This window comes from Calypte anna, chromosome 1 (assembly GCF_003957555.1).
Source record: "Calypte anna isolate BGI_N300 chromosome 1, bCalAnn1_v1.p, whole genome shotgun sequence".
Taxonomy (NCBI): domain Eukaryota; kingdom Metazoa; phylum Chordata; class Aves; order Apodiformes; family Trochilidae; genus Calypte; species Calypte anna.
The window spans coordinates 34,982,020-35,126,198 of record NC_044244.1 but is presented as its reverse complement, the minus strand read 5'-3'; the positions used below and the strand labels follow the sequence as shown (position 1 = coordinate 35,126,198).

At 40.4% G+C, this 144,179-nt stretch overlaps 4 protein-coding genes across 12 annotated transcripts in view; 1 reads left to right on the top strand and 3 right to left on the bottom strand.

Moving 5' to 3' along the window:
- The window catches only part of YEATS4 (YEATS domain containing 4), a 5,847-nt gene extending 659 nt beyond the window's left edge, over positions 1-5,188 (bottom strand). Inside the window, exons 1-6 of the mRNA XM_030457011.1 lie at positions 5,067-5,188; positions 4,710-4,829; positions 3,857-3,923; positions 3,660-3,754; positions 1,991-2,083; positions 1,829-1,916 (exon numbers count right to left, since the gene is read on the bottom strand). Coding sequence (XP_030312871.1) covers positions 1,829-1,916; positions 1,991-2,083; positions 3,660-3,754; positions 3,857-3,923; positions 4,710-4,829; positions 5,067-5,117 — 514 coding nt within the window. The 5' untranslated portion in view covers positions 5,118-5,188. The remainder of the gene's footprint in view (positions 1-1,828; positions 1,917-1,990; positions 2,084-3,659; positions 3,755-3,856; positions 3,924-4,709; positions 4,830-5,066) is intronic.
- A 13,224-nt stretch (positions 5,189-18,412) lies between these two features.
- CPSF6 (cleavage and polyadenylation specific factor 6) lies at positions 18,413-44,489 on the bottom strand. Of its 4 annotated transcripts, none has more exons than XM_030450233.1 (11): positions 44,356-44,489; positions 35,539-35,748; positions 33,587-33,690; positions 32,718-32,863; positions 31,830-32,003; positions 30,101-30,605; positions 28,791-28,883; positions 27,667-27,782; positions 27,184-27,337; positions 26,312-26,506; positions 18,413-18,836 (listed from the first exon to the last, which is right to left on the bottom strand). In XM_030450233.1, the coding sequence occupies exons 1-10, from the start codon at positions 44,413-44,415 to the stop codon at positions 26,317-26,319; spliced, it is 1,752 nt and encodes a 583-aa protein (XP_030306093.1). In that variant the 5' UTR covers positions 44,416-44,489; the 3' UTR covers positions 18,413-18,836; positions 26,312-26,316. The 4 variants fall into 4 exon arrangements, with proteins under 4 accessions (XP_030306093.1, XP_030306102.1, XP_030306109.1 ...); XM_030450242.1 differs by having other exon boundaries at positions 26,312-26,503; XM_030450249.1 differs by lacking the exon at positions 28,791-28,883.
- A 39,078-nt stretch (positions 44,490-83,567) lies between these two features.
- CPM (carboxypeptidase M) lies at positions 83,568-124,337 on the top strand. 3 transcript variants are annotated; one of them, XM_030465353.1, is made up of 9 exons: positions 83,568-83,624; positions 83,797-83,947; positions 106,421-106,518; positions 114,437-114,609; positions 116,075-116,259; positions 116,510-116,680; positions 117,520-117,672; positions 118,612-118,760; positions 119,503-124,337. In XM_030465353.1, the coding sequence occupies exons 3-9, from the start codon at positions 106,504-106,506 to the stop codon at positions 119,734-119,736; spliced, it is 1,080 nt and encodes a 359-aa protein (XP_030321213.1). In that variant the 5' UTR covers positions 83,568-83,624; positions 83,797-83,947; positions 106,421-106,503; the 3' UTR covers positions 119,737-124,337. The 3 variants fall into 3 exon arrangements, with proteins under 3 accessions (XP_030321213.1, XP_008502659.2, XP_030320486.1); XM_008504437.2 differs by having other exon boundaries at positions 83,593-83,655; XM_030464626.1 differs by lacking the exons at positions 83,568-83,624; positions 106,421-106,518 and having other exon boundaries at positions 83,813-83,947.
- MDM2 (MDM2 proto-oncogene) lies at positions 121,398-139,524 on the bottom strand. 4 transcript variants are annotated; one of them, XM_030462073.1, is made up of 11 exons: positions 139,350-139,524; positions 138,608-138,680; positions 136,591-136,665; positions 136,090-136,223; positions 135,883-135,932; positions 134,552-134,616; positions 134,307-134,400; positions 131,579-131,739; positions 130,523-130,678; positions 129,226-129,303; positions 121,398-127,714 (listed from the first exon to the last, which is right to left on the bottom strand). In XM_030462073.1, exons 2-11 carry the CDS (start codon positions 138,674-138,676, stop codon positions 127,109-127,111), a joined length of 1,488 nt encoding a protein of 495 aa, XP_030317933.1. In that variant the 5' UTR covers positions 138,677-138,680; positions 139,350-139,524; the 3' UTR covers positions 121,398-127,108. The 4 variants fall into 4 exon arrangements, with proteins under 4 accessions (XP_030317933.1, XP_030316455.1, XP_030317219.1 ...); XM_030460595.1 differs by having other exon boundaries at positions 131,579-131,736; positions 139,350-139,510; XM_030461359.1 differs by lacking the exon at positions 139,350-139,524 and adding an exon at positions 138,831-139,110.
- Positions 139,525-144,179: the final 4,655 nt, after the last annotated feature.

Here is a 144,179-nt window from a genome sequence, read left to right as displayed (position 1 = left end):
TATGTGTACCCTGAAAAAAATCTATTACTATTAGCCTTAGGTATTCAACAATTGCAGTAAAAATGCAAATAATTTTTAGCAAATAAAAACCTGGAACAAAAAAACAAAACAAGCACAAGCCCACTTCGTGGTCTCATTCAGTCCATCAGTTTTGTGGATACAGCTATACAATTCACTAGATCATTTTCCAGTCTTATGAAGATCAACTGGGGAAACAAACCTGACAAGGCAACAAAAATAAATGGGAGATGAAAAAGAACTACAGGTTATGTATATGTGCTGCCCAGTGACAGCACATGTGGTCATGGACACAAACTGAAATACAGAAGGTTCTTCCTGAACATCAGGAAACACGTTTTTTCCTGTGAGGGTGACCATGCACTGCCACAGGTTGCCCAGGGAGGTTGTGGAGTCTCCATCCTTAGAGACATTCAGAAACTGTTTGGAAATGGTCCTGAGCAACATGCTCTAGGTGGCTCTGCTAATATGCCAAATATGACCTCCAAATATGCCTTGGCACCTAAACGACTCCGTGGTCCTTCTTCCATGAACTCTAACCACTTTTTACTCTGTCTTAACTGGAAGTTAATTCCATGTATCTAAAAGATTTAGTGGTGCTGCCTTTGAGATTGTATGAATATCTGACATTAGGACATGTCAATCTGGTTTATCAATATGTCCTAATCACTTTTTTTTTTTGTTCATGCACAAGTTTTTGGACACAGGCAGTAAAGCCAGCAAATCTTTGGAGGTTCTGGATGTCTTTTCATATCCTGTACATAACTGGGCAGTTGAGATAATAATTTTTAAAAATCTTAATTTTTATCTGCTTCACTAGTACATTTTAAGGAAATAAAAAAAATACTAAAAAATTCCATTTAATCATAAATGCAGTATCACAAAAACCCACCTCAAGACTGGCTAGACAGGTAGAAAATACCTGTTCACACACATGTTCAGACATCTGAACAGACATAAGGCAAACGGGAACCCTTACTTTCTAGAGCTTCACACTGATAACCACTCTTAGCTTCAGGCCCTAGATATGTGTTTTCAAGTTAACCAGCAGATAAGCTAAACACCAGATGAGCCACACTATGAAGGCATTAGACTCTGTAACTAACAAGGCAGGATCTGGGCTCAATTAGCACTGTATTAGCTTCCTGAGAGTAGAAGATCAGAGACGAAATTCAGAAGATCAGAACAGAAATGATCAATAAATGCATTATATTTTATAAATCAACATGTTTTAAAATGATTTCTTATATTCCCTTAATATTATGGGGTTTCTTTAAAGACAGACTACACAAGAAGGACAAAAAGACAATTAAGTTATACTGCAGAAATGTGTAACGAAATGACTTAAAGAATGAGAAATAAGGGAAAAAGATCTTTCAGACACTACTCTATCCCAAAAGGGTTGCTGCTGACTAACACAGTATTAACTGTGTTAATTTCAGTGCCTAAATGTTAATATTTGCTTGCACTTAACATCACAATGAGCTGAACAGAACTCACACAGTGGCCTTAATTTATTCTGTTTTAACTCGTTTCAAAAATGTTAAACTAGGTGTAGATCATACCATCACTCTTCATACCAAGTTATTTGTAATGCAGCAGGCATATAGACCAGAAAATCTTAAAGTTTTCAACTAAGTATTAATCTTTGTAAAAGTTGAAGCTAATTTTATACAAAACAACCACTTTTTAGCAGCTTCGAAATCTATTGCACTGCTACAGCCCAGAAGCACTAAAAGCACAGCCAAAATAAAAAAGAAAAACAAATATTGTTAATTTCAAAACCGAAATATTTTTATGTTCAACTTACACTCAGTTTCATGCTTATAAGCACCCAGAGTTAGCTGGCGAGACGTTGTTAACAGCTGCTGCATCATTGCAGTAGGATCTTGAAAAATCTAAGGAGAAAAATTCATGGTATCACTAATACTCTTTAAAACAAAGCAAAGATTACATTAAAAAAATTTCATACCATTTCATCATAGAATTCAGAAACAACAGTTTTCTTTCCCAGGATGGCATTGGTATCAGACTGAAAAAGCTTCAGCAAGTGATACAAGGTTACCTACACAAAGAGAAAATTTCATTAGCTTGGCAATTACATGGAAATGCAAATTGCCTTCTAGATATCAACTTGTTCCTACTAAACAAATGTATAAATAGAGCTACTAAGATGATTAAGGGAGTGGAACATCTCCCTTATGAGGAAAGGCTGAGGGAGCTGGGTCTCTTTAGTTTGGAGAAAAGGAGACTGAGGGGTGACCTCATCAATGTTTTCAAATATGTAAGGAGTGAGTGTCAGGGAGATGGAGTTAGGCTTTTCTCAGTGGTGACCAGTGATAGGACAAGGGGTAATGGGTGTAAATTGGAGCATAGGAGGTTCAAGTTGAATATTCGAAAAAATTTTTTTCCTGTAAGGGTGACAGAGCCCTGGAACAGGCTGCCCAGGGGGGTCGTGGAGTCTCCTTCACTGGAGACATTCAAAACCCGTCTGGACACGTTCCTATGTGATGTACTCTAGGTGGCCCTGCTCTGGCAGGGGGGGTTGGACTAGATGATCTTTAGAGGTCCCTTCTAACCCCTAGGATTCTATGATTCTATGAAATACTTTGGGAACACAAAAATAAATGCCACATAGCCTCAGCAGAATTACTTAAGTCTAATAATGATTGTTAAAACACACCAACTAACCAAAGTTGCAGTAAAACTTTGAAAATGTCTGGGCAAGTGGTTTATGACTGGTGTATAAAAACTGCTAAGATGGCCTTCTCTCAAACATTTCCTAACAGATTATTTAGTTCAAGCTGACTTCCCCAACTAATGAGTTAAGAAGTGCTTTCTGATACCTTTTCAACCCTTCTTGTGTAGAAAAAGCACAAGGGAGACCTCTAAAATTGCTTTTCAACAGAATTTCTCTCCATGGAGCTACTTTACTGTTAGTGTACTGTAAATGGCAGGAGCTGGAAAGGAACAGAAACCCTCTGCCCTGAGGAAGCACTGAACACTTCAACCACAACCAGAGAGGAAAGTACACACACACACAGCCCTTCCCTTCCACAAACAGGCCCAGGAACAGTTGGGGAAGAGAGTGCTACCTTCCTGGAAAGGAAGAACCCAACAGGCACTGAAACAGCCTTCCAAGAACAGCCACAAAGGATAAAACACAAGATGGGAAGAAAATAATTAATTGCAATGCTTTATACAACCATAGAAGTGTCTTGACCTGTTGTGTTGTGTTTTGGTTTTTTTTTTGAAAGAGACCAGTGCTAGCTTTTTGCTGCTTTTTGACTGACTTTGACCAACTCTGCTTAAAAACAAACAAGAAAAAAGGTAATGAAAATATTCAAATATCCTAGAAGGAGAAAGCTACATGGAAGACAAATTCTCAGCATGTGCTCAGCCAAGACAAAATGCAACATGTGGTCACCTGTCAATGTCAGAGAAGCCAAAGAGGAAAAGGCATCACATATGCCAGCTGCAAAGCACAGAAACAGGAAGATGTGCCCAAACACTATATGCATCTCATACTATAACAGGCTATAGTTTTTGCATGGCCAAAGAGACTTATTTTGACTAGCAATATCCTACAGCACAGCTTGAAGCACCATAATTAAGTGTTGTTAAAGGTTCAATGTACTTACAGGTCTTTCATTCGGGTCGATAAAAAATATCTTAATGATTATTTCAAATTCACCCCATCCTGTTTCAGTGATTTCATATGGTGGTTTGGTAACAACTGCAGGGGGAAACACAGAAGTGTTAATACAGGTCATAAAGCCTTAGTGGAATTAATTAAAATCCCATTTCTAGGAGCAAATGCCCAAATGCAAAAACCCACCTCTCAGAGGATTACCGTAGCTTTCATGCAACTTGAATTGAATTTTTTTCACATAGGCAGACATATCCTAAAATAGAAACATAGTTATTTTTGACATAGAAACATAGTTATTTTGCTCTCTTCAACTACCTGAAAGGAGGATGGAGCCAGGTGGGGGTTGGTCTCTTTTCCCAGGCAACTCTCAGTAAGACAAGAGGGCATGGTCTTAAATTGTGCCGGGGGAACTTCAGATTGGATATTAGAAAGAATTTTTTCACGGAAAGGGTGATCAGACATTGGAACGGGCTGCCTGGGGAGGTGGTGGACTCTTCGTCCCTGGAGACATTTAAAAAGCGACTCGATATGGCACTCAGTGCCATAGTCTAGTGACTGTGGCGGTAGTTGATCAAGGGTTGGACTCGATGATCTCTGAGGTCCCTTCCAACCCAGCCTATTCTATGATTCTATGACTACTTACACAGCACACCCAACTACTCTTTATTCAACCATCCCACATGCCTATCCTTTCCTCCAACATCGCTGCCTTCAAAAAGCAGGAAAGCAAAGCAGTAAACCCCACCACGAGTCCTGCTGCACCAGTCTGTCACTACCTTGTCCCCATAAATGCTCTTCCGTTCTTCCCAGCCTGCATCATCACTCCAAAGAGACTGATAAGAGGAAAAGCGTCTTCCTTCTCTTTTTGCTTTTTGGAAAGCCACCAGCTTCCCGCTCCTTCCTCACATCCCGGCTTTTTAAGACCCCCTTTGGCAGTGAGGAGCGGCCCTTCCCGCCCCGCTCCGGGGCAGACCCATCCACGCCTCTCCCGGACTCGGTGTAAGAAGGCGGGGAAGCCCCGGCACCCTGAACACCGCACCTCGTTCCTGTAAGGCTTCACGTACACCGTCCACTGGTGCGTGTGACCATCTTCTTCTCTCTTCTTCCCAAAATACCGCGCGACGTTGCCATACACGATCGGCTTCACAATGGTAACGCCCTTACGTTAAATAAAAATAAAAATAAATTAAAAAGTAGAACCAAACACGAAGACAGAAATCCTAAAACGACGCGTTTTGAAAGGCGTTTGTTGAGTCGCTATCTGCAGCCCGAATGAAGCGAGTGTCTGCAGAGGCCCCGCGGAGCAACTCCCCTCCTCCCCCCCCACCGCGACCATCGCTCCTCCCGCTCGCCCGAGCCGAGCAGACCCGGGCCGGGGCTCCCGCCGGGGCCGCACCTTCACCCTGCCTCCGGAGTCAGGCCCGAACTCAGCCATTCTCTTGAACATATTGCCCCGGAGGGGGAGGGGGCACCGCCCGCCGCTGCTGCGCCGCCCGCCCTCAGCTCCGGCGCCGCGGCCGCAGGGCCCCCCCAGGCCAGGCCCAGCCCGGCCCCGCCGCAGCCCGCAGGGTGGTAACGGCCAACGGCTGCCGCCCCGACACCGCCAAACCCCGCCCCTTCCGGCACAGCGGCGCGTCACGGCGGGGCGGGAGGAGCGGCGGGCGGAGGGACCGACTGATGGACTGAGGGGCGGACCGACTGACGGGCTGACAGAGCGACTGAGGCAGTGACTGACGGACTGACTGACCGACAGACCAACTGACGGACTGACTGACCAACGGACCGACTGACCGATGGACTGACTGACCAACTGACAGACTGACCAACGGACCGACTGACCGATGGACCGATTGACCGCTTGACTGATGCTCTAACCACTTTATTGACTGACTGCCTGGCTGCCGGAACAACGGCTGGACCGACTGGCGGACTGACTGACCAGCTGATGGATGGACTGACTGACCAACAGACTGACTGATGGACTGACAGACTTACAACAGACTGACCGAACGACTGATGGACCGACTGACTAACAGACTGGTTGACTAACAGACTGGCTGACTGACAGACTGCTGACTGACAAACTGATTGATGGACACTGTTGGACAGAGTGACAGACAGACCAACAGACAGATGGGCTGACGGACTGATTGACTGGCTGACAGATGGACTGACAGACAGACTGGCTGATAAACAGATGGACTGACTGACGGACTGGCTGGCTGACTGGTCAGTGGGACCGACTGACAGACCAACTGAGAAACAGATGGACTGACTGACAGACTGATGGACAGACTGCTGATTGACAGACAGATGGACCGACTGGCTGGCTGACCAGCCCACCCACCCGCCCCCTCTGGTGTGAGGCGCTTGGTGGTCAATTGGTTTTCATTTCGTGTATTTTGCCTTTAGCTGTCTCCAATCATGGTAGCAGCCAGTTCACTTTAACAACAGTAATTTACACTTTTTGTTCCTTTGTAAGGATTAATATTACCCCACAGTCAATCAAGTATCCTGGCAGATCTGGGTCCTCTGCTGAGGACAAAAAGTAACTAGGGAAAAAGACACCTAAATACCACAGCTATACAGTAAAGGTCTCCATCTCTTAATGCTAAAGGCAGATAAAATCTTAAGTCTTTAAATTTCGGTTTGTTATCCTCATTATTTTTATCCTTTTATGTATAAATTGACTCTACAGAACTGTGCTGTGACCAACAGGGAGGGCAGTGCCCCAGGAGGGCACTGAACTTTATATCCCAGGGTTGCTACTTCGCTTTCTCCTGTGGCCTTGCAATGAAGGATGCAAGGCTAAAAGAAAAGGCTACAGGACACCCACCCCACTCACAGCTCCTTTTACCTTTAATTTGGCACATGGGGCATGACTTGTTAGAGAGAAGAATGACATGGGAGAATCCAAAAGTAGTTCCATTTGTTTAAAACCTCATGCAAAGATTTGAGAATACTTTATTAATGGATTCATTGTTTGAATGTTCACAGGCTTTAATGGTTCTACCATCTGGAAGCACATATAATAGGAAAAAAAAAAAGGTAAAAAAAGCACAACACGGATGAACTGCAGAAACTGGCACTGACCTATGGAAATAAAGGAAAGCTCCTCAAATGGGGCAGTCTTCAAAGCAGTCACTTGCAGTCACAAGTTGTGTCGCAGGGACAGCTACAGAGAAAGAACTTCATAGGAACCCAAGTAGAATGGAAAAAAAAAAAAAAAAAAGCCACTTAAGATGATATGGGAAGTGCCCTGAAGGTGATGAACCCGCTTCTGCCAGCCTGTTTTTGGGGGCTGCTGCATATGATCTTTCACCATGATGTAACTGTTGAGTGCAGCCTCTTCCCGAGTACACCCAAGTTCAGGTGAAACTATCCTAGGCTGTTGATGTGAAAGAAAGGAGCCATATGTAGGGAGCTATTCACTCCTCACAGAGCCAAGTCCTTCACCTTTCCCAGCTCCCACAGAGAGCACACAGCTACTGGCATATTCAATAAAGAAAACAATTTCCAACACCAAAGTCCCAGCAAAATTACCAGATGCCTTGGCATCTTAACCCTGGTTAGGTCATTCCAAGATTTAATTCCAAAACTGTGGTTTCAAATTCATCACTTTTTTTTTTTTCCCCCCAAGTTAAAAAGAGGTGAGAACATTTTTATCCTACATAAGGGGATTACATGCAACTCACGGGAGTTGACACTGCTTAAGTGTCTTAGATTTTCCTCAAAAATTGTCCAGTCCTAGAAAGGATAAACCCAAGGAAGAGGTCACCTGCCCCAGGGATCAGATGCAGCCAGAGGCAGCACAAACCTGGCTCCAGTAATCAACAGTGTCACCATCCCTCTCACTAGCTCCAATGCTTTTAACAGACCACCAATTTTATCTGGCTATAATGCTGGCTTGGTCTTGGCAACTTACCCATTTTCTAAGTAAGCTGAATTTATAGAAACTTTCCCATCTTTTTAAGTAATGCACCCAAGCTATTTAATGCTGCAATTATAACAAAAAAAGTACAAAAGGAGTTGATAATGTCAAGGTTAAGAGCTTTATTTCAAGATTCATTTTGAGTAAAAGGCATAAAATAACTTTAATTTTAAATAAATGAACAAAACAGTCAGAGGGTGAGTTCAAAAGTATTTTTCTGAAGTACCACACTGAAAAACACCAAGAAAATTTTCTTGGACTCCAGCTGAGATGGAAGCCAGACAGCAGATAACTTTAATCATTATGGAGAATTTATACTTACTTACACCGAAGCTCAAAACACAGCTTTTCTTGCAGAAAAAAAAGGTATTGTCATTTAGATGTTTTTATAGCTGCTGTTTATGTAAAACATTTGCCATTTCTGTCCCTTTTCATTCAAAGTATTTATTTTTTATTTTTTAAAGAATTTTCCACAAAATTTAGATCTTATTTTCAACAGCTTCTTCTCCAGGGCTCTGCTGGCCATCCAACACTGCTCACCATTTTTATTCCTCTTACACTATGAGTCTTTGAGAAAATGAGAGCTGTGGACCTACGTCTCCCGAAGATTCCAGACTCAATGACTTAGGAAAGTGAGAACTGCAGTTCTGATTATGCCTAGGCTCCAATTAACTTTTTGAGGTGAGAGCCCAAGTCCCTTACAGCTTGATCCATGAATAAGGATTCTGTTTGGGATGAATGGTCTCTGTTTCCACCCATTCCCACTAGCGTGGAGCCATAAAATCTCCAGGCAGAGCCAGGTATTATGTGAATCACAGTCTGCAGATTTTAAAAAGCAGTGAGGGTAGCAGCCTCAAAAAGAAGCTGATGGCTAAAAAGGGAGAGGGGATACTAGCAAGAGATCAGCTTTAAACATCAGTTTAATTATTCTGAAATACTGTAACTACAGTCTGCAGAGCTCCCTGCTCCTTCAGAGGTGAATGCTGCCTGTTCCCCGTGGGACTGAATCCTCCCATACTCTGCCATGTTTTAGAAATATCTTCAGCTACAGCCAGCATTTAATCTGCCTGTGTAGACAGTATCTTCCAGTGTTTTCAGTGTGAAGGAAAGGCTTCTGAGCATTCAAGTACTTCTTTCAGTCTGAGTGTACTACATAGGAAAGCATGCACAGAAATTTGAGAGCAGTGAGGTAAAAAGGCATTCAAAACAATATGCACAAAAATAAGGCAAGAAAAGAGGACTTTTTCGTGAGGTTTCAAGGCAAGGACAGAAAAAAACAAAAAACCTACCCTATTTGTTTATTTTGTGGAAGAAGCAACTGCCCTCTTCTTAAATTTAGGGCAGTTGGGGATTTTCACATCTAGTTCTGCTGAAGAAGCTCAGAACTGGTAAGAAGGTGGGTACGTGGGATTAATGACCAATGCATGGACATCATAATTAGGAGAAACAGGAGAGGCAGACATAACAATTCATGAGATGATGAATGAAGCAAACAGAGGTAGAGAGGTTTTTTGTGCCACCAGATGGCAGGAGAATCCTTCGCATCACTTGTGCAGATCTGCGCCATTTGGAAGCATTCCTCCCTGTGTGATAAAACTCCTGGGGGCCTGTGACTGCTCAGTAGATTGAGGTGTTTTCCAAAACACCTTCAGAAATAGATATTTAAAAACACCTATTTACATTGACTCATTTCTGTGTAATTGAGAAACCACATTTTAGAAGAAACTAATTTTATTTTTGACTTGTACAAAGGGCACAGGGTATGCAAGACTTCGAGCTACTGCAGTCTGATGGGAAACAGAGTGCTATCATAATTTTCTGCCAATTTATTCAGGAGAGATGGTTAAACAGATTCAGATTATCAAAAGGGCTCTTCTACCTGCAGCAAAGACTTTCATTTGGACAAATAAAAATGTTTTTTTCTCACCAGTATCCCAGAGCAGAAAAAAGAGCAGAGCAAGAAAGGCAGAAAATTTCATCAGTTCCTAGGATACCAGACTTGGTCTCGGCATTAAAAGCATGAGCTGACCAGCATCTTCCTGTTTTCTGTTTATATACCCTATGCTACATGAATGAAAGAGAAAAGAGTTTCTTCTCTAACTCTGACTCACTTCCAGCTCAAACTTAAGCAGCAAAATAACCACTTTTGTTTAGCACCACGTCAGCCCAAGGACAGCATGGCACCTCCTGGCTTGCACCATCCTTGAAAATACACCTGCTGCCCCTCCATGAAACTGCTTCTGTGCCTTTCACAAACCCCTCCTTTTACCTCCAGGCAAAAAAAAAAGAAACCATATTCCCATGTCACTCTCAGTTTGGCCTCTTTCTGTTGCCTCTCTAAAGGCTCTCTTGCACATCTCCAAACAAGTTGCTTTTCTCCGATATGGAGCAGGTTCTCCCATTTCCAGCCATTTACTCTCATTTTTTAGCAGCAGTCCCTTCATTTTCTAACTTACAAGAGGTAAAATAGATACAAATGCAATATGACAGACATTTTCTTTCTCTTGCAGTCCCAGTTAATCTGTCCATCTCTTACACAACCAACTCTCCTGAGCAGCAGTGGCCTTACCTGCTCCCATAGAACACGAACAAGCATCAACTCAAAGTTCTTCACCATGCCTGGAGTCATTTCTATTGTTGGCCAAGCTGCACTCTGAAAGCCAAGCAGCATCATGCTTCTGCTACTTTAGGATATGCCAAACCCAGTGTCAGATGTGTTGAGTGTGCAGACTACATTCCTTAAACAAGTATGCCTAATATACCATGTGGTTATATTTGCAAAAAAATGGAGATTTATTTGGCAAACATTGTTTCTCAGTTAACTGAGAGTATTATGCTACAGCCCTTCAAGAGGACTCAAGCAGTTCCCAATGCAAAACAGAGGTTCTCATCCCAAATTTATTACTCCTTGCCCAGCATGTGATTATTTGTTATAATCTGGCATTTCAGGGTAACTTGGGTATAAAGACACCTTGGTGTCTGCATCCAAATTTCTTGTAATGTTTGGGAAAAAAAGATATCTTTGTGATCATAAATTACTTGTACCTCTGTCTTCCTTTCCCAGACTGTACTGCACAAACTTGCCTTTCACAGCTTCATAGAGACTTTGCTGACTTTGGCATTTGATTTGCCAAGTCAACTTTCTGTGGTTTCTCCCTTTTGCAGCTTCCCATCTCCCCTGGACCAGCTGCAAAATAATGAAACGGTTTGACAGATTAACCAGGGGAGAATAAACCAAGAACAGCACTAGTAATCTGAAGCTGAGCATCTCTTCCTTCCTCCAAACACAACAGGGGTCAAAAAGGACTTCTAATTGCTTATTCAATGTCTGCTTCCCAGCAGGTGCTTAGATGTCTTTTAACTTCCATAGTAACAAAGTTCAAAACCAAAAGCCTCTCCCTGGTCAGCAGCACTCATCTTACCCTCAGGAAAGGGATGAAGATGTTTGCTTTCAAGAGGAGAAAGTTCAGTTGTGCCTTCAGTGCAGCTGGCTCAGAACAAGTGCAACAGCAGAAGGGAAGTCTCTCTCTCTCTGCATAAAGACATCCCAGGGATTTTGCTGTCCCACTGCCTGGGCTGCAAAATCCAAAGAACATCTGCACAGAGCTACCTCACAGAAACAGTTCCTGCAGTCCAGAGATTTCCCTTCAGCTGGTCCAGGAACACACAGCTCACACAAGTGACTCTTTTAGGCTCCCCTTCCAGATACCTTCTCACCTCCCCCTGCTCCCAAAAACCTCTGGACAGTATTAAGGGCCACACAGTGATGTCACTCAGCCAAGTACAGCTATGCTCAGGAACAGATTTATCCTGGTGTGGTGGTTTGTGGGTTTGGCATTCATTTTTTTCTAATTTTCCACCCTCAGAGGACACGGTTGGATAGAAAGGGTTAGATCTGAGGCCAGTCAGCCTGCAGCAAGAGCTGGCAGAGACAAGGCTTCTGCACCAGTTCCCACATTCCAACGTTGAAGGGAAGAACAAGCAAAGACACTGACCTTCTGCTGAAGCCTGGATTCCAGCAGGATCTCTCCCTCCAGCTCACCTCAGGCTCTGGGCCTACCAGTCTGCAGGAGCTACAGAGAAGACACTGAAAAAGGTTGGAGGCAAAGTTCTTGCAAGGAGAATTGACGAAGAAACAGTTTTCCTAGTAAGTGTTAATGATTTATATATCCTTGTCTCCAACTCAAGGGATGGTATCTTCCTCAGAGAGCTCACATGGAAAAAAAGACCCCTGTATTCAGATTGCTTACCTGTTCTTCTGATACTGTTTCAAAATACACCTTGATGATCTGGCATCCTGGTTAGCTGACCTATGCTTGACCACTTCCACAATGAATTAATCCATGTACTACTGAATCCTCACTGTGTTTATCTTAGAGCATAAATCCTAATTTTTTGGAGACAGGATGCTTTAACATTCTCTCCAATTTAGCAATGGGAACCGCTGAACATTCTAACCTGGAGGAAAATTGCAAAGTTCTTTAAAAACAGAGTTTGCAATGATTTTCCTGTGCTCTCCACCCATAAGGAATCCCTAAGTTCCCTAAACCCCACCAGCCACAGCCCCACACTCTGTCCAGACCTCTACTTGGTCAGTGGAACCAGGCTACAACAAGCACCCCTGTTATTAAAAACTCCAGTTATCTGTGAAATTCAGACACAGTGCAGTAAATAATTACTGGCCAAATTAATTTTGCTATCCTACTGCTTGCAATTTTGAAAAATTAATGTCTGGGTCCTTTAGGGTAAGTGAATGTTGGTTTTGTTATTGCAGTTTTAGAGCACTAGCCAAAGAAACTGTGGTTCATTTTTAATGAGTATTTTGGGGTTTTTCTACACAGAGCTGGACAATCCTTCATTCATTCAAAATCATGTTTAAATAAAATCACAAATGTTGTGATTTCCCAAGCCAATCAGATTGCATTTCAGACTTCTTTTGGATGCTGTATTAAGAAAAAATATTTTTTCCAAACAAAACCCAGCATTCTCACATGATCTTACCACTGCCAAATGCTGGTGGCTCATCACAGATGAAAGCTGGAGCTGACACCACAGCAAAATGGTACCAGTAACCTAAGATGATGCAACAGATATAGCTCATTTTGTGCTACAGTAAATGAACTTCAACAAATATTATGGATTATGTGAAGTTCCCTGCTGGTCAATAATATACAGATGTGTGCCTTACATAATACCATGTCCAGATGTATCAGCAGAGTAAAACATTTGCCCATGAAACATCAGTGCCAGAAATAGTTTTGGATCATTACAGGATGGATAATGTCACTGGGAGGAGACCGACTGTCTGCATGTGATGAGCTGACAACAGTTCAAGCAGCCATACTGATGTTTTACCACCACTCTATTAATACAGACATTTTGCAATTATTTACGTTTGCCAGATTTAGTCAGCTCAAGATGGTACATTAAAATTAAGTTTTATTGTTGCTAGTTTAATGCCTCCTGTATAGCAAAACCACAGCTCCAGCCACGAGCACACATTTGATTCTGAAAATGTACATTGAAGAGACTGATACTGCTCTACACAGCTGGCTTGTTTTCTTCTTTCAGAATACACATTACATATTGGTCACTACATTTTACAGAAAAATGACCGACAAAAAAAGGTCGGATTAAAAAAAAAACAAAACCCAACATCTGCACTTCTCATTAATTTTAAATTGTGCAAAAAGTCTTTAAAGGCCAGATGAGAAGGACAAGAGCTAGTAAGAACAAAACTATTTCTTTATTCAGAAATCAGTAAAGCACAGAATCTAGCCATAACTATGCTGTTGTGTCCATACTAAGTTTGAGTATCTAGAAAATTGAAGAGACAATAATCAGCACTGCAAACTTCTTAGACAAGTTGAAATGAAGACAGACAGAAGTATTTTTTTAAATATAAAAATGGTCTTTATTTCCTCAATACAAGGTAAACTACTATTGCAGTTTAAGACCAACACAAAAGTTGGACAGCAAATTGCTTAACAGTCTCCTAAAGGCTGAAAAGAAGAAACCCATGATACCTAAGAATTATGCAGTATTTCAAGTATGACATCTAAAAAAGATGAAACGATCCCTAAACTTATAGATTTAACTATGTAGCTCTGGTGAAAAATGTATTAAAATCCATATTTGCTAGGATACCATCTTACCTTGTTGAGAAATACAGGGTCTCCAGAAACTCAAGTATTCAACAGACTCTTTGGCCTGCTGGTATCAGGAAACTGTTTACCATATATATATAAAAACCTTTGGAGTCAGGCATTCTGACAGGCATCCATTTCCTTACATTTTGCATTGCAATTCTGCATTCCAACTTAAACAAACCCACCCGCCCATCCCCCTCCTGTAATTCAAAACCATTTCTTGAACACATCCTTGTGCAAAACGGGAATTGGGGAATGGAATGGTACAGGAAGACAATACAGCCTTTTGTTTAGAAAGTCAGCAGTGCTGGTAATTGCCAAAAAATGTTAAGGTTTTACCAAACAGGAATGTATTTCACCTTTAAAACACTTGGCTTTTTTTTTTTTCCTCCTTTTTTTTTTTATTTTAAAAAAGGACACCTGCAGTAGTAAGGAAACTGAATTTGCAATCACTTGTATTTATAAAAGCACACACATTCCTCATTTTCTTACATTTGAAGATTGAGGGAATGTCTGTTTCATAATGTAATAATAATATGCACAGTTTAAAATATTTTCTATTACAAAATACAGTATACAAGAGGGTGAGGCCAAAGTCTATTACTAGAATATATTCCAAAGTATTAGCACGGAATAATGTAAAAATCACATTACATGGTATGAATAGATGGGAATTTTTACAACTTAAATGCTCCATTTCGTTGGGATCAAGGGTATACTGTTTACTATTTTCAAGAGACTTAGGTAACACTAATGTACTTCCAAAGAAGCTTTAAAAAGATACAAGCACAGGCTTAGGTCATACCAGAACCTAAAACCCACTGCAAAAACTGAGGCTATGGAAAGTATTCAATAACTAACAAGTGCATAATATACAAACAGTATGAGATGCTTTATCATCTTTTGTCCAACATGGGGGAAAAAATCATCCCACGAGAACATCAAATAGAGGAACTTCTTTCTAGGCTTCCAACTGCTCCTTCTTAATTCCTCCTTTAGAGGAGGAATAAATCTCAATAAATGTCAGATCTTAATTTTGGGGGGAAGGGAACCACAAGAAAAAAAAAAACAAAAAAAAACACCTCAAAAATGCCATTTACTCCAAGCCTGCCCGCAATATTAATCGCAAGGCATCACAGTAAACATCTGCAAGAGTATTTCTGCATAAATATCATTACTAATTAGCATGCTGCAACCCTTATGCTTAAGACCTGTGCAGCCAATTACCAAAATAATTTAAATCCTAAACAAATCCATATTGCTTCTTTCCTACATCAAAATAATTATTTCAGAAATAATTCAATTTTATATACACAATGATCTGCACGTTCTTTCTCTGAGATCCCAAAATGTTTCTATTTCAATGCAGAAGCAATTTAGTGTTTTGCATCTCTGAAGAGTACCAGTCTTAAACATGCATGTTTTATATCTGAATCTACATGACTATCTTAATGAGAATTATGTCAGGAAATTTAAGGCTGTATCTCAGTGTACACAAAACCCAATGACAACTTTAAGAGGCTATGTATAAAAGTCTATAAATAAAATAAAGAGCAAAGCCTGTTTAACCTGTACACGGAGAGCAAGTGGGTAAGAAAAGGAAATGAAGAATTAATTATTTCTATAAAGAATGCCATGTATTTTTACTAGAAACACAGATGACAAGTATATACAACATTTAAATCTCCAATTATCCACATACAACTAGGAAAACATTTACATGGGTTTGGGTATGCAACTAACCAATCGGGTAAAAAAATAGTTAGAAAAACTAAGCCTCACCACTTTCAAAGGAACAAAAAATAGAAAGCACTCACTCCTTAAAAAAACCAACCAAACAAAAAACACAAGCTAATGCCTAAATTTAATACGTTATCTTGTTTAACACAAAACCAACAGCTATCCAAGCTTATAAGCCACACTGTAAATAAAAATTTGAACAAGTTCTGACATTTTTCAAAATGCTATCAGAACACTGAAATTATTGGCACAGAAAGCAAAAAGGGTATGAGGAAAAGAAAGACAATGTTGAATTTAAAAAATGCTGTGTTTTTCTTCTGAAGTATTTTTGACCTGTCAAAACATACAGTCCAGTAGAAATTTTAAAAACCCCTCTACTTCTAAAAAACAAACGTTCAGGAAAACAGCTTCTGTTGCTAAAGCACCACCAACCCCTAAGTCACTACTTCTTTTTGTCTTTCAAGATAAAGGACACAGCCCGAAGATACTATTTTCAATGTTACCTGTAAGATCATATTTGAAAGAAATAAAGTATTTCCTCTCACACTTTTTTTTTTTTGCCCTTTCATCTGCAAAAGGAGATTAAATACAATCAGATGAGTATCAAAGAGCACAGCAGTAGCCATCATGGCATCATCACTAGTCAGTAACTTAACAAACTGCTACTTCCTGAGCATGCACAGGAAATTACCAGTAATGTTTAATAAACCAAAGCCTAGAAAAATTCTACTACAGATCCAGTTATACATGATGTGCATTAGGCATATGCCTTTTTGGTGTCTATCATGGTCTTTGGATTTTTTTTTTCTGTACTTTTTTTTTTGTTTCATTAGAAAAATCTAACAAATTAAACTCACAATAACAAGAGAGTATTACCTAAACTGCAACACTGTATTTTTATCAGCTAGAACTAATTATTTAGAGAAGCAGCAGAAATAAGGGGCTTCACACAGGGACCTCATCTCTCAAGTCACCATGATCGCTAAGCTTAACTTCTTATTTTGCCCTTGCTATTCCCATTGCCAGCAATGGAAATCTACATATATAGAGTGAGAAGTTACACTCTGTGTAAAAAGAGCAACAGTCTCCTTAAATCTATTTCAATGTAGAGTAAAATATCACTTCCTGAATAAAACGCTTGTAAATGTACTTTTTTTATTTTAAGATTTAATATATCTATGCAATGGAACATTACTTACCTGCTGCCTCTCCAGTATTAGCTATTCCCCATGTAACAGCTACAGGCAGGTTATTTCTTCCTTTAACTTACTATACACAGCAGTAAACAATGTTTTTAAGTGAAGGAAAAAAAAAAATTAACAGTACTGTTTGTAACCACCACCTATTCACAAAAATCAGGAAATGAGTAAGGACTTCTTTGATACATCTTTCAGTTTTACAAAATTTTAAAAGGCAGGTTTTCAGTTTCAAACAGGATTAAACAAACATGTCAAATACCTTCTCAGTAGCAAATAGTTCAATAAACACCAATGATCCCATGCATGAGGAACTGAGGTACACAATTTAAGGGAAAAAATGAGGGAGAGTCTGAAGCTGAAGCCAAGTCCAAGAGCATCAATCTGGCTGCATGAAACCTGGCTGAGTGGTAGGTGACAAAAACATTAGAGCATTTCAGACTTTAGCAAAACTTCCACAATTGCACAGGCGACTGGTCCCAACTCAGTAAAGCATAAAAATTGCCCACATATGCAAATAAGGTACTTAAAGCATATGTTTACATTCTTTGAAATCTGTGGAATTTAAGCACATGCTCTAAACGCTCTGGAAAACCCAATAGATTTAAGTGCTTTCCTGAACAGGGTAACACTTTAGGTTGTCTGTAGAATCTTTAAAAAAATCAGTAGAAAAAGAAATCAAGAGCTGTCTAAGAGTTACCTCTTAAAGCCATCTGAGGTCTTGAAACTTAACTTAAAACATTAAGTGAATAAGTGAAAACTACAAGAATTAATCCATTACATAACAATTTACAACAGACTAAGAGCAAGCCTTTGTGCAAGGCTGCCAGAAACTAAGTTTTTGTAACTTATATGTAGTTTCTAGTCATTTGCATTTCACACAATGAGATTTAAAACAAATTCTTAAATTTGAAGTTGACTTCCATGGTGAGCTCTAATGATTTGTTTTTAGGTAAATTTACAAAACCTCATCTGACGGATTTCATTAGCGCCACTTTTCGCTAAGACATTTCCATATTGCCCATCACTGAAAAAGGACATACAAGTGTACTTTCTCTTGTATATGTATGTGTGAATAAACCCCAAAGTATTATGAAAGTACCATACCCATAAAGGCTGAAAAATGGAAAACATCTCGTTTCTTCTGGCACATTTCTAATATACAACTATGTACAGACTGCTACGGCCTTGGGGCTGGAGAGGGAACACACAAGCACTGTTACTATAAAACTGTAAACAACTGCAGGGTTTTAGTTTTTATTTAAATCTAACCTTTCCACCCCCTATTGTAGACAGTTTAAGTTCATAGGAACAGTTTAAGTTTACATTAGCTGTAGTGTCTATCAGGATCAAGGCTGTATTAAGAGTGAAAACTTTCAGCGTGCTAAAACCACGGACTTGGGACAGCCTCTCCTCAGAACACCAGGCCACAAAGAGCTGCAGTTTTTACAGTTTTATATGTCAAGTAGCAAATTCACAAGCCACCTAGGTAAACACTGCTAGAAAGCAAAAGAGCATTAAAGGTTTTCATACCAAAATTGAATGTGTGAGAGCAACATTAGCATGTTTAACTCACTGAATGCAGGATTAGGTTGAGGCATATGCAAGAACTATTGTGATGTTTTTAAAGACAGCATCTGTGTTTTCATCGTAACATTATCTTTAAATATTGCTGAACACAAGACTTTCCCTGAGGTGTAAACATCAAATAACTTGAACAGCTTTACACATCAGCCCCATTAAACAGTTTATTACAACACTACATCTACTGTAATCAGTGGTGCTGTGTACAGACATTATCATATGAACAGTTTAACATGAACAAACTACTATAAAAACAAGCATTTACTTGACTTTTTCCAACTGCTTGCACATTATAATTGTCAAATTTATATAACCAGTAATAAAGTTGCAAAAGCTATAAGGTTTAAATCACACAGGTTTCCCTCAAATAAAACAGTTAAGCAACATAAAAAAGTAAAAGAGCTACTGGTTACCATGTATGCAGATTTGCTTTATTCAGATCTATTCCTGTTCATTTTATCCATGAATCCTTACAGGCTCAGTTCAATCACATGAAGCAAACTGCTGGACAAGCATCTTTCCTTGAAGAATGTATCTTGTCTTGTGAGCTGTTCCTCTTCCTTCAGCTGTAATGTGTCAAAATTTGTGATGTAGATTTTGCTAGTCCCCATAACACACAGAAAACTGTTGGCTTATCTATACATACACAAGTCGTGCATTTAATTCACCATAATGTAAGCTAGCACAAAATACCCAGAAGCAGTAGCTACTTGTTTATGCACAAAATTGTTTTCTAATACAATAGTTAAAAATAACATTACTGTTGATGTACAACAAAGTTTAAAGATTATATATTTCACAGCTGAAGTATCAAATGATAAAGGAAGAAATAGCTACTGTTCCTGTGACTGATGGAAACATTTATATAGAACATCCCCTAAAGTAAGCATTCTGCAAGAGTAATGAACAAGCATGTAAGGTCATTTTCCCACAACTAGATTTTTAGATTTTTACATTTTTACCTGCCCCACTGCAGAAATTTTAAGCTGGTTTGACATTAATGTAATGCACTGATTGTATAATGAAGTGGATGGCACACAGCTCAGTAACATTTAGAAGTGCACAGAATCTGATACTAGTAGCTAAAAATTTTCAGCTTAGTGGCAAGCAGGATGGGCTTCACATCTAAATGACAAGAACCCACTTTTCAAATAATACAACAGATTTGGAGATTTCCTCACCTACTTTAGAAAAAAAAAACCCAAATCCTACTTCTTACTCTTATCTATTTTGGCAAATTAAGGAACCACACCATTCAGAGTTAATTACGTTAAGAGTTCACAAAATTCTTGGGATGGTATAATTCCATACACTAGATTTCAGTTGAATTCCATTACAAAACAATTAGCTATCCTCATGTCATTATTAATTCACAGTTTCAACATTCAATTTCAAAATAGTTTAAAATCAAATTATCCAAAAAACCAACACACTGAATTGTTCATTTGAAAAGCAAGACATTTAGAGGAGCAATTTCATGAACATGCACCAGTACACAGCTGTCAAATATTATACTAGCATAATAATTTCAAAGCAGTTGGGTAAACAAATTACTCATTTTTTGCATAAAGAATTGAGACTTTTTTTTTTCCCCCCTCAAAATGACTGTTAATAATAAATTTAAAAAAACCTAAAACTAGTAGGCTCTGTACACTACAGTATGCACATGAACTAATACAAAGCAGCAACTGGAATGTCTTTTTTTATTCACAGACTTTGTTCCCAAGTCATGAATGTATAAAGCAGTAACAATTTTTAAGTTGTTCCTTCCCCAGAAAAAAGATTTCCATAGCTGTTACGTATTCTTAAAATTCATTACTAGCAAGTGACAAAAGTGCTGCCTCCACAAGAAGATGTGATCAGAGCTGCAAGCGAAGTTAACAGAAGAAAACGGGAGAATCTCAGGTTTTTTAGTGGGGAAAAGTATATGACAGCTGTGAGACTGTGTGTCAGAATTTGCTGCTCTCATAGTAACAATTGTTGCGGCAATAGTTATGGATCTTTATCACTTCTCTGGAGACAGTTAACAGATCCAAAGCACCACATATATTTTATACTACTAGCGTAAGAAAGCTTCAGTTCCTGGGAAAAATCTGCTAGATCTGTAAGGGTACTTATTAAACTACATGTACTTTAAAGACTGCATGATTAACTGCACTTATAACTAGTATTTTTCATTATAGGCCTCTTATGATGGTCAGCACCACACTGAACCTTCCATTTAAAAATCATAACCAAATAAAATCCGAAGAAATGTACATTTTGGTTTCAAGTATTATGCCGCTATTTCTTGGCAAACCCAGAAACCTTTGTGATTCCAAAAGGAAGGAGCAAATCTGTATGGATTATACCTTCATGCTCAGCCCTTTTCAGTATTCTACAAGCAAGTAGAATATTGAAGAAACAACTTTTTTTAAAAGAAAATTAGATCTCTAGTGAGTACTTCTTGGCAATGTTGTTTTCCATCTGCCTCAAGCTCAGATAAACTATCTGTCCCAAGCATGTATTATGTTTGTACAATGTAACACCATACAGCAATCAGTTTCTAAGCATTTCCACTAATAAAACCCAAATTTCAAACTTTTGTTCTTATTTTTTTGTTTAAAAATTAGGGGTTTATGCCAGAACAGTTCACAAATGAAGTCCCAGAACTTAAATGATCCAACATTTTTGTACTTATGCAAGATGCAACTTGAGCTTTTTTTTTTTTCTCCAGACACTTACAACAAAACCCAGCAGATTGCTTATATATATACATATATATATATAAAGCATCTTGCAGTAGATTTTTTTCCCTTTAATTGCAAATATCCAAACAAACACATGAAAGCTTTAACAGCTTTTAAAGTGTGGCAGTTCCAGAGTAGCTTAAAGCTGTATGTATGCACATACATACACCCGTCAAGTTTTGTTATGGCAGTATAATTTCTCTCTGATATTTTCATAGATTGGATTTTAATCTCCCAGCATGTTCACATTTCAGTAAAATGCATGACACACATTTGGCATTATATCCTAATAGCACCTAAGAATTACTTCACTTAATCCTCCTTTATTTTATTTTATTCTATACATAAAGAAAAAAATACAGAAAAGCAAAATTCCCACAGAAAGTATCAGCTTTAAAGCCAACATTTGTTTTCACTTAACCTACATTCCAGAACACCACAAACCTCCAAATACTGTGGTGCCTGAGCTATAACACAGTGAGAAGGAATTTCAAGCTTGACTTTATATTCATCCTTCTGCATGTAAGCTGAGATACATGTGATTCTGCTCACCATACGTGTACAGACTATTTTACCACCACTAGCACCTTCTTCCATTTGTTGCATTTTTTTATCCTCTTACGAGTAGTGCACTTACCTGGTACCTGGTGTATAATTTAAGATAACACCAGAACAATTTCCTGATTTTATAAATAATTTTACACAGGAATAAAAAGAACCCTCCCCAACTAGTTTCATTCATTGCATGTCTTTCTCCTACTATCCCAGCCTGCCTGGCCACCGAAAATAATGGATGAACAGAGAGGTGTGTTCAGAATACTCAATCTTTAGTTTACAACTTAGAAAGATGTGAATTACTGGCAAGTATCTTTCACATTAATATATGAGGAAGACACAAAAAGTTAGATCAGGCTGCCACAGAAAAACATAAAAATGAAGATCTCTCTTTTTTTATATATATATAAAAAGAAATCTTAGTTCTCAAACCACAATGAGCAAAAGGGAAAAAAATGAAATTGTTCATTCTTTAGAGAACACTGCATCAAACCAACATTTTCACTTGCAAGTAACTTCTTACATTTCAAATGCTAAAAAGCCTTTAAATTTCTTGAGGAACTTTCACACAGCTCAAATTTGTCAAAACTACTGATTTCACAAACAGAAGGAAAAAAGTACAGGATGTGGGAAACACAGAAATGTAAGCATGTCTAAAAGACAAAATCACAGCGACATGTTAATGGAAACAAATTAATAAATGTTATGCAGTCACGCATTTGAAAATAAACAACAGCCTAAGGTTTTCAGTTTGTCTTTTAAATTATCTCATCACCTTCAAGAAAATTAGAGAAATCACTGAACATTTAAGAGACAAACTGCATGCTTCCATAAAGCACCAGAGTTGCTACAAAATAGGCTTTAATAAACAAATAAAACAGTAGCACTGCTTGCCTCTTTCCCTCTATGGTGGATTTCAAGTATTGAATCAGATGCACAAGGCATAATTTCTCTGATGAACCCCAGATGCAGTAATATAGTGCCAACCCCACATATGTGCTTCCTCAAAAATACGTATTTTTGAAAAAGAGATAACTTTAATAATTGATTAATTCCAAGATGAAGTGAAATAATCCTAAACAGGTACATATAGCTAGGTCTTGTACAATGCTACCACACGATTCAGTGAAAATTCTATTAATTAAGTAGCAGCATATTACTAAACAACTTAGAAAAATCAGCATTTCCTTAGTAATTTACAAGGTTTTTTTAAAAGACTGATTTCACACTTGATGTGGTTGCTAACACAGTTACACAGCCGTTCCTACTTACACGAGCAAAGATATAATGAATTTTAAACTTTCAGTACCATTCCCCCTGCTACTAACAGAAAAAAAAAAATTCCAGCCATGTTAGTTCTTAGATTGCTCCAAAGCTGAAACTATTTCAGAGAGCTGACAGCAGTTTTTAAAGAAGCATATAAGCCTCAGAATTATTTTGCTTACAGTGGTTTGAGAGTAGAAAAATCAAGAGGGGAAAAAAAACCCATGAAATATGGAGTACAAAGTCTACATACATATCAACTGTTACAATGTTGTGGTTTTGCCTTTGCAGTTCAGTCCAAATCCAGTTGAAATACGAAATAATCAACCAACCCAATAACAAAAACATAAAATGAAAAATTTAACATTCAGCAGTTATAGAAATTCAGACAGATTAAGATTGGGACAATGTATCAGCTAGAAATACACCACTGAGTATCAGTTAAACTGAAGAAAAAAATAATTCTGTCTTAAAAAAAAGATTCAGGACTCATGCTGATGTAGTTACATTACTATTCTGTTTGTACATATTAATTTTGCTGTTAAACCTTCTAAATATAATTCTACTGGATTCTTAAGTTTTCTTAACTAATACAGATTAGACATCTGTCCTGAATCCATTGTTTTCTTTTATATTTACAGGCAATCTACAAGCAAGGGCAAGATTTTTCATGGAAACACTCAGTTTATAGTCATTCTATATAATGTAATAGTAATGTACATGAAGCCTTACTCAAGTGAAGGCACAAAAATCTTGCAATAATTTAATTTTAACTCAAGAAGTGTACAAACAGAAGTGTAAATACCTGCTATGGTTACAACTAAACTTTTTTATAGTTTTATTATTATAAACACATTTAATTAGCTATTCCACTTTAACCCATCTCTATAAATGTAATACAGTACAAATTGAATTCCACTGTATACAAAAATGTTCACAATGGACCTTTAAAATCCTTCTAAACTAGATGTGTAACACTTTTTAAAAAATGCCAGTACAGTACCACTGTTATGACTACAGGTTCACAATAAGAAGTACAGGTGCCATTCATAGGGAGCAGGCACAGAGGCAATTTCATGTTACCTGGCAAAACATAGTAACATGGGGAGTAGCTCTTTTTTTTGTGATATTTATTAGATGACTGAGACTGTTAAATCCATTTATGAGTACCAATCAATGTAAACAAAACAAAAAATGTATGGCAACATACATCTTAGTGAAAATGAAACATACAAACCAGAAGAACTGTATTTGGTTTATAGGCAAGTCTGCATAAATATATAAAAACAGAACTACAATAACACCCCTCTTCATTAAGACAACAAGACAAAATATTCACAATTTAACTTTAAAAAAATACCAAATGCTTTTATTTATATGCAGAATCCTAAATTTGCCCTTTAAATCAAGCTATTAGGACCTATTTTCTTCTTTGCACAAAAGCATCTTACCTAGGCGACCCCTCTGAGAGGTCCCTGCACACAACAATGTTGAAGGATGTCATGTATTTCAATCCTATCTGAACTGAGACTGAAACCAGAGTCTTGTTTTGAAATTGTACTTATGAAAACATAAAATGCAACCTAATGCTATTGGACATGCTTTCTTAGGGCGACAGGGTAGGGAATCTGTACTTGGCAAAGAAATTCTGTATCTGCATGTCCAGTACTAAACACACAAAAATGAAAGCTAGATTAAAAAAGTATGCCAAGGGTTTTAAAAAAATAACTTAAATTCCAGTTTATTAAGAATTTTTAGCATGCCTTGCTCGTCTCCAACAAAGAAGGAAACATACTCTGGAAATGCAACCATTACTCAGGTCAATGGTTACCTTCTATTAATCACAACTATGTGCAAATACCACAAGTACTCATTTACAAAAGGTAAAAATGAAGTTCAAAAAAAGCAACTACATTTACTTTTGTCAAATCTTTTTTTTGTTTGTTCTGGTATTTTATAATTAAAAAACACAGTTGCTTTTTTATGCAATTGCAGAAATATTTCTACCAATCCATTTTTTATTGCCAAAAGTGGCATTAACAGATACACACTGCCAACTTTATTTCAGCTGCCACATTTCACCTTCCTATTTAAGCCTCTGATACCTCTTTCTCTAATGCTGTTACTGCTTTGTGTGTCCCCTGTTAACCCAACAGGGGTAACCCAACCCAAGGCAACATCCCACTTAACACTCAATAGTCTAAAGCATTTAGTATCAGAATTTTTTTCCCTCCCAAAGTGATGCAAAAGGCCAACTGAAAAAACTGACATATAACTAACACAAAACCATATTTTCACTACAATTTATATGATTTCTAAAAAGTTTTGCTGCATTTAAGTTCTGTAAATGAACTTCCATGATCGAATGCCACATGCAAATCTGGAAATTAAACCTGAGAGTAAACATAAGAAAAGGAAGTTGGGCAGACAGATGAGTCTGCAAGCTTCAATTTAAGCACAGATGTAGTGGGAATTTATTCTAAAAAGGGAAAAGATCACTGTGAAGAAACTAATAGGTTGGGTTTTTTCCAACTGCCGAATACAAGGAATTATGGGTGAATTACCAATGCTCAAAATGGTACATTCCATGATGTGATAACATTTCTATGTATTTTAAAGCTCTCAGCAGTACACCAAAAAGAAAGCATTATTTAGGACACTACTCTGGTAACTATCTGGACATTTGGTGGATGCAAAACTGCATAAATAATGAAATAAAAGAACATATTAATCTGTGAACCAGAAAAGAAACAATTCTTGTACCACTCTTTAGAAAATTACGTTACTATTAGAGGAGAAAAGGTATAAAAAACCAAGGTGGTGGGGAACAACTTACAAACCTTATTCAAGGTAACACCTGAATTTAGCTAGAAGACAGAAGATACCAACAAGTCATATTTTATAAGATAAAGAGGAAAATCTGGCTGTATTTCCTGTATTTGAATAAATGAATAAATTCCCTCACTGGGGAAAAACAAAAACAGAAACCCACTACCATACCTGTGCAAGGACAGCAACTGTATGCACATGTGCCCCCCGAGTTGAAATAATCCACACATGAAGAGCTAAATGCTGCAGTCCTCACACAAGTAGATTTTAAAATACAAAATTAGTATTTTAAAATACAAGTAAAGAATACAACCGTAAATTTCATATCATCTTTTACCAGCATGAAGAGAGCAGACTTATCAGTCTGGCTTACTGCTTTTTGAAGAACTGGTTTAATCTCATTTCATGAAACTGCAAACATTAATAGCATCTGAAATTAATTAGCTGTGGAAGGTAACAACACAAATGTTCCCTCCCTCCCCAGACCAGTTACCTGTTGTTACTCACCTGTGCTCATCTCAGATGCTGCAAGAAGGAAATGGTTCAGTACATACCGCAGGACCATTGAAATAATGCAGGCATTAATGGTGTTAATGACCCCAAACCTAGAGTAGTTTTAGCAAGTCAACAACATTCCAGCTCAAGATCATGAAACAAATGCTCACCTTCTTTAGCGGTGACGATATTCCCTCTCTCTGTCTCTTTCTCTGTCGCGATCTCTGTCACGATCGCGGTGTCTCTCCCTCTCACGGCTTCTTTCCCGGTAATAATCATCGTGACGATCTCTGCTACGCGACTTGTGGCGCCTGCTTTTTTCTCGTGACCTACTGTGGTCCCTCTCTCTGGATCGCTCACGTCTTCTAAAAGAAATTACTTCATTAAACTCTCCTTCAGAACGCAAAGGCATCCACACCCCAATTTTATGCTCTATGGGTATGAGTTCAACTCAAAGAAAAAAAGAGACACGAGAGTGTTGTTTGCTCACGGTGAAGTCTTTGTACAGAACATAAAAATAGCCACCACCTTTTATACCAGCCAAGCAATCAGTTTCAGGAAGTAAGATTTTTAGATTGTGTAACAAATAAAAACAGGCAAAATCATTTTGCCCAACTTCTTGGGTTTTTTCCCCCAACACAAGTGTATTTCTACTGTGACAAGTGTGGAAAATATTACTTCTATGCAAAACTAAAGCTGGCAACAAAATTTCTCGATCTTAGTTTTCCCATGGCAAATTCTGAAAGAAGTTATGCACTGGAGATTTTAATTGATAAAGGATAATTCTATTTTCAAATTTACACACTGCAAGAGTAATGTAAGGATACTAAATAAAACTGAACATTAAATCCAAACTACTCAGATTGGTTTTTAAAAATAAAAGCCAGCTATGTTCAAGAAACCCCGATTTGGTTCTTTCACACATTTTTGTGCTACTCAGCAAGCGATGAAGCTGCCTTTATGACTTAGCTTATTCTTTGTCTAGTCCTGCACTACACTTTTCCTTTCCTAAGTAAGGGCAGATGGAAAAGGAAAGTTTTACCTGGATCCAGAACCATAAGACTTGGACTCAATCCCATGAAGGCAGTCCTGAAGAGAGCTAATAAGTACTTTACAGCGATCATCTGCAGATACTTTGGACTGTTTAATTAAGGAAATTGCAGTTACCAAGGTCTCTATAGCACTTCCATAGTCTCCTGAAAATGATATAAGATCACCATCAGAAAGTTAAGCAAATTAAAGTAAATCATTTTCTCTGCAACAGGATTACCATTTTGAGTATCTTTTCTTTAACCACCATCCAGATCATTTACTGTAGAACCAAATATTGAAGTACTGTCCAGATAAGTACTCAGAAGGCATTCTCAGAAACTAATGGGAGAACCGTACAGTATCAGTCATGAACTGTATCTAAATTCAGCCTCCTATTAGGAAAATGTGGCTTTGGGACTGCCAATTTCCTAATAGAAAAACTATAAACTCTTTTTAGTTGGGTAGAACAGCAAACACATAGAGTTTTACTAACCAGCACTGGCATCTGATACAGCTCTTGAAATGGCACTGCTTGAGATCGCCCTATTTCTATTCATTATTTCTTCAAATTCTGCTTCACTTAGAGGTGTCCTTGCAGCATCCATTTCTCTGCAAACAATAAAACTACTATTTAAAAGGTTAAGAAAAAATTCAGAAGATATCATTGCAGTTTTAACAATCCAAGTTTGCAACTTTAAGCATAAAGTGACATACAGAAAAGAAAGCAGGATCTGGGTTTGGTTTTTTGTTAAGGACCATGTTACATATAAAAACCTGAAAGCTAAAAAACAAACACACAAACAAAAGATAAAAAAAGGAAAAAAGTAAAAAAAACCACCAAAAGAACCAATGAAGACATTGCTGTATAGGTAGGACTTATTCTTGTTCATCTATTTGAATAATCAGAAGCACTTAATATTGTGCTTTACAAGTATTTATAAAATCCTTGAAGGTAGGCAAGTACATACTATCCCAAAACACGTACATAGGTCATCTGACTTCAAGCAAAATTAGAGATAATTTTTATAACAATACTGGATTTAGAACTATATGATCCTGTTTCCCAGATCTTAACTAAGACCAGAATGCTCTAACTTAGGAAAAACAAATACAGTACATAGTCTTTAAAGCACTTAATTTTCTGAATGATACTTCAACATTTTACAGCTCATTTTGTCTTGGTTTTAATTTATTTTTATTTCTTTCTGGTCAAGTTCAAGATGTTCCAGTTTGATCTCCAAACTGGTTACAGTAAGGATGAAGCAATAAAGCAGAATCCTCATACTCACTGCACTTTTTTACTTTAATTATTAACTACCTATATAGGGTTTTAAAAGTAACAGAAGTTAACCTATAAAAAAAATTTCCCAAAAGTTTTGCAGTGTCCTGTCCAGATTAGCCAGTCTCTGTATTATATAGAAAATTTTGAGAAATGTGTTAGAGACAAATGCTGAGACTGTTAAACTGGCCCACTGCTTGATATTTCTAGAACAGTGTTAGTCCCTCTGGTAGAAAGAAAATGCAGAATAATAAGCAATGCTATCCTCTTAATTGCAAGAAGTGGAACAAGATCCTATAGCCAGTTTAGCATAAGAGGAAATGTCTAAAAATTCATACCTCCCTGAGTTTTGAGTATTATTTTTCGTGTGCCTCCCATAGAATGGAATATGTAATTTTTCTCTTATGGACATGTTATTTCCAGTGAAACGCCTATGATATATAATTAATGACAATTTAAATAGTTATGGATGATAGTTTTAACATTATTAATGAAAATACTGGACAGTAAGTTATACTGTCCTATTCCCACTCCTTCCCTCCCCAGACATTCTATAAACTGCAGACAACCTCCATTTTGTCCATTAAAAACAACCAACAGCTTATAATTTTATATTTCAGGCAATTAAGCCAAATGTTTCAATTTCTATAGTTTCTGTATGAACACAGTACGTACAGATGCATGGGTTTTTTTAAATTTCTGATAAAAAAAGAATCAAAGTGTCTTTGCAGAAAACATTTTAAGCAAGAGAAGCGTCTCTCATGGTATAATCTCAACTGAAAAATTCAAATGTTACTATGTAAAAAGTGTCTTTCTTAAAATTAGCTTATCCCAAGATCTTTTGTGACAAATACAAATATGGTGAAAATCAAGAAACAGCAGTAAGACAGAGATGCTTTAGAGTACAGATGAAAAAGATGTTTCAAACAAGATGTAAAAAACTTGAGAAGTCTGAGAGACTGAAATTCTCTGTCCCACACAAGATTAAGCATATGCAAAGCCACTGCTACAAACACAGCAAGATTGCACCAAATAAGCACAAGCATCTTTAGAGGAGAGTAAGATAAAACCCTTGCAGTAAATTCATATCTAGCTTTTGAGACAAAGACTAAATTTGAAGTGAATCCTGAAAACAAACAAAGAACGGACAAGCAGAGCTGCTGAAAGATGAAAATAGTATGAGCTTGACATGGCATTTTACTCAACATATGAACATATTCAAACAGAAGATGCTCAGAGAATTCTAAAAAGACAGCTTGCAAAGCACAATGAAAAAGGTTCGAGTCAGAATTTCAAGTTAAAACAGAAGCACAACCAGAAGCTGCTGCATAAGAAGTGACATATAAGTTTGTATGCAGAACACATGAAATGATGACACTGCCAAATACAAACAGTGAAGACAAACAGTTCAGAGCTGAAAAGGGAAAGTGAGATTACTTGTGTTGCACTTCCAGATTTTCTTACTGCTACAAACATGTTTCTGAGAGATTTCACTGAGAAGTGAAAAGAGGCAAATTAGAAGACCGTTGGGATCCCTTTCAGCCCTACTTTTCATTATTTCTAAAATTTGCATTAAAAAGGAAAATCAAATGCTTCCTACAAGAGGAGTAGAAATTGCTACCGAGCACATTACACCGAAAGTACTCACCTGCCAGGTGGCCCATAGTCACCTCTGTCATATGGTGGGGGTCGGCCATAGGGATCTGTCGGAGGTGGGCCACGGCTGTCGGAAGTAGGTATCCCACTATTGGCAGGTGGGGGGAAGAAAGCTGGATTCACATGTGGTGCAGGTGGTGGAGCACCTGGAGGTGGCCCAGGGAGATGTGGAGGAGGAGCAAGAGTCAGGGGTGGCCCAAGAGGACCGGGTGGACGAGGGGGAAATGGACCCGGAGGTGGAGGTGGACCCTGCTGAGGTGGTGGCGGGCCTGGTGGTGGCCCGTAGCCTGGAACTGGTGGTGGAGGGCCTGGTGGAAGTGGCCCAAGTGGAGGCTGACCAAAAGGCTGTCCTGGAAACAGAACTGGTGGTGGTGGACGGTCACCACGATTAGGAGGTCCAGCTAATGGAGGTGGAAGGACCTGACCAGGAGGTGGAGGGCCTGGTGGGCCTGGTGGACCAGGAGGACCTAAAGGTGGACGCGGGGGAGTTTGTCCAGCTAAAAAACAAAAACAAAAAAAATAAACAAACAACAACAACAAAAAAGAATTAATAAATACAAAGAAATAAAGGTCTTAGCAAAATAATTTTATTTCTTGGGATTTAAATCTTTAATTAAAAAAAAAATAGAAAACAAACCTGCAAACAACCCTCACCAAACAATTTGCAACTTACACAACATGTGCATGGTCCTGCTTTTAGTCCAATAGCTTAGAAAATGTTAAGGTTGCTTGGCTATCAATATCTACAGAGAACAGCATTAGCTTGAAAACTGACAACCCGTGCCCTTCGTCACTTCATCACCTGTTATTATTACCAACCCCAAGAAGTCTGCAAAACCCAGAAAACATTGCATCCCACATCCTGCAGCAAGTGTTTCAAATGGGGCATAAGATATATATTAAAAATATGGGAAAAGCTGTATTGGAGAAGCTAAGGTAAATGCAGTATCCAAGCCTACTTTCAGATCCTCATTAGTGTTTTTTCATTTTGACTGCATCCTTTTGACTGTTAACAGACAAGCATTTATTAAATATACTTCAGCTGAAGAGAGAACTTCACTACAATGCAAGCCTGACTGTTTAACAGAGAATCCCCCTCGTATCAAATACCTGACTAAACATGAATACCTTCTCTTCAAATTTGTGGTACTCTCAGTGGCAACTAACTGACTTGTCAGTGGCCATGAATCAAAGCCTAATTTCTGATGATGTCCAAACTTGTAATGCAGTAAGAAACAGCATTACTTTACATTCTGCAATACAGACATTCTTACCCTGTATAGCAAATCACAAAAACTGAACTACACTGTACTAAACACAAGTTTACTTGCTGACATGATTATAATTTTTTTCATACTTTGAAAATATGCACACTGACAGGTTATAAAGAATGTCTCTAAAAAATGTTATTATATTGCTATATATATATTATATATATAATATTATTACATATTACATATTACATATTACATATGTATTATATATATATAATATATATATATATTATATTGCTATATATTATATTTAGAAAGTAGAACTCCCCATCTGAATATCAACAAAGAAGTGTCAAACCCCACAAACCAGATGTGAACGCTGATTATAGCACACTACTGAATTTCCTTAATCTTTGTAATTCCCCAAGTAAGTATTCCACATTATTACAAGAAAAAATACCAAAACCAAATTAAACTGAAACTCCACCCAGGAAACTGAAACTTTACCTGGAAAAGGTGGTGGTGGCCCTCCTGGCCCTGCTGGTCCAGGGAATCTGTCTCCACCTGGAATGGCACCTGGAAAACGACCTCGCCCTCTATTACTTGGGGGAAATGCTGCTCTCGAGCTTCCTCCTGGGGGACCAGCTTTACCTTCCCCAGACATCTGTCCAGACTGTGTGGCTATAATGGAAAAGCAAAAGTTTAACTACATAAATCAAAACAGGTTAAAGTTTTTCAGCTTCATCTGAACTTCTATGCAGTGCTAAAGTATGACCTTATGAGCACCAACTTCCTCCAGGGTACCCAACCCTATAGCTTTTTGGGGAGAAAGAGTGCTTTGCTAAAATATGGCAACATTCCAGTATTCCCATGATAGTGGAATAGCATCTGGTGAGACAGTCAGTCCTTCCTTTAATGCAGCCCAAGGCCACGAAGAAACACATTTACACATTAGGCCTGGGAGTCACAAGACAAGATGCCGGAGGAAAGCACTATGCAGAATCTCTCCTAATATAGACATCAGAATTTAATCCAATTTGTCTACAAGTGTTAAATTTCTACATGCTGCTGTGCTTTATAAAAAAACAAAAATAAATACAAAAAAATAAGAAAGCTTCTCTAACTGCAAGATACAAGTTTCACAAAGCTGCTATCTTTTTTCAGACAGTATTCTCTCTTGCCAAACAACAGATCTTCAGTACACGGTGAGTTGGTTTGTTTAATTTTTAAGAGGACCATCTCTCAGCAAAGCTGCAGCACCTTACTGGACTTACTTTATAGCTATTTTAAACCATGTAGATGCTATCAGGTACTGAGAGAAAAGCCTCCATTTATTCCAAAAGCCTTTTGGAATAAACATCTATTTTTTGAAGACAGTACATGAGAAAGGCTTACTTTTCCTTGACTGCATTTCAAACTGACTCAGAAATTGTTTATTACATGGAGTCACAACAGGATTCTGCCCATGCAATTCTCTTTTAGGCAACAAATCCATCAGCTTTTTGGAGGATGCTTCTGATCCCACACCCACAAGGGCAAACCTGAAAGAAAGAAGAAGAAAAAAAAACAATTACATCACAGTTTTTCCACTTCCTGGATATCCTGATGCCTCCTGCAGAGGTTACACACACAGCAAAAGAATACTCTAAAACTAAGCAGTCTCACAGGTCTTAATCCAGTTTCTAAACAAAACTAATAACTTATTCTAGTATATATAAAAACCATCACAAGTACAAGATGCATCAAAATGTATCACAATGAAGGCAGTTTTTTGTAGAATGCAAATACACTATATACAAATTTATATAATCAAGTCACTGTTAAGCATTGTTAAAAGGAAACAGGCACATCCATGCAGGAAAGATTAGGTTGCCAATGAAAAACGGGCTCAAGTGTTTATTTTCAACATTTAATGGAAAATAAAGCATATAAAGATTTAATAAAGGGGGCTGGGAGGCCAGTATTTACAGTGAGGAACAGCAAGTATCACAGTCACACTAACTGAAATCTAGTCTTAATGAAGATTACAAGCAAGATTTAACTCATAAAATAATGAGAAATACAAACACCATCATATTGATGCTTGAAATGTAAGTCATTAGTATGACACTATACACCCAGTCATTGTTGGATATCAGTAAACAAAGACTATCAGTTCACATACTGACAGCTATAAAAACTGAGAACCCTTCCCCCATTTCCACCCTCATAAACTTCAGTCCAGTTACAGGAAAAAAAAAAAAAACCAAATTACAAGTTCTTACCCTTTAGACTGGCCATTAGCACGATTTTCAAAAAATTTTATCTCCAAAATATCATTTACCCCCAGTGAGTGAACAGCTTCAGTTAAGTCTTCATCTGTTGTCCACTGAAAAATATTTTTAATATTAAACTATGAAAGCTGATCTAAAACATCATGAAAAGGGCAACAAAGTTTTCCATGCTTTTTTTCTTTCCTTTTCTTTCCTTTTATGTGAAATTGGTAAAGAGGAACATTGTATTCAGACTGTCAATATTTTCTAAATTTTGCAGAGCAGTCATTTATATTTTACATTTATCAGAAAATTAATTGTAACAATATACACACTTCCCCATATGTGCAACTTCCCCAAGTGCAACAACTTCACGAGTATACCAGCTAGTCTGCCCCCTCCAAAATTGTATTTTACTAACTTCTGTTTTCCCAGAATACAAGGATTCAACTGAACAATTTCAGTGACTGTTACTTTTTCCACAGCTGATCCATTTGTTCCCCTACTGATTCTATTATTTATGCACAAAAATCAATTTTAAACATGGTATTAATGAGGTTCTCTTCAACAGAACTACTAACAGTTTAATGAACCACATATTATTTGCACAAAAATCCCAGGATTCACAAAGACAAGAAACTAGTGCAGAAACTACAACTAGAAACAACTGCTTCCACTTAATCAAACCTACTTGCTGTAACTTCCTATTAATTATTCTGTAACATTTAACAATTTTAATAATATCTGAAGATAGACAAATACACCAATAGTTAGGGTTTTCTTCCTACTTCTGTGACTCTACCTCCTCTTTAAATCTCATGAGAAGTGCAAACCAGGAAGTCAACAAATCACTGACAGATAAACACGAAGAAAACACACACAATAGCAATGCTTAATTAAATAAATGCATTTTTTGTGGATTACTCCATTTGTGAAGGCAATTAATGAGGAATGGGCACAAGCTGATGCACACTGGGCCTCTTGCTTTAGAAGCCAACATTTGACTTGGATGAGTTTAGCTAAATCTGTGCATTTTACTGATTCTATTCATACATTTTAGAATAGTACAACTGTTAAGTCAAATGCTCCTTAACTTATCTATTAGCTCCTGAAATTAGGATACTGTAATAAAAAAATAACCTAATCATCCCTCAGACATTTGTTTCCAAGTTTAGCACTAGTAAGAAATTTATCACATGTTAAAAAAAAAAAAATTGAGTAAGAACTTCTCATACATGGACTGTTTTATTTCAGGTAATGGATATTAACTCCAATTAATTTAGCTACTGATCAACTCTTGCACTTTGCTTAACTGAAATTGATTGTAAAATGCTTTAATACTAGCAGATGTAATTGTCTTAAAGGCAATTGCCATTCAGTGAATTATCCCAGACCTGTTACTCCTGGGATGGCAGAAATAAGCCTCAAGGCAAATCCCTGAAAACAGTTTTGTTTCTGGAGCAGCCGCCCTGGAAAAAGCTAAGTGAAAATAAACAACTCTGAAAAAGCTGAAAAGTTTGTATCAAGAAAAATTTTCCATATTCTTTCTTAACTTTTTAAACTAAAAACTTCAGCAAGAATTTACTAAAAAATAGTTTTGTTCAGTAGCCCTAAAGTCTCTGCAGGCATAAAGCATTTGATAGTTTAAAGTTCATTCTCCTGTCTTGCTCAGCTCACTGAAAACTTTAAGATGGAAAGCACAAATACCCCTTGTCAATACTTAAAATACAGGACTTTGAAGTTTGTATTTACTGAAGATTTCCTCAGGTTTTTTAAGCATCAAGACAGCTTCAGACAGGTTTACTAATTTCCAGGTAAAAGAAAAAAAATAAAGAACCACTTGATTTGCTAGCCTCTTCATATTATATATATATATATCATTTTCAAGCCAAAATATTTACAAGTAACAATGACCATAATTTTAAAATTCCTGGTTGAATTCTAAATAGGAAGAAGATACATACCCAAGTGAGATTTCCAATGTACAAGGCAATTCTTTTTCCAGTATATGTATAGACAACATTTGGTGCAGCTCCTTTACCTACATCATCCCCAACAGATGGTGGGAGAGAATCCATGTAATCACGATCTTCTGGGGCATCTCCATTATTTGCAGATGGAGAAATTACATCATCATATAAATCAATTTGATCATGTCCACCATATTCAGCTTCCTAAAACACAAAACACAGCTTGTTATACTTCCCATTAAACACCTGAAACAAAATGCTGTGATAGCTGCCACATTCCGCAGACACAGTAAGGCTGATCCAACACACCTATACAACCCTGCTGAAAAGCTAACCCCAATTTTCATCCATATTTAAATACATAAAATTCTTATTATTTCTATTATATTCTAAACGGACAAAGGGGGAAAAAAACAACTCTCCTGGCCATTCTTTTGCAATACTTTCATTACATTAAAATAATAAATAATCATTAAAATAAATTAAATGCTTCCATTAAATTTAATATACCAAGGAGTTTATATTTGTTATACAGCAATTTATTCACAGGCTATAGAGGGACCATGGCTGCCTCTGGAATGTTTTGGATCAGAATTCATCATGGGGTTTTTGTAGAGCATCACCCTCTTCTCCCTTGGGTTGGTACAGGTTATAGCACAGTGCTCACCAAAGCCCTAGATTCCTTTCAGGGCTAATAAAAATGAGTTTCTTTCCAGAAGCTCTGCTTCAAGTACCCAACAATTGCATCCTACCTGCTCAATGGGAACAAGTGGGTCAAGATCAGTGGTCCTTCAGACCACAAGTGTGGTAGGAGTATTTGGTCCAAAAGGCCATTGAGCCTGAAGCAGGCTATGCAAAGGGTGTGTTAGGCAGACTGAGAGGCCTGAGCACTGACTGTCTCAATCTGCTGATGTGCTACTAACAGGCTGTATTTCTTTTTATTACAGAGGCAGCTGTCCTGTCAGCCCTATGTTGCTGACTAAAAATAATAATTATCTCCTTCACAAAAATCACACAAATACTTTAAAAACACTGTGTAACTTTAAGTGGCAGGATGGTTTAATTCAAATTATGAATGAAGCTGAGTTCTGTATATTTGCCTTAAGGAACTATTTTTTAAACTTACTTTTAGATTTTTTTACACTTCTTTTGATACTAAATTCCACCATGGGATGCTTTTTTACTATCCTAGCAATCATTTATAATCAAACAGCTCAATGTGTGTGTGAGAGAGGCCCCATCAAAAGGTCTACTGGCAGGAATGCAGTAACCTCTCAGTGAGCAACAGTGGTCCAACAAAGCTTAGGAGAGCCTCTTTTATATTGCCTTTCACAGGTTTCTTTGCCAAATACAAAAGCTGGACTTCAAAAGCCTGCTGAGGGTTCCTCAACCCTTCCACCCTGATCCATACAGTAACCACCTCATTGGCGTTTGATATTAGAGATACTTCAGCTCCCACTGTCTTTCAAATTTGTGTCCAGAAACCCATACAAGCATCCTACATAAAATAGTACAAGATACCAGATATGTTGACTAGAGAGAATGAAGTTGGATTCCACAAAAAAAACAGGCTACAAAGCTGGCAATCATGGTTCAAAAGCCAATATATCCACAGCCATTGTCAGATGATCAGTTGTCTTGAAAATATGAACATTTTTAACTGCTACTCATAAGGAGAAAGTATCACTAAAATGTAAAATCAGACAAAAAAAATTAAAAAAACAACACAAAAAGCAAAATACAAAATAAAAGCTACATTTCCATTCTCAATCAAGTAGATTTGATGCTCAGTAAACTGCTCTGTTCCACTACATGCTAAACTTCAACAAAAAAACTCTCATACCTTAAGAGAGATTATCACTAAGTAAGGGTTAAACTAGCCTGTTCAGTTCTGTCTCATTTTGATTCCTCCTATCATCATAGCTAATGGAAAGCAGAATCACAGAATGAATCATGGAATGGTTAGAGTTGGAAGGGACCTTAGAGATCATCCAGTCCCAACCCTCCTGCTTGGGGGTTCAAAGAACTGCCTGAGACAGGCCTAAACATGACATCCTACAGAAAGATTAAGGATGATGTCACAAGACAAGCAAGGAAATCCTCTTGCTAAACATGCAGTTATCCTAGTCATCTGTGTGTATGGATGATGACTTCAGCCAAGTAGAATTTGATCTTGGTACACAGATCCAAACAGGCAGCCACCAGTCTTACAGCCATTGTACACCAACCTCTTTCTCTGAGAAGGCTGAGATCAGAACTGCCAGAATACCACAACAGGCAGCAGTCCACAGCTCTGCTGCACTTCCCTAGTGGCAAGAAACTCTTTTGAAACAGATGAAGTTTCTATCACATAGCCTTTCAGGTAACCATCAAAGGAGGGAGAGAATTATCAAGGAGGCAGAGTAAATTTGGGGGGGAGCAGGGAGGAGGCAAAGTGCCCAGTAGCGTCAATGCTTTAATTTAAATTAATAAAGACACAGTAAAAAACCTGATGCTGTTCACCATAATCTCTTCCCCCATCGTGCTGGTTTTGCAGCCAAAATGCAACTCTTTCAGTTAGCAGTGTGGTTAGATGATTAAGAACAATCTGAGTCAGCAACTGCAAGTGTAGATGGAAGACAAGTGTCTCAACAGCTGTTGCACAAGATCCAACAACCCTTCCTCCTTCATACCTGTACCATGGAAACTTACCTGAATACACCCTTCTTTGCAGAACAGTAAGAAAAATAACACAGGAAGTGTTACTTCTCTAGTCCCAACTATTTTAACAAATGCTCTCTCCTTACCAGAAACTGTTTTTCACTTCTTCTGATTTCCTTAGCTAAGAGATGACCATAAAGTATGGGGTTAAATTATTTCTGCTCAATTACAGTCATTCACAATCTTGCAGATAAACATGCTAAGAAACAAAGTCAGCATCATTAGTCTGGGCTCCTCTACAATCAAATCAGAATAGAAATACATTTCCAAAGCCTGTATTTTAACCAGCCTAAAATACTGTATCATTTATTTACTCTGAAAAATCAGGATTGAAATTCCACATCGTGTGCTATTAAGTGGGACTGACTAAATGAAAAGGATACAGAAAAGATATGCTCTCAAAGATCCATACCAGACTACCTGTTACACTTCCAGTTACTTCCTCAATATTCTGTTTTAAGAACTGTTTGCAGTGTTTCACAACATTCAAATATAAAAGCCATAAACACATGAAACATCACTCTCATGTCCAGAAGGGACAAATAAATGTTATTTCTTTTTGGAACTTAGCAGCCATACTCCTCTAAGATGCAGAGAACCAGTCACTCCCTTATCCAATGCTGCTGTGGAAACAGTTTCTTTTTTAAAATAAAATTTATTTAAACTACACATGCATCCCTGAGACTTGCTTTTTGTGCACAGCAGTGTTCAACTGAAGAGCTAAACAATAAATTACATCTCCAAAAAGATATTCTGAAAGTGATGTAGATAAAATTTCATGATCAAATATTTGTATAATTTCTGAAAAAAAAACATTCATTTAAGAAAAAGCAAAATATTCAGCTTCTCCCTTATCACTCTTTTCATTCAAGTTACAATGTTTATGGTCAAAACTCGAAATACACCTTAGTATCCTAACTTTTTTTAAAAATAAAGGTTTGTATGAATAACAAGTTAAAGAGATAAGCAAAAATCTTTCTTGTCTCCTTTAGCTATCCAAACACACAAACTGGAACCTTAACAAATCAGCAGGCCTTTGATGTTTTTAAAATAGCACACTGCCTGTGGCAGAAAGAGGCACATGGAACGAGTTTGTTAGACCGTAAGAGTCACATTTACTCCACAGGCCCAAACACTCTCAGCTCTGCAACTGGCACACCACTGAAATTTATGCAACCTGAGCCCTTGTTAAACAGGGTCCCTAAAAACTCACAAGTAGTCAAAAGTACAAATTAAATGTAGGTAGTATTGCTGTCTGCATTAGAACAAAGCTGTGGCACCAGATGAGATAGCCTGAAGCTTTCTTTGTAGTTTGGTATTTGCAAATATGCAAAGGTTATCTCTTCCCCAGACCCCTTTCAGCAGACAACAGAACTGATGAAGTACATATGCAATAAGGTATTGCACATACACTTTATAGGAAATGTATGTCTACCAGCTTATGTCTTTCTATGACCAGGACAGCTCTGACCTTCTGAGCAGAGATTTATTATATAATGTGTCCATCCCCTCCCATAATGAGACAACAGTCTTCCTAATATAAAGGCTATTTTTAATAACTTGTTTTATGTGGCCGTTTAATGGTGACTTTTATTACTTATTGCACAAAAAATATCCTCTGTGCTACAGACAAGAAATCAAGTAAATAACTAACACATTCCTAAGTATCTGTAGCCACAGATGTTTCCAGATAATTAGCCATTTATCTGTTTACTCCCTCTAAATCACTTTTATTATTCAGTTACAAAATACAAAGTAAAAACTCTTTCATTTCTAATTTGTTACCATTTAAATATCAAACTAAACACCACAGGCACGTTTTGACATATCCACAATGCAACAAGGCAAGTATACTTCCAAGAGTATAAAACAAAGCAAGGCCTTATTCCACAGTGTTAAAATAAGAGATCCTTGAATTGTTTCATACCATGAAACAACTGAAATTTCATATCATGAAATCATGCATGACCCCTATTTGGTCAGATGGATTTTGATACACGTGTTTAATAAAAACACGGGGTTTTTACTGTTTAATTATGTCCATGCAGGTATGTTTAAAAAATAATCTTGGGAAACACAAAGCTGATCAGAGAACTTGACAATGCATGGTCACCTCCTCATGACTGCAAGACAGTAACCCAGCTTGCTGGCTGAAGTTGCAGGCAAGCTGGAGTAAGACCCAAGCTGGCCTCATGCAGACTCCTCATTATCTCAGGGTCATGCACAATATTCTGGGGTTTTTGTGCACAAAACCCCACCCTAATATTGGCTAAAATGCCCCCGACATAACTGCGGTCTTCTGCCATCAAGAGACTGCCAAGCTCAGCCATTTGTATGCAGATAATGCAGTCCTCGTGTGCAGCACAGCAGCTCCCTTTCCTAAACATCATGTGCAACATATGTAGGGAGATGGTGGAAGTAAAACCTGCCATGCAATACCTATTTCCTCTTGCAGGTCACATGCAATGTATGCAGGAAGTATTACACTTAACAGGACTCTTGTCTCAAAACAAGGCTTTAAACAAATATGAAAGGCTGGTGAATGAGGAAGCCAGTTTAGAAGAACAAAACAGAAAATGACTCAACAAAGTTCTGAAAATAAAAAAAACCACAATTTTTTAAACAAATAAATACAACTGGGAGCTAAACTTATTAAAGCTGTAAGCCCAAGGATGAAGAATACAATTAGGATGGACAATAAGTTAATGAAAGAATATGAGGCAACACAGACATAGTTTTGATGAACTCCAGATGGAATGGGAAAGATGCATTTTCACTAAAAAAGGTCTGACTTCAAGTCAAGTTAGTCAGTTCACTGCAACCAATACTAAATACAACCCAAGACAGTTTTCAGTTGTCATCCATCTTAGCCAGCTTGGTCTTTATTTCACCCCTATAACCTGTGGTTCATTTAGCACTAATCAAGCAGAACATCCCTCCCCCACTTCTCCAGGAAAAAGGCATTTTAATAAAAACCCAGAAGAGCCTCAGGGAGGAGTACCTTGAGCCTCGGAGCAAGATAAAACAATCAAACGAGGCTCATCCAGCCACAAGTCCTAAATGACCCATTTACTATAGATGCAAACAAAAGGTTTGTCCCAGCACGGGTATAAGTAAGATGATACTGCACTCAGAATAACAACAAAGCTACACAGTATATTTTTCATTCCCTGCTACAGGCAAAACTAGTGGAAAGAGTTCCTACAGTCCAACTCAAACAAATATTGTTAAGTGAAATTACCATAGCACAGCACAGTCAAGAACCAGTAGCTTACTTTTCCTTACAAATCTGGTGTTCCATAAAATACCCGCTATATAAACAAAAGTATTATGCAAATTTTCTCCCTACAGCATTTTCTAAACTATCATCTTCAACCATCCACAGACAGACAGAACCATGTCCTGTCATATCAATTTAAGCTGTCAAGCTTCAAATCAGAAAGAGTAACTCATTAACAGAAGCTTCTATAGGACCCATCACAATTAGAGGTACTAAGTATTACTGCAGACAGGAACTAGCTTGCTTTCATACCTGACAGAAGGAAATGGGAAAGTGATAATCACTCACAATAAAACTTCTTATTTTAAAGTAGTATTGTTCAACTGAGCAGGGCCTAAGACAACATGAAAGTCCCAAAAATGAAACTTGGAAAAGAAAATCAGCAAATTTTTTCAGGGAAAACCAAACCAAAACAAAGCCAAGTTGATGGAAAGGGGCACTAGTTTTTTTTCTTGCTTTTCTGCCCAAGCTGCCAGGCAGAAAAGGACCTGGGGATGGTCGGCAGCTGGCTGAATATGAGCCAGCAGTGTGCCTGGGTAGCCAAGGAGGCCAACAGCATCCTGGCTCTTATTAGGAATAGTGTGGCCAGCAGGGCTAGGGAAGCGATTGTCCCCCTGTACTCAAGCACTGGTGAGACCATACCTTGAGTACTGTTAATTCTGAGCCCTTCACTCTAAGAAAGACATTGAGATGCTGGAGAAGGTCAATTAAACTGGTGAAGGGCCTAGAGAACAAGCCCTGTGAGGAGATTAAGAGAACTGGGAATGTTTAGTTTGGAGAAAAGGAGGCTGACAAGAGACCTTAGTGCTCTCTACAACTACCTGAAACGAGGTTGTAAGGAGATAAGAGCCAACCTCTTCTCTCAAGTGAAGAATGACAGGACTAGAGGAAATGGCCTGAAGTTGCACCAGGGGAGGTTTAGTCTAGAGATGAGGAAGAATTTCTTTACTGAGAGTAGTTAGGCGTTGGAAAGGGCTGCCTAGGGAAGTGGTGGAGTCACCAACCTTGGAAGTATTTGAAAACCATGTAGATGAGGCACTTCAGGACATGCTCTACTAGGTGATACAGATATTGATACATATATTTTATTGGAGTGGAGATGCTGACAGTTGGATACAGTGATCTTAGAGGTCTTTTCCAACTGTGACAAGTCTGTGATATTTTGCAAGGTTCACAAACTAAGGAAACAGACTGCAGAAATTAAGGAAGCCTTCCTTGCATCATGGCTGTTAGGAATATCAATAGTAACCACAGCCTTAGACCAGGATGGTGTGAGTGCAAGCAAGAGAGCATCCCCAACACTATTCTTCTGGCAGTATCTGCATCATACAGCACAGAGCTATTCTACTCTGAGGGCTTCAGTACACATGAATTTATGCAAACACTACTGGATTCAAATTAGTTATTTCTGAAGAACTTGATCTGTTATCAGTGATTCACCTAGGACTGGAATAAACCCAAGTTATTAAAGTGAAGAATGCACTCTTGTATTATAATGTATCTGTGCTAGAGCTTACTCCAACTAAATTCATATAATGTGTCTTCAGATGTAAGGCAAAAACCGTCCTAATGTAAACAAAGCACAAATCAGTCCTCTCCATCATCTGCTCTCTCATATAACATTGTTTCATAGTACACCTTTATGAGATTACTAATCTTCTGAACCAATAAATTTCTAAACAATTAAAGTTTCCTGAGACAGTCATCAGCTGCTATCCAAATTTAACTGACTTCCATAACCTATTATCTACTTCCCAGTTGTCTGCAGAGAAGGCAAGGCACACAGTCGGACATCACTCGGCAAGCCCAGTACATGTGTTGAAACGCGGGTGTTCTCGGTTATTTATGTTCTAGGGCAGGAACAATGCAATCTGGGGCAACACAACCTGCAGACGTGCAAAAGCCACAACCAGGACAGATGGCAAGCAAAACTCTTATGAGCACCAGGTCTGGGTAGGCAAATGGGCACTCAGCTTTTTGGGAAACACGAGGGGTAAAAAAAACAACGGGAGAAGTGGACTACTTATAATCCAGGGAAGTTCTTCTTACTTTATTCACGCTTCCTCACTACAACAGAGCTCCTACTCTAAAGAAATGCTGCGCGACTTTTTTTTTTTTTTTTTAACAACTAGGAGATAACAAGGAATTAAAAAAAAATCAAATAAAGGAAACAAAAAAAAAAAAAAAAGGACGAAGCTGCACTAGTTCTGCCTCCCCTGCAACGAGCGGCCGAGAAACTGCTACCGCTCGGCGGCTTTTTGATCCCCTGCGAACAATGGCAGCGCTGCCCCTCCGCCGGGAAGGAGCGGCTGCTCTCCCCACCGCATCCAGCGAGGGTTCCGTCCTTTGCGGCCTCCTCCGCCCCGGGGCGGCAGCGCGATCTGGAGCCGCTCCTCGCGGGCCCTCCCGAAAGGAGGGAAGAAGGAAATGAGGGAGGGAAGTAAGGAAGGAGAGACGGAGGGAAAGCGCTCGGCCCGGCGCCCTCTCTCACGCCCTACCCGCCAGCAGCGTCCCCTCAGACCGCGGCCGGGAGGCGCGGCGCTCCCCGCCAAGCCGGGCCCCGATAACCCCCCCCTGCGGGCCGGGCCTGAGGCGCGGTCGCCTCCCGCCCCGTCCCGTCCCTACGCCGATCCGCGCACTCGGGCGGTGACGGGAAAGCCTAACGGCGGAACTAATCGAACAATGGCGGCAGCGCTGCCCGGCCCGGCTGCCGCGCTCAGGGCCCTGCAGGCGGCGCGGCGGCGAAGGCGGCCGAAGGAAGGGAAGGGAAAGAAAAGGAAAGGAAGGGAAGGGAAGGGAGGGGCCGCGCCGTACCCGCCGGCCGCGCGTACCTGGTTGAATTCCTCGCCCACATCGGCGTAGATATCGATGTGGTCCACGCCGTCCGCCATGATCCCGCCCGGCTGCGCCTCGGGCCGCCGCCAGCCGCGCCCGGCTCCGGAGCCGCCACCGCCGCCGGGAGGGAGGGGGTAGCGAGCGAGCGAGCGAGGGGCGGAGGCGGGGCGGGAGGCGTCACTTCCGCGCTAGGGGCGGAGGGGCTTCCGGCAGCTGCAGGGGTGGCGGCTGCCCGCGGTTTGCCCGTCCCGTCCAGCTCCGCGGTGCCCGCCGCTCCCTTCCCGCCGGGGCCGCTCCCGCCCCTCCGTGCCGCTGTTGTTGCCTGCGTGACCGCGTTAGGCCGAGGGGTCGAGGCGCTTGCGAGGGTGTTCAGCCCCCTCCCCGTAGCGGGTGTGCTGCCAAGCGGCTGTAAGGGAATGGGGGGTCTTGTGTCTGGTGGGCTGGGGGTCAGGCGAGCTGTGCTGGGTCCCTGCTGGTGATTCTTGTTCAGCCTCACTGCCTCGGCTCCCAGGGAAGGGCTGCCGGGGCGGCGGGAAAGCGCCTGGATCGCTTCAGAGCCGAGGGGCTTGGGGAACGAAAGGAAGCAGAGCCCCGCATCCTCAAACCGGGGTGAACAGGATGGGGTCAGGAGCAACAGGGGAAAGGGCACGAACATGTGCTTGTCTGCTGGCTTTATCCAGACCCTGAAAGTCTCTTGATGTTCCAGAGTTGGGTTTTAACATCACGAAGTAAAGAAAATTGGTGTCAAGTCATGGTATTTTATTCCGCCACCACCAAACCCCCTACCCACGTTCAGAACTGTTAGGGTTGCAAAGACAGCTCTAGATTACTTTTTAATGAATGTGCCTATTACCCAGACTCATGTTTCAGATTCAGGTGATTTTGAAACCAATGAGCATCTCCTGCAGCATAATGTGCATAATGTTCTACATTATAGATGGTGTTCTGCATTGTACATTATGCTGCACATCCAAAAATAAAGCTGCTTTTTTTTTTTTACCCTATCATGAGCTGACAAGAAGAAGGTTGTGCTTCTCAGACTAAATTGAAATAATATTAAAACATCACTGCAAAGAATAAAATTGCTCAGTGTTATTTTTAGCCTGACTGCGCATTTCTTTTTTCCACGACTGGGAGTACTTCCCAGTTCCTGGATCAGCATCCATGTCCCACATTGTCCTGACTTCACATCAGCACCTGGGTACAGACCATCCCCGTCGACCTTGCTGCCCCCATGCTGTAGTCTCCATTGGAAAGAAAGATGAACAGGCTGGAAAAGAGCTGAAAAACCCAAGAGCCGTGACAAAGTTCTCTGAACATGACAAGAGATATGCTGTGGAGCACACCTGCTGTCAGTCCAGATGTAGCTCTGGCACAGAGATGCTTTAGCATTATTCCTGCAGTTCTTATCCAGCTTGAGGCACATTAAAATTTGTCAGCTGCAGATCTTGTGTCGTTCCTGTTGTTAATAATTCTGGAAGCTGTAAACCCTGTAATTGAGTTTCAAACCTGTTGGAGTTTTCTGGTTAAAGGAACGACCAGATCCCTTACCCTTTAGAAAAGTTCAAAGTATGACCTGAAAAAAGCATGTGAGAGATGAAAGTTAGGAACAAACAAACAAACAGCCTTAACTGAACTTTTCATATTGATCACAGGTGTTTGATCACAGCTTAAAAGTAAAAGTTCACATCTATGAATGCACAAGTCACATGAGACTTAAATAATTCATTGACTTTGCAAGGAAGATTCACTTCTGGATTTGCCAGTGCCTACAGGTACTGTTAAAGGTACTGAGATACGGGTTCACAGATTTGTTTAATGATGAACTGATTTTAGTGACTAGTCTTCTACAAGGCAAAATGTAGCACTGTGGTACTTCTGGCCACACTGAACAAAGTTCCTGCAGTAAAGAAAACTTAACCCTTGCTATCTGAGTGATCTGACAGAAATTCACAAGAGGATTTGCAGGACGTGAAGAAAATCATGCATAGATTGTAATGATATTTAAAAGGGTAAGGGCATTAAGTATGAATGAAAAAGTCATTATAGTCACCTCAGAAGCTACCTCAGGGACTGCCACTGGCATTTGAAGCACACCATCAGGGGTCTTTGAAGAAGAAAAGACACGGCCTCTTCCTTGCTCTTTAAGATAATGAAAGGTGATTGGTGAAGCTGTTGGACACTGCCCTGAGCTCTGTTTCTTGCTCAGGCAACTTTTCCATTTTGGAGTCTTTCCAAATAGTTTGATTTGCTGGATTCACTGCCCACAAGCATTTACAGGAAAGTCTGTGATCATTCTAATTCTTAAATGGACGTAATTAAGCAAATTCTGTAAATGGTGTAGAGGACTAAACATCATGCAAGCTCTTCTATTTATTTGCTGCTGTGTTTTCCTTCTCTTCTTGAGTAGACTTACGAAGCATGTCTTACTCATTCTTGTGGTCAGCAGTAGCTTCTTTGTGAAATATTCTTTCTCCATAGAGCAACTTCAGAGTTGATCCTCTTCAGTGAAAACATTAGTGCTTCACATTTTTGTATGCACCAACATTATTTAGACCATAAAATTCAGAAGGCTGAGGTGGACCAGGGCCTGAAATAGAAATTTGGTCATGGGAGAAAGAGTTATCATTAGTACAACTTGGTCTGGGAGAAGAGTCCTGGTAAGGTTTATCGAGGACAGCAAAAGCCACCAGTATTGAAGTAACCACACACCTTCCAAAGCCATGTGCCACCATGAGAACGAATGGCAGCAGATTAACTGGTGCCATCTTCCATCAGTTCCTCTTTTCACACCATGGGTTATTCTTCCATGTGACTACAACAGCTGGAGGTCCCTTGATACCAAAAGCAGGAGGAAGAATGGGCACTACATAAGGATGTGGTTTATGTGTTTAGGCTGTTTGGATCCACAAGAGCCTATTTATTTGTACATTGTTGCTGTGGTCTTCTGTGTGGTAATGGTGCCAAATCAAGTATTATCCTCATTTTGAACATAAAAGCAGCAGCTGGTGCTCTGAGAACCGTATGACGCGTGTCATGCCAGCCTACAAGACCTCTTCATGCTTTTCTAAGGCCTTTCAGAGCCCTTTCTACTAGGCTGTTATTGCTGCAAGATAAAGGGGAGGAGAGTACTTTTACCACCCATTTGTATTATATTATGATTACTTCAAGTTACATTTAAATGTATTACTTTAGGTAAAAGCGGCAGAACTGGTTTGCATATAATATTGCTTTTTAAAAGTGATCGATTTTTTATTACATCAACACTGCAAAAAAAATGGTTTTATATTAAAAAATAAATTTATGTTAGAAATTTCCCTGAGGAATTGAGACTGAGAATGGTACAGGAATTTTCAAATGGACTTTTTGTTTTATGCAGTAATGTTATAGACAACAAAGCGAAAAGATAAGATATAAGAAAATTTGTATGCTGTGTGGATCAGAATAGTACTCAAAATCAGAAGAGGCCTCAGCTTAGTTGAGATCTACAATATATGTTTTGCTATAGAAAGTTAAGCCCAACTGCAATGAATGTGTTTTGTTGCTTTAGTTGTAGTCCTGAAGATTTTGATCTTTCCAGAACTGCCTGGAGCTACTGTTCATCTTACCGCTTTTCTCCCAGTAAAATAATTCAAATGGTGAAAATCTGTAACCTTTAAACTGTCAGAAATTGTCTTTTCCATCAGAATGCCTCGGGTTAAAAAAAACATTCAAACAACAACTGACAAATAAAAGTTGTGTTCCAAATGCAGTGGCAAACAGGAATTAATCCTTGGCTGTGTACTTGCTTTCAAAGGCCTCAATTTCAAGTTTTATTGATTTACTGTATATGCAAGCTGTCAAGGAAAGGGACAGTCACATTCCCATTCTCAAACAAAGGTAGAAAACAGCCTGTGCTGGGAAAGGGGGAGGATATCCTGCATGACATCTTTTGGTTTTGGCTCACAGTTAGGTTGGATTAAGTGTAACATGAAACTCCACCTGAAGGGCATCTACAAGACCTGCTACTGACACTGCTATTGTAGGAATATAACTGGTATTATTCACCTCTTGCCCAGAGTTATCTTTATGTAAGTATTCAGTTGTTCTGGGCTTGCACATGTGAGCGTAGTGTTACATCTTCTTTTCCCCCTGTAACTGCACATCAATGTGCTCATCCTCTTGGTTCAGCTATGCACTCTCTGGTTCAGAGCTAGGTAGAAAATTAGGGTAATCAGATGATTTGCAAATGGCATGGATATTCAAACTCTCCAGGCAAGAAGGTAAGTATTCTGCAAGAGGTGGTAATCAATTCAGTTGCCTCATTTGAATCCACTTCCATATGAGCTGCTAATCAATCAGAATGCTCAATTACCTTCAGAAAAAGTATGAAATTCAATTTTCAGCTTTAAATTACATACTATTTTTGAGATGGCTTCACTCTCCTGTTGTTTGAAAACCTCTCTCCAAAGTTTCATTTTTACCTTGAAGATTGTAACCGATCAGTTTACTTCTGATAACAGGAGACACCTTGAGTTTGAAAGACTTTTCATTGCTCACTCATGTATTTCACCTGGCTTAGCCCTTTGAGGCCAGGCTGGCACAGTGGTGTTCTCCAGCCTCCCTCCTGTTCAAGGTCAGCTATTTAGACATACAGTTTCAGACAAGAGAAGCCCCCTCCATAACATTCAGATTTGGGGTTTTTTTGAAACTTGTACACTTCCAGATTTCAGGCGTGACAATATTTATTGTTACTGTGCTATAAATAAGCAGAATGGAACTGGAACTGGAAAGCAGTGTATTTTACTCAAACAGCATCCCACCCTGTCTCTCACTGCTCCTCATCCATGTCTGTGCAGCCCTTCTGAGTGTTGTCCATGAGTAGTTCGTGATGCTCAGAGGGGACATGGCCATACCAATGGCCTCCAGAAGCTCACCAGTCCTGCTCCCAGTGTTGAAAAACTAGTCAGAAATTTAGAATGCTGTGACTATTTTGTGCATGATGTACTCTGTGTATATACAAAACTGTAGTCAGAAAGGCACATGACTAGTAGCACAACTAACACTGAGCAAGGACCTCCTGGAATAACTCGGCCTGAAAGAAGGCAATTAATTAAGATGTTTTGAGGGTGTTTCATGAAAATCACTATCTTGGCAAAGAAGACTCAAGGGCTATATGGATAATCGGACCTAAGGAATGCAGGAGACGATAAGAAAGAACTAAAATCAAGATTGAGTGCTGAACCATTCTTGGGCAGTTGGAGTTATAGAACTTGAGATATTGTGTCCTTTGGGTGAACTTTGTTCATTATAATGTCATTGTAATATTAAAAAAACACACTCTCAGGTCAGAAAGACCCCTGCCCAGGTAAAGACCTTTCCCCTGAGCATGCATGATAATAGTAATAGAGATGTAACCATAACTATATGTAAATTGTTAACCAATCATTGTAAGGAGGATGGATTTGGAAGCTTATTAACTTCACAGCTTTGTATATAAATACACAGTGGAAACAATTATTTGATTTGCTTGATTTGCTGCAAGGTACGTAGCACCCAGCTTCCTACAACCAGCAATACATAATGGTGTCTCCTTCCTAAACATACTCTTTGGTCTGCCTTTTGGGAGCTAACTTAAACCAGTAACCCCAGGATGGTGTTTCCTGTGGCATGGAAAATCATAGAATCATAGAATCATAGAATTGGCTGGGTTGGAAGGGACCTCAGAGATCATCGAGTCCAACCCTTGAACCACCGTTGCAGTTACCAGACCATGGCACTGAGTGCCACATCCAGTCTCTTTTAAATATCTCCAGGGATGGAGAATCCACTACTTCCCTGGGCAGCCCATTCCAATGCTTGATCACTCTCTCCATAAAGAAATTCTTTCTAATATCCAACCTAAACTTCCCCTGGCACAACTTAAGACCATGCCCTCTTGTCTTGTTGAAAGTCGTCTGGGAAAAGAGACCAACCCCCACCTGGCTACACCCTCCTTTCAGGGAGTTGTAGAGAGTGATGAGGTCTCCCCTGAGCCTCCTCTTCTCCAGGCTGAACAGCCCCAGCTCCCTCAGCCTCTCCTCATAGGATCTGTGCTCAAGTCCCTTCACCAGCCTGGTTGCCCTCCTCTGGACCCGCTCCAGGACCTCGATATCCTTCCTAAACTGAGGGGCCCAGAACTGGACACAGAACTCGAGGTGTGGCATCAGCAGCACTGAGTACAGGGGCAGAATCACTTCCTTGGACCCGCTGGCCACGCTGTTCCGGATACAGGCCAGGATGCCATTGGCCTTCTTGGCCACCTGGGCACAGTGCTGGCTCATGTTCAGCTTCCTGTCAATCCAAACTGCAAGGTCCCTTTCTGCCTGGCTGCTCTCCAGCCACTCTGTGCCCAGCCTGGAGCTCCCCATGGGGTTGTTGTGGCCAAAGTGCAGGACCCGGCACTTGGCCGTCTTGAACCTCATCCCATTGGAATCAGCCCAACTCTCCAGTCTGTCTGGGTCCCTCCGCAGAGCCCTCCCGCCTTCCAGCTGATCCACACTCCCTCCCAGCATAGTAGATTAAAAAATTTTTAGATTTTTAGATTTAAAATCCCAGTGCTGGGGTTGCAGCAGCGGGGCTGGGTGTCCCATGCAGCTCTTTAACAATTCAGGGTGAAGGGGACACCTCAGAGGAGGGGCAGTCAACTACTCCCCACACCATAAATCACAACTGTGTGTGCACTGGTTACAGTTGTTACAGGACAAAGGTTTGGATTTAAAGACAGAGAAGGGAAGCCAATGTGGATTGGTGAAAGCTGTGTGCTCTGGCCAGCTGACACCACCAGATTTACTGGCAGAATATTTGTAATGCAGGAAAGTTGTGGTTTCCAAGGCCATGCTCAGGGAGACCTTCAGCATTGTTTTCATGTGTCTAAATAAAGCATGCTTTGCTGTAGAGAAACAAGATAAACCAGGTGCCTCGAGTTGCCAAAGAGTGGGTGTGAGTCCACCTGTGCCTGGTTAGGGCAGGCCCCCTATTACCAGGGGGCCAATAAAGGTGGGACACACACCCACAGAGCAGACCTCAGCTCACTCTGGTGCAAGGCATGGAGAGGTCAGCAGCTCGTTGAGCCTCTGGAGCAAGAAAGGCTCTTCCTGCTACACTTCTACCCTGGAAGCGCTGTGTGGTGGCTGGAGTCCTGGAAGAGACCAGCAGCTCGTCGAGCTTCAGGAGCAAGAATGGCTCCTCCCGCTACACTTTGCTGTTAACAGCTTAGTGGCAGGAAGGTGTTCCTTATTCTCCTTATTTCTCTAGGAATTTTAAGAGTACTCTGGGAAGAAATAATTTTCGTATCTAATAATTAACTTCTGCTGCTTAAGGTCTGATTCTGAATCAGTTTGAGCTCAATTTCATTTTGTGCTTCAGAAAATACCCAATGCACTTATAATTATTTTGCATTTTCCCATCACTTTAAATCTGAGTTAATTATATAGTTTACAAATATTTTAATATAGCCATTAAATTCCTTTTTGTAAGTTAGATAAGTATACCATGATATTTATATTAATAAAAAGGAGGCATTTGGTCTCAGATTTCCAAAAGCATCCATTGAATTTATGAGAATCTGACATCTAAAGTGCCAGACACAGCAGTATTAGCAAAAGTCAATAAACGCTGTTGGAATTTAGAACATTTACATATTTGGGTTTCTTAGAATGAATGAACATTTTAAAGAGCATAATGTGACTGGTTTAAAATGCAAGTAACTAAATATGGAGTCCTGCTTTGTTTTTGCAATTCATCTGGGATTACCAAAGATGAGCAAACTAGGAGAACAAATGTAAATTTATATTATATTAACTAGATGGGAGAAATATCCTCCTAATACTTACTTTATTGCAACAGAAAACAAAAGGAATGGTATCTATTGCTGTAATTTTTTTTTAATGTGTGTGTCTTTTTTTGTTTGGTTTTAACTGGAAATATATATTTTTTATTATGGCTGAACACATATATATGAGGAGAAGTGGAGAACTTAACAGGTAAAAATAAAAAAATCATTATCTGTGTTTCAGGTAGAAGTTACATTTCTGTCAGACATTTTGCATTAAAGTAAAAATCAGACATGAAAGGGGAAAAAAAGAAAGGCAAGCAAGAGAGATCAGAAACTGTGCGGTATGTCAGCCAGATATAAAATGGCTCTAATAGCTGTTTCTATGGCAACTAAAAATGAATGGCTCTGAAGATAAATATATTTTTTTTTTCAGCAGGGGTATTAACATTTCTTTTTAGTGAGGCACACTCCAGATTATATTCTCTGCCCCAAAGTCTCTGCATGTAAAGATTCAGAATCACCACCATATAATTTTTAGACTGATCCCTGACAGAGTCTCAGCTGCTCTGCTCTGATCAGTAGACCAGAGCCCTGATCTATTTCTTTTCTGAACGAAATCCCACCATTTCCCACCCATCTTTTACACATGACAAAGCAGACTCAGCAGTTTTTAACTCACTGAAATCATATTCCCTTTCTTTAAAAAGCAGTTTATTACACATCATTGTTAGGAGATTCATGACCAGTCAGAGTCCTCCAGGCACTTGAAGTGGACACTGCCTTGGGAGAAAAGGGAGCTGCCCTTCTGCTACCCTTCCTTTTCCTGCCTGCACCTCCTCTCTATGTGACTGGGAAGGATTCATCAGAATTTGCTAATTCTGGGTCCCTCTGTCCTGCACAGTCCCCTGTATTTACTCTATCCTTTTTAAGCCCTGCCCTGCCCATGTTATCACAGAGCATGCAAAACATACCCACTGCTCCATGTAATAAAAAGCCTCTCCTGGGAAGATGCAAAACGGCCATCCCATTCTTTCAGATTCTTTGAAGTGGATAAAAAGTAAAATAAAATAAAATAAAATTAATCTACACAAAAGAGTAATTATGTTTTGGAGCCACAAGAGCACTATGTGTGATCTATAAAAGACTGAGGACCAAGAGTTTGCTGGAGAGATAGAAGCTGTTCCCCAGAGGTGAGCAGCTGTGAAGGGTGTAGCTGCAAGTCCCTTTGCATTGCTTGGAACTCTCTTAATTAGCAATAAAACCCATTTAGACCATGGCGAACTGGGTCAGAACAGTGGTCTGGCTCAAAATTGCTGTGGTCAAAAGCATAAAGCTGACATGAGGCTGTGTTAGCCTTTGTTCTGAGCACATGGGAGTGGTGGGGGCCATGCACAAAAGGGTCAGGGAAGGGCAAGGTGACCTCTTCCAGTGGCAATTCTAGTTCCAAGCAACTGTGAAACTGTGGCCTGGCTTAGCACCCTAGCCTGCCTTTTAGTTTGCTAAAGTTTTGGTTTGGTTTGTTGGGGTTTTTTGCTTTTGTGTTGGTTTTTTTGTTTGTTTGTTTGGGGGTTTTTGTGTTGTTTTTTGTTTTTCCCAGAAATTCTGGTTCCATACCTGGTGAAAAATAGCCTGATTTATTTATTTATTTATTTATTTTTATCTCTGTGTGTGCTATAATTATGTTGAACAAAGGACTTTCAGAGTCGAGTGCCTTCAAGCAGCAAACGATCTTCACACCAGCTCGATGTGCTTGTCTGAAATGCCCAGTGTCCAACTCAACCAGCTGATAGAGAATTAAATCCTTAGGAAGCCCCATCTGGGACACAACTGCCTCACACCAGTCTTTATATGAGATGACCTCTCAGTGAACTACAATACCATGTGTTTCTTTAAGGTTTATTTTCCATTGCTCAATAAAAATTCCAACAGTGAAATCATTCACAAAAGGAGCAAAAAAGGAGAAGGATGTCGAATGTCATTAACTGGAAAGAGAGAATTAACCAGCTGTAAATCCCTGCTGCCTTTGCAGTGCAACCATCAGCTACAAAAGGATCTGCAGGAGACGCAGGCTGGTTTCAAGAAGTAGGCAGCAAAAAGTACTCTCAGCCTAAGGCACAAAGCAGTGTAGTCTTGCATTGAATTTGATTTTCAGTGATGCAGGAAGGTGTGTTTTAGATGTAAATCCTCCTGGCTTTACATGGAAGTTGATGCAAAGGTTTTAAGGAAGATATGAAATGTTATTTGGCTGCAGGTTCAGTAAATTAGTGGATGTTGTCTGGAGTATGAACAGAAATCATAGACTACATATGCTCACTTAACTCAGAGTCAAGATTTGTTTCTTTGCATTTAGAAAACTAAAGCCCAACACAGAAGTAGTTCTTACACCTTTTTCTTCATTTGCATTGACGTCAAGGGTCCCTGGAACATAATTAGTTCTGGTTTAACAAGCAGGTTATAAAGTGAGATAGTTATATGCCATTGACTATTCTACAGGGTTGTCCAGACTACAACTGCACTGTGAATACATGAGCTGCAGAACTGGGGGCTGGGTGTTGACTGTCCCAGTCCCTGCTTGTGTCCCAGCTGTGAAACCAATGTGCCAGAAGGCTCCCTGGAGGTTGCTCTATATCTGTCTCCACGTTGAATCAGAGGAACCATCTCAAACTAGGGTCTGCCCCTGCAGCATCTTTTAGATGTCTCCAAAAAGGCAAGGTTTTCAGCCCCAGTTCTGCCCTTGAAATCTCATTGTCTGTGTCCTGTGATACTTTACATATGGCCATCACACTGGAGCATTGGGGGAGGGTATGTATGGATATGTACATCTTTGCATCCCTAGTATAACAGATGGGCACAATTTTCGACTCTGTGGCATCTTTCTGGGAAGGGAGGGGATTAAGGTTAGCAGAGAATGTATTTGAAAAACAAAAAAATCCCTTGTGTGCAGAATGATTTATCTCTTGGGGTATCTTCTTCAGCAGCTGCACTCTCACAAATTTAAAAAGAAGCTGTGAAAACTCCAGACCTCGCAGGTATAGTAAAACCCAACAGCTGAAAAATTTCCTTCTAATTTTACTATTTAAAGACTGGCTTTTTTATCCATTCTGACCTCCAAGGCAAGTTAAGTACCTTCAAAAACTCTTCATTATAGTTTTTATGTCTGTTTGGTTTCCTAATACTGCTTTCTAATTATGTTGTTGTAGCTCTGGATGTCCCTTCTATTTATATTCATATCTGATACTATTTTGAGTGCTTCTACATTAATAGCTTGATTTGATTACAGCCACAGTGAAAAATAATTCTAAAATAAGCTCAGGGGAGGGAAATTTTATAATCTATCAAGTCTATCTAGTACAGTAGATGGCACTATAACTTAAGGCAAATGGGCAAGTCAGCTGAACTGGGATCTTAAAAAACTCTAAATAATGAGATGCTTTGTGCAGTTTTAAACAACATTCCAATGAAGTAAAGAAGGATCAGGCCTTTGGCCTGCATCTGTGCTGTGTCCAAAATCCAATTTTAGATTTTTCAGGTCAAATTATTTCCTTAGGAAAACTATGAATCATGCATTTGCATAGTAGTTTTCCTATCTACTTACATTTCTCCACTCAGAGTTGGTTTTGTTCCTTTCAATATTTCACCTAAAAACAGATACATCTTGCTTTCTTTACTAAATTCTGTTAAAATCTTTGGGTTGCAATCAGCAACATACATCATAATGATCTAATCTGTCTTGTTAATACTAACTCGAACAGTTGTGTCTTGCTGTAAATTGGGAGGATCACATCCTGGAATGATACTGGAACCACAGACTTGGTATTTTCATGTTTATTTGATCTGTCTGAGCTAGAATCTATATCTGACCCCATGCTCCATATTATTGGAGCACTCAAAAATGATTTAGTGCTTGTGCTGTCATAAATACCAGGAGGTAGTAGGGCAATTTTATTCACATTTCCAAATAGAAAATGAACGAACAGATAGACCAAATAGCTTCACCTCATTTACATAAGGCCTGTGTTAAATGAGACCTGCATTAAATATGAAATAAGTCAGTATCCAGATATCCACAGAACACAATTTTATTCTGTGTACGCCATTTAAAGAAAATAGTTCACATTTTGGTATTTAAGTTGTTCTGGTGTTTTGCAGAATGAAGATTTGGTCTGCAGCAAGTTCTGGTGTTAAGCCCTATATACTTTGCAAAAGGCCTTAAATACTGGAAGTCTGGAAAAAAAAAGATACTTTAGACAAACCTAAGGCATTAGGTTTGAGCTATCACAGAGCTGTAAATAAATTAATTTTATGGCTTGAAATGTACTTAAAAGACAAGCAGAATGTCTCCGGGAAGCAGAGAAAGAAGTAGTTCCACAAGAAAGAATAAGAGCTGCAAACCTTGCCATGATGTATCGTTTTATTGTCCACTGTGTGCTGAAATACAGCTGTGGCAGCTGCTGCATTCCACCAGGGTCATCACTTTCTTCAAGATAATTTTGGATATGTATGGACCTTTGTATCTTCAGTAATACACAGCTAAAATAAAACCAGATTTTGAGGTGTAAGGACTTTTTTTTTTTAGTGTTCAGGAAGAAGTACAGAAAGGACCCTGTTGTTTTTTATTAAATTTCATTGGTGTCTATATGACTGCGTTCATCAGACCAATCATGCTGCTGGCATGATTTCCTATGGTACAATGTCATGTTTCTATAGTATCAAAAAAAAAATTAAAGACAACAAGAGATCAGTATGAAAGGGAGAACAAAATATTGCTGCCTTGGAGATATTAATAGTTTGGTATAAATGTTGCGAAGCCTTTCTGATAGCTAAATCTTCTGTGACTGAAGTTTGCAATAGGGTACACTAGATTACCAGAACAAAACCAAAGAGCACACTTCAAACAAGGAAAATCTTTGGAGTTGTTATTCACAATATACATTCTCCCTAAAATGGATTTTTTTTTTCTTGCTTTGACAGATAAACAAACCAAAGGAGGAACTATTCAAGACATAGCAACAATAAATAACTGGGCCTGGGTAAGACAAATAATTGAAACACTAAAAAAGGAAACAAATAAGTGCAAACTGGAGTCACAGTTTTTATTATTATTGCTCTAAAAAGAGTGATTACTAAGGACTATTTTAAAATTTTAAAAAGTGTAAATTTTGAAGGAAATTATATGCACCATAGCATACAATAGAGAGAACTCGTCATTTCATTCACAGGTGTCTTCCTTTTATGGAACCTGCTTTAAAAATGAACCTAATGAGAATTTTCCTATACTTAGTGTTAAAGGCCTTTGTATAATTATTGGAAATAATGTTCTAAGAGAGATTCCCTGAGGTAACCTGCAGAGAAGCCTCACTGATGCTGTTGATCTTAACTAGAAGTCTTAATTCAAACAGTGTGTCACTGAGCTGCTATAAATTGTGTATATATTTCACTGAAGCATGACACATGTAATGTGGTAACTTGCTTACAGAATATTAAAATAACATCATTAAGGTACAAATATGGAATAAACCAATCAGAATCCTGAGATCCGAGGTTCTGCTTTAAGGGATGTGTCTCTGAAAAGTTTATGGTTTACTTTAAACCGTTTATACATTTAAGTGAAAGGATAATCTTGGAAACAGATTATTATTATAATGGTTATATTAATTTTATGGGCAGAATTATTCTTTCCATCTGATCATAACCGATCTACAAATTCAGACAATCTCACCATGAATGTACTCTACCTACTGTTTGATTCTACTTTTCCAGAGTTATTTAACATCCTTTATTTCTTTCACAGGTGCTATGAGGTTAGGAAAATATTTAAGAAACTATTCACAGTCAACTCTGTATCAGTAGGCAATGTAACTGCCTTGCTTTTGACCCTTGAACAATTTGGGATGACTCAGACTAGCAGCCTATGGGAAGGTTAATTTTAAACCATTTATACCATTTTTTTAAAGCATGTTATTTGCATTATCTCTTCTAACCCCTCACAACTTGCATTGCAGTTTGTTTCCTAAAAAGGAGACTCATGTAGATAATGCCTATCCCTGATATTCACTTGATTTTTTTTCCAGTTCTTCAGCTTTCTCCTTTTCTGAGGCTGGAAAAAATTAGTCCCTTGTATTTCTTTTTCAGGAATGTAACACCTACACAAAAAAGGTACTAAGTTGAGGTCTTGTGATTTAAAATGTTGGGTAAAAAATTGGATTTGTAAAAAAAATGAACTGCTATACACTCTGACTCAGTTTTAATCTGACAACAGGTGAAATTTTCTACCTGTGTGAGCAGAGAAACGTGGTACATAGATCAAAATGCAATTGGTTGTACTTTCTATTATGGAGAGCAAATGCATTTCCTCATGCAGTCAAAGGTGTTTCTGTATCTACAGTGACTTGTTTTTAAAGTGAAGTAAAATCCAAATGTTTTATATTGTGTTTAAAGCAGAAACTGCAAGTTTATAATAATTCTTTGATTTCACATATTACCCAATACATGATATTATTGACCATGACTGACGTGGGAGATAGTGGCATAGTTTGCTCATTTTTCTTCAATTTTTAAGGGAAAATTAACATTTAAGTCCTCAGTTGATTACTATTTTCTTGTAATCATGTTAAAATTGCACCTGTTATGATGACTTCAACAACTACGAGCCAAGTGAAGGTACTTAACAGAAAAGGTTAAGAAATGAACTGGAACAGAAGGGAGCCTTCAGTGTGCCACTTGCATTTGGAGAAGGCAGTAATGGGCAATCACATAGTTTATTGCATTTGTGATTCTTAGTCCCTTGCCTAAGTGATCAGAGTTCTCAACTGATTTTTTTCCCAACTTCAAAAGCATCTCCCAAATCCTCAGTGGTTTCTTCAGCCTTAATTGAAAACCTCATTGCCTGTGCTTTCTGAAAGGAGGAAAAATGTAGAAATATTTATCTTAGAAACAAATTATTGGACACACAATGACCTACAGATAATTAATTGGGTATTAACAGGATACTTGGTTGGAAAAAAGAGGTGATTATGTAAAAAAAAGCATTACGACTTAGGCAGTTTTCTGCACTGGAGAGATAAACTAGTGGATAAACTTTTCTTCTTTTGTCTTATGTTGTGTCATTTTGAAGCCTACGGTGATGGATGTGAGGAAGAACATCAGGGAGAAATATTCTGAAGAAGCAGCAGACATTTCTGTTTGCTTTTAGGCATTTCACTTGAAGCCCTCCAAACTTCTGAGGTGTAGGTGTGAGCTTTTAATTACTGGTTGCATCTCAGAATAGGCTAAGCACAAGGTAAGCAGAAAGGAAATCTAAAGAAAAACTAGAAACTAATGTAATTGTTCTGGTGACTTAGCAACAGCCGTCGTAGCCCACACAAACCTCAGGAAGCAAAAGGTCTTCTTGCTGAGATAACAGACACAAAACCCATTGAGTAACAGGGGAATAAAAGGGCTCCTTTTGCGGGAGGTAGGCGATACCTCTCCCAGTTCCAGCAGAGTGCTTGAATTTCTCAAATAAGCTTTTGTTATGTTCATGCTCACAAGGGGAATGCTTAATGCAGATAATCTCTCTAATCACTGTGCAATCTGAAAGTTTATTTATTCTGGAAAGGTCACTGCTAGAGCTCTTCAGAGAGAGGATGAAAAGGGTGTGAGCTCAGCGAAGTTGTAAACAGAGAGGAGGGGAAAATCCTGTCCTTGTAGGGCCATGGAAACCAACAAAAGAAGGAAGATGAACCCGAGTACTGTGGGGAATACAGCAAGAATGCTACAAGAGGCACAAAATGTTTTCTGTAAGGGAATCAGTGGGAGTTGTATGCTATCAGTGCCTAAAGCTGGCAACAGAGACTCTCAGGACAGCAAGGAGCACAATTTAACTGAGGAAATATATCACCACATATTATTTCTTCTCTCTTGCATTCATCATTCTTTTGTTTGTTCTGATTTACCTCTAGTTTAGATCCTCTACTTTTACCCTTCTGTGTGTGTCCATCTCTGCTGTAAAAGCATCCTTAGTCATATACAGTGTGAACCTGCACTTACAGGAACTGGGAACACTGAAGTATTTTCTCTCTGCATGTCAGGGGCAGAAAAAGATAACCTTTGTGTGTATATTTGATCACACTGTAAATATATTTACACTCTGTGCATTGTTAGTTTGAGCAGTCAAAGTTATCACAAATGCTGTCCAAGATGTATTGATTTCACACAGCCAGGATTTACAATGCAGCAGTGTGCAGATTAGCTAATATTTGATAACAAAGGTCCCCAAAACCACAGAAAAAAAAGTTTTCTCTCTCTATATATATATATCGAGCCATCCACCGCAAAGTCATATAATTCCACAATTACATAATAAGTGAAACTGTAAAGGGTGTCAGGAAGTCTGCAGCCCAGCCTCTTCTTCCCAGAAGTGTCCATCATGAGATAAGACCAGGTTACTCAGGGCTTTTTTTCCATCTGGGTTCTGAAAACATCCAAAGATGGAGACTGCACAGCATCTCTGGAAAACCTGTTCCATTGTTTGACTCTCCTCAATGTGAAAAATGTATCTGTGTATGCTGGTGTGTGCCAGTGAGACAATGTTGTTCTTCAGGAAAATGTACAGGTCAGAAGCATGCAAGGGCTTCATGTTGATACTTCAAAATATTCACACCAGGATTTATGAACTATGTTGTTTTTTTTTTTAACTGTGCCATATGTGTATAAGTGTATATATATACTTGTGGAAAGCTGATGAGAATGCAGAGGACTTCTGATTAAACAGAAAGCCCATAAAATGCTCAGCTGGCTAATATCCAGACCAGATAAATGTCTAAAAAAGGCTAAAATTTGTACATTCAGGTGAGTATTTTACGATATGTAATACAAGAAACACCTGTGGCTCCGGGAAGTTCTGATTACAAAGCTGTCATAGCAGTATACACTAAGCTATATACTTAATGGAAATTTCAAAGAAAGTAGAACACTGAACAGTTCTCACCCTCTGGATCTGCGAAGTGACGTGAATTGCAGTCCTTCAAAACCCCAGGGACAGAACCTAATGATTCATGAGATTAGTTTAAAAATAGGGGGAGTTTAAAAATAGTAAATGTTCTTTTCGTTGGTATGCTGGTTTTAAATTCATATAGTTCACATTTTCTGGCTACACAGGCCTGAAATCTATTGGACAATACAACTACTTAAAAAGCAAAAAAATATCAACTGAGACCTTTGTCTAATTCAATGAAATCCCAGAAAGCCAACTGTATCCTGGGCTGCATCAAAAGAAGCCCGGCCAGCAGGCTGAGGGAGATGATTCTGCCCCTCTGCTCTGCTCTGGTGAGACCCTACCTGGAGTGAGCATCATGTCCACTTCTGGAGCTCCCAAAACAATAAGGACATAGGGCTGTTGGTGTGAGTCCAGAGGGCCACGAAGATGATCAGAGGCCTGGACCACTTCTGTGAAGACAGGCTGAGAAAGCTGGACTTGTTCAGCCTGGAGAAGGCTGAACAAGACCTCACAGCAGCCTTCCAAGTGCTTGGAGGGGGCCTGCAGAAAAGCTGGGGAGGGACATTTTACAAGGGCATGTAGTGGTAGGACAAGGGGGAATGGTTTTAAACTGAAATAGGGTAGATTTAGGCTAGATGGTAGGGAGAAATTCCTTCCTGTGAGGGTGGTGACACACTCCATCATGTTGTCTGGAGAAGCTTTGTATGCCCCCTCTCTTGGAAGTGTTCAAGGCCAGGTTGGATGAGGCTTTGGGCAACCTGGTCTAGTAGGAGGTCCCATGGCAGGGAGTTTGGAACCAGACGATCTGTAAGGTTCCAACTCAAACCATTCTATCATTCTATATTCCTATGATTCAATGAAACTGTGAGCTTGGCTTTCACTGACAAACAGGGCCTTGACACTGCGAAAGAGTCAATAACAATAAGAAAGAGTCATACCCAGGAGTTTCAGACCAACCAAATCAATACCTTCTACAGCAGGATAATTAAACCCACAAAAGATGAGTTTACACATCAATTTGTTAACAGAAATATCAGCTCAAGAAAGAAGAAAGCTGATGCCTCCTTCCGAAATGCTGAACTCCTGATCCTGCTCTGTGGATCGTTCCTCTTTCCTAAGTGATGCAGCATGAGAAGATGGATGGGTCTGACAACAACTGCCTTCTGCCTGCTGCCCTGCTCACCCTTGGAGCTTGCCTGACATCAGTGCTATGTGCTACAACTCTGTTCCTGACATACCATCCTCTGCTCTGTCCTTGCAATGCCCTTTGCACTGCGACTTGGTGTGGTTACTGGGGAAGACATTCCTACAGCTGTTTTCTTCAGCCTGTCTGTGCTCCAGAAACCAACTCAGAGACTTTAGGGCTCTTCCAGAACACTTCTCTTTTTTTTTTTTTTTTTTTTTTTTTGGGGGGGGGGGGGGCACATAAAGGTTTTAGGGTGCTGGTGAAAGTCTTGTGACAAACCAAGTCCTAGCATCCTTTCTCAGATTTCATTTAAATTTTACTGAGTCCAAACTCCCACTGACTTCACTAAGTCTTTAGAGATTTTGCCCTATCACATTAGCACATTGCAATCAACTATAAAAGCAGCAACAGAATGGAATCCCAGAGAGTAACATCAGGGTAAGATACATTATTTCCATCCAAGTAAAAAAGATCTTCCGGGATTTTCTTTTCTGGCCAAATCTAAAGCTAAACACATTAGTCATCTATGCACAAGTCTGTTTGCTTTCCAAGCCAAAACACACGAGAAAAACAGGAAATAATAAGATTGTGATATATAAAACTAGGCTGCTCTGCTCTGTTAATTTGTCAAAACCACAAAATATGTTTTCCATTAGCTTTCAAGCATGGGGTGAAATGTTTAGTGGATCTGTGCATCCATCCATCCATTCATCCGTATATCCATCCTATTTTCTGAAAGGAGCAAGCACTCTGCAGTCTTCAGCAATATTTCCTAGAGTTGTTTGTTTAGGAAAAAAAAAAAACTGACTTCAAAATTCAGGTTGTATTTTGCTCTTACTAGTAAGACTGTGTCTGTGAAAAGGGAGTAAAATGAATCCAAGAGCTTCACACTTCACAGTGCAGTTCTGCCAGTGCCAGTCTAAGAGGCTCAAGAGGTGCAATCCTTCCTGAACTCCTTCTGAAGGGCAGCTAAGAACAAAAGGAAGTCACTGAAAAAATCCCATCAATTTCCAAGTGCATTACTCCCTAAAAAGCAACATTCACCTTTTATTTCTACAATCCTTCACCTGCACTCACCAAACCTCCATGCAATAACAAACACCTCTAGGTCTTTACTTTCTGACCATGTTTTCAGAACTGAATTAAGTAATTTGGTGACAGGTGATTTATGGAAGATGCCTAGAGAGGTCTTAAGAGTACATATACTCCATTTCAGCCTTGGAAACGGTGACAACTTCGGTAACTTCATTTTTGTAAACTCTAAAAATTTATAGATGTAGAAATTATCATCACTAAGTCTCAATACACTCAACCACTCTAATTTCTAACAAATAATTGTACTAGAAATACAGTGTTGTTTTCATTTACACATCTATATTCATTGTCCTTGTAATGACTATGTGTGAGAAATCAAAATGTCCTATTTAGTTGTAAATACATTAATCCTAAATATAGAGCCCAGACAACTGTATTTCAAGTTTTCCTCTTAATTTATTCAGCCTTTGGACAACACTAAACTTTGTTTACTTTTAAAAATTGCATTAATCATGCTGTTATAATAGCACATGGGTAGACAAGCAGCTGTATTTAACCTAACTTTGGTATGACTCAAACACATACATGGTAATTTTCAAAGAAAAGTAACTATGTCCATGTGTTATATCTGTCCAAGTGCACACCTTGTCCAATAGTGAACTTGCTCAGGTAGTTAAGTTTTACTGCTAATATAAGCCTCTGTGTCTGTTATCTGATCCAGTAAACTTTGGACATCACAGTGTTCAGGGATTAATGTGTAAGAATCCTCTGTGAAATTAAGATTGGGTCAGGCTTTTAAACGGCCAATGCTAAACTATTGGTCAAATGGTTTATCAGTTTCATGAAATTATTCCTATCAGTCCTTATCTTCTTCTTCTGTTCACTCCAAAGTTCATATTTTATGGCAGAAAGGTGGAACTGCAACAGCAATATGTGTGGATGATGGGATGAAACACAAAACTCTGTTTACTTCTTTTTCCTCCCAAATCCACAGAAATGCCAATTCAGTGGTGTGGATTAGTGTTTATAACAGACAATGAAGAGACAGGAGTTACCACTAACATGCAAGTTGAGTGATTGCTGCTGGCAGTCCTTTTAAACCAAGTGAATTTGGGGAATGCTAAGTGTGTCTTTAAAGACATTTGTTGAACATTCAATAGAGACTACAGATATGAAGCTGTTGAAATAACATATTAGCAATTTTTCCTCTACAAAAAGTGATTTTTAGCAAGGCAGAACCTAAAATGAATTTTAGGACTTTGATGAGGATCACATAATGATGACAGCGCTATGAGTTCAGAACTAACCCCATCTTTGTCCAGGTGAACTACAAATGTGTAACTGAAGATAGGGATAGGCTTGACCTTGTATTGTGGAATAATCTACATTTTAGTGTATTAAGTAATGAAGTATTTAAATCATTGTGCCAAAATTCTCACTGGCATGTGCAGCCCTAGATGCCAATAAGCTTATACTACACGTACCCTACCCATGTAACCACTATTATTAATAGTTCTGGTTTTCAAATAAGCATTTAAAAATAAAATCAAAGTTGGTAGTTGTGGAATGTTGCTAAATGCCATGAACTTCAAAGAGTGTCCAACAAGTTAAGCAATTCCATATTTCTTCACAGAAGCAGAATTGAAAATGGGACCCAGCAGCAAAGCCAGAATATGTCCAAAATTGTACCTAATTTCTGTGGCAGAAACATATTCTTTCAGTGGCAATTGAGATGGTTTCAAACGTGTCAATGTATTTTGGCCTGGATTTTTCAGATCTGAAATACTGTATATTCATGAGCACATCTTGCCAAAGGATGAAAGACCAGACCATGGGAAGGACTTTGATACCTGTAATGGACCGTGACCACCAGGACCCAAAACTGGGTAACTATAAGGAGACCCTTCAGACCAGTGCTCAGATATATTCTCAGCTGGGAGGTGCCCAGATTCCTTGTCCTGACAGTTTAGGCTCTGTACATGTGCAGAAGCACTTATATTTTGATGGGGCTCGACAAATAGTTTTCTGTCTCATGCATGTACCTCACCAAAATCCAGAAATAAGAGGTTGTCTGCCTCTGACTTTCTGTGGGCTGCTCCAGGAGGTCTGAAAGTCTTTCTTTCCCATGCACCAGCAGTTAGAGTCTTGGAGGCTACTGATTCCACTTAAATCATGGTGTGGTTGGTGTGACACCATCACTTCTTCTTCACAGAACTGCCCCAGAGCTGCTTTTCTCTCCTTTGCCTGGGAGCATGAACAACTCCTATTTCACATCTCCAGTCTCTTGCAGAGAGACTGGCTTAACCACTAATCTGTGAGTTACTCCACCTTCCACTTGAATCTGTGCCCATGTGAAGAAAATAATTAACAAATTCTGAGACCTGAGGGAACACCCTGCTGGAGGCTGGCTTTGTGACTGCAGCCCTCCTGCTGGTGGGCAGGATGCTACTGGTCTTTGGGGTGTAAATGAGCAATACAGGAGTCTTAATAAGGCCAGTATGGCAAGAGAACCTGCCTAGAGGCAGTTTCTGTGATACTGGAGAGACACCAGTTCCCACCAGATGGTGTTTCTCCAGACAGTGGCTGAGACTTGCCACTGGCAGCAGCAGGACAGCTGGAGGGAGCTGGGAAGGAGGACACTGGGAAGGGGGCCACCAGCAGCAACTGGAAGTAACTATAAGGAGACAGGAGGCATATCTGAGGGATGAATGTGCTCTACTTTGTCCTCCATTCCCCTGATCTTTGCAGCCTCCTGGGAAAAAAAAAAACAGCAATGTGGCCAGAGGTGCTGCCTAGGAAGGATGGAAGGACATTAGAGACTTGCACTTCAAGAAAGGCAGAATCAGTGAAAAACACTTAATATAGCATTAAATAAAACAAAAATATCTATTCTGGCAGCAGATGCTGGAGCTGAGGTGACTGTCCAGAAACCTGGGCAGCCCTCACCCTTTCACTCTCATTTTTGCTGCCCATGAATGTTGCCTGCAAAGTGAAGTTGGAGTGCTGAGCATGCTATGGGAGCAGATTCACACCCTGCAAGCCTGCTCCTTAACTGGGGACATGCCTGCATATCATGATGCCTTTGTGATTTATCATCTGCCAGACTGAATACCCTTTTCAGCAACCTTGTGTTCTCAGTGAGATGTTATGTGCTGGGGAAGTGGGAGGCTTCAGTAGAGTCCTCCATCCCTGTTCTTTGTAACAGGCAGTCTCTTTCTTGCCCCCATGCAAAGCAAACATTCAGCAATCAGGGAAAAAAAAAATCTAACTGCTGGGACAAATTGTAAACTTCCCCAGTAAAAAAGCACAGACAGTTAAATCCAGTGACTGGTCCTTTATTATAGGCTTTTCACTCCAGGTTCACACAGGAGAGGTCTGGATTCATGCAGTGCGTGAAGCTGAGCAAAGGGAGCAGGGAGAATGAGGGATGAAATCAAAGGGAGGGTGGGGTGATGGAAACCGTGGGAGAGAAGAGTGAGTGGGAAGAAAGAAGGGAGGAAGGGAGGGGAGATAGGAAGGGTACAGGCAGATGAAGAATGGGAACAAGTAAGTGGGTGATCATAGAGATGATGTGAATAATCCTGTGCTGATCCCTTGTTCCACTCTGTTGACTGCTGGAGCTATCCCTTGACATTTCTTGGTTCCAGTGAGCAGAAGGTGAGCTGTTAAAACTTAAAGATTTGAAACCAGTAGCTTTTGAAAGAGATGCAGCTCCTCACTGATGCAGAATGAGAGCTGAACTGGAAACTTCATTAAAAAGCTTGAGTCCTTGCCACCTGGCAAGTTTTCTACTTTTTAAGGGGATGATTACAGTTCAATACTGTACTTAAATGGTGGGAAGTGATTAATTTTTAATGTGGCAACCCCAAAAGAATTCTTTTTACCAACCTGCATTTTCCTCTTCTAATAGTCAATTTGAGATGTGTAAATATTGTTATATGTTATTAATTCAGTTGCAGAGCTTTTTCTGAATTAAACTCACCATCTACCAGACATTTTTGGAAGTAATAGGAAGACAAGTTTTAAGGGTTTGTCTTTTCTTGTGGGCTACAGGACTTGGCTAGTCCAGTTCACACAGAGGATATCTGTCTTGATCCACTTTTCTGGATCTGGGCATAGATCTCTTGTACTTCATCTTCCACCACAAATATCTCCCTTGAGGTTCATTCGTCTGTCCCAGTAGTGTTGCCAAGAAGAACTAATTGAAGTAGCATCTAACAGTATTGTTGGACTCTGTGATTTTAATTTCCAAAGTGACTACATTAATTTTTTTCAGCTGGGCCTTGGTGCCCTTCTTGACAGCCATCTTGTTTGGGAGGATGACTCTGTTCCTCTCATCTTTCAACAGAGCCATCTATCTGTTGCCAAATATTTTCTTGGTGGTATTTTTTAAAGTTTTGAGGCACCCACTTTTTTCTTCTGGAGGGTTTAGATGGAAGCTCTGGAGGCAAGTGGGTATCCAGAGACATCTGACCCCTGTAGAGAGGGTCCCTCTGGGCCATGTGTCCTACCTGAAGTCCCTCCAGCTGCAGTCCCCAGGGTGGGTGAACAAATTGTATGGAAGGTGGCTTTATTTTCTTCTGCTACCATGTGTAGCAGCAGCTTTAGAACAGCTTTTACTCTCTGAGTGTAAAATATCCTATGTATTATCAATTAGAGAGGGGTTTCTTGGCCACAGTTCTGCTGATGAATCACCAGTTTCCTATGAGACATCACAGGGGGAAAACCTTGTCAACTAGATCACCATGACAATATCCAAAACTGCTGTATGTTAGAAGGAGCTATGTACATTATACACTATAGGAAGGTCATCTAGCAGCCAAGATCCAAAAACAGAATAGAAAATGTGTAAATAAAGGCAAGGAGCATATGTTCTCTATTTTTGAGCACATCCAGAATGTGCATGGCAAAGCTCCTGTACAAGCAAAACCAAGATAAGCCCCCCAGGTACTGCTGGTAAGACATGGCAGAAACAGCCTTCACAGTCTTTGGGTTTTAGATTTATCTCTGTGACTTTGGAATGACAAGATCCGTAATCCAAAAAGACCTGTGATCATAGAAGCACAGCTGATGGCATATTTCCAATTAAAAGCAGAAGAATCATCATGTTAGAGGGTGTAAATTATTTATGTCTTCTTCATCAAGTTTATTTATCTGAGGTTGCATTTTATCTGTATCTCCTTAAAAAGAGTAAATAATCTATAGTCATGACTGGAAAATGTTGCCTGGGCAGGTTTTCCTGTAGGTCCAGCATCAACATATGGAACTTCTGTAATCCAGACCTGGAACTGTTAACTAAACAGAAACAAGCTCTCTCTTTGCTTATGATTTTTAAACCTGATTGAAAATCTCATATATTCTTTTTTTCTTGTTGAAATGTTGCTCAGCATTCCACTGAGACTGGAAATCTTAATTAATCTATCAATTATACTTTATTTCCAACATGACACAGGGAACATGGTCAGAACTTTTCAGACTGGAGATGTATCACCAAAAATTATATATTTTCCTCATTGTTCTGAGTTTAGTGCTTTATGGCAACAAGATAGAAGAGAAAGATTTATCAAGAGATTGCCAGATACTGTCCAGAGGCTGGAGGAGGTCTTTAGCTCTGAACTAGACAGAGTCCTTATTCCTTACCAAGCCGATAAAGTTCTGGCACAGTAATAAATGTGGGAGACAATGAGTAATAAAATATTCTTATTGATTGGGTTATCTCTGAAAGCCAGAGCATGATTTCTTTCCAGATGTCCAAATTAAAGCACATCTCTTTATATATATATATATAAATTTGAGCACTCCCATTATCTATTAAAAATGTAAGTATTTTATGATTTATGGAGACAGTAAGTTTTAGAAAGCTGATTTCCCTGTTTCCCTCCTTGCTGTTGCTGCTGGAATAAACTACAAACTCTGACTTCTGAGATAACAGCTAAGTAGTAATTGGCTGGTGTCTGGTAAAAACTGTTCATGTGATAGATCACGTTTGTTCCTGTACTAAACAAGCTGCTCTCACCCACTAAACACACAGATCTTCCAAGAGAAGGAAATGATTTTTCTACTCCCTCTGCCCAGATTAAAAGGCACAAGAGAGAAACCAGGGGAGAAACTATCAAGAGGAGTAAGAAAAGCCTGGAGAAAAATGACGAAGTAAAAGGAAAGCTCCAGAGAAAGGAATGATATAGATTTTGTGCAAGGGGTCTTCCTAGGGCTTCATTACAATTTGACCACTGTGAAAGGCTTCCCTTTTCAGAGGAATTAAGGGGTGAAAAGGAAATGAAGAGTCTTTAGAGGCTGTTGAGTATTGGGATATTGCTTAATATTAGCTGCCATATATTGGCACTTTATGATATCCAGCATAAAGAAGGCAAGTTACAAGGTATCTACTTTCATGGAAAAAAAAAATTGAGGTAGAAGAAAAGTGAACCATTTTTTATTTTCTTAGTTGGTTTAAGGGTTCTTTTTCATCTTTCCATTTGTTGACATGGGGTTTTTTTAACATTCATGGGTTCTCTAAAGTATCTTCCAGAATGTTTTTGAAGAAAAAGAGCACAAAAAAACCATTTGCCAACTCTTGCCAAATTTAAGGCAACTAAAATGAGGGACTGAAGATAAACAAATCTAAGAGGTAATAAGATAAAACATAATAGTACATGGTTAATGACAGCAGTATTACAAAAATCAGTAATGTGTTTTCAGGTAACTATGTGCATGATCAGGATCTTGAAGGACTGTGTACATCAGCTTCACAGATACCAGTGGAAAGAAAAAGGAGGAGTTTAAATGAGTATATGAATAAGTTATGTTGGTACTGAAATGGTTAAGAGCTGAGAGAACTGTGGGTTTTACCTGAGTATTTGAAGATTTGGGGTGAAGATAATAAATTGTAGCGGGAAGAGCCTTTCTTGCTGCTGAGGCTCCATGAGCTGCTGACCTCTCCATGCCTCGCACCAGAGTGAGCTCTCTCTCTGTGGGTGTGTGTTCCACCTTTATTGGCCCCCTGGTAATAGGGGGCCTGCCCTAACCAGGCACAGGTGGACTCACACCCACTCTTTGGCAACTCGAGGCACCTGGTTTATCTTATTTCTCTACAATAAATTATATTCTTGCTGAACAAAACATATACCACTAGCTTTGAAAGCCAGAAATCAGCTCTGCAAATAGGTGTTTCTAACTGATGGGTTGAAGGCAATTTTTCTGATTATGTAAAGGGGGACTGTTGTTTTAAATTAAGCCATAAAGTTCATCTTCTTTTATAGAGAAGAGATTAAAGCAATGGCTAACACACACAGCAAAAAACTGATTAACAAGTCACCAGAAACTCACCAGTGGAGAGAAAGGTTACTTAGTTTTGTTTTAACTGCAAGCTTTTTTTCTGGTTTTATCATATGTGTGCAAGTGAAAGGAAAAATATATTCTGTTATTATCAGATTGATTGCTATAGCTGAACTTAAAAAAGTGGAAAACATTAACAAATTGAGGTAACATGGAGAAATAGATCCCACTTTAGGCATGCCTTCATCTCCAGACATGTTAAGCTGTTCCAGTACCTCCATTAATAGGTATAATAACTGATAGATGACAAATACATATACAAACAATGCCTATGTATGTAACAAAGTGCATAGAGGTAGATGTGACTTCATGTCTGTAAAATGTTAAGCACTATAAAAAAGAAAAGGTGAATCAGCTAAGCACAGAAAAGCTTATTACAGTAAAAAGTACTTTGGAAGGTTGTGTAGCATGATGTGAAGTTTTGCAGCCCTGAGGTCAGGAAAAAAAGTCACTTTGTGCAGGACTATATTGGTGATGCTTATGGGAAGAATGCTTAAGGAAGAAACTGATGGAAAGTAAACATACGGCCAGACCCAGTGGTTTGTCATTTGTGGAGACTGATACTAAAAATTTGCTGTATGGATAAAATATACAAGTATTGCAATTTATTCAAAAGTGGTATTGGTTGTTTTTTGGTTTTGGTTATGGTATTTTTTTTAAGAAAAGAGAGCCAAACATGTAATGGTAAAAATTTATAATGATGTTAAAATATGCCACTGATGTCATATAGATGCAAATCCACCTGCTCACTCTGGGTGTGGTAACCCAAAATATGTCGTTTCAACCTTGCTATTAGTTAAGATAGACTACAGAAAGTCCCTGGATGTTTTGACCTTCCAGATACTGCTACTTTAAATTGCAAACCAGACCATGAAAAACATCTGTGGATACTTGCACCTACAGTCATAAGATGTTTGCTTATTTTTTATCTTCATTGTATGTGGCCTTATGGATTGTTTAGAAACGGATGAGTTGTGCATGTAAATCTTTTATGCATTGGCAGAAAGTGACAAAAATATGTGTATTTGTAGTGTAATCTCCATGAAAGGTCGTGATTACAATTCCATGACATGCACAGAAATGGGGATCAAATTCCATCACGTGAAAACAGATGTTCGGTAAGTTTAAACTAGTGCCCTTAGGAACCTGCTAAACTGCTGAGATATGGGCTAAAACACACTACCTTTACTGGATTTGTCAGATAGGTAGCTTTGCAGAACCTACAGTCTATTAGAATAATGGGGAGATTACTCATACTGCAGCCACGATGGGAATCCCTCCTAATGGGTGGCTTCCCACAGCTACAGGCCTTTTCAAATGGGGCCTTCAATTTTACAGTTGTCATTTTAATTGTTATAATGATTTCCTTGACTGAGCAAATTGCTTTGGCTATAAAAAGGGAATGCTTAGCAAAATGAGTAATGGCATTACACCAAAGTGCTGAATTACAGGCCATCCACAGGCCAGTTACCATCATCACCAGGGCAACTGGGCCGGTGAAGGGAGTCGAGCACAGATCCTATGAGGAGAGGCTGAGGGAGCTGGGGCTGTTCAGCCTGGAGAAGAGGAGGCTCAGGGGAGACCTCATTGCTCTCTACAACTCCCTGAAAGGAGGGTGTAGCCAGGTGGGGATTGGTCTCTTTTCCCAGGCAACTCTCAGCAACTCAAGAGGGCACAGTCTTAAGTTGTGCCGGGGGAGGTTTAGGTTGGATATTAGAAAGAATTTATTTACCGAGAAGGTGATCAGACATTGGAATGGGCTGCCCAGGGAAGTAGTGGATTCTCCATCCCTGGAGATATTTAAAAAGAGACTGGATGTGGCACTCAGTGCCATGGTCTGGTAACCGCAGCAGTAGTGGATCAAGGGTTGGACTCAATGATCCCTGAGGTCCCTTCCAACCCAGCCAATTCTATGATTCTATGATGATCACCAGGTCAGGAACAGCAGATGACTCCTAGAAGAGACTTTTACATTCCTGATCAGAACTTCTTGCTAAAAGGGTTCCTGCAATATCCTTCCCATTCTTGTGAGAGACATAGCCTGCACTTTGCAGACTATCAGAAGGGGAAGTTTTGATTGCCCATAATAACATTGTGTATGTAGCATTAGAAATAACACCTGCTGTGGGATGGGTGACAGTGAGCTTCACGGACTGGCCCTGCAGCAGTTTCTTCTGGAGTCACAGAGCACTTCTCTGAGCTCCCTTGCTTTTCAGAGTAGTAAGCTGGTGATGCAGCAGGACAGATTTGTAGAAATTTGCTTTCTTCAGCTGAAGAAAGAGATTCTGGGGCCAAATTCCTGTGTACCAGAATGGAAAGGGCATGCTGGTGGGAAGCAGCATCACAAAGCATATAGTCAGAGAAGTGGAAACAAAACTGCAGTGTCCCAAGACCTCAGAACAGTCCGGAGACTATCAGTGAAAGGACAGGATTGGTTTGGAGTGATGTGCATCCCAGGAAGGCAGGACAACAGTCCTACTGTAGTGAATTCACTTTCTGTGAATACAGAGGATCAGCACAGTGACAGCCTGTACCAGAAGTCAATAGTGCTGCACTAATGGCTTACAGACAACATGAAATATTTTAGGACATAGAAGATTACCTCTGCAAAGCAGGGTGATTTTGAAGAGACTGCTAGTGAAGGGTAAGGGAGCCTGACGTGTGTGTCTTCTTAGGAAACTTGTTCAAAAAACTCTCTAGTCTTCATCAATATAAAGACATGAAATACCTGCTATCAGTTTGTGGCAGCCACAGAAGCCATCACAGAGAGAGATGGTCATTTATTGGCAGAGGATGACAGTTGTGTGACTTTTCACTTAATGAATTTATTACACAGTATTATTCACACTATATTTTGCAAGAGCCTCTTGTTCCCAAATTAGCCTCAGGGGTCTTAGCATCATCTAACAGTGAATCTAACAGTCTGTTTCCCAGTAAAATTTAAGGGTGACAGGGCCTGATCCTGTATTACAATACAAATAGTCTCAATTCTAACAATACTTTTTGGGAACTGTAGCAACATTTGAAATGTATAAATTCTCCTACGTATTATGTTTGCACATTTTAAATCCTGTGTCTGCATTTTTCTTTCTTTATCTTAAGTTATCATTTGTGGAGCCACAGTAACATAAGTGGAGCTACAGCATTTATTACTGTGCAGAGAACCTGTAAATAAGACCTAATGGCAGTTTAGGTAAAATAACTTTTCCACACTCCTAACTTTTCCTAAATGATTTAGGTAAAATCATTTTCCACACTCCACACAGGGCTATAGTAAACCCAACCTCTTTTTCTGCATTTCTTTGCAGGATGTGACCTCAGATTCACAATATACTTGTTGTGTTTTTTAATTTGGTTTCTAATTTTCCCAAATCGTTGAGCAGAAATTTTTGGAATGTCCATAAAACTTACTTTTTAAGCAGCCAGGACACCAAGTTGGATTTCAGTCTCTGCATACATGTACAAGTCAAAAGAGCCAAAGGTGCTACAGGACAGCTGCAATCTCTCTTCTGTGCCCTGGAGCAACTTTACACTAGCAGTATAAGAGAGTTATTTGGTGATTCAATTTAGAGTCTTTTCTGATTGTCATGAAGTGACAGTATTCTTCTGTCTCTCATACCCTCTAATAGGAGAGTTTTTTACAGGAAACTTTAGTGAAAGGCTCTTCTGTTGTTTTAAAAATAACTGTATATTAAATGCATTTCATAGAATCATAGAATCATAGAATCATAGAATCATAGGGGTTGGAAGGGACCTCAAAAGATCATCTAGTCCAACCCCCCCTGCCAGAGCAGGGCCACCTAGAGCACTTCGCATAGGAACGTGTCCAGGCGGGTTTTGAATGTCTCCAGTGAAGGAGACTCCACGACCCCCAATTATGAATGTCCTGTCAATTTACTTAGTGCACAGCCTGAGTGTTCTAACTAGAGATGAAGCTAAGGTTCTGATTTTTGGATCTTTTCAAAGTATGAAGTGTTGAGTCTGTCCTTTCTACAGAGAAAAGGATGAGTCAAGATAGCCAGTTCTGAGTGGTTCTATGACTCAAAAAATTTAGTGGTTCTGCCTTTGATTTTAATGCTCTTAATACTTTGGTTTCATGGAGTGAGCTAATTACTACCTACAAGTTCAGTTGAAGTCAGTGGAAGTACAAGCACAGTGTCTTTCTAATTAACCCTATTGACTTAAGTTCAGCAATTAAATAAATACAAAGCTTCTGCAAGCATCTCCGTTTGGATTTTACTTGCCTATGGTGTTTGCAGAAGCTGAAATAATTGTAGACATATTCTCCTTGGCCAAATCAATACATCAGGACCAAATGTAAGGAAAACTATAATTTATTAAATATAAACATTTATATTATTTGCACATTCTTCAAATACTTGATGTACAAAAATGACAACAAAGGGCAATACAAAACTGAGTCTAGAGTCTAGAACCTTGCATGCAGCAAAAGGGGAAATGATTCCCACTTCTTTAGTTCTTCAAAGAGAATAAGAATTTTTTCCATGTTAATTTGTTCTTAATAGAATATAAACACAGAAAAGGTCTTCAAACAAGAGTAAAGAACAATACCATTTTTCAACAGATAAAACACCCATACAGGACAGGGAAAGCTCATGAAATCACTGTTGGCCTAGCAGCTCTCTAGAATTATGTTTCAAAATAAGATGAGTGGAATTAATGATGACCAGAATCCTGTGCTCAAATCATTAAAAGAAGACACAATAGAAATTACAAATGCATATGTCCATGAATTAACCTTGGTTTTATATACAGCCGTGTAAACTCTACAGTGACTTACAATAAAAAAAATTTCCAGAACATTAGAAGCCCCAGCACTGAAAGTTCCCAAGCCCATTCTCTCTCCTACAAGATAGGATACATGTCATCTTAATAATATGCCTAATTGTGAGTGAAGTCAAGAGAGCTTTGGCATAAGTTTAAAGTTGTTTAACATATGGTTGTGTGATTTCCTGGCTCAGATTCTCTGTTTGCAGCTGGATAAGACTGGAAAACAGACAAAGATAAAGATCATTTTTGTAATTCTAGATCTAGACAAAAGTACCAAAAATATTAAGAGCAATTAGGATGACACTGGCTGGAGAGAAAGATATAAATTTTGGCCCTTTTATAAGAAATAATGTCCTAGATATAAACTTATGCAAGGAATAATATCTTTTGTGGGTGTTTTCTCACATGCAGTGAAAATACATAATCCTTAGTTTAAAGAGAAAGAAGGAATTTTCATAAAATGACCTAGAAAAGTGACCACTCGTTTTACATTTAGACTCAAAAGGCGAAACTTAGAGGTCCAGTCTCACGAAACTTGAATCTAAGATAACCAAGACAAGAAATCTGAGTTTACGGTAATATAGCTTATATCATAGTACCAGAAGAAGATGCAAGTCCTGCCAACTCTGATTCTCCTTTAAGTCCAATCCATTATTTGAAATTATAAATATAATAAAAAAATATTTAGTAGTAAATAGTAAATAGTATATATAGTATATATACTATAGTATATATAGTAGTAAATATATAGTATATAGTAAATAGTAAATATATAGTATATAGTAGTAAATAGTAAAATAAAACCAAGAACTTTCTTCAGTTCACATAAGAACCTGCCAGCACCCCAGTCCTGTAAAACGTTTATTTACCACCATGAAGCTAAGATCTGTACCAAGAGCCTGTAAGCCAGCAATCACATTAGGCTTATATTGTAATATATTTATAATTGTGATAGACACTTTGAAATAATGCAAAATTCTGGAGCATGATAGATCTATGAATATTAGGACAAAAGGGAATAATTTATGTTCAGAAAAGGTAGATATGGGAAGCTGGAGATTTTGAGTTATCAAATATATTTATCCATGGAAATCTGTGGCAATTTTTGTAATGTATAGTGCAGTTTAAAATACTAGCCCACAACAAGAGAATCTGATGGGCCAAGTACTTCTCTGAATAGTCCAACCTTTTATCAAGCACAGAATCCTTTGTGTAGTTGGTCTTGCACATGTGCAGTCATGGTAAAGGAAAGGCTCAAAAACATTCCTCTGTGTTCTGAAAAGGGCAGATTCAAGCTCCATGATAAACCATTAAAACCCTGCAGAATGAACAATGATTAAAACTATACGATAAACAACAGACTGAAGAAATGCTTTTGGTATGATGTATGTCAAGCTTTGCAGTCCATGCCTTTCAGTTTCAGCCTTGCTATCTCTTACAGAGATTTGAATAAATGTCTTGAAACTAGGGCATCCTTCAAGTTATCTTCATTTAGTTATCTGCTTACCACAAGTTCTCTGGGGAATATTTTAATTCTTGTGTATTTTCAGGCTTGCTGTATTTGAGACTGCCAGAAATGATTACTAAAGCAAATGAGATGAGGCTATTCTTAACACTTGCAATCCTCAGTTCCAGTTGAAAATATTGTATTATATTTACACAGTCATATATTAACAAAATAAAACCAAAGACATTTGACTCCTAAGATTTGTCTCCTGCTGAAGCTAGTACAGGATATTGTTCTAGTCTGGGTCTTGCTCAGATGTCAGTTTGGTGCCTGATGACCAAGCTTAAGGATGCTGTAATGTATGTTGTTTGGAAGCATCCATTCCAAGGATGCTCCAATGCTAGAGTCTCCCTTATCCTACACATCCTCTCTAAGCATGGTTTTGACTGTGCAGGAGAAATTGCTGAGTGGTTACTCCTAGGGATGCATTGTGGTACCAAAACACTTCTTACGTGATTGTTTAAATTTTCTAAAGGAAGAAATCACTTTATACTCTTTGTAAATAAGTAACATTAGAAGAAGCTTTACAATATAAAATTTTAATGAGCCTAGACAAAATTAAAGCTTAATAGGCCAGTATTGCTCCATATCAAAACTTGACTAATTTATAGTTTCTTTATCATTCCATAAAACATGAACTAGAGGGGAAAAAAAGTTCTCTGATGTCAGCAACAGCTTTTTTCATCTTAATCTTTGATTTTCTGATTAGGTTAAGCATGACCTCCAATAAACTAACTTCAAAGCCTGAAGATTGTAAGATTATTTTTTTCCAACTTGTGTCTTGCTAAGGGCTGCTCTTTAGCTGGTGACTAACAATAGGTCAAGTTGCAGTGGTCATAAATTGGAGCATAGGCAGGTTTGTATAAATATTAGGAAGAATTTTTTCACTGTGAGGGTGGCAGGGCTCTGGCAGAGGCTGCCCAGGGAGGTTGTGAAGTCTCCTTCTCTGGACACATTCAAAACCTACCTGGACATGCTCCTGTGTGACCTGCCCTAGGTGACACTGTTTTGTCAGTGGGTTGGACTCGATGATCTCTCAAGGTCTCTTCCAACCCCTAACTTTATATGACTCTATGATACTATAAACACTCTTTCCACATGATTAGTGGGACAGGGGAGTAAAAGGATTTCACGTCCAGCCTATCTCTAAGGAATGAGCCAGTGCTAGAACTGAGGCATAGCACAAGAGACTCTCTTCTGAGAGCAGGCTCCAGTTCCAAAGAAACTCTCTGCTGACCTGTGGTATCATTTACCTGGCTACTTTTAGCCAGCAGTTCACTTTCAGCTCATTCTCACCCTCTGTGGGCTATCCAGCAAAGTGTCCTCGGCAAAGTTCAGTGCTTGCATGGGCTGGATCAGGGAACTAAGCCAGATGAAAAAAAAAAAAAAAAAAAAAAAGAAATTTTTGATTTTTTTATTGTGTTTATGTTAGCTTCCAGATGCACCAGTTCCCCACATGGCAGTTTGAGCACTCACCTGGGCAAAAGAGAGGCAGCAGGGGTGGGTGCAAGGATGTCTTTCTCAGGGACAGTTCAGTTTTAGGTTGATTTAAGACAGCCACAAAACTATACCCATCTTGGGAGAAACAGAGCCTTCACAGTGCCCTATGCTTTAATAAACAATAATCTAATCAGTACGCACCCAGTAATTAATCCAAGAAAAGATTTGCCAGATGTTTTCAGAGAGGTCAAGCAGGTGGAATATTTGTTTACTGCATCACTAAACATTAATTTTTAACCTGCTAATCAGCAAATTCATAGATACTTTATATCTAGAAAGCTCCCTTTTCATTTGTCTCCCAAAAGAAAAAGGTTAGTTCAAAACATTACAGTGTGTACTTTCCTCTGATAGGAGATTTCTGTTTACTTGCTTGTCTATGTAGAGACCCGTTATGCACAAATTAATAAAGAGAAATAGAGGATTGTTTTATGACATAGTGAACTTTTCCAGAAGTGTCTTAATTTCTCATTCAGGAGATGTCACTGTTGTTTACTTGAAACAGATGTGTTCAGTGGTCTGGAGGACTTTTGTTTAAGGAGACAGATTAGCCATCGTTTTGAGTTGCATTGTTCTTGACAATGGCAATTAAGAATATATTTTGTTGTGAAGGTAATTAGCAAAAATGGCAAAATGCTATTCCAAAGCTTGACAAATTTTCCAAATGTTGAAAGATAAAATGAGTACCAGTTCTTGGGACATATTTCAGATTACTCAAAAGAATTGCTTAATATCAACAAGAAATCAGCTATGAAGAATCTCTCTAATTTCCATGCCATTAACTGTGATGCATTTCATATACAAATTAGCAGACCTGACAAGATGCTATGTCAACATCTTAAATCCCTCAAACGTTGTCATCCTGGGGTCAGATAAGCAAGATGTTAGTGAGCAGAGAGACTACTTTCAATCCTTCTCCATATCACACTCTTGCCCTCTGAATAGTCTCAATTGCTTTTTTTTCCAGCCACTGTTGGGACTTCCACTTTCCAGCCCTTTTCCTCAAGCTCAAGTCCTCCCATCTCCTCAAGACCCTACACAGGCATTCCTCAACTTCTTCTTCCCGTTTACTTCCCTGAAATTCGTTGGTCCCCAGCCGACTGAACTTGCCATCAAACCTTCATGGCTTTCCCCATTAATCCTGTGCTCTTACCTACCCAAGGATCCATTATGCCACAGGAGCAAATTTAAGTTCTGTCATTCCAAGGATAGTTTATTTTTTGAATTACATATAATTCTGTGTGAACTGCTGAAAGGGCAAGTATAAGCAAATTTAAGAGGAGACACAACCAAAATATTTTACAGTTGTATTACAATACCAAATAACCCAACACTCAGGATATTTGTCTTGAACAAGATCTTGTTCCCATGCTTCAAGCCCCTGTGGAGCAGAACTGACCTGTTCCACCACAGCACATGGCAGAGTGTTGTCATATGTTAGCTCAGAATCTCTGCTGTATGCAGATTTTGCTGTTTACAAGATGAGATGAGTGAGAGGCTTGTCAGGCAGCCAGTTGTGGTTCCAGATTCTCCAGCTAATTCAGTGCTTGTCTGGACAGCTCTAAACTATACCAGCTGCCAGCAGTCCCCCTCGGGATCATTTTCTAATTGCAGATTACCAGTCACAGCAGGGTATCCCTTTCTTCTCAGGGGATAATCCTTGTGCTGGGATGGAGGAGAGGAGATTTATGGACCAAGTATGCAAGCCTCAGATGAGAATTGCTTGTGTGGTAGAGACAGCTAATAAATTGGTGACTGCTTGAGCAATTTCTGGTGCTTTTGTGCTTTTTCATGCAGGGAATTCATCTTGTGCCATACTAATGTCATCCTGTTAATTCATCAGTGTGGGTATTATACACCACAATGGCTTCAATGCTGTTAATTCAGGTGACTGGTATCTGGGCTTACAATAATCCAGGACTGTGCTTGTCCTATCGAATTCACGTGGCTGTGCTGTCATTTGTACTGAACTCATTTTGTCTGGTCCATCTCACAGAAGAAAGCCTTTATCTCTTGTTTTCCTCACACCAGAAATCTGGTTGTCAGGTCCTCGGTGTTACATCAGGGCAAAGAACATAAAGCTGTGGTCTACATGCCTAGGACATCTTTAAATGAGGAAATTTAATAACAGCACTGTACTAACAGTAAAAGATTTCCAGTTCCAAGATCATCTCTATGAGTGGCTCCCCAGAATCACCAAAACTTCTAGAAGATCTTTTTAGTGCTGGTATCCACCTCAACTGTGTGTCTGAGAAGTGTCAGTCTTGTGGTTCTGCCAAACTATGAAGAGCAGCTTTCCATACCTGTTGCTGTGACGGGATTTTCTTTACCTGTCACTAGAGGGCAACCCAGCAACTCGCATCATTGCACCTCCTCTATGTACTCCCAGGCAACCCAGCTGCGAAGATCCACTGGGAAGAATTTAACTCCAAAATTTGCTTTTTGTTTTGTTTTGTTTTTTCCCCTCAAAAGCCCCTTGTTCAGGTGCTTACTCGTTGAATAGTTTTGAATGGACGATCTGGAATTCCACCGAGCAGAGAACAATTAATGCTGTTTCCAGCAACACAACTTTGTTGCTTCCTCACAGAGGTCATTGTCCACCACAGTGCTTAAAACAATAACTGCAGTCACTTTCAGACACGTAGTCTCTGATTTTGGACCACAGATACCAGCAGGAGATTTTTCACTGACTTAAATTCATACAGGATTTGGTCTTTCATACTAACTTTTACCCACAAACTTGTATACCAGAATATTTTTTGCCCAGGCTGGATTAAATTGTCCTTCTGAAAAGTGAACCAAGAGCAACTGTTCTCTCTGGGTTTTGTGCAGGCTGGGAAAAAAAATAAGAATAATTTAAAAAAAAAAAAAAAAAAAAAAAAAAAAAATCGTGATTCTGTCACATGGAATTCAAATATTGCCAAACAGGCAGACTTGTCTTAACTCGTAAGCACCTGGCATGGAAACAATCTATCATTTTGAACATTCTCTCATGCAGTAATGCTCTCATTTAACCATAACCATGTTTGCTACATCACAGGGGGTGTAATTTCCAAAGCAGATAACGCTGTGTGATCACCTAACATCAAAGGTGATTTTAGTTGTTTCACTAGATTAAGTTTTTACAGCCCTGTGATTCTTACCATATTGCCAACACCCTGCTCTGTCTTGGAGTCAGAATTCTTTCTGTGTGATTACCGTGGGACAGTTTCCAAGTATGTATATGTCAGAAAACCACCTGAGTATATTTTCTTCCCTGTTTACTCAAGTGGTATCTCCAGATGTCTCCTTTCTCCTGCTTCTCTGCAGACACACACATTTGCAGTGTGATTCCACAGTTTCTCTCCCATTCCTTGTAGCATCTTTTTTAGAAAGAAGGTAAAAGACGTTCATATTTAAGTCTTGCAATAATTTTGTTTTGTGATAGGTCTTGTCAAGCCACAAAAATTAAAATATGGTGAAGTCAGAGTATGGGAGAAAGGCTCTGGGCTATTCCCTCCCACAGAATCTCATGCTTGAAGGAACACTATTAAACAGGAACCTAATATCTCTCTTTTAACCAAGAGGCCTTGCTCACTAGACACTTGCCTTGCCATATATGATGTGGAAGTCCCTCCTATGAATTAAGAATACTTGGGAGATCTGAACTGAGGTTCTTACCACCATTCTTACCAACTGAGAATCTTTCCACCATTTGTACATTAGGACACTACAGATACTGGTATGATAGTAGTTTGATTTTTTTTATCTTAACACTTTGGGATTTATTTTTTTTTAAAGGTACCCTTTAGTTTAATAGCAATTTTTTATTTAACAATAACTTTTTATTAAATACAGAGTCTTCCATTGAGAGTGCAGGTCTTGCTGGCTTATTTTTCATTTGGCTTATAAATTTATTTCCTTCAAATTTATTTTCCTGACATTGACCAGAATAGCAAGAAAAAGGCAGATGAGATCCTGCTGCTGTTTAAAATGCAAAATCCCATTTTTCTTTCTCAGAAGAATTATGCAGAAATTAAAAAATACAAATTACAAATAGTTGTAATCTAACACTCATCTATATCCACATCATATTTTAGAAGAAATTTAGATGCTATCCTAATTTTTGTTGCTGGAGGCCAGCTTAACTTATTTCTCTTAGTCCTTTTAAATCTTAAAGACAATAAACATGATGAAAAAGCCTTTGTGGCAAATCCCAAAGCTTGGATATCCCCAAGGCAATGTGGTTAGCGCAAAACCAAGAAAAGCATTTAATTCCATAGATAGAATCCAGTCCTTTCAGAAACTGAATGCAAGCCTATTAAAAAGTCATTAAACAAAAAAATAAATAGAATCTAGGCAGAGATTTTGTTAGCTTTGGGTGGACAAACTCTCTCAAGGGTCCCTCTGCACACAGCAGGTTTTGTCTTGGGCCCCAGGTGCTGACACCAGGACTGCACTCCAGGACCACACAGGCGCTGAGGAGGAGCGGGAGTCAGGACAGCACAGTGGAGTCGGAGCAGCTGCCACACCTCCACTAGCCCTTAAAAAGAAAAAGAGGGAAGAAAAAAGAAGAAAACAGGTTTTGCTTTTTACAAGCCTTCGTGTGAATCAAAACCATCCCCAAAAGCCAAAATGTGAATTTTTTCACCCTTCCCCCCCTTTATGATCTTCCTTTCCCATCCAGTCACCCCTCACCCCCTCCAGGAATTAAAATGAAGCAAACCCAGAAAGAACTCGCCCAAACGGGGCTGCGCTGTCCCCTCAGGACACACTGGACGGCGCGAAGTCATCCCCAGCCCTATGCTCCCACCCTTTCCTTGCCCTCTCAGCCTACAAGGAGGGACATGCGGAGGAAATAAGGAGGCGGGTGGGATTCACCCCGAGGGGCTACCGAGGGCACCGGGGAGGGCTGCTCCACCCGCTGCCGCCCTGACAGGATCCGCCCGGCGGACAGGTGAGAGCCTCTGGGCGAGGCGGGAAGGAGGGAGGGGAGAAGCTGGGAAGGGGTGGGGGGGAAGGGTGTGTGCGTGTGTCCCCCTCTGCCCCTTTGGGCGGGCCGGGGGGACCTGAGTGGATGAAGCCCGCGTCAGTCAGGGGCAGGGCGAGGCCGGCGACGGGGGATGGCGGCTGCCGCCCGGCTTCGGGGCTCCAGTTGTGGAGGTGCGGCGGGACCATGCGGGCGGCCGCCGGGGTAGGCACCTGCTCCCTGTGAGGGGAGCCGGGAGGGCTTCCCTCCCTCGGGGGGCTTGGCGCTGCCACGACTCTGTCGCCGCGGCAGCGTTACAAGCCCGCCGGTCCCCGTGACTTTTGGGTTTCATCTGCTTCTTTGCAGGACGTGGTGGGCATCCTCTGCCTGGTTTCTGTGGCGGCCGCGCTGGATTTCAAGTACCACCACAGCGAGGAGCTGGAGGCGTACCTGAAGGAGGTTCATGCCGCCTACCCCTCCCTCACCCACTTGCACAGCATCGGGCGCTCGGTGGAAGGTAGGAGGAGGGGGTAATGGCGGGGAGGGGAGGGATAGCTCTCTGTTTCTTTTAAATGGGGACCAGTCTGAGGAAAAATGACCGCGGTGGCGTTTGGTGCGGGTTTGCTGGCGGCGGGGGCTGCTGCTCCTCTAACCCAAAGTGCCGGGTCCCTCTCTCTGCTTCAGTCTCTGTCAAGTTTCCTCTTGCTTCTGCGTGAATAACAAACTCTAATGACACGTAGGATGCTTCAGCGAGGGCAGAAGCTCTCCCAAGTTTTTGTATTTTATTTTATTTTATTTTTTTCCCCTAAGAATTGGAAACCTCCTGAGTGGCAATTTCAGAAACAGGGCTGTCTTTAAGGAGCTTAAAATGTGTGGTACCCCCTTTGCCAAAGGGCCCGGTTGTAGGTGGGGCTGTAACAGGAGTCTGTGTTTCCTAAGTTGTGGCAATGTTAAAAATATCTTCTCTTTTGGCTTTACCTATTATTCCAGTAAACCTGGACTGACCAGAAAAAGGGATTTCGAATTCCATACTGACACAAGGTTTAAATGCAGAATGGGTTTTCAGTCTCAAATACCTGCAGGAAAACATGCTGACATTAGTAATCACCTTTATGGCCTTTTATAGGTATTTGAATTTATTTCTCTTTGATTGGTACTTTCCTACAATAAATTTATAGATAGATAGATAGATAGATAGATAGATAGATAGATAGATAAAACCACCCTTCTTTTCACTTGTTTAAAGAGAGCAGGATGTTCATTGTTTCTTGGCATATAACTACTTTAATGTGCATCTGTCTAATTTTAAGGAAAAAAAAAGTAGGTTGATTTCCATTCAGAAAATTAAATCACTTTAGTATGAGGTTCTAAAACTAGACAGGGAAGTTCATTCTGTACAAATATTATTTGTTCCTCTAATCCTGTTTCATACTACTGAAAGGAGATTATTGTAGCATCTATTACAAAGCCTATGCTTGTCTTTAAAAAAACCTGCATTTTTCTAGGTAAATAATAATGAAGAATGCCAGTAGTTTCTTTTTTATTTCCTTCCTTGTGTTACCATGCATGTCTTTTTAAATATACTTCTGTTTGTCTAGGATATAACTTCTGGTTGAAAAGAGAGTTTTGTTTCAGTGAGGTATCAAACAGCTGTCACGTTGTTATGGATATGTGAACTTGTGTCTGTGCACTGTCTACACTCATTTTTATGAAGTGTCGTTGTGGGAATACTCAAAAGTAGACAAGGAATCTTTAAATTCCTTAAGCTGTGTTCTTGTGTTTTCATCAAAGGCAGAATCACACTGGATTATGCCGTTCATCCACTCATGGGAATGCTTGTCCCTTTAAGTACAGCTCCCTCCAGTACAAACTACCAGTTATCCACATCCTCGTTTTCCTACCTTCAGGGAACTTAGCTATGATAAGAGTAAATTCTGACTTTTCTGGCAGGAACTCTGCTCACTTATCTTCGTACAAGTAGGACGAACCAGAGAGACTGAAATTTTGGCTTTAGCATACCTGAAAGTCAGTAACACGAAGCCTTAAACTTATCAGAGTTCTATCAGTATGAAAACTGGAAATGCATCATCTCTGAATCATTCATTCAGAATTTGTTACATTGCCTTCTGCTTTGCCAAACTGTGTGGGCTCTCCCTGGCTCTGCTCACTTACACCTCGTGATTCACAAGAAGGTGATCAGTTATGTTTTTTGCACGTCCTGCTTGCCTGCAGTATTCCTCTCAACGGAGCAGGTGGGCAATGGGAACATTCTCAGTGCCATTTAAACCTAAGTGGCAGTGAAAAATGTTCAGTGCTTTTCTAGTCTTTATTTGTTTCTAAATGTTAAAATTTATTTCCACCTCTGTTAAGAAATGTACCTTTAGGATCTCCTGAAATATGGTAGGGGATGTTATCAGGGTCTCTTTTTGGTTTTTTGGTCCTGCTGAAGGAAATTTTTGTGGCAAGAGTGCTTATATGAATTTAGTGAAAATGAAGTTTCAATTCTAGTCAACAGGTTGAAGTTCTATTCCTCTTTTCTCCGTTGAGCTGACTCTTGTGGTTTAGGCCTATCCAACAACAAAGAACCATGCATCCACTTGCTCAGTCCTGCTCCCACCATGGGATGAGGAATAGAAAATACAGTGAAAAGCTCATGTTTCAGTACAAAGGCAAGGAGGGTTCAGTCACCTATTATCATCATGGGAAAAAAAAAGATGTGCTTTAGGAAAAAAAAATTAATTTGTCACCAATCAAATCAGAGCAGGATGATGAGAAACAAAACAGATCTTACGAATATCTTCCCCATTCCTCCCTTCTTCCCAGGTCCAATTACTTTGCTCCTGATTTCTCTACCTCCCCCTGTTCCATGCAGATGGCACAAGGGGATGAGGAATGAGGATTACAGCCAGTTCATCACAAGTTGTTTTCTGCCACTCCTTCCTCAGGGCTTAAGTCTCCCCCTGCTTCAGCATGGTGTCTCTCCCACACATGAACTCCTCTGACATGAGTGCCTCCCAGGTGGTGCAGTCCTTCAGGGACAGAATGCTCCAGCATGGGCTGACCACAGAGTCATGGTCTTCTTTGGGCCCAGTCACCTCCCCTGGCACAGAGTCCTTCATGGGCTGCAGGTTCACATCTGCTCCATCGAGGTCCTTCATGGGCTGCTCCACAGTGCTTTTCCATGTTTTCCAGGGAACAGTTGGCTGTCTCACCACCGGCTGCAGGGGAATCAATCTCTGCTCCAGCACCTCCTCCCCTCTTTCCTCACTGACCTTAAGTACCTCTGCTTACTTACTGCTCTTACTTCCCTCTCTTGCCTCCCCTGCAGGTCTTTCTGCAGTTTACTTTTCCCCTTAACTATGCTGTTCCATAGATCTTATCACCATCATTAATGGGCTCAGCGTTTGCCAGACACAGGTCCAGCTTTTGGAGCCAGGGCAGCTTCCAGCTGCTTCTCAGAGGAGCCACCCCTGTGGCCCCTCCCCTGCTACCAAAGCCCCACCACACAGACCCAAATACACTGGCACAAACAGGAATGTCTCTGAGCTCATGCCCTGGTATGGGTTTACTCGTGTTGTCCCAGTAGCAATTAACTAAACTATTATATAGCTAAATTATATCTATATATAGCTATCAATTATATATTACATAGCTAAACTAGATGGCAAAATGTACATCTTGAGAATGAGAAACAGAAATTAATTTCAATATTATATAACTGAGATTGATGTGACGTAGTAGCTTTTCTTTTAAGCTATGATATTAAGTTATGATATCATGATATGGAAATTCTTGGTGATGAATACAAAATCCTATGAATTGGAGTGCTGGGCTATAAAGTCACTAGACATAATTTTACTGTTACCATGAATAGCTGTTGTTCCCATGTTATTCTTAAAGCTAACCTAGGCTTTACTCTAATTTTATCTACTAATCTAATATTATATACTGCCATCTAGACATGAATTATGAAGAATATGAAATAAAGGCTTGACTTTTAGTTGGTGTGTGTAGACTTAGAGCTCTGTGAGGGTATAGAATGCACTCTGAGAAGCCCAGATATGGAGGGTGATAGGGACCTGTGTATTTTCACTTCAGAAAGTGATTACTTGTAGTTAACAGAAATATCTAAACACTTCATGTCAGAAGCCTCACATGCTCCAGGCAGATCATAAAGTAATTTAGGTCTGGAGGCCATCTATTTTGAGCTCCTGCTCAAAGCAGGGCTAACTTGAAAGTTAGATTATGATGCCCAGGGACCATTCCACTCAAGTTTTGAATATTCTCAGGGACCATTCCACACAAGTTTTGAGAATCTGCCAGAGTGGAGATTCTACAGGATCTCTGGGTACCTGATCAGTGCTCAACTATTTTTCTTGTGCACATATGTTTCACAGAATCACAGAATCACAGAATCCTAGGGGTTGGAAGGGACCTCGAAAGATCATCTAGTCCAACCCCCCCTGCCAGAGCAGGGCCACCTCCTTTGCTGTGAGTTTAGTTACCTGTCCTTTTGCTGTGCACCTGTAAGAAGGGTCTGGCTCTGTCACGTCTGTAATGTCCCTTTAGATAGTGGAAGGTTGTAGCTGTGTCATCCTCAAGGCTGAACAGACCAACCTGCTCCAGCCACTTCTTAGATGTAGTGTGATCATCTCAGTGTCTCTCTACTGGACTTATTCCAGCATGGTGTTGTCTGGCTTGTGCTAGGGAACCTGTAGCTGGACACAGTACTCCAGATGTAGCTTTACTAATGCTGAGTAGAGGGCAATAATAATTTCCTTTTATGTGCTTGCTGATGCAGCCCAGAATAAGGGTTGCCTTTTCTGCTGTGAGAGCACACTACTGACTCATGTTTGTCTTGTCCACCTGAACATTGCTCCCACATTCTGCAGCTTCTCAACCTGGCCAGTCTGCAGCCTGCACAAGTTTGGGGTTCTCTTCTTGGGTTGAAAACCCCAAGATGGCATTCTTTCATTCCAGGTGCAGGAGTTTGCCTTTGTCAAACTTTTATCAGTTTTCTTTTGAAGAATTCCGTCAGCTTCTCAAGGCCCCTCTGAATGGCAGCCCTGTTTCTGCTGAAGATGTTAAACACTATCAGTGTCAGTATTGACCCTTGAGGAATGCTGTTAATCATTTGCTGACACTTGAACCACAACTTGCTCAGTCCCAGCCTCTAATCCATATGTTCCAAAGTTGTTTACGAAGATACTATGAGGGTGACTGAGCACTGGAACAGGCTGATTGGGGAGGTTGTGGAATATCCATCCCTGGAGATTTTCAAAAGCCATCTGAACACAGTCCTGGGCATCTGGCTGTAGTTGGCCCTGCTTGGGCAGGGGAGGTTGGACCAGGTGACCTCCAGAGATGCACTCCAGCTGATTATCTGACTGTTGAAAGCCTTGCTGAGCAAGACTAAAGAAATACAGTGCTTTCCCTTCTCCCACTAAGCCATTTCTGCTTAATAGGTAAGCATGAAGTATGATTTTTAAGAGTTAAATTTGAGGCAAGATTTACAAAGTGTGTTGGTTTGATGTATATAGACTGTAACAGCAATGTTAACAACAGAACCAGTACCAAGGGCATAAGTGGAAAGCAAACTAAAAGATGCCCAATTTGTTTTGTGGTGGATTACATCACCCCCCTTCTTCCAGATTACTGAGAAGAATGGCAGTGCTCTAGACTGGCAATGGGCTGTTCAGGTCTGTACATTTGGAAACTATGATGCCTACAAGAAAGCTGGGGTAGGGCTTTTTAAACAGGTGGATAGCAAGACAACAAGGGGAAATGGTCTCATACTTGAAGAGAGGAGATTTAGGTTAAACATTAGAAAGAAATTCTTTCCTGTGAGGGTAGTGAGATGCTGGAACACACTGCCCGAGGAATTTGTGTCTGCCCTCTTCCTCTTCCCTCTCCCTGGCAGTGTTCAAGGCCAGGTTGGATGGGGCCTTGAGCAACCTGGTCTGATGGAAGGTGTCCCTGTCCATGCAGGGAGGTTGGAGCTGGATGATCTTTAAGGTCCCTTCCAACACAAACCATTCTATGCTATTTAATGATGCATGTCATCTGCTAAGTTATTACCCTTGAACAAGAGGGAAAGGGAGCTTAAACAGGTGTAGCCCATTGGCTGACAAAGCTCAATATTATCTGTTTGGCCTAATTTGGTAGGTAACCTAAAATCCCTTGGGGTTTGTAGGTGATTTGTGAGAGACCTAATATAGTCTTATTAGCTGGTAGGCAGAGCTGCGTGATGGCCCCATAAAACACCTTTGTTCTTTTATATAGTTTCAGATCTGTTGTTGGCCAAGCCTGTAAAAGATCTTTGGCAGATCTTTGGTTTTCTCATCTTAGCAGTGTCCAACCTCAGCATAGCATGTGCTTGGCATAATAACAGAGGAAGCTGCAGAGCTGGGTCAGTCTGGAGAACAGGACCTGGTGTAACCATGTTAACCTGTCCTGCCTAATGCCACTCCAGTGAAAAGCAGACTGACTCTGCAGCAAGCAAATCTTAATTATTAAAAACAAAATAACTCGTGTGTGTGTGTGTATCATTGGTGGCTTTTCATAGTTGAACATGCCATGCTGTTCTTTTGTTGTTTGAAAACAAAATGAGGGTGGTGGGAAGTAGACTTAAGGATGCTATTAGGTAGACCTGATGACCCATTAGAAGAAAAAAGTCAAGCAGCTGTTGAAAGAGCTGAGTGGGTTTTGTAGTAGGTCCACACTCCTTAAAAACTCCTTTCAGATACAGTTTGGACTCTGATAAAGTGATAGCATGGCAATTACAGCTTGTTTCTGATCTAGCTTTTCTGGAGGCCAGTCTACATTTTTAGAATTCCAGTCATATTGAAAGAGCTGTAAACATCATCCTCAAGACAGTTCCTGCTCACCGAGGAAAAAGTGCATCTGCCTCTACCTAAGTGAAGAGCTTCAAAGCTGACTTAAGAGATAAACATCTCTTTGGCAGATTCTGTCACTAGAGAGACAAAAAACAAAACAAAACAGACTGATTTTTATTGTGGTTTCAGTAGAAAATTTCATAAATATCTTCTTGCGAAAGAGCGATCCTGAAAATTTTTATAGGTGAGAGCCCTGTGAGAATCCTGTTCTGCTGCTAGTTCAGTTACTCTCTCTGTTGCCCTTCAATTGGCACGTTCCATCCATTTAGTTGTAAGTAGTTGGGTAGCTTTTGCTAGTCCACCAAGAGAAATAATCTCACTTATTAGCATTCTGCTAACCCTGATATCTAAACAGAGAGGCTGAAGTGTGCAGGGTGTGTGTGTTTGATTGGTTTAGTTTTTAAAGCTCCTGCTGGACTTCAACATGGCTGTGTGCAGAGGAGAGTATGTACTTCAGGGAAGGTATACTCAGCAGGGCAGGATTCTCAGTGGCTCAGGTAAGGTGCCTTGTTGGAGCTTATTAAGTCTCCTTCCTGCCTGCATTCATGGATTTCCCTCCTTGGAAAACAGAAGACAATGACACATGCCCAGGTTTCCATCTGATAAGCAACTGTGACTTCAGCAAAAGGGCACATCAGGGATTAGTGCCATAGAAAGTATGCACCTGCCTGCTAATAATGAATCCAGGCAATTAACTTGTTCCTGCCATCATTCTGCACAAACATCAGTGGAACATTTACCCAAGATATGCCGGGGTTCAACTTAAATCTCCTGACTTTTCTGATACACCACGATTTATACTTTCAGGCATTTATGGGTGACTGTTGAACAGGGGAGTGATAACTTAAGGTTCATGTCACTTTGATAAAAACTTTTAATAAAAAAAGACCAGGCATTGTACTTGTACTTGGCCAGTCTATACATTGGTAGCCTGTGTATAGTATGTGGTAGCCTGAAAAATAGGAACTTACATTCAGATACTTTTTGTGACACAGTATGGAAGGAGCCCAGGCTACCACCATCAGTAGCAAAATGCTCTGTAAATTTAATTGAATTTACATTAGAAACAGTTATATTCTGGATGTTTTTACTTTGTTTAAAGTACTAGAAAGTACTACTTTATTTACTGCTAGAGAAAATAAAACTGAAATAGGTATCCATAAAATGCTTGTACTGTACTGGGACTGTTTTTAACAAGTTAGTTTCAGGGATCCAGTTTTTTAAGAGAATATAGCAATTATTTTTTTCTGTGGTTACATGATGTGAGGTATTTTTTGTAGAAGGGTTACCTTCTGTTTGTTCCATTTGTATGACTGCTGCAGATGGCCTTCCTCCTGTCTCCAGTTCTTAATGATGTCTTCCCTTCCCTCCTCCTCATCTCCCACCCCACAGATTTCCTTAGCACTGTGAATTACAGGCTCATTGTGCAGGCATGGCATTTGTAGGCAACATAAGCAGTTTTCATCTTTAGACACAAGAATGAATGAGACATTTCCCACTCTGAGGGCCTCATGGAAAGCATGCTAAAGTCACTTGGCTCAAATCCAGTGTTTCACTTAAAAATGGTCATTCTAAAACTTTTCATGATATTTAAACTTTTACTCATTCTTTTCTGCTTCTCTTCTGATTTTTTTCTTCTCTTATCTGCTGCTCGCTCTTTTCAGTGTCTTTCTTCGTAGCCATCTTTGCTCTAGTCTTTGTCAGTACTTATGGTGTATAAATGTATGTTAACAAGATTTTAGGTGGGTTTATATGTTCGTTTTATTATTGAAAGGCTCTTTGGGTTCATGGATGGTCTTGATTTTAACAGCCTTGTAAACCCTTATTTGCAGCATGTTATTGGTGTCACTGATGGGAAGGGGAAAACAAAACAAAACAAAGCAGGAGGAAGAGGAGGACTGGCTCCTTCAGGGTTTATCTATTCCAGGCTAAATTCTGACTTTAAAACCAAGGATTATTAGCCTGTAATATTACCAGTCTTAGCTTCGAGGTGAGTGTGCTCTAAACTGTGTGCTGAAATACAACTCACCATTACTGCAGTAGCTTTAACTTCTAAGTCCATTTGTCATAACTGAAGCTAAAAAGTCTTCAAATGTTGAAACATGTCGTATTTCATCTTGCTGCACCCTCTAGCAATTTCTTTACCAGAGTGAGCTTAAATGTGAACCCTAAGTAAATCTACTTACAGGAGAAAATCCATAGGACTTCTACCGTCTGCAATAGTAGTTTGACTACTGTAATGTGACACAGGCAGCTGCTGGGCAGTCAGTCTTCTGACAGCCACCTACCAAGATCTTGTCTGATGATAACATGACTTAATCCTGTCAGTATGGTTATGCCTTTTACCAAAATAATTTACAAAATGTGAATAGTTTGGTCAGCACCGGAAGGTCAAGAGATTGTGAAGATGTTACTCTTAAAGTCACTGATTCTGAGAATATTCCTATTCTCTTTCAGTGAAAGTAAATATAATTTCCTTAAGTCTTCTTTATGCTTGCTGTGGACTGGTCAATCATCTTTGTCTTGCCTTCTACACTATCTCCAACACCTACAATGAATAATGAAAGTGTGTGTGTGGTTTTATAGGTGTTGTGCAGTTTTCTTTTACATATATGCATGCACACACACACAAATGAAACTTAAATGCAGTTCTAGCAGAAAGTCCTGTGGGAAGTTTTTTTCTGTGGAGCCTGTGTATCAGACTTCCATACCAGTTTAAAAAAAAAAAATTAAAAATTACATATTTTCAAGCAACTGTTTGAAAGGAACCTATCCTAGCAATGTAGATCAAACGCTTCTCATGGGAAAACTTACCTGGTATAGAATCTTTATATTATAAACTTTGAAATGGATAGATCTGATCTACTGGGAAATAGTCCACTGTTCCTGTGAGCAGCATTCATTTTAAAACCAGTGTTGTGGAAAAAAATCTCTGCTTTCTTTCCCCCCTCTCTGCGTCTTATTTGTAGATGTCTGGTTGCTGCATGTATTTGTCAAGCTTTTCTTCCTAACAGGAAAGGTCTTAAGCCTGCAACCACCCAGTTTTCCCTCAGCAAGACTTTGCAGCTTTCTCTGTTTGTTTAGAAGCAGACAGAATTGATGACTGGATATTGTAATTCACACCAGTGAAGACAGCAATGCTGGGGAGCTTGTGTAACATAGGATCAGCAATTGCAGCTGGTGGATGCAATTCAATTCTTGTCTTATCTCCATATCCTAAAGCTGGTGTTGAGAAAGTAAATATGTAGAAGGTATTTTTTAAAAAAACAGACACAAAAACACAGAACTCAGTAGAGTAAGACTGTTGCACAGTGGAGAGAAATTGCTGCTTATTTTCCCCCCTCACTTCTTGTAGGTTTCTGCTTTTTGGGGCATTGTACATAGATTTTTTAGCCATGTAAATAAGAGCTATGATCTTGAAACATGGCTTTTGTAGCCCATAACTATACTGGTGATTTAATTATAATTTATAGTCTGCTTTTTGCAAGGGGCAAATTAAACCTGCATGCTTACTTCAAGTTACTTTTCATATGGTATTCAGAGTTGACTTATAGTTGTTCTGCATAAGTATTTGCTTCTTCAGACTGCTGTTTATCAGATGATGTAGAGTAACACAGGAAAAGAAAGATTCTCTAATAAAGAAAAAAAAAAGAGAGAACACCATAAATGAAAAAAGGACCTTCAATTAAGAGTCTTCTAACACCAGGTTAAGTCTCTGTTAACCCTGTCACAGCCTACCTTTGCTGGTCTTTGGGTCATGCTGCAGAGCCTGTATTTCCTTAGGAATAAGGAAAATTGAGTGAATATTGATTTTTAGTGATCAGTGAGTGATGTGGGTTGAATTGCCCTCTCAGTACAGTTTTAATATCTGTTAATTTAAAATCAAATACTAATCACAAACTTCCTTTAAAAGAGACTCTCATCCTATGTCTAAGTTTTACCCAGATGGTCAATCTGTCTGCATTCTCCTCTGACCTGAGGAGAGCACAGTAACACATCCTTCCTTCCCCACTTCAGGGGATGAGGCTTTTTAGGAGGAAGGTGTTTCAAGTAGCTTTGTATTCACTTTGTATTCACTTCCCACAAAAGGAGAAGAGCAGTTTGCCTTGCATCCCTCTGGATGCCCTTTCTGCTTGGTACCTCGTGCTGTGGATCCTTGGAGCTACCAGCATTGCTGAATCCCAGGGCTGCCTAATTAAAGCCTTAGTGTATGTAGCAATGGTATGGCACGTTGTGTTCATCCAGTTCACTTAAGTACAAAAGAAGTCTTGCTTGTAATACATTCATTAGTTGATAGGCAAGATGTGTTTTCTTACCCTGAAGCATTTGTTCCTTAGGCAGTTGTTCTATGCATAGAAGAGAGATCTAGATTTATTGTTTTTTTTAAAGTCTGTGTTTTTTCTTGTTGTTGTGGAATGAAAGCTGGATGTGCACATGATTGCTTCTTCTGCTTTCTGAACTTCTTATGACTTAGGTAGCTACAGGAGAGGGAAACAAACAATGCATAGGGCTTGGCTTTAGCTCCCTTCCCCTCCCAGCTGAGAAATTTTCCTTCCTGTGAACTGTTCTACTTCTGGCACAGTAACTCTTAAAATCTGTGCAGTGGTTCACATGTGAGGAAGAGGTTAGAGGATGCTTGTAAGCAGATGATTCTGCAGTTTGATTTCTAGGGCTTAGTTGTTATGGGAAAGGTCAGTCCATGGCACTTGGAGCTCTTCAGCTAAATGACTGTAGCTGCTGTGTAACATGCTGAGCTCACAGTGGATTTAGGACACTTACATTTCCTGTTTGTTCCTAGCCAATGTCTTCTCCATCCATTCCTCTTTCAGTTACCTGGAGCAGTTAAACAGAGCCCGAGCAGGTCTGAAATAGTAACATTTATCCTAAAGCTTAAGTAAAAATGAACTGTGTTTTTCAATAAGAAATACATACTGTGTCAGTTCAAAAGTGTAGTCTGGTCTAGTTCTGGTTTGTTTGTTTTCTTTTCTTCCAAGAATAGAATCAGAGAATCACAGAATGGTTGGGTTGGAAGGGACCTTAAAGATCATCAAGATCCAGCCCCCTGCATGGACAGGGACGTCTCCCATTAGACCAAGTTGCACAAGGCTTTATCCACCCTGTCCTTAAACACTTCCAGGGATGGGGCATCAATAACCCTCCATAGATAACCTATTCCAGTGGTTTACTACCCTCGTGGTGAATAATTTTTTTTCCTAATAATCATAGAATCATAGAATTGGCTGGGTTGGAAGGGACCTCAGAGATCATCAAGTCCAACCCTTGATCCAGTACCACTGCAGTTACCAGACCATGGCACTGAGTGCCACATCCAGTCTCTTTTTAAATATCTCCAGGGATGGAGAATCCACTACTTCCCTGGGCAGCCCATTCCAATGTCTGATCACCCTCTCCGTAAAGAAATTCTTTCTAATATCCAACCTAAACCTCTCCTGGCACAACTTAAGACCGTGCCCTCTTGTCTTGCTGAGAGTTGCCTGGGAAAAGAGACCAACCCCCCCCTGGCTACACCCTCCTTTCAGGGAGTTGTAGAGAGTGATGAGGTCTCCTCTGAGCCTCCTCTTCTCCAGGCTGAACACCCCCAGCTCCCTCAGCCTCTCCTCATAGGGTCTGTGCTCGAGTCCCTTCACCAGCCTGGTTGCCCTCCTTTGGACCCACTCCAGGACCTCAATATCCTTCCTAAACTGAGGGGCCCAGAACTGGACACAGTACTCGAGGTGTGGCCTCACCAGGGCTGAGTACAGGGGCAGAATAACTGCTAACCTAGAAAATTTTAGGAATAGGATAGGCAGAGACTGATGCTTTCCCGGTGTGCCCATGTAGCAGTGTCTAACCTGGCTGTTGCTGACAAAGCCAATTTCCTAATCTTGAGGGACCTAAAGTGGGCTAAAGTACAAAGCTTGCTTTGATACACAGTTGCACTAGGCTGAACTCAAAATCCAAGAGGAAACAAAGCCCATAGGAACACATTCCTGGAAGACACAAAGGACTGAGTTACTCTGTTTATAGGTAGTAACACTGGCTGGAGTTTAGCCCTTTGCAGAGCCTGTTGCCTTTCCTAAAAAGCAGTCACTAATGTTTGCACGGAGACATTTTGTTACCCATTTTGAGAGAGCATCTGGAAGCAACTGGTCAAACCAATAAAGCTTGTTATTTAAACAAGAAACAGATAAGGATGATAAGGATTGGATTATTTTAATAGGACTCTGCATACCAGTGTTAAGAGCTGTACCACTACTTGGAGCTTCCCATTCTTTGAGCAAACATAATGTCTGGGATCTGCCAAGGATGTTTCCAGGGTGTGCACAGCAAGTCTCTGGATGAGGCACTTCAGTTCACTAAAGCCCACAAAGTACATCAGTAACCTCCTAGTCATGTAGGTGCCACAGCCTGTTGTCTCCTCCTGGTTTTCTACTTCCTCTTTCCTTCAAATGTCAGGAACAGCTTTGCCCTCCTCTGCTGGTAAAAGGGTAGGCCAAATAAAAATGATGAATCTGAATAAGTTGCACTTAAAAACAAACCAGCCTCCTCCTTGTGCCTGGCATGTGTGATTAAGCTATCACTCTGCTCATGATGATTCAGTGGTACCACTGTGAATAGGTACTATTACTTTCTTTTATACATGTAGAAGCTTTTCTGAAAACTACTAGAGGCCTACCAGCTTCACACCCTTCTGAGAAAATAAAGCCGAGGTCTTTAGAACTAGTTTTAAAACTCCTGGATAATAGGAGCAAGAGTTGGTGAAAAGGAAAAATAGTGTGGTTTCTGGGAGTGAATATGAAACCAGTTAGTGTAAATAGTGGGGGAAAGCCTGTTCAGGCTAATTCTATGTCTCTGTGGTGCTCTTCCTTCTCAGTGAGCAATATTGAATAAGGTTAGTGTATATTAGTTTAAAAACAGCATTCCCATTTGGGTTGCTTTTGTTTGGATTTTTTAAATTTATTTTTATTTTTTTATTCCTGTTAAACTATAAGGTGCTATTGTAGAGACTGTACTCTGGATTTTTCATGTTTTTATACATAAAGAGTGTGCTCAGCTTGATTATGAGAACTGGAAATGGTACAGTGTGATGAATCACGTATACATAGGAAAGAAAGGGTTGTTGTTCTCATAAGATACCAGTCCTGTGAAAGTGTCCCAATCACCCAGAAAGATATCTCAATCAATCACCCAGAGATTTGTAAACTTTTAGGCAGATAAGCAAGCATGTGATCCAGGAAGTGTTCTGACTCCCTTCCCTTCTTGAGTGCTTTACAAATAAATAGGGGTTTTGTTTGTTTGTTTGTTTGTGGTTTGTTTGTTTGTTTTAAGGAGTCATAGATTCCTGAAGTTACTGATTCTACACTGGATTGGCTCTTACAGTCTCTGGAATTAGATAGGTACATATTAAATAATGGAGAAATTACTGCTTTTTTTTTTTTTTTTTTCCTCTCACTTTAGAGAGAGAGAGAGAGAGAGAGAGAGAGGGGTGACCTTATGCCTGTAAGGAGGGATATGTGGGAAGGAAGAGACAGAAGTGTTTAGTAATGTAGTGGCCCCAGCATAGTAACAGTCAGAGGTGGTGCATCTGTTGCTGAAACCTTCTGCTCTTTTGTATCTCAAGAAATACTGCAAATTGGTTGGGATGAGACTGTTTCAGCACTCAGAAGGTTGACAAGTAGGAATACAGAGCACACACAGGATAGTCCCTACACCTGGAAATAAATATTATAAATAATAATAAATAAATAAAATAAATAATAAATTAATAATAAATAAATAAAATTTGGAGATGCTGTACAAGCACTGTGCCAGTTGGTCTCTCTTGCTGTTATCTTCAAACAGGTGCTTGCTGCCTTATCAATGTTTTTCTCTCCTTCCAATAACTTACTAAGAACAGTGTGTTTAAGTGTTGCTAAGTAGTGGTATCTCTTACCATCTCTCAATTAAGCAGGGTACTTGGGGAAGCTAAAGAAGTAGAAGAACCCCTGCCCCCTTCCCCAGTTAGGAAGTGCTGTCAGTATGGGGCAGGAGGAGGCAGTGACCATGTTGGACTTGCAGTCTAATGTTGCCTTGGGCTCTCTTGGGTTTATTCTGCTTACCTGTGCACTGTGCTGAATATTGCCAGATATGCTTGGTTAGCATATGTGATTGATCTGTATCTTTTTAATCCTTCAAAATACCTTGAAGACTTTCTTGTATTTAAAGTGCCCCAGCTCTCCTTGGTATACAAACTTTGTTCATTACTAATGCTAATCCAGGCTGGGTCTTTAGATAGCTCTTCCCATCTCAGTGGGCCATGAGAACATGGTATAAGGGAAGTGAGGATAAATACTCACAGAAGAATCTGATGTACTACAGTCATTCACACAGATGTCTGTCTGATCCCAGCTTCAGGTGGGTAGGTTATTCTGAGTATAAACTATTCATCTAGAGTGTCTGTTTTCTGAACAGAAACAGCTGCCCTTTTCGGCTGGAACCTATAAAGTTTATATACCCAAAGGATACATTTATATTACCATAATCTGGAGGGTGCTTTGCTCAACAGTCTGGCTGGATCAAACTCACATATTTGTTCAGGTCTGTAAAGCTGCTTCTGCAACACTACTACATCAGTCATTCTGATTAAACATTTCTGGTTATATAAATAATGTGTTGGTTACTCAAATGATGTTAGATTCTGAATCAAGCTGTGTGTGTGCTAGGGCAGACACCTTGAAGAAGACAAGTTCCAAAATAGCTTTAGATTTTCCAGCTTGAATTGGTGCTGGCAAACCAGAATACCCCAAGGCAAGGATGCTGCTGATGCTTGCTTAGCAGAAAGGAAATGCTCCTAAAGTCCTTAGCTGTGCTAGTGTTTTGCTGGAAGATGCTCTTGACCACTGTTATTAAGGAAAAACTAACACTTTTGTGGTGAAGCTTGGAAGTGCAATACTAAGTCACACAGACATCTGATGTCTTTGTAATTCCATCTGTGTGTGCACATGGGCAGCAATTGTACTCCTCTGTTACTCATTGGTAGCACTGAGCTTTGCAGGCAACACAGTACAGATCAGAAAACTTAGAAGCCAAGAATGGTTTCTGTTAGTGTGCAAACAGATTTACCATGAATGACATGTAAAAGTTACAAGTGATAAAGCCAGGGTTGATTTCCTGATCTCTCTCTTCCTGAAAGATAAGGAACTTTTTGTAGAAATAAGTGTAGTTTGGTGTAGTCTTAGAAAATAGGTGTCAGCTGCAGCTGGGAAGGCATGCTGAGACACTTGGGCAATGGAAAGAAAACTGTAAAGATAGCTTAGTATCTTGCATGGTAACAACTAATATAGTTTTACACTGGTATTACAGATATCCAGTAAGGATGGAGTATCCCAAGACCTAGCAGAATATGTTGCCAGATGCAGTTAGGGAAATGTTTCCAGTATTAGTATGCATAGTTAGAGTGGATTAAAGAGCATCTGAGAGATTAGGTGGGAATTGTGGTATATCTACAGAAGGATTTATCAAGGAGTGACTCTCATGCCACCCTGTCTCCCCGCAATACTTTGTATAAGTAATGCAGATGCTGGGTATTTGCATTGTTTCTCTTTCTTCTGTTAAGCCATAATGATGTAGTGGTTGCTCTTGCAGTGGGAACTGTTATAAAAATCAGGTGGGATGTTTATTTCACTACTGCTACTCGGTGTTCTCATCATGGAATCTAGACTGAAGTTCTGATTATACTGGAATTGAGCAGGATTGATATCAGCAATGCCTAAGGCATAGTCACCACCCTCTGACATTCTTATTGAACAAAACCTTGTCTGTCTGGTCCTCTCTCATATTTTGCACTGCTTTGATTGGGTCTGAAACATATTTTAAAAGTTTGTGGAGCATGACAGAATGAAGCCCTGGTAGGGCAAGTTCTCAGGGCTGCTGAAACATCAGTAGTCAGTAACAATGGGTAATGATAAAGCTTTTAACTTGTTTGCACTTTCTATTTTACTTCTCTGTCTCCTTTTCTTACTTCTAAGGTGGCCTTCCCTGCAGATTAGGGCCCCATCTTTCTGGGCAAACCACCCTCATGCTACTTGGCCTGTAGAGTTTGTTGAAAAGCATGGGATAAGTGAGACTGAAAATCAGTACAATTTAAGGAAGAGGATATGAAATACAAAGTATTTCAGAAGTAAAGAAGTAAATTGTTGTGGCTTGTATCAAATCTCAAGAGTACACTTTTTGAGGTCATTGCTTTGGTATAATGTCATGTTGACTTTTTTCAAAATGTAGTTTTATGTGTTTTATAGGTCACATAGATGGATCCAAGGGGATTCATATCTGAGGCTTGGATTTAGGCATCTAAAAGCACAATTTTGTAGCCAGTGTCAGAGCAAGTTTTTAATGAGCTGTGTTCAGTGCTGTGCTATTCAAATAGGTATTCAGTCAGATCTGGAGCCAGAGTAAACTTGTTTTTTATACTGTTACCTACAGCCTTCTCCTGGACAAATTGGCAAGATGCAGACTGGGTGGGTGTTCTGTGAGATAGGTAGAAAACTGGCTTGCTGGCAGCCTGTCACAACTGGGGTCCCCCAGAGATCACTATTGAACTCTACACTGTTCAGTGTCTTTATAAATGACCTGGAGGATGGAAGTGAAAGCACCATCAACACTTGTGCTGAGTACATCAGACTGGGCAGTGAGGCAGAGAAGTCAGAAGGGCTGACCTGACCTGGAGAAGCTTGAAGAGGGGAATAGCAACAGCAGTGTGAAGTTTATCCAGGACAAATGCTCAGTCCTGCTCGTGGGATTGAATAACCAAAGACCGCCACTCAGAGTAGGATCTCTGTGGCTGTGGGGCACATGTTTTCTTGTGGAAAAGAACATGGAGATTCTGGTGGACAACAAGGTGAACATGAGTCAATCTGCAGCAGCAAAGGCAAATTGGATCCTGGACTGCATCTGCAGGGGCACTGCTAGCCCAGATAAAGATGTGATCATCCTACGTGGTACACCCAGGCTGCACATGGAGCACTGAGTCCAGTTCCTTCACCCACAGTTCAAGGAAGATGTGGACAGGCCTCCAAAATGATCAAAGGGCTGGAGAACCTGCCCTGTGAGGAAAGACTTCATCTTGATATAAAGATGAAAATTTTTTTTAAAGTGAGAACCATCATTTTCTGGAGCTTTTCCAGGGATGTGGTAGAGTCTCCGCCACTGGAAGTTTTCAAGATGTAATTGAACCAAGTGGTCAGTAATCTCATCTCAGCTCCCTTTCCTACGAAAGGTTGGACCAGATTATTTTTTTGAGGTCACTTCCAACCTGGGCTTCCCTGTGATTCCATGATTGTTTCTATGATTAAATTGTTGTTGGATCTTGCATTCTAATGAGTCAATCTTTCTTCTTCTCCTTTCTGTACTGTCCTTTTCTTGTCAGGGACTGCCTGTCATTCCACTTGCTTCCTGGCTGCACCTTTCTTTGCAATGACAACAGCTCTTTCTCATAAATGAGTCTGCAAAGAACAAAGGGAAGAAAAACAGAAATAAATTTTGGAACAAAAAACAAACCAGGGAGTGCAATCCAGATTGCCCCATCTACAAATTATTAGGTTTCTTTCCCACTAGATCTGGAGATCAATTTCAACTCTCCATTTTAATTCCCAGTTTTCATAGATCTGTTTAGAATACTGACACTATGCCAGGAACTGTAGCAATGCTAGGGAAATAAAAATAATAATAATTTTAAAAAGACTGCTAGAAGCTGTGTGATCTGGCTCTGGTCCAATACAAGTCTTACTTTTTCAGAGAGACACAGTTAGAAACACACATTTGGCCTGATGACTCGAAGTATTACTCACTAATTAGTTGAAGCATGTTCTGGTTTGGCAGTGAGAAATGGCTTTTTGATATACATTCAGTTGATTCAAAGCGTGGGAGGTAGCTTAGCTGCTCAGTTCATGTACAAAACCAGAGTTATCTTGGCTTTACTGATTAAAGGAAACTTTATCTGCATGCTGAATCTTTTTATATGAAGTAACTTACTGCAGTATGGAAAGAAATCTTACATCATCCCTCATAGGTACAGTACCCAGTACTGCAGGCTCAGCAGACCCAGGAATTTATTTTAATTGTTAATGGTAGGTTTGTTCCTTCTCACAAGCTGGAAATGCCAGGAAATAATTGATGTCTCAGTTCATGGGAGTGTTTATCATTTAGATGGCCCTCACACAAACAGTCTAAACACTAATGTTAGAAAGACCAATTTAAATCAGTACTTAATGCTTGTCTATACTTAGCTCTTCCTCGTGTTTCCCATGGGTGCAATTCTGCAGTGATAGCAGCAGGAATGAGCACTGCCAATGGCAAGGCATTGGAAATATTTTAGTATTTGAAATCAGAAAACAGTAGTATTTGTAGAAAGCCTTAAATGACAGAAGTAACTATACCACTTTATCTGCACCTGGACTCTCTTGCTTTAGTATGTGTAGTACTGATTTGGTGTTAGTGCTGCTGAATGGGGAGGTGGCTGAAGGATATGGCACTGTTCTACATCGGGTCACAAGATGCTCCAAAAAGTCTCACTGCAAGGGGTGTGGACGTTGTTATTTTTAGTACCTGGATTTGAAATGGCCCTGGTGCTCTGCTTCCATTCAAATAAAACCAGAGGCTAATTTTGATGTCTGGTTATTTCTGAGAGAAGATGCTTCAGATTCGAGGACTACAGCATTGTTTGACTGCAGTGACTGGTAGGGTGTTAGATATTAGATAATAATTATGTACAGAAAAGTAATAGAAATAAAGGAAATAGCTTAGTGCAGATATTAAACCAACCAATATATCTCACTTTCTAGGTCACTGCTTTGTGCTTATAAACAAAGTCATCAAGTATTTGAGGAAACTAATGCTCTTAATCCACACTTACTTCACTTGCTGTGAGGAAGTTTTTTACACGTAATTCACTGAACCCTTTGGCTTAGAGATATTTGGAAGCCCTTCCTCTGTGCTTGGCACTCGTGCTGATAACAGGCAGTCCTAGGGCTGAATGAATTTATGACCTTAGAGAAATCACTTGTCTCCTCTGTAGGGTACTGTGTGTTTCACAGTGTAGATGTATCCACCTCCATCTGGAGAGATCTAGGACACCCTCAGGTCTCCAGTATAGGTCCTTTGCTACCTGAATCTTATAATTTCACCACTGTCTTATAGATGTTGGATGTGATCTTTGGCAATGTGGCTTGGGCTGATAAATCCCTAGCTAGAGATTTATCCTGCTGCAGTCATCTGAAGTTTGGGCTGTGCAGAGAGTCTGGATTGACAGGAAGCTGAACATGAGCCAGCAGTGTGCCCAGGTGGCCAAGAAGGCCAATGGCATCCTGGCCTGTATCAGGAACAGTGTGGCCAGCAGGTCCAAGGAAGGGATTCTGCCCCTGCACTCAGCACTGGTGAGGCCACACCTCGAGTACTGTGTCCAGTTCTGGGCCCCTCAGTTCAGGAAGGAGATTGAGGTGCTGGAGTGGGTCCAAAGGAGGGCAACCAGGCTGGTGAAGGGACTTCAGCACAGATCCTATGAGGAGAGGCTGAGGGAGCTGGGGCTGTTCAGCCTGGAGAAGAGGAGGCTCAGGGGAGACCTCATCACTCTCTACAACTCCCTGAAAGGAAGGTTTAGCCAGGTGGGGGTTGGTCTCTTTTCCCAGGCAGCTATCAGCAAGACAAGAGGGCAGGGTCTCAAGTTGTGCCAGGGGAGGTTTAGGTTGGATATTAGAAAAAATTTCTTTACCGAGAAAGGGTGATCAGACATTGGAATGGGCTGCCCTGGGAAGTAGTGGATTCTCCATTCCTGGAGATATTTAAAAAGAGACTGGATGTGGCACTCAGTGCCATGGTCTGGTAACTGCAGTGGTACTGGATCAAGGGTTGGACTTGACGATCTCTGAGGTCCCTTCCAACCCAGCCAATTCTATGATTCTATGTGGCAACTCTCAAGTTGGACACACCAAAGAGGGATGTCTGAAGTTTCCTTCCAGTAGAGGGAAGGAGAGCTGCCCAGAATGTTAAAGGGAAATAAGGACAAAGAGTCATAGGAACAGTCTGAAAGGACCTCCTAGGGGCTTTATTGTAGGTTGCCCCTGAATGCAGTCATGGAGAGACTGACATATTGCAGACAAGGAAATTAGGTTGAGATTGTTGTCCACAGGTGATTATCAATAAAAGTAGCATGTTTTTTTCATGACTAGTTTTTGTGGGGTTTTGGGGTTGGGTTTTTTGGTTTTTTGGTTTTTTGTGGTGTTTGGTTTTGTTTTGTTGTGTTGTTTCTTGGGTTGGGTTTGTTTTTTCAGATTCAAAATTACACTACTGCAGCAAGACTTTTTCTCTGTTTTCATGGAATTGCAGGATGGTTGAAGTTGGAAGGGACCTTTGGAGATCTTGGAGGGGAGAAGGGCTGGGGTAGTGGAGATTGGTAGTTCCTTCTTTCCTTTTTGAAGAAGGACGTGGTTAGTATCTCTTGTTTCTCCTCTCTGTAACTTGTCTGGAGTTACAGAAGTCAAACTCTTTTCTGTTTGTTTAATGAAACAGTGGCTCTGCATGCAACAAAACCTAGTAACTCTAATTCTTTTAAAATAAAACTCATTCTGACAGAGTCAGAAACAGCATTTCACAGCTTTGTGCTTATCATATGAATAAAAAAGTCAACCACCAATGTCTTCTGGAGTGACTGTGTAAAACTAGGGGATCCTGAGACCACTCTGTTGAATCTGCCTGCTCCTAGGGCTGTCTTGTTGCTTCTTGATACTAAGCCTGAGACTCTGATTCAACCTGTTAAGTGAGCATTTAGCTTGGCAACTGCTGCCTGGAATTTTACTTATCTTGCAGTTGTTTCAGTGCACCTTGTAGTGTTCCCTCTGCCCTCTTTTTTTCATCCATTCCTGAAGGTACTGCAGTTCCTGCTGCATTTTTCTTTTCTTTTCTAGCTATGTGACTGCCTCACTGCAGCTGTACCATGAAGGTCATGGACTTCCATGGGGAATTCCTATGCTCCAGAGTTTTATTTACTGCAGATCTGACTATCCACAAAGACATAGGGAATAATGCTTTTCACAGCATATAGCAGCCCCTACGTTCTTCTTTCCTGGGCAGTGAGGGATGGACTCTTCTTGAGGAGCCATCTCACAGGTCCCAGCAAGCCCTGTCTGAGGGCTGGAGACAGGCAGCATGCAAGCAAGGTCTGGACATCAGGAGGCTGCAGGTTGTGACTCCTAATACCAGGAAACTGCTCCACTTTCATTGCTGCTCCTGACACTGGAGCTTTCCACCTCATGGAGCGGGCTAGTGGGAAGCATAGTTTTGCAGATGAGATCTGAAATGCCACAATATCACTTAAAAAAATTAAAAATGCCACTCCACTTCCCTTAAATGAGGGCCCACAAAATGTTTGTTTATTTTGTTACATACATTCCAGCTTCCTGTGCAGCTTTATTGATCCTGACTAATATTCTTTCTGTAGCTATTAATTCTTTCTCTGATGGTTTGGTGTGTTTTTTTTAATTTGTTGGAATACATCTCAGACCCAGCTATGCCCAGTATCTCCTGTTTTCTGACCAATAACTCCTGAATGTGTTCAGCTTTTCTGTGTGGTCTTTATTACAAAAAATGTTCTTCCTTTGGAATAATGAAAACTTCTCTGCGTGCTTCAGAAAACCATTACAACTTAATATTTGGGGGGGGAAGAGTGTTTTTTATTTTAAATACCCTTTAGTTGCTTGGTGACTTCCCTTGAAAAGATCTTGCTTGCTAAACTTGGTTTGAAAAATGTTTATTATGAAAAAAAGCCAAACTGTTTTCTAGTACTGGTTAAATGCTTTTGAAATAGCAAGGTTCACTATATGCTTTTGGTCATAAGGCAAAGCATATGTATTTCTGTAACTGATTTAACAAATACTCATAGAATTAATAAACACACAGTCTACTTTGATATGCTAAATATAGGACTGAGTGGGCAGCAATGATTTATGAGAATTTATACAGTGGTCTTAATGACCAGCTCTTTTTTTTTTTTTTTTTTTTTCTCTAAGGGTTGTATGATTTTACACTCGTTTTAAAAAATGTCTTTTCCCCTTCCCCTCCTAAAGGTAGAGACCTGTGGGTTCTTGTTCTGGGAAGGTATCCAACCCATCATAAGATTGGCATTCCAGAGTTCAAGTATGTTGCTAATATGCATGGGGATGAGGTACGTTTCAACTTTTGTCATGTCATTTATACCAAATGCACTTACCAGGGGTTTAGGGTGAACTTCTCTCAGCTGTGTGCTGTTTACTACTGAGGTATGCCATACCTCAAAGAGGACTTAATATACATGTATTTCTTGAGGAATTTCAAGAATAAAGGTGAGTTTTTTTGGTTTTGGTTTTTTTTTTTTTTTTGTGGAAGGGCTCTAGGAGACTTTACATCTCAGTGAAGCATCCTACACCTAAGACTCCTCTAAGACAAAGTAGAAAGCTTTGTCTCCTTCATGTGATTAAACCCAGAGGCTTTAACTTTCCTGGCAGTGAGTCAGATGCAGTAGTTTGTTGGTACATTATTATTGCCTAGGCATGAAGTATGACTGAGAGAACTCTTCAAAGGCACCCTAAGATTGAATAGTAATTGCTGTGAAGCACCAAATGATTTATTTTAGGAAGAAAATTTCTCTCAGCTAGGAATACCTAGATTCACCTGAGGTAACATAGTGAGTACAAAACAAAAGGCAACTTCAGCTTTAAGTTGCTCTGGAAAAAATGCCCACTTATTAACAGTAAAGGAGAAAATTGTCATTTTGAGCCTTCTTGGTGTAGTACATGTATCCAGAAACAGAAAGGCTAAAAGCTTCACTCTTCTCTAGAGTATTTTCTTGCTGCTTTCCTCATTCAGCTTTACCTGCTTATATTAGTCATGTTCAGGGTAAGTTTAAGCTACACAATATATTTCTATGTAGTCTTTAGTGCGAAGGGTAAATAATTCAATGAAATGATATATTTATTTTTATATATATATATATACATATGTATGTATGCCAGACTGCACATTTCCAAAACTAAGAAAAATGGATGTAATAGGAAGCAGAGCCCATCACAAGCCATTGTTATTCCTAATCCCATGTGTGAGCACTTGCACGCCTACGGGCACTTGCGCCACTACGTGCCAAGAATTTTCTCCCAAGTCAGACTGGTTTCACCTTGTTTGACAGTGGCTGGCAGCAGTCAAAGTGTTGCTGGGAGTCTGACTGCTTTGGAATTTAACTCTTGTGTGGAATTTCACTCTTGTGAGCTGATTCGTGGTTTCAGGGGGTTACACATCCTACTGAGTGCCCAAGGTGAGGTTGGCAACGCCTAAAACTTGGTGTGTGTCAGTGAGGGTGCCTGGGAACTGAGGCTCCACGTGGCAGTCTCTACACAGTCTGCTGAAGGGAATTGCAAGCCTGTGGCCACAGGTGACCCATCTTTGGTAGGGATGAGGTGGAGGGCAGGATATGGACTCATCTAGAACCGCCTGGCTTTCAAATCCAGAATTATTGGACTGTGTAAGGCCACTCCTCTTACTGAAACCTGCACAGTGGAGCACTCCTGACACTCTCACTGCCCAGCAGGATGTGCACAGGGAACTCTGACCATGGGGACACTCACTGCTTGCATATCCACAGGGGCAGCAGTTGCTGGAGGGCACCTAAATCACTGCCTAGGATCTGTATTTTAGTAGTGACTACGTGAGGAAAAGAGCGAAGACTTTTTTTTTTTTTTTTTTTTAAGCACCTTGCCTGACTTTGTCTCAGCAGGGTTGATCCTTGAGCTGCTTAGGGACCATATAATGCTAAGTGTCATGCTACATTCTAGCTTGTCCTTTAGACCAAGCATATATCTAGGGAAGATTCTGGAAATAGAGCTGTTACTCCTTTTCATGCCTTCATAATGATCAGTGCCTTACATTTTGGGTTTGGTTTTTTTTTGTGTGTATGAATATAACACACAGTTGGTGTTTGGTTTTCCTATCTGACTAGAAATGTATTTCAGATGTCAGGAAATTAATTCCTCATATAGAGAAGTTGAATATTTTTTCCCATATCTAAAATTCTTTTGCACAAGTCACTGGGGAGAGATTCAGCTACCCCTAATACACTAAGCAGATAAATTTTGCACTAACAGTATGACAAGCTTCAACTTGTGTCCCACAGTCTTTCATAACTTTAAATTGTGGGATTATAGCTTAGTTGGTCTGGTTAGGTCTTATGTCCTCCAATTGTGCTTTCCATAAGGGGGACAAAGTGAGAAAAGTTTTGCTGTCAAATGTTGTCTGGTGATGCTGCTCTTCTAACCTGTCATGATCCCACAAATGTCACTTCTTTTTTTGGCTCAGCTGTCTGGCTGCTCCTAAAGTCCAGAAGTTAGGGAGGAGCCTGAGCTCCATGTGTACAGGCTGTTCACACATGGAAGGAAACCCAGGTTATTTGGAGTGCTGCCCCACTGGGAGATTCTACAAAAATGATGAGAGTGCACAACACTAGGAAGAGAGTATTTTATTCAGAACTGGAAATATTTATTTTCCAAAGTATGTTATTTTTCTTTTAAAACTTTAAGACATGACCAGCTAAGGTTTAAATTATTTTTATTTTGTGATCACCATTGCCAAGCAGAGTCAACTTTTGCCCCAAATCCCCAGAGATGCAACAAAAGACTTCTCCCTTTTTTGTGTGTGTGCCTGTATGAAGTTTGACACCATTTTTAGAAGTATTTGCTGTTTAACTCAAGCTAGATAATTAGAGGTAGCTCAGTCACTTGCAGCAAAATGAGACTTTAACCAAAATGGCACTAACAGAGTGCACAAAATACACAAGTCTGTGAAACATTAACAAAATCTGCCCTGAGGAAGATGAGGGAGGGGTAGCCTGCTGTTCTGGGGCAGCTTTCATTCTGAATTAGGCAACAGCTTCTCTTGTCCCAATCCTGGAAGATCTTCTCTTCCTCAGTGTGTTCCTTCACACCTTCATCTCTGCTGAGTAGAACAAGTTCTTCACCATCAACCAAACCCCCAAACACTCCTAAGTCATAAACTGAGCAGAACTATCACTTTTTAACCAGTTGTATCAGTGATCTGAGTCCAGTCTACACAACTGTACCACAGAAACCAGTTAGAATTTAGGTCCTTAAACCATGTGTACCAGTGAAACCCTTTAGGGGCTGAGCATGGCTGAACAAAGTGTAGACCACTCTTATGTCTCTGCTTGTTCCCTTTCAGGTCTTTCTTACAGGGATTCCTTGACTTGCTGCAAGCTGAGCCATCACAAGATCAACTCTTTCCCAGGGTGGTAATGCTGGTACCAGCCCTCTTCTCCTACATCATCCATTTCTGATCAGTTCCTCTTCCTAGAATAACAGCATTTTGCCTCTTTCCTTATGCCAAGCTGAGCCTGCACCAACAGGCCTGAGCTGACCTAGATGGCAGGATATGTTACGTGGTGCTGGCTTGGCTTGTGACTTAAGTTAAAGCAACTAGACCCTATTTTCCATGTCATCATAGACACAGTCATATCCACAAAATGGTTTCTTGAGATATGGTGACTTACTCGGGCATAGGTTTATCAGTGATCAGTATAATTTGGGCTTAAAAAACCCAACAAGCTAACATGTCTTGTGTAGAATTTCTCACTGTAATTAAAAAAAAAATACTGAAAGCTGCATTTATACAATCAAAATGCCCCTATAAAAGGTTTTTGTTTTTTTTCCTCCTATCACCATGCTGGCAAAAAAAGAGTTGTGTCCATACAACCTACAGCACATATTCCTGTGTCCTGTGTACTGTGCAACACAGTATGGAAGTGCTGTGGCAGGGGAAGAAGGGAAAAAGGAAATTAATAATTTCTTGTTTAGTGAACTATTTTCTACCTCACATTCAGTATCAGCTGATGTGATATAGAGGAGATCAGAAGCACCAGAGATTTGAAAATCCAAAGCAGACAAATCTGTTTGCTGACAACAGACTTTAAGAAAAAAGCTGTGTGCCACTGAGATCTCTTTGAACAGAGGCAGGGCCTCTGCCTCACCCCATTTGCCTTGTTCCTTATCTTTACTCCCACTCTTCTGAGTGGGAAAAGAAAAAAAAAGTGAGCCATTTCACAGCCAGGTGAAGCCTGTGCTAAGAAGCCTGTGGAAATTATCCAGGTGGTAACATCTCATGCCAGTTACTAGCTGAAAAGCAGGCTTTATGTTGCTGTTTCCTTCCGTGGTAAATCAGGGAACTTCAGTTCCCTGTCACTCATGTGGTGGTTCCTCACATTTCCATAGTGATTGATGCTGTAGAAATAAAATAAATGCCCTGTGTGCCAAACTGTATTTGCACAAGCAGCTGCTTTAGCACTGGTGTATTTAGTAAAGAAGGAGAAGCAAAATGAGGCGTGTCACAACCCCACATAATATAATTATTGCTGCACAAATGTTGAAAAAATAACATCATCTGAGTGTGGCATTTTAAGTGGTAAGTGAGGATGGGTTGTGGGTCTCTCTGCTGTGCCTCCACTTCCACTGGTGGAGTGGGTCCTGGTGTGCTGTGCTGGGTCTGTAGAGCGGTCAGGGCTGGAGCAAGGAGTCTGGTTAAGACCATGTTGCTCTGAAACAGGTCCTACCTGATGGTTTGGATCTTTCTTTCAACATAGCTCAACTTAAAAACCAGGCCACGATTAACTAATTTTAATCATAAAAATGGGCAGGGTCTATCCACCCATAGTCCCCTGGTATTAGGTCTCTATCATGTGGTAACAAAAACGTTTTAAAAACAGGGGTGCTGCACTGAAGTGTTACAGTGCTGGTGCAATTGGGGCCAACAACCTTTTAACTGGCTGCTGCTGAGGCTTCTTGAGTAAGCCCTTCAGCAGGTGAGCAGGGTGCTGACCCAACCATGCCAGAAGCAGGAGTCAGCAAGTTTACAGGGTACATCTACAGGAAGAGCAGTCACACCCTTCCCTTGATCCATGGCCTGACACACGTGTGGTTCTTCATTCAGGGCTTCCCCTGAGGATCACTGAAAGCCTTTCCTGCTGACTCTCCCTTTGGGGCACACACAAGGGAACTGACAGAGAAGCTTAGTGCTTAACTCCCCAGAGGTGGGAGAAAGGGATTTCCTTTGCTTTTGTGTCACCCCTCATCTGACCTACAGCAAAGCAACACACCTGAGCATCACCCTTGGGATACTGCAATTAAAACCAAATATTCATCGTGTCTTCTCAAAGCCCCAGAGCACATAAAGCCTCTTCCCTGCTCTCTACATCCTTTTATTAAAACAGAGGCAGGTTAAGGTGCCTGTTCTTGACTTTACTGTCAGCAGCCTACCTCTGCTCTGTCTAGGTCTTTTATTTGGAGTCCTAAAGTGAAAGTAAATGTCTCATACTTTTTCTCCACAGGCACAGCTGACCTCTCTAGTAGGAGGGTAAAGGTTGGCAGGGGGGGTGATGCCTTCCAAGGGCTTGATCAAAACTTGACCTATACTTTCCCAGAAATTACAACTTTCCACTTCCCTCCTCTCAAACACCTCCAGATGTTCTTTCTCAAAAAATGCAGGGCTCTCTTGACCAAAAATTAAAACACCCCTCTGTCACCCTGCCGAAACAGAGTGCTAATAAGTACACTCTCCCCCACCAGGGAATGATCAAAGTACCAGAGATCAGCTGAATTGTTTGATGTCCTAAGTACTCAGGTACAACAAAAGCTATACAGTCTGTAAAACCCTGTAAAGTAGGGCTAGTTTTCAAAATACTGTATACATATGAAAGTCTGGATTTAACTCGTAAGTGCAAAGAATGCCATCTATGAAAAACTGCTCTACTTCCATTCTTTATAAACACTGTCCCTTTCCATCATCTTTTCTTCTGCTTTTTCTTAATCTTTTTTTCTCCTCCTTTACCTTTTCTGGCTTCTCTGCCCTTTCTTTTCTGGATGTCTTTTTTGTCAGGCACCGAAGAGAAGTCTGATGGGAGCAGAGGCATTTTCCCAGTTTCTCCAGAGAGCAGTCCAGTCTTGTTCTGTAGTTTAGCTATCTCTGTGGTAGGGCTGTTCTTGTTGCTTCTGAGTCTGCTGGTTTTCTCTCTCATGCCCAGGGCCATGATTTGGCTGACTTCTCTACCCTCCTTTCTCCACCCCAACACCCCCCCTGACTCCCTGTGCTTCCCAAGATGTCTATCACTCGGAGTTGGAACTGAGCTACCTGTACAAGACAGGTTTTGTTGCATCCCTTCTTAAATTTCACACAGGAAATTTATCAAGCCAGCTGAGCAGTCTGCTTTCATGTCCTCAGGAGCTCTTTGGAAAGCTACTGGCACTAAAGGAAATGAGGCACCTTTTCCCCATTTGCTGCAGTGTCTGAAAGAACCACTTAGTTACTGGCAGGCAGCATATGCATTTGTGTGCATACAGACAGCTTTGCCTAGCAGATTAGTGGATGGTGGCTCGCAGGAGACCACCAGGAGCTGACAGGCAAGGGTTAGAAAACTTAGGAATAAATCTGCTGGGGAGCAGGGTGGAAAGAGGTCCTGCTGTTTCCCTGTACAATCAGCGTGGCAGAACTGCTTGGGTACCAACTCTCGGGCCATGGCTGCCTTCCAGCATGACAAATGGGTACACAATTTAGTGGAGTCATGTTTGGCACTGCTTTGTTTGTTTGTTTGTTTCTCTTGCAATAAATGGCACTTGTCTGCTAATTGGTAAGGCGCAGTCTGTCCCCAGCCTGAGCAGCTGTTACACCCAGCTCCATTTGCCCCATCGGGTACCAACCCCCCTGGGCAGGGGTTGCTCCTTAAAAATGTACCAGTGTGAAATTTCAACAAGATATTACTGCAGCAAATAGCTGTGGAGAAATACTCCTTTTCCCTTGCCTGGTTTCACCTACTTTTTACCTGAGCCTGTACCAGTCTGAAGGAGATGTTTACCTGTGACACTGGTTCATCCAGTAGTGTTGCTCCATGTTCTTCACTTTAGAAAAAAATTAATTTTTTTGCAATATTTCCACTTTCATGTTGCAAGACTCTCTCTAAAAGATAGTGAGATGCTGTAGCTCTGAATTACAGCCTGCAGTGATTTACCAGGCTTTGTTCTTGGTGATAAAGTAGAGATAAATGATCTCCAGAGCCCATCTATTTGCAAGTCTTGATTTGTTCCCATCCCAGCCAGCGCTTAGGAACCCTGCAGCACCCCTGGGGCATGGGTCACAGTGATATATAAAGTGCTTCTGGTTTCTGGGGTAGAACAGGATTGTTCTGAACTCACTGGTGCTGGAATTTGCCACTATTTTTGCCTGAAATCTGATAGATTAGGCTAAAGGGGGGTGTCCTGCCAGCTTTCAAGAAATCTGTATATATTTACACAAACAAAAATACATATTTAGCTTTGTCTCTGGTACAGCCTGCATCCAAGTGTCGTTCCATCTCTTTCTTGAAGGATTGATGTATACCCCTTTGGATTCCCTGGTGCCTGTGTTCATAGCATTAAAATAAAGCAATGTAGCAGAGAATCTGACAGAAAAATCTATGGGGCCTCTCCTTGACCCTGTATTAAAGGTGACTTCTCATAAGAAGGGATGATCAAGAAAAAAACCTCCTCCTTTGTAGCAGCCTGCTACAGAGTGTAGGGTGTAGGGTGTCTCCCTTTCTTCTGCCCCATCACTGCCAAGGGGTGATGCACTGAGGTTTGGGTGCAGGGCCTGGGGTCCCTGGGGCAGCAGCACAGAGCTGACTCTGCAGTGCAGCTGAGATAACACTGGGGTTTCCAAACCCAGATGATCTTTATCAGGCAGGCTGTGCAGTTCTAGGTTTTGATAAGGCCGTGCCTTATCCAGGCAGGATTTAAGCACGCAGCTGACACAGTCAGTTTCCCATTCCAGAAAAAACTCTTTGTTGCTCTGGGTTTAAAACCCTTATGAAAGCTCTCCAGTGACTCCTTCCATCTATTACATTACCCTACATATATTTAGGGGAGAGCATAAAACAAACCAGAATGCTTTTGTCGGACTGTGTAATCCAGTCAGAAAAGCCTGTAAATGTAAGGTGAGGGGTCTTTTTTTTTTTTTTTTTAATTTTATTTTTAAATTTTATTTTTGTTTTCCCTGTCACAAGTCTCTGCTTCTTTACACAGACTGTTGGAAGAGAAATTCTGCTCCACTTGATAGACTACCTGGTGAGCAGCTACAGACGTGACCCGGTGGTTACCCGGTTACTCAATAACACCCGGATTCACATCATGCCAACCATGAACCCTGATGGGTTTGAAGCTACAAAAGTGCCTGATTGTTATTACTCACGAGGAAGGTAAGGGTGGCTCAGGAGGGTGGGAGTAAGGTAAAGGAAATGGGTGTGGGGTAATAATAGGAGATAGCCAAGGGACTGAATCATGCTTGGTGGAGCGGGTAGCCTGGAGGATGTGTTTGGGCTAATTTTGGTGCTGCTCTGAAGGCACTCTCTTACAGCACAGAGTTTTTGCAAGACTGAGTCAGACTGTTGTTTATATGTGGTACAGCTAGAGAAAATTGGTCAGAATAGTATAATGACCTCAGCTTTTAGGCAGGAGACCCAGATTGCAAATAGAAACACAACTACCTATTTAGGCCTTTAGGGTGCTACAAAAAAAATAAATAAAAAGGAAAACCTCACCCACAAGGGATCTATTTCAGCTGGAGAACTCTGTAACTCTTTAATGAGAAAGAGGTGTGTCAAGACTGTCCTGTGGACTCCTAAAAACATGTTTAAAGCTCATGTTGAATGCAAATATAGTAAGTGGGGGGAGCTCTGTCTCACACAGGAGCTAATAGCAGTGCTAGGAAAAAGCAAGCAGAAGGAAATGTAACCCAGCATTGCACCCTCTGCTGCTTTTGCATTCTTGAATGTGAGTAGGGCAGAGACGAAAAAATGGAGGAAAAGTTCAAGATGCTAGAAGGGGAAAAAAGAGAAGAAAGTGAAAGAATGGGAAGAAAGGCCACATGAGCAAAGTTGCAAAGAAAAAGCAAACTTAAGAGCTGGAAGTTCTCATGGATCACTGGCCATGGCAACTTTGGAAGCAAGTGGAAAGGTAGTTTAGGTAGTTCAGTTATTTAGGACTAAGGAGTAGGTCTTCCTGTTTTTTTTTTAAGTTAGGAAATAAATTTATTCCTCAGCAAATGGATAGGACTTTTATGGAAGGGGGGTATTTTTATCCCCTCATTGTCAAATGGTTTAACTGACTTAAGTTTAAAATTAATACATCTGACACTTAAATGCCCTCTCTGCTCTTTCACTGACCTGAGTGAAAAAGGAAGAAAGCATTTGCACAGGCTGGATCTTCAGGTACAAGGAGAGGAGAATACATCCTGTGCATGAATCAGGTTTTTTGCTCTATGTCCATAGTGGCAGCAACACAAGGGATGCAGCCACCTTGTAGTTGTCTTCATCTTCTGCACAAGTGGGAAAAGCACAAAGAGAAGGACAAGATTCTCCTTATCTGCCCTAGGCTTTTCTAATTCATGTATGTGTAAAGTGTCTGCACACTATATGCTTGTTAAATATTCCTCACTGTTTCTACCCGAAATGCAATGGAACTGGTTTTACTTCATCCCCTGAAAATCCCAGTGCTGCCAGAGAGCAAACTGAAGCCCATCTTCTACTTGAGAAGATCTGCAGTGCTCATCTTGCCTCTTTCCTGAAGACACTGGTGTGCTACAGAACTTGAGCACTGGGAAGCTGGTGAGGTGGCAGTGTCCATAGGCAAAACAGTAATGGGAGTGTCTTCTCTCTTTCTAAGGTACAATAAGAACGAAGAAGATCTGAACAGAAATTTTCCTGATGCCTTTGAAACGAACAATGCCAGCATTCAGCCAGAGACTCAAGCAGTAATGGACTGGATAAAAAATGAAACATTTGTCCTTTCAGCAAACTTGCATGGGGGTGCCCTGGTTGCCAGTTACACCTTTGATAATGGTAACTCAGGTGAGCTTGTAACAAACTCTTTTCTCCACAGCTTATTTAGGCTAGGAACACTAGCTGTACTAAAGCAAAATTTATAAGGATTTCTGCATTTTGTCCCAGCTTTTGAGCTGGGATGGGCAGACTTTGATGAGCCCCATTAGAAATTACAGCCTGGTATGACTGTCTGGGGGATATTTATCCTATATGTGAGCCAGTACTGTATGTTTTACCAGTAATGGGAGTTTCCATGATGGCTGTCTTTGTTCTGCAGTTACTGGCACTTTAAAAGGCTACAGCAGGTCTCCAGATGATGATGTCTTCATTCACCTGGCAAAAACCTATTCTTTGAACCATGCCAGCATGTCCAAAGGCACTGGGTGTGACAACAGACAAACCTTTCCAGAAGGCATCACCAATGGGTATTCCTGGTACCAGCTGGAAGGTAAGAATGTCAGTGGTATTTTATTTTTCAGCCGCTATAGATATGTTCTCACTCTCTCCTGCCATCTTTGACAGTGGAAGGGCTGCAGTTTTGCCCAAAGTAGGGTGTTGAGGAAGAGGAGCCAGCCAATACACATTTGCATGGATTCTCTGATCAGGATCTGGGTAGTTTGCAGGCTCTCCCAGCTGGCATTTGCAGAGGTGACTGAGGCAGACTCTGCTGTCTGGCTGCTGCTGTGCCCTTGGTCAAGGCTGAGCAGCTGTGTAGTTGGTGTGTATGTGCATGCACTGGTGTGGCACTAAGGTCTTCTCCTGTCAGGAAAAAAGGTTCTATTCACATATCATCTTCTTTTGTTAATGTTTGATTACTGAAAAAAATGTTTTTATTTCTGTTTATGTAAAGCCAAATAGAATATGGGTCCTGAGCACTGTGGCACTGTGTGTCACTTTCACAGTCTGAACTCAAAGCCTTAAAAGACTCTTAGGATGACTTTGGCTGTTGTAGACTTTTACACCAGCCTGTGAATTTGTCTGCCCCTACTTAGCTTGGAGGGCTTGACTGAATGTAAGTCACTGACCTACCCTTCCCCAGCCATAATGATTATCATTCCTGAAACACTACTGTACTTTAGAAAACACCACTCTTTGTCTAACTACAGTAATGAAGTTGGTTTTCCACAGGAAGCAGTAAATAAAATTGTGGTATTGAAGAATAACTTCTCTGATGTACTTTTCTTGCAGGTGTGATGCCAAGTACCAGTACTTTAAATCTCCTGTTTTCCTTTGGGCTTGAACTTGGCTCCTCTTTGCAGCTGAACACTGTTTTCTTTCCCTTTTAAGGTGGCATGCAAGATTACAACTATGTCTGGGGACAGTGTTTTGAAATTACATTGGAGCTGTCATGCTGTAAATACCCTCCAGAAGACCAGCTGGAAAACTTCTGGAGAGACAACAAAGTTGCTCTGATCGAATATATAAAACAAGTCCATCTAGGTGGGTGTGCAGAGGGGGGAGGGAGCTAAAGCTGAGGCCAGGCAAGGCTGGAGGGCAGGGTAGGAACTCTTCAGCAGCCTGGCTCAGTGTCAGAGCTCACAGGTGGGGAGTTCTGGTGTAAATATGGGAGTTGTGGCTTCTGGAGGACAAGAGCTGCAAGGCCAGGGATGGGTAAGGGAGGAAAGCTTAGAGCTGTGTCAGGTGTGGGGGGATGGACACGAAGGCAGTGGCTTTAAAGAGGCTTGAAATGTGCTGTGATGGGAACAAGGGACAGGCCCTGGGGCTGTCTTACCATGAACCACCTCAAGGAGTCCACTTCCCTGAGCAGCTATTTATTTTGGAATTCTCTGAACATGTGTGTTTATGTGCACAAAGTTTCTATTGCTTACCTTGCTCTTTTTTTTTTTTTTCCCAGAGTGATGTCTGGCTGCTGTCTTATCTTTCCTTAGTGCCAGTGCTGCCTTGAAATTGGTCTGTGAGAACTTAGGGAAACTGCTTTATAAGCAGACATTGTTGGTATTCTGCCATGGGGAAGTACTTGATGAGAGGCTGATTTATTTTAAATAAAAAAGATAATTTAGAAAAACAAGCAAACAAAAAAATAGCCCAACCTAAAACCAGCACTGAAGATGGAAGCCCTTCAGTACAAGGCACATACAATAAGTATCTATGATGCTTTCAGCAAATGAGAGGTAGAAGCAGGGATTGGAATGGTGCTTTCTAACTTAATGTGACTTAAACTATTAACAATAACAACAAAAAAGGATTTTCTATTTTAATTCCCTTCAGAAGGACAGGAGTGACTGGATGATGTTATTAGATGAGCTTGAAATCACTGAAATAGCCTTTGAGTGCACCCAGCAGCAAGCAGCCTGAATCTCTGGGAAGAGGAAGCTCACCACAGTGCTGTGATCTTTCTGTCCTCTCCCTTTTTCATAGGTGTCAAAGGCCAAGTTACTGATAAGAACGGGAATCCTATTCCCAATGCCATCGTCGAAGCCCAAGGAAGGCCTCACATCTGCCCCTACCGAACCAATAAACAAGGGGAGTATTATCTCCTCCTTTTGCCTGGGACTTATGTGATCAATGTAAGTGCCTTCCAAAATTCCTCTTTCTTACTGCACGGGGTCCCTGAGCACAGTGAGACTGGATCCTGACAGACCAATGAGCTGAACTTGAGCAGGTCCTCTCTGTGAGGACTCTTTAAGAGCTTTAAAAGAAAATAGTATTTTAACACAGGAGTCAGCAGAAGTGGGGTTTTTTGCTGCAGTAAGATCTGCAGCCCTCAGAATGTCTGGTGCTAAGCACTCATCTGGTCTGGGGGGTGGAGCCAGCGGGGACGAGTGTCTGGACCACAGTGACTCCAGCTTGAGGTGTTGGAAACAAACAGCAGAGCTCTTGAAGGGTGAGGAGGTGGAGGCTGCAGCCCCAGGCAGCTTCGGGCTGACACCTCCACCAGGGACAGTTGTTTCCTTGGATCAAAGTGGCTCCTCTGGGCAGGCTGTCAGGTGTTAGAGAACATCCACCAGCCTACACTCTGCCAACTACTAGCCAAGGGCTTATGCTCAAGCATAACTGCAGGACTCCCTCTCTGATACAGCATGTCAGGCACCCCCACGATAAATTTCTGTCATCTCAGTTACTTCGGGGTGGTCTTATGGCTGTAATGTCAAAAACTTCTCTTTTTTCATTCTGTGTTCTCAAACTTTAATGTTTAGGACACTTTTTCCTATACATTGAGAGTGAAAATAAGCACATTAGGTAAAACTGCTTTCACAACTGAACTCAACATTTCAAACCAAGTGAAAAATCTTTCATGTTTGTACCCAGGCTACTGTCCCAGGATATAAATCGATGCTGAAGACAGTGCAGATCTCTGACAACACCGGGAACTTCAGTGCCTTGAAACAAGACTTTTCCTTCTCAGAAGTCTCTGTCAGGCCAACACCTTTTTCATGTCCCAAAATTCCCCTCTACCAACAGCTCCAGTGGACTTCAGCTGCAGTCAAACCAACCCTACACATATTGGTTTTAGTGACCGCTGTGCTTGTCATTGTCAAATAAAGGCAGGAATGACACGAGATGGCAAGGCACAATCTTCCTGCACAAATGTGGCTCTTCAGGCAAGGTAATGTCTGTGCAAAAGAATTTATGTTTTATAAACCAGATTCTCTGATTTACAATCATGTTTATTGTATTCTGTAAATTACTGGGTTGACAATCAAATGGTTAATTACAATATTGTATTTTTCTACATAAGCACGTTACCCTAGAGAAACTCTGTACAGCCTGTGGAGGTAACTAGAGCATTTTGATGCAGAAAGTACAAATACATTCTGAAGAATTTGAGTTCAGAACCATCTAGGATTGTACTGCAAATGTTTGATGCAAACTCAGGTTCCTCCTTGAACAAACAGCTCACCTGCCACTCAACTGTAAGCCATTAGCACAGTCCTAATTTTTCATAATAAAGCCACTGCTATAAATGAGGAATCACTTTTTTTTTAATTTATGTTCTTTGTTACTTGGACAGATGAAACGACTGCAGGCTGAAATAAGGTAATGACCAATAACACAGACACAGTGTAAGACAAGAAGATGGAAATGAAGTATAATTATGTACCAAAGGGCTATGTTGCTGGAAGCTTGATGGTAACCTGTGCCCTCAGGCAGGAGAGAGGAACTCAGGCCTCTGAAAACTGTGTTCCTCTAAGGCTGAGCTATGAAAAACAAGGTGGAAACAGTCACTGACAGCTTCTTACCTTTGCTGTGGTCCATTTTTTACTCAGTTTGGTTTGGAACAGAACTGTGTACAATTCAGAAGTTTAACAGTTTTAGCAATGGCTTTGGAGTGTTGAGGGGTGTCTCACAGCCCTGTGACTGCAGGGCTTGGGCCATGCCTGGCAGATGTGCCCACAGCTGACAGGCACAAGCCAGGCCCTGTCTCAGGAGGATGGGGTGGTGAGGGCTGAGCTCCCTGCCTTCCCCTGGCAGGGCTGCTCATGGTATGGGCAGGGACCCCGTGCCTGGCCAGCTCTGAGTCATTTTCAGGGCCCTCTGAAGCCGTCCTGTAAACACAAAATTGAGCAACCAGAGCCAGTTGGTGCCATCTCCTCTGTTCATTTAGAAACTTAGCTGCCAGTAATTTCCCAGAATAATTGCCAAAGTAACCAGGAAATATTTTATCTGTGGGAACACAAATCTTTTCCTCTATGCAGTAAATAAAAAGAGGCCAGAATGCTGGTGATTTCTTGGTGCAGATTTTTTAAATGCAGCACCCTTAGTGACAGGATACTCCTGCCTGTCCCCAGTGCCTTGCCCAGCCCATGGGTAGATGCTGTGCAGCCCCTGAAGCTGGAACACTTTAGAAATGGGAACAGCAATGCCCATGGGGAATGAGGGCTGCATGTGCTAGAGCCTTTTTACCTTTCTCTCCTCCTCTTGAAGTGTTGTGGATTGTTTACTGGTCAGGAGTAACTAATTATCTACTAATGACTTCACGAATATTTTGTTCCTATTCTGCCACTTAGACCAAGGAGAATTGGAGACCCCTTGAGTTTAAAAATCCCCCCAAAAGCACAAACTCTGTGAGAAGCCAGTGGCTCAGCAGCTGAGTGAGGGCAGGAAGATCCTGAATGCCACTTCAAAAGAACTAAAAATCTGTATGAAAACCAAGTAGCAGAACTTCTACCAAGTCATTGACATGAAAAAGGAGCACCAAGGAGTATATATAAACAGATCTTTATTTAAAGCTTTTAAATGGACCATATGATCTGGTTTCCTCAGAAAAGAAATGAAAACCAAAAGACAAACACCATACACATGAAAATTCTTGTCATAAATGGATCTCTACTCTGTGCGATTTGAGTGGATATTCATAGTTTTATGGTTACTGACTGTATGTTTATTGGGTATCTATAATGTACACACCATGACAAGCTCTTGAAAGCGTGTGCATCTAGGAGCAGTTGCACAATTGCATAGTTAAATTCACTCTAAGCCAGTCTGTTTTATAGCCATTCCAGCTGCGTGTAGTCAAAAGCAAAGACTCTGCTTTTGGAAAAGCTATTTGGTATTTCAGGTATTATGTCCCTGTCATGTTTGCAGGCCATTAACTGAGCTCGAAAACATGAACTGTTCTTTAAAAGTCAGGCTGTTAAGTTAAAGCACCACCTACTCGAAAGGGGAGACACCACCTTTTTAACTATCACCAACAAATTCTACATGTAGAATACACGTGCACACACACACTACAGAGAAGAATTCATTTGAAGCTTTGAGTGCATCAGTGCTAAATAAAAATAATTTTCATGTTCAGTAAGTGCAATCCATCGTTCAGATATCTTATGATGTTTTGGTTTTTTTTTTTGCTTTGCTCTACGTTGCTTTTGCAACCTTTAAATGACAAAGTCACTGAGGCTCAGGGCCTGCCCGGGTATGGCTCAGCTGGGGCAGCAGGGCAGGCAGGGAGGGGATGCACTGGCCCAGAGGAGGTGGATGCAGAGCAGTGGGTGCAGTACCAGCATAACCACGCTGCACCACGCACTTTATGGAGTTCGTGGGCCACCCCACAGCCACCCACAGTCTGCACCCCCCTGCTGGCACCCTGCTGGCCAGCACAGCTCAGGAGGTGCAGGTGTCCAGCGCCCTTTCCTTTGCTGCAGGGAAGCACCACAGCAGCACATGTCCCACCTTGGGCCCCGTGATGCCAAACACAAGGTGCCATCCTCCTGGTTTAACTGCTCACACACCCCTGGCTACATTTTGCAAGTTAACACCCAAATTAAGTTGCTTTAGCATTATAAACACTTACTTTCAAAGTTATGCCCTCCCAACACAACAGCAGCTTATAGTAAGATGGGGAAGAAGTTCTTCACCCCTATATTAATCTTATTTATCCATTTCAGCTTATTCAGTTTCATTATGCTTCTAATAAATTTACTAAACACTCTTTCATAGAACACAATTATTTGACACGACTATTCTTGATGATGCTCTCTGTAAGAATGAGGAATTGTTTTTCCCTCACACAAGTCTTTTAAGGAGAAAAATTTGCCCCAAGTCTTGCCTGTGACTTCATACCCACACAGACACTTCAGAGATGGTGAGAGTCAAACAAATTTACAACAAACTAAATTCAATGATAAAACTGCACCACAGGTAGGAAAAATGGTGGTTTTTTTCTTTACATAAATCAATTTTTAAGCATTTTTACTCCACCCTTTCTCCCTGTGTGATCTCTAGTACAACTAAATCAATATTCAAAGGGTGCTGGCTCAACAAAAAAAACAATCTTTGCATGGGCAATCTCCAATATAATCAGCAATCCAGCTACTGCTGTTTCATCTGTGCAAGTTTTTTAAAGGACAAAAGCAGCAGACTTCATAACTAGTAAATTGTAAGTGAAGATGCAGGGTTAAAGTACTAAAAAGTTTTAAAATATCTTCAGCCCTTCCAGTCTTTTTGAGAGATTTCAGGCACTGGAATTAAGCAAATTTTGCCAGCTTCCTCGCATCCTTCACTTAGCACTTCCCCTCCCTGGTTCAAGAGTTGAATTTCAATACTAATCAACAGCTACAGTGAAAGAAGTCATAATTAATTAAAAAGTGAGTTTACTGTAAAAATAAATGCAAGTTCTTATAGCACTTGTATATAACTATGGTCTACCTGAAGTGCATGAAGGAACAGACCAAGACAAGTACTGAACATTCTGTACTGTCACATTCTGTCACCATCTGGCCACGCCTCCCTTCAGCTGTCTTGGTCCCCTGTTCTAAGGTAAAAAACCAAGTCCCAGCCCTTGCAAACCAACCTCAACACCTCTCACCACACCTCCCAGGCCATCCCCTCTGCTGCTGCCAGCACAGCAAAGCAGTCAAGTTCTTGGCTCTTCAGAGACCCAAAAGTATTCCAAAGGAAAACAAATGCCATCAAATTGTTTCCACTCTGTTAACCAATGTTGTTCAGGTTCAATGCAGAAATTATTTTAGGGGAAGGAAAAATGAAGACAGAGCCACAATTCTTCCTAAACCCCTCTTAACCTGAAAATAACCTGAATGTTTGTATTCTAATGCTACAGTTTCTTCAGTATTATCATGACTGTGATTCACTAAGTATGTGTATTTATCTATCTACACACGTACCAACAGACTAATTCAATAAATTAAACCTCAAAACACTTAACTGTAAGCAGATATTTACAAACTGCAATAAATTAAAATGTGTACGATATTAAATAAGGACACCTTAGAGACCTCCCCAAGCAAAACCAATTGTCAGCTTCTGTAACAAAACCTTGCTGACTTTTGTGCCTTTATCCAAGGCCAGAATCACATTTCCAGCCCAGAACAAAGAAGCTGATGAACACCAGCCCAGTCACCACTGACCGCATCCATACCCAGCCTGGGTCAGGGCAACACGTGGAGGCAGAGCCAAAGATTTCAGCCTTTTGGAGTGAAGACCCACCCTGGCCTAGGACCAGGGATGCAGTGCTGGGGTCACAGCATCACATACACCCCCCAACCCCAGGCATGCACTTTGCCCAACAGCATCTCCTACAGGAACTGGGACAGACACTGATACACATCACTCCCTTATCTGTAAGGCATGCTTTGGGTTAAAAAAAAAAACAACAAAAAAACCCCCCAACAAACAAAACACAACCCAAACACTCCAAACCCTAAAGTTGTACTAGAAGTTATTAAGAACAACATTAAGCCAAATAAATATAATTCAAAACAAAGATTCGCTCTGATTCAGTAGGGCCATAGATTCAGAAATCCTAATTACCCATTTCCTCAGCACTGTATGGAGGGGAGGGTATTTCCAGGGCTGTTTCACCACATGCTAGCAGGGAAGGACAATTTTAGGTCACAGAAGGGAAAATTAATTATACTGTATGGTCTTGGGTTCTCTTTTGCCAAAGCAGAAAACATTAGAGAGATGAAACAGGCTTTGAAAAAAAATCCCAAAGCTGAGCAATTGAGAGCAGCAAGGATCATTGCTCTGACCATACCTGCCTTTCAGAGAGAGCAAAGTTGTTTTTTTTCTAAATACTGAGATCACTTATGAGAATGCCACTACTGGGATGGCACAATTTGTTCCAGCAAGAACTCTAAGAAAAACTGCTCCCTCACCACTGCAGCTGCACAGCCCCTCACAGTGACTGCAGAGAAGCCTGGAGACATGGGAGATGATGTAATGGACAAAGCTTTTTAAGCAGCACCCATGCTATCAAATGCCCCTCCTGAACAGACAGCTCCACAATCCTATCAGCTGCACATTCCAGACTACAACACAATCACTGTTTGGTTCTGACTTGCACGTGCAATGGAAGAGCCTTCGCTGCATTTATCAAATCAAAATTAAGAAAAATAAATAGGAAGCAGGATGAATTGGAAGCATCCCTACTTAAACATTTTAAATATCTGCCCAAAGGAGTTCTCCATCTCAAGATGAAGGATTATAAAATCCCACGAAACCCATGGAAGGATTCTGCTGGCCAAGGAACTTCAAGAACATCCAGCTACCTGCTGTTGCTAATTGCAAGAGGCAAGATATTTTCAAGAATTTGAATAAACATGTAGAGCTGGGTTTTACACTTTCCTTAGTTAAAACTAATTATGGTAAGACTTCAGAAGTACTGGTATCTTTCTGTAGTATTTTTCAAAAATTAGCTCAAATGTACAAACAAAACATGACTGATCCTGGTACCTCAATCTTTACCCAAGAAGGTACTTCTGTGCAGGGAAGACACAACCAAGGGTTTCCCAAGTCTCTCCTGTGCAGCTTTACATCCTTTCCCTTGGTACTTCCTTGCCTTCCAGGCATCTGCATCCCCGGTTTACAGACAGTTGATACCAGAGTATTTCAGCTCCAACATGAAGGCAATTATAGCAGTAAAAGCCTGTGCTAGCATACAGCCATCCTTCTGTACTGGTGGTGTTAAGAAGTGGTTTAACCTTGGCCTGCAGGATGGCAGCACAGCACAGTTCCTGCATTTAGGCTACATCACCATTCTTGGCACTCCCCTGGCTACTTATCTGCCATTTCTCTATTGGGCAGAAGATCAGCAACTACCTGTAAAATTAAGGTGATAAAAACAGAGTTCATCTTGTAATCTAGTTTTCCAAAGCAATAAATATAACTCACTGGTACAGGAACTCTCTATCTGAAAAGCCACTCAGGTGAGTTATTTAACTCTATTCTGAAGATACCTAAGCTTACAAAAACACACTCATGGTACCTCCTCTGAACTCACCATGGGACCGAGTCAGTGGACTTTGATAAAAAAACTGATTTGTTTCACACAGTTTTTGACACAGTACAGTGAGGAGACGAGCTAAAAGCAGTAAGACCCAATGAAACCACTTTAGAGCTGGCCTTACACCTTGCAACAGATCTGCAGAATTCTTGTGATACTGGGAAAAATAGCCTAAATTTGACAGACTACGGAGTGTAAAAACTGTCTGTGTGAACTAGAACTACACTGCTTATTTGATTTCTGGAGGTGGAGGTGGATTCTTTTTCCCATTTTTAGTCAAGAGAATATAGTAATCCAGCTGCACACAAAGTAAAAAAAAGTCTGCACAAGTCAAAACCAAGTGCAGGAAAAAAATAAGACTGCCCTAATGTTGCTTGCAGTGACATTACATAGCATCTCCTTCATTTATCTCTTCTGTTCAAGTGGATTCTCATGCTGCTAAAATGACAGACAGTATAGTAAAAGCCAATTTGCCAGGACACTTAAGAGATAACTAAGACTGAACTCAGATCAGTGACTTCTACAGACAAACACAGCCCTGAAGTTTACAAAACACACTATGACAGTAAGACACACAATATGCTTTTCTATTTTCAAAACCTAAAAATTGTTATTGCATCTTCCCCCACTTCCTGGTAAGATCTCCTCCATAACTGGATTATTTGGAGGAATTTAAGTTTTGGAAATGAGGGAGACAAGACTCTTCTTTATTTTATTAACTCATTGAGAGGGTTCTGATTGAGCCTGGTATCATCACCAGGCAACAAGATACTGGAATCTGTAGAATCTTGAATCTTCTTAAGAGGAGGAACTCACATGAACAAACTCATCAGCATGTCTCTCCTCTTGTAATCCTTGAATTTGGGTTTTAATGTGTGTATTTCACCAATAAAACAAATGACACTAACTTGTATAGAACATAAAGCACCCAGAGTGGCAGGTAGTTTACAGGAATTAATTCTTTCTGTCAGGAGGGATTGAAAATCTTCAAATTGACTTATGAAATTGGGTCAACCTTTTATGAACTCCTGTGCATTTATACCAGCAGTTACTTTTCACACCATACATGAAGAGTTCCAAAATACTCATTTTCCAATAAGCGTACAAAAATAGTTTCTTACTCTCTTAACCAGTTTATGAAGTTCCTTTTGCTGCTTTCCAGTCAACATCCATCTAACTAAAATAAGTTAGTACAATCATTTGTATGGGCTGTCTGCACACTGGGCAGGGTTTGTTCCTCTTCTTAAGCTTTCTTGCACATGTAAAACATGACATGAGATGTCCCGTTTTGCCATGTACTATGCAGCCATTTTTAGGCCTGCTCTGACAAATGACACAGGGTTCTATGCTGGTAACTGGCAGACTGGATTCCATGCTTTCCTCTTTGTCTTGCATTTCTCTCTTCTCAGGTTCCTTATAGTCTTCCTGACTGCTAAAAAACATGCTGCTTGATGTTGATGGCTGGGAAAAATCTTCACTTTCCTGCGATTCAGAAATTTGTACTCCTTTATCCTCATTCTCCTCCACAGCTGGTTCTTTATCATCACTCGTTTTCCCCTTCTTGCAGTCAGGAACATCAAAACCTTCTTCAGACTCTAGAGGGATGGAACTTTCTAATGTGCTCTTTTCCAATTTATCACTCTTTTCCAATTTATCACTCTTTTCCAATTTATCACTCTTTTCTTCTGGAAGCCAGTCCTCACGAAGGGCCCAGCATCTGTGGCAATGTCGTGGAAGTGGAGGATTCATTTCGCTACACTGGGGACACTTCCAATAATCCTTTAGTGAATTAAAGATTGGAACAGCTTAAGCTACTTGGAATGCATACAACTGAAATAAACAACATGTTACTGCCAAGATAATAGTTAAACTGAGCTATCAGCTTGTTTATAATTTAAGAATTCCATTCAGTGTTTGGCCCCATTTTATGGTTCTAAATTAAAATAGCCTTGAATTCAAAAGGTCTCTCTAATTTTCTTCCTTTTTGCAGTAGATTTGTGAAATAAAAATAGAAGTTGAGAAATAATGAGTTAGTATTTTTTATGCAAAAGTGAAGAAACCAAGCCAAAAAAGTCTTCAGAGATCTCATGAAAAACTTTTCTGATTAAATGGTCGCTATTTTCAACAACAGACTTTTGAAAAATAAACCATTAAAGACTGAAGAGACACTTAACCTGTGGGATGCTAAGCTGCTGCTGGGCAAAACGGCCGGGAGAGGGCACTCTGACACAGTAGTGCTACAGAGTAGAAAGCCGGCTATTTATTAAAAAAAGGGGCGGTGTCACGGTCTTCAGGGATTACTCCATGCGCTAGGCTGGAAATAAGCCACTATCCCATTAAAAATACACTTCATATTGAAGGTCCTTCTTAGAAATAATGCATGCCACAGACAGAATAAAAACACACAAACAAAAAAAAAACTATTTAGAGATTCAAAGCACTTTTTGTTTGAGTCCTGAATAACAACTGTGACATCAAAAGCTCAGAAGACCAATTCCTAAAAATGAGAGAGACATTTTTCCATACATAAACAGTGCTATGCTTTGAACTGTTGGCTAGCCCTGTATTTTACACACACACACACACACACACACACAGGAGAGTCCCTCAGTCCTACAGAGCATCAGGGGACTGGAACACTTCAGACAGTTTTGGGCAACAGCTTTATACAAGCTTCAACTGAAAAAAGCAAACATAAAAAAAGGATACACTGGATTTTAACTCCAGTGTGTGGTTTTTTTGCATGTACCTACATACTTTGCCTCAAACTCCTGAATTTTTTCTCACACTTCAATGCTCTCACAGAATTCAGAAAAAGCCTTTAAATCTTTTGATTTTAAAGTACTGGCCTGTAAACAAGTTTGCCTTTGTATCTGTAAAATGGAGATTATTTCACTCAGGTTGGACAATAAAACTACATACTACTATTTACAGGAAGAGTTTTTTAAATGTACATACCTCAAGATTTGGTTTGGGGTTTTTTTGTATTTTGTGCAAAAAGTCAAACTTTTGCTCCAAATAATTTTGTTTCCTTAAGTAAGTGAAACAAAACTAGTGTATGGTTATTTTTAATGTATTAGGAATCTTTCTAACTAAAAATAAATAAATCACTGCTTAATAATTGCTTGTTCAATCATTTAAATATTGTCTTGAAATCTTCAAGCATACAAGAAAAACCTGATTTAATTCTTAAAAAAATCACTAGTAGCAACAGAATTCATCTATACCCCTTGATCTACTCTGTCAGTTCACCCAAGTCATGATGCTCTGCCAGTCAAGTTTTTACTTACAGCTAGAGAAATCTCTGGATCTTCATCAAATGAATCAGCATCACTATCTTCATCCTGGTAAAAGGTCAGCTGATAAACCTGGTTTAAATAAAACAGTATTGATGTAGCTGGGTTTTGGTATGCAGTTGATAAATCTGATAGATTTTTAATCTGACAGACTTCTAATCAAATGTAGTTCAGTAGTGCATATAAGTGACTTCCAGTTAGCAAGTAACTTCACAAAATCCAATGACTGGGGTTTTTTTTTGGTTTTTTTCTATTAAAACAGGAGAGCTCCTTCCCCTCCATTCAGAGCACTACTGAGGCCACACCTGGAGCACTGAGTTCAGGTCTGAACTCCCCAGTACATGAAAGAGATGGAGCTACTGGATGGAGTCCAGCCCCCAAGGGCCCCCAAAATTATGAAGGAATTGGAGGAGCTCTCATAGAAGGCAGGCTGAGAGCCGGGATCATTCAGATTGGAGAAGGCTCAGGGCAGTTTTATCAGTGCATAAATAACCTGAAAGGAGGGAGTAAAGAAGATGCAGCCAGGCTCTTTTCACTGGTATCCAGGGACAGGACAAGAGGCAACTGGCACCAATTAAAACACAAGAGGTTCTGTCTGAACACCATGAGATGCTTCTCTACTCTGAGGGTGACTGAGCAACTGGCACAGGCTGCCCTGAGAAACTGTGGAGCCTCTAGCCTTGAAGATACTCCCAAGTCACCTGGACATGGCCTTGGGCAAGCAGTTCTGCCTAAGCAATGGAGGATGAATAAGATCACCTTAAAAGGCTGCTTCCAGCCTCAACCCTTCTCAATTTTCAACACTGCTGCTAGGTGCAGGAGCACACCTCAAGTCCTTTCTTCCTACAAATCACCATTTTATCTCATGTGCAACTAGCACAACTATCATTTATATTCATGTGTGCAAATGATTCAGAAATATCCCTTTGCCAAGTTACTAGGAACATTGTTCAGTTATCAAAGCTCAAAATGTATTTCTGTAATTAGACATGTAGAAATTAAGTTTCATGTATACATGTTGGCACCGACTCCAACAGATGAGACTTTTCTAGACTGCTGAGAGTCCCTTTCAGAGCCTGGGGAAAGCCTTACCACCACTCCAGCAACTGCCTAGTGGGCCTATAATGGCAACCCAACTGTACAGGCATGTAATTTGATTTCATGAATTACTGGGTGTAGTTTGTGACTCAGTTCTGAAATACACCTGCAGAGCTACTTCTTTTTGGAATCTCGACATTAAGTATTCCTGTAAGTTTCCTTACCCTCTCCCACTGCTTCCCCGAATACATACCTCATCATCTTCATCTGTGAGTTCCTGTCCTTCTTCATTATGGCTGTAATCTTCTGAATAAATAGACTCAACTTCAAATTCTACACTGAACTGGTCTGAAACAGAACTGTGGTCAAACCAATCAGAGTTTTCACTTAACGAACTGGCATCAAGATCCTGGGGAAAAAAAAAAAAAAAAAAAGATAAAAGTACATGTTCAACCTCACCAGTCCAAATCCATAACCATAATTGTTAGATAGCTCACAAGATAAAACTGAACTATTCAATTTTAATAGTTACGGAGAAAACAAGACCAGCTGCTGCTAGACAGAACATCTTCTACAGACAAGTTAATTATAGATAGGTAAAAATAAGCTAGCTCTGTGAAAAATATTATCTCTTTAATAAGAGGCTGAAGTCAACCTACAGACAACTTGAAGACTGCAGCTACCATTACACAAAGGCTTTCCTAAAAAGTCAAACACTTTTTAGACATCAGAACACGCTGTTGCTTGGCTGTGTTGCCATTAAATACCCTCCTCTCACCAGCTTTGTTAACCTCAATTTGAGTCAGTGGCAAATTATAAAACAACAAAAGAGTGAAATGCAATACTAGTAAATGAGCAAAATATAAAAAAGCAAAGGCCTGGAAAATTAATACAATGTATTATCAGGGCACTATTACCTATGCTCACCAAAGCCATACCAGAACTAACTATTCTGAATTATGGAAAGTCTGTGACTGCTTTTCTTAGAATTCTAAGAAACACTTATTTTAAAACACAAAATAGATCTGGCATTTTTTTCAGTACTGTGCCAGCCAGTCACTAAGAACCTGCTTATTAAAGAATATTCAAAGTTACTATTTTTAAGAATTTTACTTCAGCTTTGTCAGCAGATCTACATAAAACCCCGCTCCACTCCAACATCAGCTTTTCTTTCAGCCTCCTTCCCTCCCTCAGACAACACTGAAGGCACAGCTGCTTTCAATTAAGGGCGCCATCTTTTAAGATGCATATTTGCATTTGTGGTATCTGCAAAATTTGTACCATAAAAAAAAAAAAGATCTTGACTTACAGGAATGGAAAGAGAATCTGATGAATCACTGCTATTGCTTCTTTCACGGCACAGACCACTGACTACACACCAGGAGAGGCTTTCATCAAACGTCAACGAAATGCTGTCTGACTTGTGTCGTTTTCTTCTGTCACTATGCAGATCATCTGAAGAATTTTCTTCTGGGCACATTCAAGAATTTTTATTACTCCAAAAACATCTATGCAATGTGCAGTTTTGAATATTCTAACAAAACTTTAAGTATAATTTACTTGAACAGGAATTTAATAAAAACTAAGTCATTCAGTATTATTTTGTGAGGAAAAAAAGTACCGAAAGCTTATTTAAAAAAGAAACAGTAACACTGAGAAACATGAGAAGTGTGAAACATTCTTGAAACCAGTAATTCAGGGACTGGCTTTCCCCACTTTCCCCATCTGCCATTGTAAATGGCAGTCTACATGTGCAGGGAAAAAAAAAATAAATAAAAAAAAAAATCACATAATTGCAAATCTGGAAGCTTTTGATACCACACATGGCACATTAAACCTCTCCCAAATTTAGTAAGTTAGGATCTTAAATGCCCTAGCTCCCTCTACAGTCAGTAGAGGAAAGGCACTTCCAGAGGGCTCCCGAGTCCATCCCAGAATTTGCTGGGTAACAGAGCAGCTAGGTCCCAGGTTACATGCCTACAAAGGACCACGTGCTAAGCAGGACAAGGTCAGGTTCAAGTTTCAGACACTTCAACAAACTCATCAGTTAATTGTTGCCCTATATGTAATTGTATTTACTCAGCAGGACTTTTGCAATAAGCTGTTATGACTTTCACCACACATCAGCAAGAATATTTTCAGTGCATACTATGTAAAAATAGAACCCTGGAAGCATTGCTTTAAGCTGTGCTCATTATACACGTTTGGTTTCAAAGCAAAAAGACAATGCTTTTTGACTACATGTTTTGAAACAACCACTTACAACAGCCTAATTAGTAGGGGGACAGCATTTTAGGAGGAGGCAAGTCAAAATTCAGCTCCACTGACTTTCAGAGTGATAGAAACAAATCACACAAAGTGATAGAAAAAATTTTATTGAAAAAGCCAGTGCAACGTCAATATGTAAGCACAGTGGAGTGAAAACACAGCCTGGAGGCCTCACAACTTGGCTCAAGATGCCTCAGTAAGAGTCTGCTGCCCCTCTACAGGTGCCTTTTGCACCCACCCTCTATTGCCCAGCTTTTCCCTTGCATTGCAAAACACACCCTGATAATCCACGAGTCTTCCAGTCTTGAATCTTTCATTGTAAAAGAAAAGAGAACAAAACACTTGTACATACTTTGAGACTTCTCTTATTTTCCCTTGGTGCTTCTTGGCTCAGCCCCTCTCTTTTCTTTTTTCGCCCTTAGAGCCCCACCAAATTTGGTGCCCCCAGGCCCAAGGGTTTGTCCATCGTTGTCCTCATTTAGTTGCCATGGCTCCATGCTGTACTGATACTGTATCACCACAAGGTGTCTACACACTATATAAGCGGCTCCAAAGGAGCCGCTACCATCCCATTTTAACAAGAATAGTGGTTTAAAAGGAAGATTTCCTATAAATTAGAAAAAAAGTGTATATAAAAACACTATATTAAAAGAACTTTTAAGGCTGTAACAAACTAATAAATGGATGCAAAGGCAACAGTTAATAATCAAACCTACAATAAGTAAGCACAACACAGGACCTTAAATGCTCTGGGTCATGCCTAAGTATTACAGGTTGTGATGTTTAACTGAGACTTTCCATCCTTTCACTAGTTTTTGTTACAACATTAGAAAGTTCTTTTAATTTAGTGCAAACCGCTCAGCAACGCAGCACAGTTTTTGGACTGACTAATGTAACAGTGGCCTATGATGAACACACAAAAATACTACACAAAAGCTGAGGAGCTGGAGAATGTTCCCAAGTAACTAAAGAAGAGGAAGTTCTATGCAGCAACAGGTTATCACTGCCCAGGCAATTACAACTACCGAGTCGTGTGGTAACAAAAGGTAAGTGATGGAACAAACTCATTAAGAAACTGGACATATTAGGATTTAAAAAGGACTCCAGCGAACACTTACAATGAGAAACTTGATTCAGTTTATGCTGACCAGCTTGTTATTTGCTAGTTATCAGAAGAAATATTCCACATTTTGAAAATAAATTTGCCAGTCACTATTGAAAAATCACAGTAGAGACAAACTGGAGATGATCAGGCCATGAGACTCTCCAGAAAGTGCTTAAGGAATGGCTAAGTACCTAAATAGATCAAGTGACCACCAGACCTTTGATACCTTTGATGTCTTTGCCAGCAATAGAAATCCAATGAAAAGCAACTTTAGAGAGCAAACAAAATGTAAAATGTTGTAGCTATCTACAGAGGAAGTTGAAATTAATTTAGTTACATCAGCTCACTATAAACAAAAGTGTTCTCATCATGTTACCACATATCATCATCATGTGTGGCAACACAAGTCCTGCTGAAGTGAACAAGTTTAACAGACCTGTGAACAGACCTGTTGTGAAACAACTTATTCCATCATCTCACTAACAGTTCTAGAGATCCAAACTGTAACATGATACTGGGGCAATGCAAGGAAATTCGTATTTCTTCCAGATTCATTTAGACATGCAGAGAAACGTGAACAGTATTTGCCATCATCTTTCAAAATCAGTAAGGCAAAAGAATATATTTTCTTTCCTAAAGTTCTGCATCATAAATCTGCACATACCAGATTCACTGTGTGTTCTCCTTCTAGAAGATGCAGCTGGTCGGGAAGTCACATTTGATGAAGTCTGCTTCTCTTCTAATTCTTGCATAGATTCCTGGTTAACAGAAATACTGGGTAAGCCCAAGCATGAATATGGAGTAAAAGGCTAGAATCAACTAATTGCATCTAAACCATTAATACTGTAATGCAAAACTAACTAGAATTTACATCTCAGTTCTATTTATTTAAAAAACCAAACAAAACACCTTTAGAACATTTTCTTCAAGTTGAAATCTGGCATCATCCTCAGGTGTGTCAGCAAGCTTGGAGTCTGAAACAAAACAAAACGCCAAAACAAAACCAACAACAAAAAAAAACAACACAACAGAAAGTCAATCTCTGGCTCAAAAACAGTAAAAAGCAATGAAGGCAAGTTAACACTGACAAAGTAAATGTTGAACTTACAACCCAGACATTTTGCAAGAATGGAATGCAGATATTCTGCAACAACAGAAGGCTTTTCAGGTGTGTACACTTTCCTGTAACACTACTGAAGTGGAAAAGTGTGGAGGAAGAATAAAAATTTCAATAGCAGAGATGCTCAAAACTGTATTATAAAGGTCTTCAAATGAAAGCTATGCATTAGCTGGGATTCTGTGGATATTAAAAAACAGGCAGAAAATGTTTTACATTTCTTCTTCTCAATAGCACATTTTACTAGCTATCATCTTACAGAAAACTGAACTAAAAAGACATTTCACAGAAAAAACAAACTATATGCTTATGACCATAGCGACCCTGAATTAATAAATTTCAATAAAAGAATGAGAGATAATTTTAGTTTGCAAGTATAACAATAAGGAATAATAAAGAGAGCATGTTTCAAATCTTCAGCAGCTGAACAGCTGCCTTTAGAAACAATCAGAAACAAAGGGTGTCCCAATATGAATTTAGAATCCAATTTACAAAATTGTTGCTATTGTTAAACTTCTGGCTCACTCCCTGTATTAACATCTTTATACTGCAGGAAAGATGAGTGTATGTAACAAGTCTCCATGTATGGAGTGGCTATACATCAAGTTACCAAATTTAAAGTACCCAGACCTTTTAAGAGGACTGAATTATAGCTGAGGGCGACCAGTTCTAACTGTACTCCACATTTAGTTTTGAAAATTAAAACAAAACGCTGACAGCGAGAATAAAAAGCATATGCCCTGACTTCACAGTTGGTATGAGTTCAATAAGCTTTTTTTTTATATAAAAACTTTTATATGTTCTTGAGGACTTTTTCTGGAAGAAATACAAGCTAATTACTTAGTTTTAAATTTAGTACTCTTTGTCTGCAGCTCTGATTCTCTCTGTTCTGGTTCTAATTCGATAAAGTTACCTAAATTCTGTTTAGACCTTTTTTCCTCCTCTAGAAGAAAATAGCGTTTGCTTTGATTCACTGTTTTCGGTCACCCTGAGCAGCAGTGTGTAAAGCCAAATAGCTCACTATGGAGAGATTGATGTTACCACATCACTACATTCAAGTTGCATTAAGTTTTATTTTCTGTACTATTATTACCCACAAACAAAAAAATCCAAACTAGCTCACCTTGTTGATTGATTGCTAGCAGATTCCTGGAAATCATTGAATACAGTCTCCTTAGATGGGAGTAAAGAAACAGATGCTGAAAGTTAGCCCCATATATTTTAAAGAGAGAGCTTACCATCTTTGAAGATGCAAGGAGTTAAAAAGGCCATACGTAATATATGCTCCATTATTTAACAACCAGACTCTCAGAAAAGAATCCCATTTTACCTGTGTTCTTTTACTGAAAAGCTTGTTACTTCAAATAAATCTCCCAGGAGATCATTTGCACAGTGAACAATATGTTGCTGTTTTTCATCATATAATTGTTTAGACATAATATATTGTCCAAGATAGAATATTACCTGTAAAAGAAATGACATACAGACATTAAATACTCAGGTTCTCGTTTCAAATTTAAGTGTAACAGAAAAGACATTAAATTCATTAGCATTTGGTCTTCTCACTCTGCTTGCCTAAAACTCCCTTTGAACTTTACTTTTTATCTATCCTTCCCCAAGGACTCTTCTATTCTACTAAGCTGCAGATACTTTTGTTCAGATCTTGAGAAACATGCTGAACACCACTTAACAAGTCAGCAGAAAAACAAAAACAATAACTTGTCTCAGTATCTTCTAGATAAGCTGTGAAATACACTTCCATTCACTCCAAACAAAACAACAACCCATGTATATTCACTACAATCAACCTCAAGTGATTAAAAGTTCTCACCTCCTTCATAGTAAAAGTGTCTTTCTCTGCACCAGCTAACTTTAACAACTTCAAAAATAAAGGCTTTGGTTTAACCTGTGGAAGAAGAAGAAAACATAGTATGTACTAATTATACACCAAAAAAATCCTACTGAGACACGTTGGTTTCATCCTTCTGTAGTCATCCAATATACAAACACACAACTACATTAATACCTCGAATCATGCTCAAGATTTTACTTTGTAAAGTTAAACTTAGAAGAAAATAACATGAACCAGATCATACTAAGCTTCTAATTTACTGTACTTATTAGCTCAGCCCCTTATCTTTCACTGGTGTATATGCATTCCTCCCGTTGAGCTATAGGATTCATTTGGTAGTTCCAAATTAAAGGGATGGGTTCTGGGGAATTACCAAAGGCTTCAAGCATTCAGTCAGTACAGTGATCCCTTGAAGGACACGGAGGGAAGCAAAAGGACCTTTGAGACTGCCAGGTCCAGAGAGCAAGTCACAAGGTAAAATACTGGTCCACCTCTTTCCCCCTTTCTTCCTGTAACAGTTTCTGGGGCTCCGGTTTTGCATTTACCAAACGGTAAATGCTTTACCAAATGCTTTACCTCTGAAGACTTCTCTTATCTGGGATAAGCACACCCTGACCTTTCCATTGTATTTCAGTCACACCTGCCTCCACAAAGCTTCCCACCCACTGTACCAGCAGAGCTGTATCTGCTGCCAGTCTATGACAATCTCCTCTCCTACTCCCCTTTTTTTTCTTTTTTTCCTTCTGGCCAGAGGGGTGTTCTGATCCCATTCAGTGTACTGTTCCACAAACAGCTGTGCCAACACCAGTGCAGGAGATGAGAATAAATTGCAGGGGCTATGCCAGCTGCAAGATACCTATAGAACCACTGACAGTTCCTGGTCCAGTATATTCCAGTATTGCCATTTCAATGATAGCTTAAAGGTTCTGAAATCAGGCTAATATTTATCTACCTTAATATACTCCCTAAAAAATTTAATTTAAAAAAAAATCTATAAAAAAGTAACATTTTAAAGCAAATCCTCAATAAAATACCATGATAAAATAAATAAATCATTAAAAGAAGCAGGGGGTAGACCCTCTCTACATTCCATTTCAAAAATCTGCTAAAACCATCGCTAAGTTTAGGCTTAGTTGCAAGAATGACACATTATGAAAACAGTGTTAGATGCCTATTCACCCCTTTCTAAATGCTGAATTACTTAGAGCAGGGAGCATATATTACAGTTTCATAAGGGAAGCAAAAAGTAAGTTATTAAACTCCTTACAACCGCTGAGCACAGGCACGCAAAACAGTTTCCCAGATCTGAATCTACAACTAGACCCATGGGTTCATTATCTTTTACTCCCCAGCTCTCTCTCCCTGACTACTGCAAGTATAAGTTCTTCTGCCAGGCAGATCTGACAGCAGCCAGTAGCACCACGTTATGATGATGACGACTTAAAAAATTAAGAAGAAACCAATGGAAAAAAAAATCAAATTTGAACAGTCTGCTGTTCTGTTACGTCTGTTTTTTGGTTTTTTTGTTGTTTTTTTTTCAAGTTCTGGTTTCAGTATATACTTTTGCAAAGCCATAAACACGAAGGCATTCATTACAACTTACAAACTCCAATACAGAAAATGTCAAATTCGAAGACCTTCAGCTATAATGGCAAGATTAGTCAATGAACAATGCAAGTTTCTCACTACAGATCTTCCACGACTCTTCAGTTACGAACTGATGATTTTCACCTCGAAATACTTGCTATGATCAAATCGGACCACAAAATCCATGTTACTATAAGAAAGCAATATGACCATCAGAAGTCTCCAGGAGACAGCTTAGACCTAAACCATCATCCTCAACTCTCAATCAGTAAACATAAATAAATTCATAAATTTCCCAGCGTTGCCCTATAGGATTTCATTGCTCGCTGAGCAAACCCGCCCTTCTGAATTAGCAGACAGAACTCTGCAAAAAGCATGAAAAACCCGCGCGTCCAACGGAGCTACTGACCAGCGCCTCTTGCTCCGATGCGGTGACAGAAGAGGCATCCGTAAGGGAGGACATCTTGGTATTGCACATTTGCCTGCAATTCAGGAGAGAACATCCTCAAAACGTGGAGCACGGCTACACAACTCGGGTTACCCCCGGCACGGAGACGCCCCGGGGCGGGGGGGAGAGCGCTGCGCTCTGCAACCCCAGGGCTGCTGCCCTTACCCCGGCGGTGCCCACTCACCTCGCTGCCCTCGTCCAACCCACACACCGGTCACCGGCAGCGGGTATCTGGACCGAATCGGGCCGGGAAGCGCCGGCCTGGGCTTTATATAGCACTGCCAACAGGAGGCAAGTCGGGGCTTAGCTCCTCCGCCGGCCGTGGCTCGACATGCCCGAGCATGACCAGGAGCGGCGGCGCTGCCGAGTCACCACGGGGGGCGAACGGGCGGGGGCCGACGCTGACTCACCGGAGCCTCCAGAAGCTCCGGGGGTGCGGCGACGTGGAGGAACAGCCCGTCCTCGGCGCCCCCGCCCTGCACCGCACCGCACCGCCCCGGCCTTGCTCTCCCCCCCCCCCTCTTCTCCTCCCCCCCGCAGGCGAAATCCGCAGCGCTCGCCTCAGCGCCGGGCTCCCAGCGAGCGCCCCAGCGCCGCTCTGCAGCCGCCCCTCCCCCAGCACCGAGGCCGCCACGCACGAAAACCGAACCCCGAGCGACCCCTCCGTCCCTGCCCCCCCGACCCAGCCAAGATCCCCACGCACCACCAGCCGCGCCCGCTCCGCTTCCCGGCCCGCGGCGGGCGGAGGACCGGGGTGATGATGGTGGTGGTGGTGGGGGCCGGGGGAGTGTGTGGGGAGAGCCCCTACCACGCCGCAGCGCGGTCCGTGCCCAGCGCCGCCATTTTGGCAGCCGCGCCGTGCGGGCCGTGGTTCCTCTCCCCAGCGCCCCCTAACGGTCCCGGGGCAACGGCCGCACCGCGCGTCGGCAGGGGGGCAACGGCCGTGGGAGGCAGTGGGGGCGACGCCTGAGGGAGCGGCGGCTGCGAGCTCGGCCCTGCCTTCCCCTCCCCTCCCGGGACGGTACCGAGGGACAGCCGGGGCTCGGCGGGAGGAACGGGGAAGCAGTGCCTGGACCGTGGGACACACAGGGTGAAAGCTCGGCAGCAGCAAGCGCTGTGAAACCCGCGCCAAGGGGCTGCGGGGAAGTAGGAGGCTTGGCCTGTGCATTGCAAGGGGCTTGTTCTGGTCTCGACTGTGGCTCTCCAATTCTTGCCCATCGTCGTCTTTATTCCCTCCTGACTGTGTTTACGGCCACTCCACAAAAACTGTTGGGTGGCGGTAAACAAAGCTTGTCGTGGCTTGTGGACGTGGAGCATTGAGGAGACAGAGCTGGAAGAACAGGCCTTGCTGCCAACAACCTGAAACTCTATCAGTGTTCCCTACAGATCTTCACTTGTACTACAGTTTCTTTTAAAAAAAATACAATTTTCTTTTAAAAAGAAAACAAAACATCTCCCTTCGGTTACAGGCAGATGTTGAAAATCTTGACTTCCCCTCAGACACATCCATCAGTTCTGAAGCGCAGCCCTGCCCGCACAGCCCAAGGACTTCCAGCCTCCCCCGCTCTGCCCCCTTCTCCCCTCCCCAGGCTTCCGAACAGCGGTTCTGAAACATCAGGCCTTGTTTGGGGATAAACAGCCCTAAGACATTTGACGGCAACCTTACAGTTTTGTAAGTCTGCAGCGTATGATGCCAATAGAACACTTAATTTTGTCAGTTTATTTTGGGGTTAACATAGTGCACATAAATTCAGGGACACAGTGACTAAAGTGTTGATTGCCTGGCCAATAGATAATGACATTTTTGGATACTAGTTTGATTTGCAGTGCTCATTTGTGCCTTTTAAATTGTTTCTTAACTGGTGTTTAGGACAGAAAACTTCACAATCGAAGAGAATTGGAACAGCAATCCCCCGTTCCATAGTTTTTAATATCCTTTAAGTGTAGGGTATTTGGAAGTACGTTTTGGGTTTTTTTTTTATATATTGATTGTCTGCTACACTTACACTAGAACTGGTTAGTTTTCAGTCTGACTCCCTTTTGTAATTCTCATTTTTTTTCTTTGCCCATGGTGACATTTTAAAATTTTATTTCAATAGTGAAAAGATATATGTGGAAACATGAGCACTGCAGATAATGATTAAAGACACACTAGAGCAGAGTGAGTGTAGCACTGATTTTCCATGGCAACTCACTTGTCCAAACAAGCAGTGGACAACTGCCTGGACTTGTCCATTGGTCAAATACAGACTGTCAGCAGCCATGGCACCTTGTAAAAATTCCAGCAATGGTTTAAATATAGATATTTGTGTGATGATGGATTTTCAAGATGAGCTTGTTATCCCTCTAGAGCTTAAAGCTCAAGGTCTAGTGAGGGGCTTCGAGTGAGAGAAGCTGCCAGAACTTTGCAAAGCATGGTCACCTCCTGTTGGTACTGGAGTTTCAAGGCAAACAGAAATCTGGTTTAAGGGGAATGTCCAGCCACTGGCCAAGACAGATACCTGCTCATTTTTACCCAGCACCCCAATTGCTGAGATCCTTAGCCAGCTAGCTTCATCATGAGAAGAAAATTACCTGTACACAAAAATTCAGGAGGATAGAACTGAATGGCTACATTCAGTTGATATGACACTTAACAGAGTTATTATTGATGCTCAATCTTGTCCTGATGTGGCACAAAGACTATTTACTTCCTATACTAAATGATTTTTATTCAACTGAAGCAAACCAAAAATAATAGAGTGTTCATGTAATTCTCCCCAAACCACAGTATCGTTTTGCTAAGGCTGTGTGGAAATTAAGGTGCTTTTTAAATTAGCAATTAATTTTTTACAGTCTAAGACTTATCAAACTGGTAACTAGAACTTTCTTTTTCACCTTCTCAACCAAAAAACACCTAATGACCAATGACTGTGAGATAAAATTGTGATTCTTTAAATAATAACTCTTCTTACTAATTCATGAACTTCAAAGGATTAAAACAAAAACAGTTTCTGTCTATAATTTTTATCAGTCTTCAAGGACAATCTTATCTTCTTTTCAGAGACAGATTAATCTCAAGTATGTGGAGGCTGCAAGTAGGTAAAACACTCTGTCTGCTTGCTCAGGGAGACAGGGGGGTGCTTTCTGATATGCAGTGCTGCACCACCTCTATCCTGTTTGTCACTAACACAGCACATGCTGTGTCATCAACATTCATTATTTTCTTATGCTCGATAATTCAGGACAAGAATAATTAAAAATTTTTACTTGAAGAGTGAGTAATAAGCTTGTATAATTATGAGACCTGACTTCTCTGCTATTTCAAGGTCATAAAAAGAAAAGGAGGCATTGTACAGCAAGCCCCTACTTGTGTATTTAATTTATAATGTTACAGAAAATATCTGGAGCAGATGTAGCCCAACTGCCTCAGCTGGAGAGATCCACTTTACATTGTGGTTAACTGACACGGTATGAGACCCTTTTTAATATAAATTCAGAATCTAACTGTGGACATTTCATTGTTTAATGCTTGAATATTACAGAGGAAATATGGATTGCTTTGCTTGCAGGGGCGATGCCCAGCTCAAGAGAATGAACTGACTGTTAAAGACATAAACCCCAAAATTTCATGGTTTTGTTCCTCACTGTAATTTTTTTTTTCCAACATGTCCTACTTACTCTTCCCTGGCTGCTGCCTCTTCAGCATCCCAAATTATACTGATCAGAGGCATGGGTGGCCTGGGTTTGTCAGCTCTCACCTTCAACCCATTTGCTGCTTCTTAGCTGATCAACATTGGGCTAACCTTGTGTCCCATCTGTCAACTGCTCCCCCACCAAAAAAAAAAAAAAAGAAAAAAAAAAAAGAAAGAAAAAAAGGTTCTGGGGCCTTACATTTTGCTGATGTGTCCTTTCCACAGCCTTAGTTGGACTGCATCTCTGTTAGTGTGTCACAGAGCTGTGATCAGTCATGTGCAGCAGATTATCAGGCAGAGCAAGAGGAAAAAGGATGCTGAAGTGCAGTTGGGGCAAGTGTGGCTTAACAGGGCTTTCTGCCAGGCCTGTCTGCTGCAGCCATGACCCCACACAGCAGACAGTGGGTCAGCAAATGTCTGTACAAACACAGGAGAAAGAATTCGTTGTTTTCTTGATGTTCCTGTTTTCTTGAGTAAGAAAAAAGCATAATGATAAGAAATCCTCATGGCAGTAACAGTGTATTCAGTTCAGCGAAGATACCCTTCAAAAGCCAAGACCTACTGTGACGCAGAGGTGACACCACCAGAAACTTCTTATTATAAATGACACCCATTTTCCACTAAATGAAAGGGGGCAGAGCCTTCCCAGGGGCAATATTGAACAGGCAGTAATGACAAGCAGGAACCCAGTTCAAGGCTCATAGCAGCAGTGGGAACCCAAAGACCACACATGATGCTATTGCAGCTATTTAATAGGGAACACTAAGCTGTACTTTGTTAAATTTGTGTTTTTCTGATGTGCAGAGCTGTGTTTTTGAGCTGCCCAGGGCTGCTCTGCCCTTGCCAGCCCCCTCAGCTGCTCTGCAGACTGGCTGGCACAGCAGGCATTCAGCAGCTTCACTTTGTGTGCACCCCTGGGCCCAACTACCTGCAGTACTTTCTGGTTGGGTTATGAGCTCGGCAGTTTCCTACATTTGCATAATTTCAGATTCAACCTTGTTTATTTTTAAAAATACAAAATAACTTCAGGTGGACTGGCAAAGATGATCTCAAACAAAATGTTTTTCTAGCAGCTGTTTCACAAGTTCTTACATCCCTCCCACGGGCACTCAGTTCAGGTGTGCCCTGCTCTTGAAAGCTTTGAGTACAAGCTGTTTCAAAACTACTTGGAGCTGGAAGAATCCCACATCAGAAGACAGCAGTTCTTCTGCTTTTGTTTACTTGCACGGGCATTCCTTTGTGCTTCTGGGAGGCATTGGTACTCTGTCTGCCCAAATCTGATTCTTATTTGGTGGCAGCTCAACCAGCCACAAATAAAATTAAATAAAACAATAGTGTATGCCTTTTGAAGTGAGGCCAGCTGGCAAAAAAATATAAATCAATTATCTTGAACTTCTGCTTAGAAGTGCTCGGTATCTAACACAGGATGAAATATTTGGATGTTTGTTGTTTTTCTTTATATCACTTCTAATTTTCTATTTAGAAAGTCCTCACTTTTGGAGCTCATGGAGTGATTCTAAAGGACAATAAGGGAAAAATGTCAAAAAAAAAGCTCTGCTTATTCTCAGTAGTTCTGTTTAGGATTACTGAGGGAAGAAATTGTTTTTCTTCTACTCTTGCTAAGCAGGGGTGAAGTATGTGGCTACTTTGTGACCCTTCCCTGCTTTACTAATCTCTAGCTGTGAAAATTAAATAATCAGTGGTATCTCCTCCTGCATGAGTACTTGATTGAATGTAATTAAATCAGAGAAAGCTTCAGTTAACAATGGTCACCTGCCTTGTTTAAGCAAACAGGGATGACCCAAATTCAGTTTAGAACTGTTCTATTAATTCAATATTCAGTTGTCATTCAACTGTCT

Bases quoted from the DNA above. Each gene is read 5' to 3' on its own strand.
- CPM (XM_008504437.2), top strand. The intron at 116,681-117,519 runs GTAAGAATGTCA...TTCCCTTTTAAG, and splicing joins TTCCTGGTACCAGCTGGAAG to GTGGCATGCAAGATTACAAC. The intron at 117,673-118,611 runs GTGGGTGTGCAG...CCTTTTTCATAG, and splicing joins TATAAAACAAGTCCATCTAG to GTGTCAAAGGCCAAGTTACT.
- MDM2 (XM_030462073.1), bottom strand. From the start codon at position 138,676: ATGTGCAATACCAAGATGTCCTCCCTTACGGATGCCTCTTCTGTCACC. The intron at 136,224-136,590 runs GTGAGAACTTTT...TTTCTTTTACAG, and splicing joins ACACTTTTACTATGAAGGAG to GTAATATTCTATCTTGGACA. The intron at 134,617-135,882 runs GTGAGCTAGTTT...GTTTTGTTTCAG, and splicing joins GCTAGCAATCAATCAACAAG to ACTCCAAGCTTGCTGACACA.
- CPSF6 (XM_030450233.1), bottom strand. From the start codon at position 44,415: ATGGCGGACGGCGTGGACCACATCGATATCTACGCCGATGTGGGCGAG. The intron at 35,749-44,355 runs GTACGCGCGGCC...TTTGTGTTTTAG, and splicing joins TGGGCGAGGAATTCAACCAG to GAAGCTGAATATGGTGGACA. The intron at 26,507-27,183 runs GTAAAACTTTCC...AATTTCTTTTAG, and splicing joins TCTTATGGTTCTGGATCCAG to AAGACGTGAGCGATCCAGAG.